The 144,179-nt window shown below is 42.7% G+C and overlaps 1 protein-coding gene across 1 annotated transcript; it reads left to right on the top strand.

Moving 5' to 3' along the window:
• The first annotated feature begins 31,580 nt into the window (after nucleotides 1-31,580).
• ZCCHC24 (zinc finger CCHC-type containing 24) lies at nucleotides 31,581-143,516 on the top strand. The gene is made up of 4 exons (XM_075422958.1): nucleotides 31,581-32,182; nucleotides 49,264-49,464; nucleotides 132,085-132,249; nucleotides 143,128-143,516. Exons 1-4 carry the CDS (start codon nucleotides 31,943-31,945, stop codon nucleotides 143,239-143,241), a joined length of 720 nt encoding a protein of 239 aa, XP_075279073.1. The 5' UTR covers nucleotides 31,581-31,942; the 3' UTR covers nucleotides 143,242-143,516.
• Nucleotides 143,517-144,179: the final 663 nt, after the last annotated feature.

Raw genomic sequence — 144,179 nt, 5'->3', positions numbered from 1 at the left:
AGAGTCTTCTGTTAATATGTTGTATTTTAAAAGGATCTTTTTAGAGAGCGCAACACCAAAAGCATGGAAATTACAGAGAGAAGTGTAAAGGAAACAACTGGCAAGAAACAAAGTTTTGGGTTTTTTTTTAACTCAGTTCAAATGGAGATGCAGTTTAGACATCCATCTGAAAAGCCTGATGGTGATCTATGAAACTGGTGCAGAGAAGAGGGCTGTAATTTTAAGATGGTTTGTATCAGCCAAGGACCACTGAAATTACACCTGAAGAGTTGGCATAGGTCTCACTTTCTCCAAGACTGCTGGAATCACAGTTCAAACCAGGATTCTCTGTTCCTTGTGCACATTTCTATTGCTGTCTGGCCTGAAAGCGTGTTTGGAGCATCTTAAAGATAATGAAGAAATTGTCTGAAATTGTCAGGTTTGTCCCGGTGTGGGGCATGATCTTGAAATATAGCTGTTGTCTGGGTGTGAAACTGAATTACAAAGCAGGACTTTGACTAATTTATAGAATCTGATAGTCCCCTAAATTGGGATCATTATGCATAATTTACAAAACTCTCTCCTATGAGAAATTTCGGCGAAGCTACTGAAGGTGAAGGGTTCTGGAGCAGAGGCTCGCGCTGAGGGACCCTTTCTCCGGTGGCAAAACCGCAGCGGCGAGGTGGCAAAAAGTGCCGAGAGAGAGAGGAGACCCCAGCCCCCCCCCCCTCAGCGGGAAAGCGGGAAGTGCCAACGAGCAGCAGCTCTGACTCAGTGGGGGCGGAGTCGAGTGTGACAGCGGCCAAACCCCCTCAGGGATAAGAGCAGCCCCCAGGGAGCGCGAGCGACCAGGAGCGCGGGCGAACAGAGCCGGCAAACAGAGCCGGCAAACAGAGCCGGCAAACAGAGCCGGCGCAGCAGTTTGCGCGGGCAGGGCGAGCGGGGAAGGCGACTGGCAGGGTACAGCCGCCCCTCCTGGCAACTCAAGTAGTGGGCATCGCTCTTCCAGGAGATATTCTAGCCATGGTTACCACCCGTGGTAAAGGTGTTGCTCGAAGGAGTGTGGGGACCCAGACGGAGGCCCCACGCAAGAATGCGGGTGTCCAGGTCTCTGGCTGCAGGGAGTGCCTGAGCCTGGCACTCGTACCGGAGGACAGCAGAGACAACGGCTGTGTTCGGTGCGAGCAGGTGAATGACCTGCTCAGCCTGGTGGCAGAGCTGAAGGAGGAAGTGGAGAGGCTGAGGAGCATCCGGGAGTGTGAGAGGGAGATCGACTGGTGGAGCCGCACCCTGCCCTCCCTGAGGCAGCGGCAGCAGGAGGCGGCTCCACAGAAAGCAGAGAACCCCCAACCCTCTTGCCACCGAGCAGAAAGAGGGGGCCTAAGAGATGGGGGGGAATGGAAACGGGTCCCTGCTCGGGGGGGCAAGCGAATTTCCCCCCAGCCTCCCTCACCTGCTCAGTTGCCCTTAAGCAACAGGTATGGGGCTCTGGAATGTGAGGGACTGGCCACAGAGGATGTGGGTGAAGGTGAGGCTCCATCCAGGGGGTTGCCTAGAACGAGTCAGACAGCCCCACGTATTACAACTGCCTCAACTAAGAAAAAAAGGAGGGTCATTGTCACAGGTGATTCCCTTCTGAGGGGAACAGAGGGCCCGATCTGCCGACCGGACCCATCCCACAGGGAAGTCTGCTGCCTCCCTGGGGCCCGGGTTAGGGATGTTGCGAAGAAACTCCCTGGTCTGCTGCGGCCTTCTGATTACTACCCCCTCTTGGTAATGCAGGTTGGCGGGGACGAGGTAGCAGAAAGAAGTCCCAAGGCCATCAAAAGGGACTTCAGGGCACTAGGGCGACTGGTTGAGGGATCAGGGGCGCAGGTGGTGTTTTCCTCCATCCCATCAGTGGCAGGGGACAGCACTGAAAGGGGCAGGAAAACTCACCTGGTTAACAGGTGGCTCAGGGACTGGTGCCATCGGTCAAATTTTGGCTTTTTTGATCATGGGGAGGTGTACACAGCACCGGGCCTGCTGGCAACAAGTGGAGCTCAGCTATCACAAAGGGGGAAAAGAATTCTTGGCCACGAGCTGGCGGGGCTCATTGAGAGGGCTTTAAACTAGGTTCGAAGGGGGAAGGGGATATTGCCCAGCTCACTAGGGATGAGCCTAGGCTTAGAGTGCCAAGGCCAGGGGTGAGATTGACAGCCCAGCTCAAGTGTGTTTACACCAATGCACGTAGCATGGGCAATAAACAGGAGGAGCTGGAAGCCATTATACAGCAGGACGGCTACGACTTGGTCGCCATCACAGAAACGTGGTGGGACAACTCGCATGACTGGCATGCTGTCATAGATGGCTACAGACTCTTTAGGAAACACAGGTCAACAAGGAGAGGTGGTGGAGTTGCTCTATATGTGAGGGAGCAACTGGAATGCATTGAGCTTGGCCTGGGGGCAAGTGAGGAACAAGTTGAAAGCTTGTGGGTTAGAATTAAGGGACAGGCTCACACGGGTGACATTACGGTGGGTGTATACTACAGGCCACCTGACCAGGAGGAGGAGGTTGATGAAGCCTTCTACAGGCAGCTGCAAGCAGCCTCACAGTCACAGGCTCTGGTTCTCATGGGGGACTTCAACCACCCTGACATCAGCTGGGAAGACCATACAGCTAGGCAGGCGCAATCCAGGAGGTTCCTACAGAGCATCGATGATAACTTTCTGATGCAAGTGGTGGAGGAACCAACAAGGAAAGGCGCGCTGCTGGACCTCGTGTTAACAAACAAGGAGGGACTGGTGGAGGACGTGAAGGTTGGAGGTAGACTCGGCTGCAGTGACCATGAAATGGTCGAGTTCAGGATCCTGCGTGGAGGAAGCAGGGCGATAAGCAGGATCAAAACCCTGGACCTCAGGAGGGCTGACTTTGCCCTCTTCAAGGAGCTACTGGGAGGAATCCCCTGGGCCAGGGCTCTCGAAGGCAGAGGGGTCCATGAGTGCTGGTCGCTTTTTAAACAACACTTCTTCCATGCACAGGAGCAATGCATCCCCCTGAGAAAGAAATTTAGCAAAGGAGGCAGGAGACCTGCATGGTTAAACAAGGAGCTTCTAGCGGAGATCAGGCAGAAGAGAAAGGTGCATGGCATGTGGAAAGAGGGACAGGCCACTTGGGAAGAGTACAGAAACGTAGTGAGAGCATGCAGGGATGCGACAAGGAAGGCCAAGGCTCACCTGGAATTGAAGCTGGCAAGGGATGTCAAAAACAACAAGAAGGGCTTCTTCAACTACATCAGCAGCAAAAGGAAGGCTAGGGACAACGTGGGGCCGCTGCTGAATGAGGCGGGTGTCCTGGTGACGGAGGATGCGGAGAAGGCAGAGCTAATGAATGCCTTCTTTGCTTCAGTCTTCAGTGCTAAGACTGGCCCTCAGGAATCCCAGGCCCCGGAGGTAAGAGAAGAAGCCTACAAAGAGCACGACTTTCCCTTGGTCGAGGAGGACTGTGTGAGGGATCGCTTAAGCGATCTGGATGTCCACAAATCCATGGGCCCCGATGGAATGCACCCACGAGTGCTGAGGGAGCTGGCGGATGTCATTGCTGAGCCACTCTCCATCATCTTTGAGAGGTCCTGGAGGACAGGAGAGGTGCCCGAGGACTGGAGAAAGGCCAATGTCACTCCAATCTTCAAAAAGGGCAAGAAGGAGGACCCAGGGAACTACAGGCCGGTCAGCCTCACCTCCATCCCGGGACAGGTGATGGAGCAGCTTATCCTGGAGGCCATCACCAAGCAAGTGGAAGAAAAGAAGGTTATCAGGAGTAGTCAGCATGGATTCACCAAGGGGAAATCATGCCTGACCAATCTGATAGCTTTCTACGATGACATGACTGGCTGGGTAGACGAAGGGAGAGCTGTGGATGTTATCTACCTTGACTTCAGCAAGGCTTTCGACACAGTCTCCCATGATATCCTCCTGGGGAAGCTGAGGAAGTGTGGGCTGGATGAGTGGTCGGTGAAGTGGATAGAGAACTGGCTGAATGGCAGAACTCAGAGGGTTGTCATCAGCGGCGCTGAGTCTAGTTGGAGGCTGCTGACAAGTGGTGTCCCTCAGGGGTCAGTACTGGGCCCAGCCTTGTTTAACTTCTTCATCAACGACCTGGATGAAGAGTTAGAATGTACCCTCAGCAAGTTTGCTGACGACACCAAACTGGGAGGTGTGGTAGATACACCAGAAGGCTGTGCTGCCATTCAGCGTGACCTGGATAGGCTGGAGAGCTGGGCAGAGAGGAACCTGATGAGGTTCAACAAAGGCAAGTGCAGGGTCCTGCACCTGGGGAGGAACAACCTCATGCACCAGTACAGGCTTGGGGTGGACCTGCTGGAGAGCAGCTCTGCGGAGAGGGACCTGGGTGTCCTGGTGGACGACAGGTTAACTATGAGCCAGCAGTGTGCCCTGGCTGCCAAGAAGGCCAATGGGATCCTGGGGTGCATCAAGAAGAGTGTGGCCAGCAGGACAAGGGAGGTTCTCCTTCCCCTCTACACTGCCCTGGTGAGGCCTCATCTGGAGTACTGTGTCCAGTTCTGGGCTCCCCAGTTCAAGAAGGATGAAGAGCTACTGGAGAGAGTCCAGCGGAGGGCTACAAGGATGGTGAGGGGACTGGAGCATCTCCACTACGAGGAGAGGTTGAGGGAACTGGGCTTGTTCAGCCTGAAGAAGAGAAGGCTGCGAGGGGACCTTATAAATGCCTACAAATATCTGAAGGGTGGGTGTCAGGAGGATGGGGCCAAGCTCTTTTCAGTGGTGCCCAGTGACAGGACAAGGGGTAATGGGCACAAACTGAGGCACAGGAAGTTCCGTCTGAACATGAGGAGGAACTTCTTCTCTCTGAGGGTGACGGAGCACTGGAACAGGCTGCCCAGGGAGGTTGTGGAGTCTCCTTCTCTGGAGATATTCAAGACCCGCCTGGACAAGGTCCTGTGCAGCCTGCTGTAGGTGACCCTGCTTCGGCAGGGGGGTTGGACTAGATGACCCACAGAGGTCCCTTCCAACCCCTACTATTCTGTGATTCTGTGATTCTGTGATTCTGTGAAATTAATTCAAAGCAAGAATTTAAGAAAATAGATAGAAACATCGTAATTTCTTTCTGGCATTTCCAAGGATCCTGGCAAGAGTATTTCCTCAGTAAGCCACCACCTGTATCCAGCCTCAAAGATGGACCATCTCACTTCACGCACAATGAAAAACAGCTACAGGGAATGACCTGATGCTTGCTTGAATCCCTCAGCGAGCTCTGTGCAGGCGGGTCCATAAACAGGGTGCAGAGGCTGCTTGCATGAAATTCAGTACAGGACTGGAGTTGAATTCTCTGTTCTGACAGCTGTTTGATAGCGTGCAAGACCTAGCTGGTGAGCTCAGATCAATCCTCAACAGGCTTATGCTCACCTCTTAAAATAGTACATTCTGGCAATAGGTTGTAAAAAGACCACAGATACACATGCTATAAAACCTAATTACCATTGCAGCCCGCCGTTCCCTATGATGCATAGTAAAGGAAGGTTTTACTCTCCAGGACTCTGACCACTCAGCATCGTGACTTTCCAGCCTTGTGGTACACTGAAGAAATATATCAGAGGAGAGATTTTTATCTATGTTTCTAGAATGAAATATTTGTACAGGAGTGACATCGTTGATGGTAGAAATGAGGAAGAAAGGTCATTGATTCAACTAGTTGTATTCCATGCCAGAACAAGACTGATCCCAACTGTACATTTACTCGCTCCAGCCAAATTACTGTTGTATCTGAAAAAGTGGTTCCACTGCCCCCTTCTCTGCAGTCTAATACAGTTCACCATCAGCAGAGCAGAAAGGTTTCCCTTTCCTGACTATTATATCACCATTCAATTACTCCACACATCAAGTATTTGCCAGCATTTACCTTGAATTCTCTGCAGGGAGACTATGTGAAGGTTTGAAAAAAACTAAACACCCTATTCATGATTCCACTATATGAAGTGCTAACTGGGTGCTTGATCTGTTCTCTGCATACATTTTCTAGTCTGTCCGTAGTATCCAAATATAATAAGTGGATACTGAATATCGAGTCAATGACCAGTTTTGATCACTACCTTCTACACCTACAACCCCAAGCTTGCATCATATGCATTTCATTGCCAGAACAATCAATAAACTTATCTAAACTATGACATTATTGCCACCCTCCTGTATTTTTTGGTTTCTAACTACCCTTCTGTAAGAGAGTGACAGCATATAAGCTGCAGTGATCCATGGCAAATCAAATTTGTCCATTTCTTACTCAAGCATCTTATTTCATAGTTATTTCTCAGCCCATTCTAAAACTTACAGTTTCCTCTCAATCTGGTATTATCTGAATATTTTAGTAATATTCTGCTCCTGTTTTCTTTTACAGTAGGCTCATGATGTACTTTCAATTCATTTTAAAAATCAGTAGTTCATCTATGTACACAAGATTAAAAAAACAGAATAAACATTTGTTCCGTGTTATCTCCCACTATACCTTGCATTTGCAAAATATTGCTTCTAACCCTGAGTTCAACTCTAAATTTATTATACTCTGGGCTTTTAAAATTTGTTTGAAGCTTATCAATTGAAACTCTGCAGTCCTAGTAGTGGTAGCTTAAGAAACCATTTACTTACCATCTGTGTCAAATTAGACTCTCACTTCTACCTATATGATCAGAAATAGAAGAGTTGAACATTTTTAAAATCTGTTTTCCAGGATCTGGGGCGGGGGGAAAGGCCTTAGTAGTGCAGCCAGGTTACTAGATACAAGTTATTAACAGGAATTACTTGCTGTATTGATATCTAAGGAGTTAGACACTATTTTTAAAGCAATTTAGTATTCATGTTAGATACTGGTGTCTAATAGGTTATAACCGATTAACATGACCAAATCATACACAACCCAAGCTGAGTTATGTGAGTAAGAGGACTTGCTTCAGAATATTCCGCAAACAGTTCCTGATGTTTTCCAAGAAAGTTTACATTCAAAATCCAGTTGGATTTCTAGTCAGGAAAGACCTAGTGAAGTAGGGGAGATCTCCCCTCAAGATAATCCTTTAACAGCTCTCCCTTGGAAACTGGTTATGCAGAGGGATAGGAATAGAGCGGCAGAGAATGCATGCTTAGAACAAGAAAAAATAGCAGCTGCTGCTGCAACTGTGATGCATTTCTGCTTGTAAGACAGCTTGAAACTTGCAAAAGAGTAGTAAGCACTATGAATTTGAAAAAAAAAAACCAAAACAAAGCACAAACCTCTAATTCAGTGCCTAATTCAGTGCATGTAATTTTAACCTTTGCTGAATGACCAGCTGAACACAATAAAACAAAGACAAGCTAAAGAGAAGTCAAGGGAGATTTAGGTGGGATTTTGAGCAAGGTTCTAGCTCCACTCCCAAAGTCAAGTGAGCTCATACTAATCCTATCCTTTATAAATTACCATTTAAATTGACACGGCTAATGATCCCGTTACTGGTTAGGTACAAAAGCCACTTTATATGTGTAATAATTCCACAAGCATTGAGGTTTCCATTCAACAGGCCATCTAATGTCTGCAGTTCAAGACTGGGGCACAGCACTTTTGGCACTGGGGGAAAAAACCTCTCAGTCCTCAGTGTAATTGCAATAAATTGATAATTAACTGCTTAATATGGTGTGTAACAGAAGGTCGAGGGTAAGGTGAAAGAGATGACTTTCACCTCTGCTACAGTTTGATAGCAGGAAGACCCTCTGGATCCTACAGATTTGCATAGGCTGTTGGTTGAAAAGAAAACATTGTGTGGATTTCTATGAGGCTTCTGTGAGAGACAACAAAAGTTGCCCTTTCTGAGAAATGTACCCAGAATGAGAATATCTCCTGCTGGATAGCCTGGACAAAGAACTGGAACTGCCAAGAGCTGAGGAAAGCTGCCAAAGGAGGGGGAAGAAAATTAAGCAATAGAAAAGCGCTAACATTTTACCAACAAAATCTTTAGGGTAGGGAACGGCAAACTTACAAATCCCGACAGTCACTGTACACAGAACACTGAAACAGGAAAGAGCCAGAAATTCCAGCTGGGGAGCACAGGAAAAGACTTTGAGCAGGAAACGGGGAGATCACATTACTCTCATTCAAAATGCTGATTTTCAGAGAGGGCCCAGACAGACAATAAACCAAGCAGTTACAATCCTATAACCCCATTTAATACTATGAGTAGCAAAAAATGCAACGTATGAACTGGAGTTCAGATGCTCCACACTCTATCCTGCGAGCACCCTGACGGGTTACCATCTGTAAATGGTGGGAAATGGGGTCTCAGACTGCACTTGGTAAAGTGTGAGGCATGAGTATCAGACTACAGACACTTTCAGGTAACGTTTTGCTGCCAGTCACCAGTATCTGGGCTTTGTTCAATCATTTCCTGGATTAAAATGCATTTTGTATCGATCGTTGCATGAAAACAACAAGAGTAAGCTATTAAAACTCCTATGCAGAACTACAATTATGCAGTCACTCAGTCATTACAACTATGACTTCAAAAGTAAAATCAAATTTTTTTCCCCCACATCCGAGATGGGTAGAAGAAAACTCAGAAAAATGACACCAGCATTTTCCAGAAAGTTTCCAGAAAATACAGCCAATGAGATGGGTGAAGCAAGAGAATATTTAAGTTCTGTCCTCAAACTATCGTGGTTTGTTTTTTTTTCATTCCAGGCAAGCATTCTCACATACGCTTTCATATGAGTTTGGGAAGGAATTTCAAAGAAATATCTTTAGTGTTTTTCTACTCTCGTGTAATCAGGCCTGACTTTAACAAGAAGTTACACCTGACTGTGGAAACCGAGCTGCTGCATTACTGCCACAGAGAGATTAGATACTACTAAAATTAAGAACGTGGAGCCACATGCCATGCTTTGCAGCATAGTTACTTCTCTTATTACAATCTGCAGCATATGGTGCTTCAGTAGTATGCAATTCGGCGTAGTTATGCGGAGCGGGTGTCTATGCATTTCTGTGTGTGCACGCATTCTGTATTTCAAATAAATGTGGTAGTTATCATATATACCTGCTATTGGAGTTTTTATTTTAGCTTTAGCTGCACATGACTAATAGTATCCTGTTTTATTGGCTGGAATGTGCATATAAGAGAATATGAAAAAATGACATTCATTTATTTGCATGATTAGTGAAAGCACTCCTGTGTAAGGATCTCTTGATTACCATTGACTGTATAAATTATCATAAAAAACATAGAGTAGCTGGCGCTGAACTCTATGTGGCAGTAATGTACTAGCTCAGTCTGTACAGCCAAGGCTTAAAATAGGTACTGGATTACACGATGCAGGTGTAAATAGGAAGGTACTAAGACCGGGCCCCGTGAACTTTGAGCAAAAGAAATGAACCCTGAAAAAAAATCTAAAGAGTTTATGATTTACCACAATTTAGGGAAAGCATCCCCCCCTCTCTCTCCTCCACATCTAGCAAAAATTGCCCTTCATCTTTCTGAGAACATATTCATGCTCGGTACAGTCTTAAAAATCTACTTATATTTTGAAGTCATCCTGTCTGGCTGTGTAGGATCTTTTGGAACAGAGCTCTGCAATTTTCCACCCTAAGACATCCGATAGCTACGCTAAAAATAGCCCCGTGGCAGTTCCTCTGTTGAAGATACACCTACTGCTATGTGTCGTGCTGATCATAGTTTAGAATCCTCTTGGACCCTCAAACTAGTGCTGATGCCCTAGGGGCTATAACAGAAGGATTCTCAGTGTGCTCTTTAAATGATCATTAATAAATCATGCCCATAATGATCCACATTAGAAGGGTATCTATTTCTGCACATCAAGTATATACAACTTACTGTGTTCTCTGACCTCATAAGGGGAGCGGGGGGGATGAAAATCAATGAGGAGAGGGTATGAAGAACATCTTCACATTGTTTACACCACTATGGTGTCATTTTTCCCCCTTGCATTACGTTTTCTACTATTTCTGCCTCAACACATTAGATACTCAATAAAAAAATCAACAAACTAGCTCTGATAATTTATTACGAGCCAACAGTTACAAGAGCCAGACAAAGCCCTGCTTCTATGAATATCCACTCAGACAGCTTATAGAAATTTAAACTAGCCTCTCACCAGGGTTTTCCCCAAAACCACCTTACCAGTAGGATACACAGCAGTAACTCACACCCTAGTACCTCAGGAGAGACTTCCACAGTTGGCCTATGGCAGTTCGCAGCAGTGAATGCTGTTGCAGCAGGAATGTTTCCAGGCAGGCTTTGCTTTATATATTTCTTTATATAACATCAAATAGTTGCATTCTGTGTGTAAGCAGTATCAAAGATTACATCAAAATGAATAAAAATTCTTGAAAAAAGATTAAGTGCAGCTTGATAAGTTATCTTAATCTCTCCCTAAAGTGAGCTTCATAGTATCTAGCTTGCTATTCTGACTAAAACATCTTTTTTACCAAAATCAACAGACTGCAGTGCTAAAAGGCCTACATTTCTGCACTGAAGTAAGAGCCAGCACTTTCTAGTTTGTTTACTGTTCAAAAAGATGCTCCTGCTTTTTCAGCTGTCAAAATGGAATTTCTAGAGCAAGTAAATTGATTTAATTTTTTTTTAAATCAGTCTTCATTATTCTATCACCTTCCTGTAGCCTGAAGATATTAAGACACTATATCCAAATTAGTCACTTGATATCTCCAGTCTTGCTTTTTTTTCCATTCACGATTTTTAGCAGTGTAATTCTTGCATAGATAAACTTTTCAAATGGGAACCTGTAGAACAACACAGCGAGGCTTGGAAAAGCCTAGCCCATTTCCTTCTTTCAGACAGAAGTTAGAACTGTCTCATTGAAGAAGCATGGCATGGAAGCCACCTCAGAATACGAGCAAGAACCAAGCTAATTGTATTGACCATAAGCTAAATTGTCATGAAATGTAATATGCACCAAATGTGAAGAGAGGAATGGAGTAGGTATGGGGAGTCATCTTGAAAAGTGAGAGTATGTGTGATAGCACCTTCCTGTAAAGTGTAGAATATCACTCCTCTACCCTGTGAGCCTTTCATTATCACTTTCCAACTGCTGGCTTCAGCCAGGAGCAGAGGGAGGTTACCCATGTATGTGCTCATTTGGTCAATTTATTCTCCAAGAGTTGCCTTAATTCAACATAACAAAGTCAGAAGCTAACAGCTGCACGTACTGAAGTACATCATTCCTTTTCCTATCTTTCCATGCACTTCTTACAGGTGTGGTATGCAACATGTAATATTGTTACCTGGCTTTAGACTGGTAACACGGAGAAGGTCTGTCCTCAGCTTTGAGACTAAGGGAACAGAGAGACAGGGAAGCGAAGTATATAGAAATTGTTAAAGGATTCAGATTCTAGAGACTAACTTCATTTTACTTTAAGAGGTTTCTTTGAGAAGGCAGATGATAAAAATCCTTGTTTCCCCCAACCCACTTAATTACCTGTAGGAAAAAAAAAATATCATTCCTGCGAGTCCAAAAAGGTATACAAAGCTTTGATATCCAAAAACAAGGAACGCAGTTGAACTGACCTTCCTTTTAACAGGAATTTGAAACAGCATGATCCTTCCATGTGCTCCAGGCAATCCTATTTCTTGCATATACAAACAAGACTAGATTTTTAGTGGGAAAGCAGTTTATCTCTTTATATGGTATTGGTGAGGTGAATGAGAATGCCATGTACAGCCGACGTCCACATTTTAATGAGACCAGCTGAAGTTTGGAGAGCAGGGTAGCAGGAAGGAAACACTTCAGACATTAAAACTGAAAAGCTTCTGAATTAAGTTTTTGCTTAGTAATAAAAGGCCTCAAACTATTTAATCTAACAAAATGAAAAGGCAATGTGATTACAGGACAGAAGAACCTCCATAGAAAGCAAGCACTGTATAATTAAAAAAAACTATTTACCAGGGTGGGGGAAGGAAAAGAAAAAAAAAAATCAAACTGAAAACTAATGTCCGAGGCCACTTTTAATGCAGAGGGTGATTAATTGCTGGAGTTGATGCCCTACCTCTTGCAGGGGTGTTTTTCAGATCAAGAAGACATTTTTAGCCAAAGAAATTAGGAAGATTACACAATTCTTGGCAAAACTTAATAGCCTACACACTAGAGTTGGTGAGAACAAAAATATCCATAGTCTCTGCCAGCTTTAAATTCTGTCAAGAGTCAGACCTTCCTCACAGCATTTTGAGGTGAAGTTTTTGATTCACTTTTCTACACAAAATCCTGTTATCCACTAAAGTATCTAGTAACATCAAGTAGATTTTTAATAAGGTTGCTTCTTCACAGCAGTAGAATGGAAAAAACACGAGCACACACAACAAAACAGTTAAACCCAGTGCTAAAATGCAAGCCTGAGGGAACTGCACCATATTCCAGCCATGTCTGCAGGGCTGAGCGGTCAACTAATTAGGTAAGTCATTTTGTAGACAACTGACAGAATCATGTAACAGGGATTATTTTTTTTTCTATTCCTTCCCAAGAAAAATACTGACTACATTGAAAGGGAATAAACCCACACATCAATAAAATAGACCAGAAAACACTCATGAGAAAACACACTATCAAATCCTTGATCAACAAGTCTTCTGTGCCTGCACAAAGCAGACATGGGGCGCGTGGGGAGAAGCATATTTGGACTTGAAAATACCCAGGATCCCATCATGAAACTTCTTTACATGTTTAAAAGTTCTTCTCTAAGCAATTTAAGAGCCAAACCAATGGCAAGAAAGAGGTATATGGGTGAAGGCAACCTCCTGAACACCTACATTTGACTACCAAAAGTAAAGAGTCTGTATTTTCTGGGAACAATACATAGCATTCCCTTTTTCTTTTGATCATCATGTTTTTCCAGTTGTTTATTTCTGACCTTGATTCTTCTGTGTGTTTCAGAAAGATCAGCCAGAGGAAATGCTGGTAACATTCCAGCTCAGATGCAAATTTGTACTCTGTGCTCTTGATAGTCTGAAATGGGGTGAAGAACTGATCAGTTTAGCACTTTTTGTTTCATTTTCGTTTGTTTTTACAAGGAGCACTTTTTACTTTTTTTGTGCTCTTCATCATAGACTGTGTTTTTCAAACACCATGACAATACTGCAGCAACATTCATCAAGCCAAAGAATTAATCTGAAAACATTTAAAAATCTAATTCATTTTTCCTTCCTATTCCTCTTCATTACAACCAACATAGCAGTGAAGGAAACCCTGCTTTCCATGTCACATCTTTTCTTAATCATGATCCCGCTAGGAAATATCTGCTGCATGTACCAACACTGCCTCCCGCCAAGTTGGATATTTAAAAAACTAAAAAAAAAAAAAAAAGAGGTATTTGCAATCCTCATGGCATAGCTAGAGCTCATTGACAACAACTCTGGCCCGGAGGGGAGTACCTCAGAGCCACCCTGTTTCACCCCGAACCTGTCCAGTCAAACTGTTGTCAGAGTACCCGGTAACACACAACAGCATTTGGTGTATGACTTTTAGGCACAGTAGATGTGAAGTTGATGTAAAACTGGAATGTTCTCAGTGGCAGGTTTTATGCTTAGTCTTCCCAACCATCTAACCTTATTTGAAGCCCCTGTGTGTAGCCTCAAGGCAGGGAAGAAAATTTAAATGACAAAGGCAGTTAATAACTTTACTCTTTATCGTAAAGCAAAGTGCAGGAGAGTGAAATAGCTACAGTTCAACTTAAGAAAGAGAATGCTGAACCTTAGGTATCCTATCAACACCAAATTATGTGATATGATCATTTCTGATCTTCGAGATTGACCTACAGGACTACAGTAACGGACACAGCAGATGGATCTACACAGATGTGACTGGACTTTCCAGCCAGGCTTTGGGCTGAGCTTGGCAAAACAGAGAATGAGGAATAGCCCCTTGGTAAAAAGGCCAGGCAATATAACTTAAAAAATGGACGAAGGAACTGAAAAGAAAGAAGGGCATAGAGCAGTTCAGTGGCTGAACAAGTAATAGGAATACAGCTCTTCCCAAGTCCCGTCTATTGCCCTACCCACAAGATGTGCTGCTGCATACCAGCAATTATTCTTCAAGAGCAAGACTTTACTGTGTATTGATTCACTATTTAGAAGCTGAAAACAGACAAACAGTTCAGAAGTGTAGCAAGAAATAATGGATCACTGTTAATTTACTTCCCAGTATCCGTTGTGAGATGCTTCAACACAGCATTTATGGGCACTCTCTAAGCAACAATGCAGCCCTTCTTAATCCAGGCAGTAACATACTTTTCAAAGTTTCATTTCCAAAAAGATACTTGATCAGACAAAAAGGTTTAACATTTCTTTGTTTAGCAAGCTCTTGGGGGGGGGGGGGGAGGGGAAGAAGAGATTGGCAGGTGCAGCAGTGAGAACAAATTCCCCAAAGAAGGGGAGAAGTTTGGGCACTGAATAGAAAGTGGAAAAATGGCTAAAACAGGAATTGTGAAAACTCAGACTTCGAGAGAGTGTTCCTACAAGATCTCACATTTCTTTACAGACAGTAACACATCTAGAGTTATAACAATCTTCTGAGATAGGTAAAGATAGCACTTTCCCTGCAGATTAGTTATTCAAGGTGCAAAGTAGGTAACATTCCCAAAGCCCGACTTTTGCTGCAAAACTAACAAAGTCAGGTCAAATGTGTTCTGGTGTTGATACGAAACTCATTCAAAATAGCAGGCTTTACTAACACACAATGCTTTAAACTTCCTGCAGAGCAACAAAGGGCTTTTTTTGTTTTTTTTAATACGGCAGTATAGGAATAGTGTCAATCATTTATGAGCGGCCCATTGTACATAGTACGCACACCAAAATTCAGTTCTTCACATCATATACCCACTGATCTATATTCAGCCTGGTTTTGCTTACGAACAGAAGTAATTTGTATTTCTACAGCAAAGTAAAAAGTGAGAAAAAAAATGTAATAGGTAGTTACAAAAGGATTGCATTATTAAATATTTTACAGAGTGCGTTTAATAGGTGTGTAGAAATAGATACCGTATTTTTGGCTGAACCATTTAAATGTAGATATTCATTGCCTATTTGCTACCATAGCTAAGGTTAAGAATTGATATTTTAAGAAAAGCAAGTGGTCAGAACTCCAAAACACAAGTGCCCATACATTCATTTGGTACACTCACACGGCTGTACAGATGCTGTGCACCAAACGCTGTTAGAATTACTTGTTTTTCTCTTCACACTGGAGAAGTGTGGTCCTGTAAGTGTAAGGCTAAGGTTTGTGGTTTACTGATTGGACAGAACTGCTGCATTGCTGTCTGTATAAGCTGCATTGTGGCAAATTCCTGGCCAAAGGATAAATACATATGGTTTACTATTCTACCAATACATAGTCTCCACTGACATGTACACTCGAAGCTAAATTAAAGTAACCTCCTTCATCTCAACAGCTATGTAATTTAGCAAAGTTTCAAATCTATAGCTAAAATGTCAGGCTTTTGTAGCACTGAGGAGATTTAACCTGTAACTATTTTCAAGACTGTAAAGCAAGACATGCCAAAAAAAAAAATTAGGTCATGCACAGAGTCATCTGAATAATGAATTCCCTTATGTATCCCTGGAGATCCCCAAGTTAACAGTAAATGCAAGGGGTTTGGACAAATTCTGCAAGACAATCTAGCGTGAGCCAAATCTCAAAAAACTAATACGGCATGTCAGATATTGAACAAGACAGTCAAAGACGAATAATATGAAAAATTTGTCCATGGTAAAATTTGTCCATGGTAAAATATATTTTCTGTTAAAAATTAGAGACCAATATTTTTTTTTTCTGTTCATATTTGTACACATTTTTTCCACAGGATCCGACCTACTCATAAGTTACTGAAAAGACAAAAAAAAGCACACAGCCCAATACACTTATAGCATATTTTGTGTTGGGTGAAAACTGGGAAGGAATAGCTGCATTAACTGCTGACAGATCATCAAAAGCCTTCCAGGAAAACTAACTTACTGTCCACATAGAGCAAGCAACAGAATCAGAGGTCTTCAGTAACCAGTGGTCAAAAAACAACTGGGAGGCACCATTTTAACAGACACTTTTTGAGCCTGAAAACAAAGAAATTGGCCATTGCTAATTATAATTGCTGCTGGATAAAGTCTGAGTGATTATCACTTCATCCTTAAGCCAGGTATAGCCTGAAGTAAGAGGCAGCAAATTCAGGTATGTCAAAATATACTGCTTCAAAGCAGAGAAAAATACTCCTTTTAGAGAAAAGAAATAACATTTTTTAGAAAATAAATCCATCCTAACAAATAAATTTAGCAGCTGTTTTAAATTTTCATTTGAAAATTGTTTCATGAAGCATAATGAAATAAATGCTGGCATCCTATACTTGTGGTTTTGTTATTTTCAGAATAACCAAAACCAGTTTTTATCTAATAGTGATTAGAACTTTTTTTTTCCCCCCCTCAAGTCTTCTTTCTCAATGTTCCTGCTAAGGCTTTCCTGAATTATGTTGTTAAAAAAAAGGTCAGATAGATGTAGGAAGATGTCTACTTGGGGAAAGTTTGTTAGAGTATATAGATTCAGTCAATTCAAAGATTTATAGTGTACAATACTTGAAAAATTCTAGTTAACTGTAGTCGATAATAAATCATTCCTTTATAATAGTCATAAACATTTTAGTGGGAAACTAGTAAAAAGTTATGAAGGACAACATAGTCCAACACCGAGATAAAAATCATCTACTGCTCAGTCAAAGCAGTGTGAAAATCTGTTCCCTCCCTCAACAACTTGACTACACTAACAAGTTAACAGAAGGCAACAATAGAGTTGATGTGCTTTTTCACAAGGCACTGTGAAGAGCTGTCTCACAAATACTAATGAGAAAAATAAATAGCTGTGAGCACACATGCATGTAACCAGAGACATACGTGTGTATTCCTGCTAGGGGAGAAATAATGTAAAACCAAACTCTATTCTTCCACAGATGAAGAAAAACGAACACAGGAATAACAAAATCTCTATTTATGAATTATATTATTGGCACATTTGTTAAAGATTGAAAAGCAGTACAACAGTGTCATGATGTGAAGGTGTTCCGAAGGAAAGGATTTCCAAAGTAAAACTCGGTAATTTACTCCAATCTTAATTTTTTGTTTTGTCATAGGTTTTTTGCAGATGATTTAATTTCTCAAAAATTATTTGCCAAGTCCTTCCTACAAATAATTTTTACCCTGTAGATCATATGGGAGCAATATTTTATAAGGATTGGCTACTCGTTCTGTACAGCTGGCTTTGCTGGCAGCGTAAATGGCGGGGCGTTTTCCTGAGTACACAGATGTATGGGAGTGCATACAAACATGCAGAGCACTGACAAAAAGCGCATTTCAGTCCCGTTCTCTCCCTCCCAATACTTCTCAGCAGCAGCTACGTGCAAACGATAGCTTACACCCAGCTGACAGAAGAATAGCAGGCACCCTGCAGAGCCGGTGTGGGCACTGCACCAGGGCCCCGCGCGATGGGGCGTCCATCAGCTACAGCGCGGACACCACCAGGCCAGGAGTCTCCTATCGCGATGATGATGCTGATGACAGCCCAGCAGGCAGCAGTTACATGAAAAAGTGCAAATACGAAAATTAAAGAAATTCAATGCTTTAGTGAAACAGCATATAAGCAATGACTTATTAAATTTTCTGTTTCATTTTGGTCTGTACCATTTAAAAAAACGAGAGCAAAACACAACAACGTTGAACAGAACTAATGTCTCTCAACTTGTGAGACAGGTTATTGGGTCACATCCAGCCTGCAGCTGGTGGTAATGATATATTAAGTTCTCAGAGTTACCCCTGATCTTTCAGAGGAGGAAATTTTGAGACAAAGTGCCTAAAACTGTTTCCCTTGCTTGGGTGTACAGCGTTGTCAGGAGTCCAGCGAGTTTACCCGAAGTAAGGAGGATAAGCAGAGGTGCGACAGAGAAGAGAGCAGCCTGGTCAGCAGGGACCCCTCGGGTCTGCAGCCAGACACTGCTGCACCTTCTTCAGCCCCACAGAATTATGCTGGTTGTGGAAGCGATAAATCTAATACCTTTTGTAACTTATACATTCACATTCTTCAACTCCTGGTTTGAGACCAAAGCTGGCAGGTTTTCTTTGCTATAATATTATAACAAGCTTTTCCACTATGCAGCACTTTTTGCCTAGAATTTCAAAGTGGCTATCGTTCTTAAAAAAAAAAAAAAATTGCAAATACAAATCTGGAAATACTTGTACCAAATCTGTCAGGGTAAATAAATAAACACAGCAACTCTCATGTAAAGAGAAGTAGAAGAACAAGGGGGATCAGGAAGAAAAGGACATTCTGTGTTGTCTTGTATTGAAATACACTACAAATACTTAAAATACTATTATGCAAAAAGACTTGAAGCTTAGGGTTGTTAAAGAAATGATTGTGAAATATAATTTCTTAATCAAAATGTTAATGGGCATGAAGTGTAAAGTCAAAACCAAAAAACTCTGCTTTGTATGGCAGTAAGGACTGTTAAGTCTTGAACTCTTATACAGGTATATTTGAGAAGGTAAATCTTTAGTATTTTTAACAACCAAAGCTATGCATTGCGATTTGCAAAGCAGACACTGGACTCCTTCCAGGAGATGGAAGCACTCCAGGTAGAGCCAGGATGCAAGGAGCAATTACGGCAGACCCGGAGCCTTCCTCTTGTTAGAAGAAAGGGTGGCTTATTAATTCTGGGAATCTGTCATGACCAGCCAGTGGAAAAAAGGGAGCTGGAGATATTCCAGATAAGATGTAGCAAAAATGCTTTGCAAACAAAGCCCTCGCCACAAGCTAGGGCTTTTTGTTGGTTTTTGTTTTGTTTTAATTCTAAAAAAAATCCTCCAGAAATACCAGTATCCCAGTTTAGCATGTACCTACGTTGCTGCAAGAGCAGAAGTTGGACAGTAACAGCAGAACTTTAAGTGAAAAAAAATGTTAAATGTGCAAAGCTTGTAATAAATTACTAGCTTACACTTGAAACTGCAGGGCCTGGGCAGACACTTAAAAGTCACAAACACACACATGGCCGAACCAACCCAGACTACTGCAGAGATCCAAAGCCACCCCTGAAAGTTTGGGTCTTCATTGCCTTCACTTGGTGACCAGTTGAGCTTGAGGGGATATCAGCACTGGATGACCCTGCGCACTGAGATGACCGTAACAGACACAGCTGGTCCTGGGAAGGACAGGAAAAGCAATGTTTTTGTTTCCCACAAGTATTCCACAGGCAGTGAGTGGGGTTAAGGTTTTAAGCCTACCCCAGCCCGAATGCCTTGGTGCCAAAAGGCAGGCGAGTTCTTTCAAGTTGCTGCTTTGCAGTGGGGTTGTTTCTCACTCTTAACAGTGGTGCAAGTTTACAACGCCATGGGAGCAGTGTGAAAAGAAAGGAATAAGCAAAATGAAGGCTTTTACAGTTCCCCAGTAGTGTCTGTCACTCAAAATACAGCCACTCTTAATCCCAGTTCCAATAAACAGTGGAAAACATTCTGCTGAAATTCATGTTGCAAAGCAGGGTAAAGGGAAGGATTCAGACGCCCGCCTTGCTCCTGGGCCCCAGGGGATGCCAGCAGCTTTAGCAGCCAAGTCAGCTCATTAGAAAAAGGCAGAAGCTAGCTCAAACAAGACGATGAAATAAAGGAGATACACGCTTCACGCGTCGAGATTTTAGTCAGCCCTTTAAAGAGGATGAAATTCAGGTTGACAAATAAATTTCAGAAGTGGGCTAGCTGAGTAGGATTTTTTTTTTAACTGAAAATTTTTCTCCTTTCAGAGGAAGAGGCAGGACAGGACTTTGCATCCCAAACACAGAACACTTTTTCAAGGGAGCAGGTGTACTTCCAAGAGTACCCACTCTTAAAGCACATGCATCGAATCCCTGCTATGTGGGTTAGTGGCTGGAGTAAGAAATTCGAGGTCACAGCTTTGGCTGGCTCTGCTTGCAGGGATTCATGTTTATCCACAGTCATTTAGTTCGTCCAAGTTTATACACCTACAGAGTTGGTTTTAATAACACTTATCAAATGGATGCACTCACCCTTATTTAACATTGATAAAATACTAACTCGAGAGTAACATTCAACTGAGGGTCATTAAAGAAAAACATTCTTTTTAGAGCCTGAAGAGAATGTTAAAGGGACATTTTCTTCTTCCCTTGCTGGCTGAAACTTGGCCCACACTACTGATAAAATCCTGACTTGATGACTGTTTAGTGTCCTGTGTCAAATAATACATAGTCTTGATACCATTCCAAGCAAATAATTGTTCATCAGCACTACGCTGGGCCCCTGTTCCTGGCATTGATTCTTCTGGAAGCCTCACAGAAAGGATAAATAGGCTACAAAATGGAAGAAACACAAAAGGTATGAGTGAAGACAAACAATCCAGGTTATCACAGCATGAAAATATGTTGCCAATATGGCAAGCATTCATATAGTATTCTGAGCCCTCCAAAAACACAGGAGCGACATCTTACCATTTTGAAACTCTTGCTAACAGCAATGCTCAGTTGAGAGCCTTCTTTCACACCTCCACAGAGAAGAAAGCATAAAAAGCTATGTAACCACAAACAAAACCAAAAAAAAGCCCACACACCACACAGGAGGGAGAACTGCTACTGTCCATCCTAAACGGATGGGAGGGGGAAAGGCAGGAATTTGCCTTCAGTCCCAGGACCAGCACAGAACGAATAAAAGTATACTTCATCTTCTCTCAAGAGCAAGGAAGACAACCAGAGGAACAGTCTCGTTCATGCTCTGCTCTGAGATAGGCTCAGCTAGAGAACATCTATGTTGACGTTTTAGTCCAGACCAGGAACATATCACAGAATCACAGAATGGTCGGGGTTGGAAGGGACCTCTGTGGGTCATCTAGTCCAACCCCCCTGACAAAGCAGGGTCACCCAGAGCAGGCTGCACAGGACCTTGTCCAGGCGAGCCTTGAATATCTCCAGAGAAGGAGACTCCACAACCTCCCTGGGCAGCCTGTTCCAGGGCTCTGTCACCCTCAGAGGGAAGAAGTTCTTCCTCATGTTCAGATGGAACTTCCTGTGCTTCAGTTTGTGCCCGTTGCCCCTTGTCCTGTCGCTGGGCACTACTGAAAAGAGTCTGGCCCCATCCTCCTGACACCCACCCTTGAGATATTTATAAGCATTTATAAGGTCCCCTCGCAGCCTTCTCTTCTTCAGGCTGAACAAGCCCAGCTCCCTGAGCCTTTCTTCATAGAAGAGATGCACCAGTCCCCTCACCATCCTCGTAGCCCTCCGCTGGACTCTCTCCAGTAGCTCCTCATCTTTGTTGAAGTGGGGAGTCCAGAACTGGACACAGTACTCCAGATGAGGCCTCACCAGGGCAGTGTAGAGGGGAAGGAGAACCTCCCTCGACCTGCTGGCCACACTCTTCTTGATGCACCCCAGGATCCCATTGGTCTTCTTGGCAGCCAGGGAACACTGCTGGCTCATGGTCAACTTGTCGTCCACCAGGACACCCAGGTCCCTCTCCACAGAGCTGCTCTCCAGCAGGTCCGCTCCAAGTCTGTCCTGGTGCATGGGGTTATTCCTCCCCAGGTGCAGGACACTGCATTTGCCCTTGTTGAACCTCATCAGGTTCCTCTCTGCCCAACTTTCCAGCCTGTCTAGGTCACGCTGAATGGCAGCACAGCCTTCTGGTCTATCTACCACACCTCCCAGTTTGGTGTCCTCAGCAAATTTGCTAAGGGTACATTCTAACTCTTCATCTAGGTCGTTGATGAAGATGTTAAACAAGACTGGGCCCAGTAGTGACCACTGGGGGACACCACTAGTTACCAACCTCCAACTAGACTCAGCGCCGCTGACGACAACCCTCTGAGTTCTGCCGTTCAGCCAGTTCTCAATCCACCTCACCAATCACTCATCCAGCCCACACTTCCTGAGCTTCCCTAGGAGGATGTTATGGGAGACTGTGTCGAAAGCCTTGCTGAAGTCTAGGTAGACAACAGCCACGGCTCTCCCCTCATCTACCCAGCCAGTCATGCCATTGTAGAAAGCTATCAGATTGGTCAGGCATGATTTCCCTTTGGTGAATCCATGCTGACTACTCCTGAGAACCTCCTTTTCCTCCACTTGCTTGTTGATGACCTCTAGGATAAGCTGCTCCAGTTGTAAATCTCCTGTAATGCTCCTGTTGTAAATCTTGCGGCTGTTCTCCTTCACCCTGTTTTTATTCACATCTCAGAGCACACACAGCATGCTCTAAACACAAATCTGTGCTAAAACGTGCTCTGACTGCTGAAGTGCATTCGGTCTAGACAGCAAGACTAGATCTTACCCTAAGGAGAAAAAACCTGAAATGAGTAAAGTGCGGATGCCAGGTCCATTGATCCTCCTTTAAAAAGATCACCGCTATCAGGCCGCAGTACTCTCTAGTGCAACTATAACCCTACATGATATCCACCACTTGCGTTGGGCTGTTACTTCCCCAAATTGACTTTCAAAACAATAAGCACCCAAACTGTTATAGGCCAAGGAAAGGAACAAAGAGTTTACTGATAAGGAAGAATTCAGTAAGAGAAAGTAGATTATTAGAGAAGCAGGTTGAAAAGAATGAGGCCTTTTCCCCAGTCTCTGGGAATTACTACAAGCCAAAAATATAAGTTTAAGAAACCCAAGCAGGATATATGACTCTTTCAGTTCCTACTGAGTTATAAGTGAACGGTTTTCAAGCTTTCAATGGAATAGGCAGGTACCATGGAGCCATAACAGTCCGATTAAAAATGCATTATAGATTCCAAGGAGACTACGCTCTATCTCTGGGTAACTCAGTGGAATTTATTAGTCCTTGCAGACTGGCTGCTATTATGATCGAAAGCAATTATTCATGTTAAAAGTGTGACTGTCAGTTTAAAAATGTCCCAATGTAACCCAAGCCCCCTGCTAACATACAGTCTTCAAGCTATCCAGAAAACAGATCTTCAGGGGTTATGCCATGAATTATTTATTTATTGTCCTTCTAGAGTCATTCTTTCTGAAAGAATTATAATCACTTAACTACGATGGTGGAGAGAACAACAGAATCTTTGAAGTGCAGAAATGGTACAAGATAAAGGTATTTTAAAACAGAATTGAACCAAATCTGAGCCCAGTTCCAACTATCCAACTACAACTCAAAATGAATTATTATTGTGGAAGTACTTCTGCAAATTGCACCTCCAGCTGACACCCCAGCCACAGTTAACTACAAATCACAGCCAAACCACAACGTTTTACTGGAGATATTAGTTGTCACTGACAGTTCTTCTCAAAAGATTTTAAAGAGAATCATAATTTTGGCAATATTTGCAGCACAGTCATGTTTTCAGTTTATCAAGGGGAAAAGTTTAAGAGACGTTAAACAAAGGATATTATTTCTAATATACTGTTATATTCTTTACTAAAGATAGGTAAGTTTAAGCCAAGTGAAACTTTCTAGTAGCACTCAGTTTTGCCAAGGGATGCCTTATATTTTTCTGCTGACACATAAAAACCATAATGCAGATAAGTGGGTTTTTTTCTAGCTGCGTGAATCCTCTTATCTCACCTCAAGACATCTGGCAAGATAGGAAAACAGATGCAGGATACTGACATCTTCATTCAAGTCACTCATGACCTAGAAAGAATCTGGCTGAAAAGCACGAGCCCTTTCTTTGCTGTGCTTCAGTGTGGATGTTATGTCATCCCCACTTTCGCTATATTTTGATGTAAATATAGTCAAAATAGACATGCTTACACCAGAGGAGAAATGACATTACACCAGCAATGAAGCAGAACCCAAACTTCTTTCTGCAGAACCTCCGATTGCTCTGGACCCCTCTGGTTCTCACTAACGAGCGACAACACCCTGCACCTCTACTTTCAGACCAGAAAAAGCAGAATTTGCATCTGTTTCTTTGGAAGTAATCTGTGCTTCACGGTGTCCTAAGTCTTAAAACAGTAGATAATAACCCATTTTTCACATTTTAAGCTTTTTTTTTTTTAATTAATTTTTCTTGCCTCTGAACCCAGGCAAGGGGAGATGAACGTAGACCGTTTAACAGCAGCTGAACTCCCACTCACCACCATGTCCTTCATTCAAAATACATTAGTGACTAAGAAAACCAAGCTACTGATACAGAGAGAAGGTTCAATAATTTTGTATGTACTAGAAGTAGTAGTAAACAAATCGCATGTTCCACATGTGTAAAATAAATAAATAAATACTAACTAAAACTGCAACTTCTTTTGCGTTTTGGAAAATCTAGCTGGTTTTTGGGAGCCGGAGACTCAATATGTTCGATTTCAATTTAGGTTTTTCTGTGCAAGTATTGTCTATGAAGAGTATTTTTACCAACTCAAAAAGAATTTAACAAAAATGGTTCAGTTTGCTCAAGTACTGTTATACTTCTCCCCAGAATTCCATACATTTTTACTGAATAAAGTTTACTGAATAAAGTTTAGCTGTAACATTCATTTATTAAAATCTTTGCTTACAGATGGGAAAAATATTTTTGGTGAATGCAATACATAACTGTGCCATTAGCGAAGCTGGAATTTGGCAATGTCAAGAACACCCAGTAAACTTTGACATCACCGCTATGGCATTTGTACTGGTGAGCTGAAGCCACTGTCCTGAAAGATGTTCCACCTGGAGGTATGAAAGGCAACCAGCGTGGAGGGAAACCATCACGAAAAGCTTTAAACTGCGATTTTTCTATACTTATCCTTTATATTTTCCCAGTGTAAAAACGTGCAAGGCTTTTTGCTATGATTCGTAAGGTGTTAGGCTTATACTAGGACATCCACCCATTTCTTGATGTCCTTATTTACCTAGCAATTCAGTGCTGATGTACCTCTAAGGAATGTCTCTGATAGTGTGGATAGGGATGAGTGCCTTTCACTCACAGGTTTACATTTTTATTGTGGCAGAAGCAGCGAGGTGGACGCATGTCAGCCAGAGAGCGTGTTCCTGTAGCTATACAGTCAGTCACGTACGTGCTTTGTAGCTGGCCCTGGCCTACATCTTGGGCTGAGACAAATGAAAGAAAACAAGGCGCAATCAATATTAAAAGTGGGGAAATAAACTCCACACTTTTCACTAGTTCATCAAAAAAATACATCATCTGTTCATCGGCTCTTCACATTTCCTAGCAAATATGACATTCCATAAGGTAGAAACACTGGAAAGTTAATTTTGGAGCAATTACACACTTGCAGACTTCCCCAGCTCTCATTTTTACTTTTCATTCAACAAGTTATTAGTGTTAATGATACCCTTGGCTAATCCTATCCTCATGGGACCAGGTGGTACATGTTAACACCTTTAAATTAACACCTATATTTGAGATAGAGACACTAGTCAGCTTGTTCAGCCCTTTAGATGAGAAGAAGATACTTGCCTCACTAAATGGGAAAGGTTTAGGTCAGTACTTGTGGGCTGGTACCAGTTAGCAGGCAAGAAAAATTTCCAGAATGATAGCATGGCTCAAAATCTTCCAGTTTTACACCAAAGAGTGGGGTATACTTTTCCCTAAAGCATGAGTACCTGTACTATTCTGGTTGATTTGTTTGCTGTAATGTCCACTATAACTTCATCTTTCTTATTTAGGATTGTATTGAAGAAACAAAGAAAACATGTCTTGCTAGAAGTTCACGTTTTGCTTTTGGTTGAATTAAACAGGGCTAACGTGAATTTGATCAGTGACAAGAAACTCTATACTGAGAACTCCGTCTTTACACAGGCTTTGGAATAGCACTTTTCTTCCTTGTGAACCTTTTTTTTCTTAGTTAGTGATTAGCCTATAGTACACAGATATTAGACTATCATGCTTTTACTAACAAGACATACATGTGAGGCAGAATGTTTGTCAATTGTATTAATTGAGATGAAAAAAACAGCCTGGCTTAAAAGGGAGGAAGAGGACAGATTTTAGTGTTTGTAAGTAGAGGTTCTATTGCTCCAACAGCAGTGCTAACTGATGTAATATCACCGCAATTTTTATCTATAATTGATATACATACGTGGAAAGATTTATTTTTACTGGAGTAGCTTAGTCCGTATTTATGCCTGTACCACTATTGTTGTTCTCATAAAACCATACACCAGAACTGATGTATTAAGTCTGATCCAAAACCTGCACACCACCCACCTGTTACAAAAGCAGATGACTTTGAGGCCCCTGATGGGATGATACGAGGTGACAGCTTCTCCCTGTCCAGAGCTGTAAACGGATCGGTACTTACTGTCACCCCATTGCCCGTATCAGACAACCCAAAACCAGATGACAGGCAAGACAAGTTCTAGGTGATCCTGGAGGAGCTTGTAGGTATGTGAGCTGTGCTGACCAAGGCAAAAACTGAGCCCTCATGAGAGACAAAGGTCCGAGTTTTGGGACATGAAAATAAAAATCTCTTGTCTTCAGGCATCTGCAGTTCATTTCTTTCACGTAAAGAACTGCCTAAAACCTTCTTGGAGAGTTTCCAATTCTGATGTAATTGATTTGTCAACTCAAAGTAAACAAACAAAGAAAACAAACTTTCCTGCAACAAGGTTAGTGCTAATAAAGAGAAACGCCCACTCTAGAATCAACATGGCAACTCGGAATGGATAAGATACTCGCGAACAAATGAAATACTCATTCTGTTATCCAGCCTAATGGAAAGTGAGGATAACACGGAAAAAGCAAACCCACAGATAATCCTGGATATGTAAGGGTGGCGTTAAGCAGAAATCAGCGAGAATGCAATGTTGAAGCAGGCAGTAGCAATATACTCTTGACAATTGTGGTACAGGCAGATTCCCACATCATGGATAAAACACTGCTTCCAGACTCAGGTTGACTTAAGAACAATCAGCACTTCCACAAAAAGTGGTCAAATAACCCATTATCAAAAGTTAATTGTGGCTACAATCCCAGCTTCCAATCCCACCGCAGCCGCTCTGTTCATAGGTCCCACTAGTCCCCTCTCATCCCTTTCATCTCACATCGACCACTATGACCTGTGCCATCCACTAATCATCATCATTTCATTTCTTTGTCTCCATCATTCTCTTCTCCCTCCCACACTTGCTTTAACTCTTATTTTCTTGAAGCCTTGTTCTACCTCAGCAAGCGAACTCAGAAAGGTTATAGTTATTGGAAGAAAGAATCTGGTGGAGCTCTCAGGGGAGGACAGAGAAGAAACGGTAAGCAGTTAGGCACCATATCTGGCTCCCGGAGCTTGCTGTACAATGGATTTAATGAGAGAAGCAGATGGGCTAACCCTCCACGTAATAAGGAGTCATCCTTTCCCTCCTTGGGCAGTTGCTTGAGTGTTTTTATTGCATGCTTTAGCACTGATGTCTCTAAAGGGCTCCATAGGCAGCACCTCTCTTCTTCACATGGTAGCCAGTTACAAAGTACTGAAATTTAGGAAATGCCCTCAGTGAAGGGTGTCCTATAGCATAAGGCAGGTTAGAGGGATTCCCCGGTGGCAGCAACTCCCCGGCCTCCCCGTTCGCCTGCCATCTCACTGGCTGGTGAAGCCAGCATCAGCAGCGGTTCCAAAGCAGATGCTTCCAGGTAAGACAGATGGGCTGCCCCTGCGCCGCTTCTCCTCTCCCTAACCACTGCCGCCTCGCTCCTCTGCTCTGCCCTCTCCCTTGGACCCCCTTCTCTTGGATTCCTGGGTCGAGCAAGAGAAAGGGGCTAGGATGGGCTAAGTAAGAAGGGTAAGATGCTTCAGGTACTGTTTTGGACAGGGATGCTGAATGTCTAGATCAGTACTAGAGACAAGGAGCTACTACCTTTTAAAAACGAAATAACAGAACACTTCAGAAGCCAGCGCTGCAGCTGAAGACTCTGCAGGAAGCTTTACAAAACAATGCAGAAATCCTACTAGTATTTCTCACACAGCTGCTCGCAGCCAGGGCATCACCCATTACACCAGTTACCCACGTGGTGGTTTGAGACAGTCTTGCAGGAACCACACTTCGCATGCTACCCATAGCAAAACATTACTGCATATGGTATATATTTACCAAAATTCTACATATGAATTTATAGCTCATTCAGATTCATCCATTTCCAGAACTTTCTATGTCAAAGTTATAGGAGGAAGAGTAGCTTAGAGGAAGAAGACAGGAATTTTGACTTTTGTACCTGAGCACTACGTTGCAGCTGAACCTTTATGACGGCGCAGAAATACATGGTGTAACGTACCCAAGGACACGCATTTCCTAGATGCGCTTTCATGAACTTTGGTTTATGCTGTGTTTCATTGCTGGCAGCAGAACTGCTCTACCTACATAGCAAGCACAAGGGGCCGTAACATCCATAACTCAGAAATGCCACATGCAGACATACTTTTACCGTTTACAACTCTGCTGAAATGCCTTCTCACAATGTGAAGAGCGCTTACACACTCTTTCCACCGCATAGCTAAATTGTTTCATAATAAGATAAGAATCTCTGCTGCAGCATATGAAAAACAGTCGCTTGGAATATTCCGGCTACACTGCAGCTGAATGGCCTGTTGCACTGCGTATATCCCAACTACAGAAACCGGAGAATACCATGGTGGGTTCAGGTTACCTGGTTTCTCTAGTCTTACTGGCAGTTTGGGATATTCATTCTGCTTTCCTCTTAGAGCCCCTTCTAATCTAGAAGCAGATGGAGATGACCGCAGTTCAGACCAAGATCTCTAAAAGCATGAGAATCCAGGATATGTGCTATTAGGGCACATTCATTTTTAAAAATATGGAGTACCATAAAAAAAAAAACCCTACGAAAAATAACACAAACATATGGAGGACACTGCAGTTTAAAGGCTGACATCATCTAAAGGTACGAACGCTGAAAGCAGGAACACGACTACATTAGATTAACAAAGGAACAAGTCCTGGCCAGAAGTGGAAAATGGTGTTCCTCGCTCTTGCAAAGATGCCTTCTTGAGAAGAGAGCAGCCGCAGGAGGTCCAGCTCACTGAGGCGACAGGCTGAGCGAACAGTTACAAAGTCATTTTGAATAAATTACGTGGTCACCCACTACTTGGGGAATAGGAGTGAATGAGCTGGGTCCCACCTCTGTGTTTGCTTTTGACTGTTTCAAGACAACTATTTTTCCTCTATTGTGATGTATCTGCTGAACAGATCATTTGCACCAATCTCCTCCTTGCTAATCTATGTCTTCTAGAGGTGAAGAAAAAGGGGACTTAAGAGTGAAAACAATCTCTGTCTTGAACATAACTGGACTGTAGCAAATGTGGCAGCAGCAGACCAGGATGACAACTGAATCTTGAAGTGTGAGTACTCTTTGGTTAAGCTTTTAACAGTGGAGGCATTTGCAGCCTTTCCCTTTCTTGATACACTAAATAAAGCATCTATTCAATGCACTTCTTCCTCTACATGGTTACTAGAAGCCACCAGGGCTACTATCAAGGGGAAATTATGGCCAAAAAACTTCCAACATTCCAATGCATCTGGTGGAATGCATGGTGGCCCTAACATCGGCGGGGCTTGCTGCACCTCTGAACGCAGCTGCTGCAATCAATGCGCTCTTACCTTGCCTTCCCTTGCCCCGTTGCAATCTGTGCTGTGTCACCTAACTAAAAGCGATCAAACCAACCAACCAACTACAATGAGGGCTATATTAATTGTATTTAAAAAGTATTAAAATATACCAAAACCTATTAATCAAAAATATTGTATCACCTCAGCCATTCTATATTTTGACCTTTATTACTGCAACAATCCTGTTACATTGCTGGTTCGAACTCCCATTTGCTTCACAGCATCTTACTAAACAGAGTGAACAGTGGAGCCGTCAAATAAAAATACATGTATTTTGTTTTAATTTGTCAAGTAAAAGAGGGAAGTGATAAGAATAGAAGTTGTCTTTAAGGAAGGAATTAGCATGCCTGCAAAAAACTTCACGACCAAACAAACAGCTTCAGCCTAGTTCCCCCTCCTAGACTTTCTACCATATCCTGGCTTTACTATCACCATCTGCCAGAAAGGCAAGTTCCTCAGGTGTGATCTGTATTCCTCAGATGTGATCTGTATTTCTTGTTCCATTTACCAGCAAATCCCGGATAACCCTCCTCCACCATTTATTAAGTCATTAAGCCTCATCCACCGCTTTGCTTCTTTAAAACACTATGTAACTGTCTGAGTTTGGGATGCAATTTGATTTAATTCTTCTGTTATCATGATCTCTGCTGTGGACAGTTACAAAGTTACAGAGTCCCTTGACACTGGCGTAGCCTTCTCATACCGATACCATATGCACAGGTTTAGACAAGCTCCAAAGGGCTTCTAAACCAAGACAGCTTAAAAGTGAGCAAACTGCATGCGTGCTACAAGGACCTTGTCATTTAAAAAAAAAAATAAATATTAGCACCACTAAAGGCACTCTGTTTGATTCAGCTGTTCCAAACTTTACCTTGCCTTGCAGTTCTGCAAAGTTACAATCTTCACCTTCGCTTCAATTCCTGCAAGCAGATAGCTGTGCTGCCTGAACAGCGTGCTCGCAGAAGTAAGACGCATCCATCTTCGTTGTTTGCAGCTGACAATTTAATAGTGTTTTCTACTACACGCATGCTGACCTGCATATTCTATTGCTTGTAACCATGACTTTTCGGAACAGTGATTTTTAGTAGAGACGTATGGCTCATTATGGCAAACCTAGGTGCCAGCTTTGATGTTTCAAAGGTCAGATTTTTTCTGTTATCTAAGTAAGGAAAGGCATATTTTTCTCCAAGACCATACTGGGAAGACACATTAATTTTTAGCTTCCTGTCACTCAGAAAAAAGCACCAGGAGCTTTGCTCGAGTTTTGAAGTCACCTCCTGGGAGTTCCTTTGGTTTTAAAAAGAAAACTCCTAGGTTGATTGCTACAGTGTTTTTACCGAAGAGAGGAATAACTGCTCTGCTCCACTCCACTCGTCACAAGGAAGGCAGCGGGGAAGAATTTATGAACTGTAATCACCAGCTTACCCGCTCAGGCTCCTTCCCGAAAGGAGCATCATCCATCATCTCCTTTTCTGCTACCGACTCCTTAAAAGGCCTCCTCAGCCCTAACCCCGGGGTGTCCCCCTGCAGCCAGGCTCCCCGAGGAGCCCGCGCCAGGGCTACCTGGATGGGTTTCAAAGGCGACATCGCGCCGCTCGCCTGCCTTATTTGGGAAACCCCCAACTCCGCGAGGCTTGGCACCGACCTCGGCGACCCGGCGAGCCTTCGTCGGCCTCGCGCCCTGACTGGGATTTGAGGAGAAGGAACCCCAGACGACGACGAGCACCGGGCCAGATACGGAAACGGGGCTGAGGAGCGGAGGGAGGGCCGGCAAAATCCCGAGAAGTGACTCGCAGGGTTTAAAACAACCCCGCAGCGGCCTTCGCCAGGGTTTTGCCTACGTTTGGCGTAAAGAAATTTCCAGGAAGGAGGAAAAGGAAGGCCGGGGAGCGGGAGGGCCGGCGGCAAAGCCGCCAGCGGCCTCAGGACCTCGTCCGGTACACGGACAGGCACCGAGAGGGACGGGCGCGGGGCGGAGCGGCGCCGGGACGCCCCCGCAGCGCCGCCGCCCCCCGCGGCGGGCGGGAGGTCTAACGGGGGGGGCGCGGCCCCGCCGCCGGAGCGCCGGTGTCGCCCCTCCCCGCCGCTGCCTGAGGGAGCGGGAATAAAGACAGATAGCGGGGCGGGCAGCGGGGAGGGAGAGCGCGGAAAGTTTCCTTGCGGGGCGCTCCGGGAGGAGGAGGAGGAGACGGCAGCAGTAGCGATGCCCGTGCTGGGGCTGGGCGGGCGCCGGCGGCCTTAGCGGGGGCGAGAGCAGCGAGCCCCCGGCCCCGGCCCGTCCGCTGCTCTCCTCCGGGCGGTGAGGAGAAAGCCCACCGGGCAAGGACGGGGAAGCGGCACCGCGGGGACGTCCGCCCCGGGGGAGGGGGGGGAAAGATGAGCTTGTTGTCAGCCATCGACACCAGCGCCGCGTCCGTCTACCAGCCCGCCCAGCTCCTCAACTGGGTCTATCTCTCGCTGCAAGACACGCACCAGGCCAGCGCCTTCGATGCCTTCAGACCCGAGCCCTCCCCGTCCCAGCACCCGGACCTCGGCTACACCAAGAGCAACCCGGAGCTGGGCTCTTCGCTCAGCTCCAGCTATCTCAACAGCTTCTTCCAGCTCCAGCGGAGCGAGGTGAGTCCGCACCCCCCCCACCCCCCCCACCCCCGGGTACAACCGCCATGATGCCTCGGCAGCTCCCCCCCGCCCCCCCAGCCTCCGGGACCGGGGCGCGAACCCCCACCCCCCCCCCGCAGAGCCCGTGTTGACAGTGTGGTAAATGGTTACACCGGGTTCCCCTGCGTGGCCGGGACGGAGCGAGACACGTACACAAAAGTGGTAATAACACGCAACCCCCCCCCCCCCCCCCCCCCCCCCCCCCTTGCTGTTTTCTAAGTGCTAAAGCTCGATATAAAGAATATCGATAGCTTAGGAGAGATCAGAGCCTGGTGTTGTTTAAAAGGAAGAGCTATGAACAGGAACATGACAAGAACAGGCTGGAAAAAGTTTTGTGTGCATTTCATAACTCAAGAGCAAGGCTGAGCGGACCCAAAGGGAAGGAAGCGAAAAAGCCGGGGGATGCGAAGACCGTTCGCTGCGGAACTCCCTGTTGAAGGAAGTCGTTGGGGTCAAGCACTTCTGTCTTGGAGGGACTTCACATGGCGGGGAGATGCTGCTAGGTGGCACCTCGCACCCTCACCGGAAAAGATCCGGCAGCATTGGTGCTCAGGGCTCTGGCTACAGACCTTCGGCCATGGCTCTGTTTGACGAGGCTCAGATGGAACGCACATCTGACCTGCTCCAGGACTTCCCACAGAATAGCATTTCAGAGTCCTCCCTGCACCATTTACCTTAAAGCATAGGTTTGAAAAGTATTCCCAGTCAAAGTACAGGATTCTGTTCTGTCAGGGAAGCTATGAGGTTGTTAATTAAAAACAAATCAAATTCCCCAACTGCTCTGGTGTTATAGCTGTTAACAGTTAAGAGCCAGAGTTATATATACACATTCTTTTTTCCTTAATTAGAAATTCTTTCTTCCCTAAGAATTTCACAGACCACATCCAGTCTTAAAACAGATGCTATTTTTGAAAGTGTGTAGTCCAAGATCTATTCAGTCTGATGTACCCAGCCTTGTTAAGCACAGCATAGCATGCACAGACTTAACAAGCACATTGATTTGGCTGAAAGACTGACAGGCAGTGGAATTCAAACTTCCAGCTACCTACCTGTTGATCACAAGTCATAGAATTTTGCCCCTCTCTGCTTGGCTTCCAAGCTTCATAATGCCCAGATGGTGATAAGATTCCTGGGGTTTGGCCTACATGGACTGTCTCCAGACTGGGACTCCATTCAGGTCTGCGTTTGGTTTTGAGTTGGAATACATTCTGCTCACAGCAGGCCCTTTTTCTTCCTGGGAGTAAAAGTAAAAGGCAAATAAATGGAGGCTGCATCCAGGAAGCCTTTGAAACAGTCTCCAAAAAACAGTTTTCTCTTCCTTCAAAATCCTCCCAAGTTGATTTTCTGCTTCTGCTCTACTGTTTGCAAGAAGGGGCTAATCCTTCTGTCACACTCTCTCCATTTGGCTCAGGTTTCTTTCCAGTTTGTTTCCACAAACTGTTTTCTCCTTTCTTCTGGAAAATCCTTTCCGCAGTATGCCAGGCCTTCCCCAGGCCCCTGCTTCAGGCCCAGCTCCGAGCGCTCAGCCCCTTTGCAGTCTCCCCCGGCTGTGCTGCGTTTGGATCCCAGCAGTCGCCTTAGCCGCGATTCTGCGTGGATTTCTGTCATCCATGAGCTGTACGGATGCAACTTTATTCTGCCCTTTTTAACCTCACTGCAGTTTCCTGAGGCACATGAATGACAGCAACTGAGAACACCAGCTGTGTAGAAAGCCTAGAGCATTCACTGTTTAGGAAATAAGGAGCCATTTCATCTATACAGATATTCTAATATTTTTAAAAGATCAAGCATATTAGTTTATTCCAGCTCATTTTCCAGCCTGTGGCTGCAATAGTATTGACTGTGTGGCTGGTAGAGACACTTCTATCTTCCCAATCTTTACCTGAAGTATGTGTTAACACAGGGGAGGGAAGAGATACAGAGAGGGAAGGTGGGCACAGTCATCTCGTACGGCATGGGAATGCCTCTGCCCTGCTGGATATACCCCAAAGAAGGTGGGGAGCCCTTTAGTTCCCCGGGCTAATGCTGACTGCTTATACAGCAGCTTTCATTCAAAGTTGTAGAAGGTGTTAGAGCTACTGTTACTCAGAAAAAGTTCTGTCAATACGTTAGATGCTCTGTTCTTTCCAGAAGCTGGAAACTAGACTGCTTTTTTGGCAGGAGTCACCCAAGAGTTTCCTACAATCTCATGCTCTTAATTCTTGAGATTCTAACATCTATTTATTTGCAGATGCCATTGAGTATACACTACGTATTTCAACTGCGTAAAATTATTTTGGGGAGCATTAGTACTGTATGCTGCTTTTGCATCAAGCTAGCTGATGCTATCTTTGGAACAACACATAGCTTTCCACAGTTAAACTGTTGTCTGTTTTCTACACAGTGCTTGCTTTGGTTGGCTCCCCCCCCCCCCCCCCAGTTTTGTCCTGGGTTGGCTTAGCCTGGAGCCGAGCTGTGACAATGATTGACACATAGCTGTACACAATATTTGGAAAGTGACCTAATGAGGGGCCAAAATAGCAACAGACTGAGATGCGGTAGGATCATAGGGTGTAAAATAGTCACGCGTCCTGTATGTTGCCTTGCAATTGAAAATTTCTGGAGGAGAACGCTCGGAATAAGAGACAGCACTTGTGAAAAGTTGCTATTATGCAGGGTTTGCAAGTCTGCATGGCAGTGCCTGTGTATGTGACTTGCATGCTGACCAAAGGAGCTGGACAGAAAAAAAAATAAAAGTGTCAGCACCCACAGAGTAGTCTTGCACTTCACCAAGATTTTTGTCCTCCAGACTTTTTCCACTACAATGGATGCCTTCTAAATAAACATGATGAACACAGCTGTTTGGTGCATAAAAGCCCATTGTACCAGGGGAAAAAAAAAAGTAATAATAAAGGTTTAAACAGTAAAGCAACAATGAGTGTTTTGTTCCATATGCAAGACTCATTTTGCAAAACAGACCTGCTTTAAATAAAATTTTACTGCAGCGTTTATTGTCCTAGATATGAAACGAAAGCATGTTAGAACATTAAGATACATTAAATTGGCTATTGAACTGAGCTCCACCCTCATTATAACACCATCCATCAGAGCCAAGTATTTGAGGTTTTGTTGTGGGATTTAATGCTTTTGAGACACAGCCAGGTAACTGTGGCTTTGTGTCATTGAGTGGCACAACTGAGAAACCTAGAACAAGGGTCTGAGAGTCAGATGGTATTTTTCTGTACTGACAGTAGGCGTCCTGCCAGATCAATGCTGACTTCGGTCAAGAAGAGTCAGCAACCAGTAGCTAGAAATTACCATATTATAATCATCAAACTTGTTTCTTTGAACATGGAGTGCTAATTCTGGCGCAAGCCAATATTTACACACGTGAAGGAGCCTGTGTCCTAATGAATTCTTTGCCCATTTGCAATACTCTGAGTGTCTTTCCAAGAGGGGAATTCCTTCCAGAAACCTCTATGGCAGCCACTTTCCAGACCCAAAACAGATCTTAGTTAAGCAAAAATAACTGCATATTCTAGATTAGAAAATACTCGCTCTTTTTGAAAAGTAGTTCATGTTTCTGACTCAGGCACTGCCAGACCAAATCCTTATAGGCAAGAGAGGAACTAATTGGGAATGAGAGAACATCATCTTGTTCAGCTTGCTATAGTGGGGTGCAGATCACTCAGAAAGGAGATTTCGTGGAACTAAAAAAAAAAAAGTTTAGAGATGGTACTGTGGAAAATAATGTTCAAACCCCTGTGAAACAGAAGCAGGTCTGCAGCGCTGGGATAGATACTGCTTATTAGGCAGCTGCCCAAATAAGAAAAGTTAGCATGACTGTGATATTCATATATTAACAACAACAAAATCCCAGGAAACTCAGTCAAGAACAAAAAATGTATGGAAGGGAGTTGGCATTTCTGCAGAAAATACATTTTATATCAAACTGATTTCCATCTGTTTTTCATAGTTAGAGGAATGCACACTAGCCTGACACTTGATGAAGAAAGATGTGTTGTTGGATTAATTTGGAGGATGATGATGATAAGATTAAAAAAAAAAAGATGTTTCACCATTCTTAAGAGTATCAGAAGAATACGGGGGTTGCCATACAAGATCAGGCCTTTGACCCACTAAATGAAGTGTCATATCGCTGAGCACAGCCACAACTAGAAGATTTAAAAGAGAATGAAACACCTCATAAGAGGCTGCTCACAACCAATATGGTCCTAGGGTAAATACAACAGGGATGCAGGTTAGCAGAAACTGCCATGTGCTCCAAAAACATTTCTGATTCCCTTCATCTCATGAAATATTATTATTTATTCTAACACAGAGCATATTTATGATCTGCAGAGTGCTTAATGTGCTCAGCAATGCAGTCAGAACTGCTTGCTTCTCACTTGCAGACTAAACAACCACGGTATTATCTCCTCTTATTTGAGCGTAGTTGTTGACAATCAGAGCAGTGCAGTGTACAAGTTGTCTGCAGTGCATGAAGGTATCCTTTAATAATAATGATTATTATTTGATCGATTTCTTCATCTTCATTTTTCTCACTCTGCTTCCTGTAAGTACTAACATTTCAGTGCCCTGATCCTTCTGCAAATTGTGTTGAAGAGGCAATAGCTCAACAATTCCTGTGCTGGAGAAACTTGTACAATCATCCTGAGGCAGAGAGCACATTACAGACATTTGGTGGCTCCTTAAAGTGCTAGTCAACTCCTTTCAGACTGTTTTTCAAGAAGTTAAATGTCAATTCTCCCATTGGTCCTTGTAAGAGATTCCAGGGAGCTGACTCTCTGTTAGTCAGGAGACAGTATGCGTGTGGGGGATCTTGGTGGCATCAGCCTCCCACGCAGCCAGCTCCAGAACCCTTTCGATGCTATTGCCTCAGCCCACCAAGTGCAGCTTTCACAGCCCCATCTCTGTTCTGGGCTCAAAGCCTCAGGTCCTATTACAGGTATTTGAGCTATACAACTACTCTATTTCCAATTCCAGTTGGATGTGTACTTTAAAATACAAAAATTCAGGGGTTAAAGTCTAGAAGCATTATTTTTTGCTCCCTGTTCTTATTTCTGCAGCTGTTGCCTCCTGCTTGGTTACTTCTGTTGGAAACATGCTCTTTTTGCTAGGGAAGAAAAAAACCCATATGTGAAGGTACCATACAAGTGGAGTCTGAAAATAAGATCTATATTTTGTATAAGAAGTGGGAAACTGAAGTTATCATGCAAATTACACTCTTCCATTTTTATCCCCTAGGTATGGCTTTACAATTCTCTACTCTCCAGGATTTTTTTTTTTTTAAGTGCACTGTACTGTGTATGGTAGGTACTCTTATTCTTCACACTGAGACTGAATTACCTAATAGCAATTTCATTGCAGAAGGGAATACACAAGAGCCAGATTTGCTTCTCTTAAGCAAGTACTCTAAATACAGTTATGTTTCTTTTACTCAGGCTTCCTTACCTGAATAAGAGCAGCAGAAAGCTCCCAGAAGTAAGAAGTAGTAGTGAAGATATGTTGAAGTTGCTCCAACAGCCAGAGCCTCTTTTGTTGCTTCCTCACCCTCCCCACACCCGAAGCAAGTGCTGCTGCAGCTCTGCAGCACACCTGTGCTACCTCTAGCTTCAGCTACTGCAAACATGATTTACAGCTGGGCTATAGCTCATGGCAACAAAAGTATTACCCACCATAGTCTTCTGCAGCTACTTAGTATCCCATCAAAGGCTGAACCACGTTTGGAAAGATGGAAAGAGTAAAATACTAATTGTTGAACCTAAATCAAGTCTTCTGGAAGAGGGATATGGGCTTTCTGCTTTACTATTGATTTCAATAGGCCAAAAAAAAAAAAAGCTAGCAATAGAAGGTAGATCAGTTATATGTATTCTTCCTGATTAGTTGAAAATTATTGCCAGATCTTTTCAATCACTTAGGACTTTGTATTTATGCAAACTCCTCATTGAGAGGAGCACTGGCATTCACTTTCTGTCTCACAAATACATCCATGTCTTGAAAAACTTGTCAGACAATACACAGGAAAAAAACCAACCCCAACCCGTAATTGGAGGCAAAACCATGTGGAATTCTTCTTACAATTCTGTTTTATATGCACAGCTTTCAGTTACAGTTATTTTATGCGTTTACAGTGTCTTCTATCCCAAGGCACCCAAACAAAGGGGTGATGTAACCTTATGTTGGGTAATGATTTTTCATCCCTTCCTCTTCTACTCTGCAGACACAGACTCAGTTATTCAGAATAGAAAAGGAAGATCTTTCTCCAATGAACTGCAAAAATGATTAGACAATCAAGTCTGACTTGAACCAATATATTCATTTATGAAGCTTAGGGAATGAATGGATAATCAAAAGGTGTACAAAACTGCCTTTATCCAAAAGCCAATCCCCCTCTCCTTTTCTTCCCCTCCACCCCTCTTTTTCCCCTTTTTGTTGTTGTTTGGGGGATTTTGTGGTGTTGTACAAGATAGATAGAAAACAACTGTTATCAATGGTCCTGTTATTTTGGTAATAAAGAGTTAGAAGAAAAAAAAAAAAGGTCTCACATTATTGACACTCACTAGGTGAGGTTTAATGCAGAGAGTTTCTAGTTCAGAGTTTCAGTGGGCCATAAAAGGACTCTCATACTTGATTTAAGCGATATTTAAATCTAAGACCAGGGGATCTTTTCCATGCTACCTCAAGAAGCATGAAAAACAATGACACAGTGCAGTTGCAGAAAGGTGCAGGCACAGTATTACAAAGCTAAATCATACAACAGTCTTAATACGTGTTTGCATACAAACAAAAGCAAATGTGTTCCGTTATCCAACCTGGATGCATACATACGGGGAAAATCTTTTCAGCAGGGCCTGTTGTGACTGGACAAGGAGTGGTGGCTTTAAACTAGGAGAGGGTAGATTTAGACTGGATATATGGAATACATATTTTATAATCAGGGTGGTGAAACACTGGCACAGGTTGCCCAGAGCGGTAGCGGAGGCCCCATGCCTGGAAGCCTTCAAGGCCAGGTTGGATGGGGCTCTGAGCAATCTGGTCTGGTTGAAGATGTCCCTGCTCACTGCAGGGGGGTAGGACTAGATGACCTCTAAAGGTCCCTTCCAACCCAAAGCATTCTATGATTCTGTATAAATGCTGCCTAAAAAGTGATATTGGGTGTCACCTTAAAGCTTCGGAATGGTTTATTGAAGTGAAATGTAACATTTAATATTTGCACCTCTCCTCAGTTTCTCCTCCCCAGCAATACTGCCAGCAGCCTGATGCCCATTTTGCCACTCCTGAATTGCCCTTCTTCCTCTTTTAGAAAGCCACAATGAAATGATTAAATTAAATGGGAAGAATATAAGTCTGTGCTTCGTGGCAGTTTACTTAGGTTCTGTCTAGGTTCCAGAGAAGTTACAATGGATCAGAGGAACCATTTAAGTTTTACAAAGCTATTCAAATCTTACAGTAGTACTGACATAATTCAGACAGTATTTCAGAAGCGTCACAACTTAGATCACTTCTTTTTTCCTGCAGGTCAGTTTTTATTCTCAGAAACGTTACAAAGAATCTGTGATCTACTAAAAGTAGAACCAAAAATTACAGGCAGATTCACTTGAGGAAAGCAGAATAAATGCAGGGTTACGAGGCCTGGGCTTTGCCCGTGTCCCTCACTGTCTAGCCAGGCCAGTGCAGCTGTTGGGAGTTTGGGTGGCTTTTAAGTTTTAACATATCACAAGCCTAGCCCATTACTTTGTCATGTGTTTTAGTGTAAGCAAATAACAAGTCCAATACTTTGACCAAGAGGAATTTTAAGGAGCTTCTTGTAGGCCCTTTTTCTTAGCTCTTGCAACTGCTGCTGACAGGAGAGCTGCTGCATGGTCTTCCAAACCCATATCTTAGGAAATACATTCTGTGTATCTACAGATTTAGTTTGAAGATAAGCAAATGCCCTCATGGTCCAGGACCCTTGCTCTCATATCCACAGCAGCAGTATGTTCCTGCTGTATTAAACCACTCACACCTACTCCCTGCACATGGCAGGATTTGGTGTCTCTTTTGAGTGAACACAAGTGCAATACCCTAGAAGGATTGCAGGTATCTGGAAAGCTATATTTACATCTCATCCAGCTAACTGCCATCCAAGCAAACATTTTAAAGGGACGGTCTTGCTCCCACGGGTTGCCCTTGGCAACCTCGGGGTTCCAGGTTTCTAAACTTGGCTGCGATTGTAGCAGGAGAGATGGAGCCCGTATTTCTTCACACTAAGCCGGCCTGCTAGGCAACTCTGTGTGTGTAATCATTAGGGCAGTGGATACTCATGGTTGAACAGAAAGCAAAGGAACTATCGTACAGTCATTGCATCCTGAAAATAGGGGATTAGTAAGAGCTCTTAAGAGGGTTTGAGCATCAGCGGTCCTTGAAATACAGAGGTGTTATTATAACCATATTTCTCCAACATACATTGCAACTGGAATTAATAGAGTAAGAGATTCATTCCTCTAACAGACCCAACCTGGAAAAAAAAATCCTTAAGTCTACTTGGAAACCAGATTACTCAATTGTTATTTTATAATTTATCTGAAGCAGATTGTGAAGTTTTAGGTTTGCTTGCTCAGATCACGCTTCAAGCTGTGCTGTATCACAATTGATTAAGAGGGTGGCTTTAAATGTAGATAAAACTATCTAAAAGCTGGAGTCACAAAATGAAATTCCAGCCTGTCATTTGGTACATGGAAATAATTTATTTTCCTCACTATATTCAGTTTAATAAAAGTTTTTGTCTTCCCATGAGTGCAGGAACAGAGGCCCTAAGCGCATTGCGAGGGGCCCGTTCTGGGCAGATGATGTATTGTTTCTACCTCTGACAGTGACCTTAGCTTTGCCTCTTTTAAACTTTGGCAGCCATTGCAGAGGTTTCTGTGCCAAGAAGGCATTACTGAATGTAAATGATATAAACAAAACTGTCTCGGACTTAAAGTTCTGTTTAACCCAAAATGGACATTTCTTAGCAAAACCTTTCATCGCGCAAGAGCTGCACAGGAGGTAAATGCTTTCCTAAGTGCGTCTTGAGCAGACACATATCTCTTTATGGGTGTTATTTTTCTTATGTTTGGAGTGTCAAAAGACCCACCAAATGAGAGGAAACCCGACTCTTGTTTTTCAGACTGCAGGTCAGATTGAGACAAGGTTTCCTGCAGGAAACAGAGATGTTAACAGAAAGCACAGGGGTCAAAACATGTCCATCCGTTTCTCCCCTCACTTTATGCCATGCAACCTTCATAACCTCCTCCTTGTCCGAGAACCCTGTCTCAACAAAATAGGCTTGTTTTTCGACAGCGTGAGGAGGCAGTGGGACCGAGGTGTCTGGCGAGCCCTCTCGGAAGGGTCAGGGAGGCTGGTGGTCTGCAGCCTGGGGGTGACTCGGCTGCAGGCAGTCGAGGGACCGGCCAAGGAATGAAAGCTCCTGTGGGGATGTGTTAAAGTAATTTGTAATGTGAATGGTCTCCCTTGTCCCTAATATAGTGCTCGTGTGTTAGAGCTTCTCTTTAACATAAGTGGGCAGTTGTTTAGCGTTCAGTGGATGAAAAGGATCCCTGCAGAGTTTGGTGCAAGATTTAGAAAGTTCCTCCAAGATTGTGCACCTCTGACCAGAGGAAATCTCTATCCTCTCCTTTCCCACCTTTCCACATCTGCAGTTAAAGGCATTTTGTGAGGTCCCCGTGCGTTGTGTAAACCCAGCATCCTCACTAACATCCACGCAAACCTTTCCCTGAGGCAGAAATAAGGAGGATCACGCTACTAGCAGTGAGCTAAGAGCCTTATCTGAGCTTCAGCAAGCCTGAAGATGGTGACGAGCAATTTCTAAACTGTTAGTGTTTTGTTACTTCTATACCACTATATAGTAGATAGGTAGCAGCATTTTATTATTTTTTTGTAAGATCTAAAGATCTATGAAACTCATTGAAAGCTTTGGATCAAAGTGTTAAAGATCGGTGGATTTAAAGCAAGGTGAGGTGGTGGCATGCATTGCTCTTCAACCTTGCCGTGAGTCGAAGGTACACCATTCATACACAGAGGAGTGTGTCGCACCCACCTGCTGTTCTGCTGAGTCTCAGCAGTGGTGAGCAATTACCACCTAGGAAGCCACAACCAGCTGAGCTGTCAGATCTGGAGTAACTAGATTAGATAGATCTATCCACTGGATTAAAGATTTATCGCCCTACCACTAACTTGCTTCACAACTACTGGCAAGTCATGCCGTGTTTGCAGTATCCTGAAGATACTGTTTCTGCAAAAGGAAAGTCCTAGTGCCACGTATCTGAAAATATTTAGAAGTAGGCGTTTATGTTAGCGCTTTAAGATAAGCATGTATTTATCTAAAACCCCTTACAGAAGGAGGATGAATTAAGGTAAACTTGGCTAATCTAACTAGCTAGGAATGTATTAATTAAGGTTTACTTGGCTAATCTACAGTTACCTGTATTTTTAGATGAGGAACGTGAGTAGTTCACATTTTACTAAAGTCAGCCCAAAGACCAGATTTTTTAACAGCTAACTTAAACATTGACTTCAGAAGAAGCCCAAGTCTTCTTTTCTTCCTCCAGGCAAACACTTTCTTCACTGAGTGATGAGCTTTGCTTGCAGTTGTCTAATGATAGAATGTTACCAAGTAAACTCTTAAAGTGTTTTCTGTAAAAGTATCTGTAAAGTATCAGAAGAGCTAGAGCAGACATAAGCCATACAGGAACAGTTTTTGAGGTTTTCCAGTTCAGCCTTGGTAGTTAAACTTCTCCATTTCTTCTGGCTCAAAGTAATACAACTAAATTGATGATGGTATTTTCATTTAATCCCTCTGTTTTTGGAAGGCTTTGGGGTTGGCCATAAGCGTTGATTCTGCATTGGATGTTTTCTTTGGGGACAAAATCAGGGAACTGTTTTGACCACATACAAAGAGCTGAGGCACAGAAAGGTCACAGATTTGAAGTGCTATTCTCCACCCATGATCGTCTTCAGGTGCAACCATTGTGCTTTCACACAAGTTGCATGGCCCCACAGATAAATCCCATGTCAGAAGCAAGCCTTGGTGCACTAGCAGAGAAGTCAGATACAGGCTCTCAGGTTAAGTTTTGTGTATTAACATGTACAAGCCACTGAATTACTGTTTGGATAACTTCAGATTTCCTTCTTCTCTGACAGGAAAATAGCAACTGAGTGAGGGCAATGAGTTGTCTATCCTACTGTTTTACTTGTGACACAGCATGGAGATGTACTCAGTTCTTATCTTCATGAAAATCCAAGCTGATAAACAACTTCAGCACCTTTTGACATTTCAGTGCAGGGCTAAAAATTAGCATGGCTAGTCTGGTTACCATCATAGCCGCTTCACAGACTGGAGAATGTTTACAATTTACAGTGTATGAAAACCTTACTTTTTCCATGCTGATGATAGGGCAACCCAGCTCCTTTTTCCAGAAAACTTCAAACAGCCATGGCGCCTGCTGGCTTACACTTTATTCTGGAAGCAAAGACTGCTTTATTAGGTTGGCAACGTACTAAAGCAAAAATAAGTCATCAAAAGTTCTTTGCTCATCACATTTCAAGTACAGACTATCGAATGGAGTGGAAGAATCAACAACTGGACTATGTTATAGGAATACTGAAACACCACAGAACCTCACTTCAGTATGTGCAATTAAAACAAATGGGTAGACAATCACTAGCACAAATCGTACCAACTTAAAGTTCAAGCAGGTTCTTTCACAAGTCCTTGAGAGGTGCTTGTAAACAGCTGTAAATAGGGAAGAGCTTTTTCATATTGAACTGATTTTTTTTTTTGGTGTTAACCCACTACATTTCAGGTGGAATAGTCACAACAAAGATGCCACATCCAAAAGAAATTACCCTGCTAAGGTGGAGTAGTCACTTCTGCCAACTTCAACATTAAGTCCTTTAACTAGCAGGAACAAAGAAGGCCATCTGTGGCGAGGGATACTATGCACAGAATCCAGCAGTTTGGGAGCGTTATGTAGCTCTTCCTAGCCAGTTTTAGCTATTGCATTTAAACAGCACGTGACTTCAAAGAGGGCAAGAAGTTGCATTTTCTTTATGCTCATTCAGCCAGTTTAAATATTTCTTTCTCTCTGTTTTAACTGATGATATGTTGTCTGTTGGTACCAGTGTGGTTTCTTTTTTTGGACAGGTGTGGGGGAAGGTCATCTTCAAAGGGGCAGGTGAAGTTGTTTTCCAAGTATAATTCTAAAATAAAAATAAAACCAAACAACGCAAAGACAAACATACTGGCCAGGCATAGCCCATCAACAACTTCAACCAGCACAAGCCATTCTAGCTCCAGGTTACCGGTAGATTTGTTCTGCTTTATCACTGCCTGAAGGGTCCAGCAGCCACAGACAGAACTTAGGGCAGAAACTGATTTTTCCAGATATGCCTCTACATTTCCAGTACCATGCCTAAAAGCTTTGTTCCTTAACTCTTTGAAGTCCTAATAACAAGGTGCCATTCCCACATAAGCAGGTTGCTATCACTTATTAATATCAGCTGTTCTGGAAAATAGATAATCCCATCACCTCTGGGCAGAATTAAGTGTTGTCACAGTTGAGATGCTATCATGCTATCTGTGCTTTCTGCTCCCTGTTAAAAAAATACTTTTACAGCTAAAACAATCATCATACCAGTAGGAAAGGAGGACTTCACACTTATTTGTTCAAATATTTAATTGCATATTCCTAGTAGTACCATTGCCTTTACTTTCAACATGACACCATCACTAAAAAAGAAGCTGAAGAGATAAATTCTGTTTCAGTGTTTCTTTACCCACCTCTTGGCACATCAATCCCAAAAGCTGTCTCTGAAAGGCAAGGACCAGCCAATGGAATCAAGAGCATTTGCCAGATCATTCATATAACTGGGAATTTCTTAGAGGTGAGTTGAATGCTGGAACTCTTGAGTCACTCACATGTGTTACCCAACTGGAAATCAGAGTAGTAGCTATAGAAGACAATAGCTGCCTCTTGCACAAAGGACCTCACTGCAGCCTTACAGATTACGTGCACTTTAACTGGAAACACTTAGCAAGCAAATAACAAAGGAAGCTTTACTTCCCAGCACCGCCAACAGATACAGTTTAAAGATCGACTGAGCAGAGAGGTTACATTTGGAAAGTACAACACCAGATTTTCAGTTTGATTCGTATTCAATTAAGTCAACAAGTTTCATAGGAATAAAAAACAAACAAACTTACATTATCAGCTCAGACTTCCCACCAAGCCAGTTTCTAAGTTTTACCACCAGCCCCCTCATGCTCCCAGTACAGCAAGATAAGGAAATCCTGAATTCGTTGCAGCTGGCCTGATGAGCCTTGTAATTAGGACATGCAGTGTGGCTTTTTGGCTTCTTGAGAGCGCTAACCCTTTCACTGCCAAATCCTTTCTATCCTGTTGTAGCTCAAAATGAGACCTCAGCTGGGAGGTATTGTTTGTTGTCTGCTTTTTGAAGAAATAGGTTGGCTTTGCTAACGGCACACTGTGAACACAAAGCAGTCGTTGCTTTTGGTGGAATTCATCAGAGGAGCAGTCTCCCTACCACCTCCCAGATGAGTCCAAATGCATTTCCCTCTTCCTCTCTATTTTCCTTCCTACTGTCATCTGTACAAGACCATCGACATTCTCCCTGTCACTCTGGTCATCCCCTGGACATCCCCTGTGAGTGTGAAGCCAATGCAAAGTTTTTGTCCAAAAGCCTTCTTAAAATTCCCCTTTGCAGCAATGCAAACACTTACTAAGGGGTGAATTGCTGATTTGCTCATTTAAGTGCCCCAGATAAAAAAACTCCAACTTGGTTGATGTATCTCAGCAATATTCATTTACTCCTTGTCTTCTACAAAGACGAAATGGACTAAATCACCACTGGGTTTCATCGCATTCATTACGTCTTCCTATGTGCTTCCAGGGGCTGGGATGAACTTTCGCACCACCACCCTTATTATATAACTTGGCTTTTGGAATGTTTTTTTCTCTCATCTCCCTCTGAGGAACCGGAGATTTCCACAGCTAGTGACAGGATGTAGCACCGTTTGTGCTGGTGCTCTTTATAGTGTCTTTCAAGTGCTAGATTGATGTGTTTTTCACATTGACTTTGAGTTAAACTGATTTAAGACCATTTCCCAGGTCATATTGGCAGGAACTGTTGAAGCGCTTTGCCTGACTTTATACCAGGAGGGATGGGCTGCATCTTGGAATCATCTAGGAATTTGCCTTAATGAATTCATTGTTCTTTGAAGCACCAGTGACATCGGCAATGTCCGTCTTCCCCCCTGCTGTCATCTTCTGGGATGTTATATTTGTGTCTTTTCCTTTTTTAACACCGGGCCTCAAGATGATTATAGGGAAGTGTTTCATGGTGGCGTGTGTAGACTGGATGTTTTGGCGTGTCCAGATTTGGCGCGTATCGCACAAATGCCCTGCCAGCTGAACCAGGTGGCCGCTGTCGGAGCCATGTGTCACACCTTGGCCACAGAGCCGATGGCAGTTGCTAAGATCATGATTTAGTGCCGGTACAGCCTGTAGCCTGATGGGATCCTGGCCTTTGACAAGGCTTCTGGCTGCCATGGTTCAAGCAAACAAAAGTTTGTAAAGGTTTGCTGACAGAGTGGGCAAACCTGCGGTCGTTGCAACCCTTACGTTTCCGTACTGACCTGAAACCTGCCAAGAAAGTCTGGTGGAGGAGTGAATTAGGTAATATCCAGACATGATGCCAGATTGCTCCCTCTGAACGGGCCTAATAGCTCAGCGTAAAGGATATTTGGAAAAGAAAATAGTCACCACTACGAACCATACGTCCGAGTCAAAGCCCACTGAGGGCAGCAGACAGGTATGTTTTGTTTTGTCACCGGCTCAGCCCTGGGGGCAGAAATAGCAGCCTCCTGATGGCAGGAGTTATATATTCTGCATCCCCGGGGAATGTTCCAGATTTTGGCAATGGGTAAAGAATTTAGGATTTCACACATTCCATGTGTCCATACACCCACCCTTCTATGAAAAGCAGGGAACCGGAAAAGTTACGGATGGGTGTAATGCATGTGAGGTACTTTAAGAATCTCTTGGCAAGAGGGGCTCTTAAAAAGAAAGATTTTGTATTATTCTATGTAAGAGAAAGTGGCTCCTAGGGACACAAGAACTTCTTGAAGACCCTTAATTAATACTATTTTGGCATCCATAGCACTTCCCCTTCCTTTTAACAATTTGATGCCAAGAATTTCTCATTCCAGTGGTGTCCAATAAATCCTAGGAAATAAATTCCAGTGACTGTTGGAGGTATCTTTGGTTGCTTGATGGCTAAAACAGCTAAAACCTTTTCGTTAGGTTTCGAAATAGCTTTTCCTTTTGAAACGTATGGGTTTAACCCCTGAAACAAAGTGGCTGATTCCCCTCTCAGCAGCCAGAACATCTTGCACCAGCACAGAACTATGATGTTCCCTAGGGGTAAAATGATGGACGTTCCAGTGCTAGGACACGTGTGAAGTCCTGGTGAGATCAGACTCTACTCTGTGGCCCTTTGAATTGATCCTGCTGCCGTGCACCAGCGTCGGCTTTGTAAGAGGGGCCAGTGGAGCTCAGCACGTTGTGTTTGACTATAGCGAGAGTGGGTGAAGCACATTAGCTGTGTGGCGATGGCCTGCTTAGGCTGGATTTTTATCTACAGTATACACCATCTGCAGTGGGGTGGGGTTCAGTGATAGTCAGGACCCATCCAGGTAACTGTGCCTAGAGCTTCAACATGATTCTTTCGGTATGTGACGGTCACCAGAAAATGCACTCACTGTGCAGACGTCCTGAACATTTGAGCTCTCTGAGATAAATGCAATTCCATTTCAGATTTATTTCACAAACTCTCTAAATCAATTTCAATGCAGGTTTTCAATATGTATATGACATATATAAATATATATAACATATATGACATATAAAGACTATTGAAATATTTGGATTTAATAGCACTGGAAAACAAGGTCTCCACAGAAGCACAGATTGCGCCTCTTCTTACCTCCCTTTCCCATAAGCCAGCAGCAATTCTCTGATGCCAGAATTACATGAGCATAGCATTACTGTGAGGTGCATCAGACCTAACATAGAAACACCCTGTGGAATGTGTTCCATCACTTCAGGGTGGAGAGGACTGTCAATAGTTGGTCCTGTTTCTACAGTGATTCATTAACACATAATTTTTTTTTTAATTTAGTTACTTTTTAAACCCCTATGTACAGTTTCTTTTGAGCCTTAACACATTAAAGTGAATGAATCCTTGTTATCTCCATTAGGGAGATTAGCTATTTAGGTGATTATGGGTTTCCTACTGTTCTAAAACTACTGAATGGCAAATTAGGAGCTCCTGATTTTGATTTGCAGATTGAGAGAGTGAAGATCCCATTGAAGTGAAGTACAAAAACTAGGTATTTACTGTTTATCAGGAAATGTTTAAATCACAGCAGGTTTCCCCTTAGAAAATCCAAGACGTGTAGATATGAATGCTTCTTGTCGTTGTTTGAACATGGGGATCTATGTTCACTGTCTCATTAACCAGACTGGAAATTAAAAATTAATTTAATTTTTTCTTGGTGTTCTTTCCCTGACTTCAGTATTGTTCGTGCAAGTAATTTTGGACACAAAAACTGTTCCCCTTTGTGGGTCATTCTTTCAGCTTTTTGCCTGTGTATTCTAACTGTACCGTGAATGTGCTGTGATCAAACACAAGAAAGCAATCATTGCTTAGTGGAAGGGTTGGACTAAGTGAACCATGACAAGCTCGACAGTTTCCTCAGCAGTGGAGTGTCCAGCTCCATTGCATTGCCTTCATGAAACCTCTTTATTAATGGCCTGTATATTGCTCTCCTCAAACATGCAGCCATATTCTTAATGGAAAAAAAAAAAAAGTAATCTTTTTTCTGCTATTTTTATCCTTCCCTTACTCGGATCAGCCTCAGAACAATCCTTAATACAGTACTGTGTTTCAGGTGACTTTTTTCTTTTCTTCTGCAGGCTCTGAGCAGCAGTCTGTACAAGAGCGCATCGCCTTATGGCTCTCTTAATAACATTGTGGATGGGTTAAGCTCCCTCACTGAGCATTTCTCTGACCTATCCCTTTCTTCAGAAGCCAGAAAACCCAGCAAGAGGCCACCTCCCAACTACCTGTGCCACCTCTGCTTTAACAAGGGGCACTACATCAAAGACTGCCCACAGGTAAGGAATATACAATGTTCTGGAAAAATCTTCCTAAAAATTTTCACCATTCCTTGATTTAATAACATAGAATTTGACTGAAATAGTTCTTTATAGTGAGTAGGACTGAAGAAATATCTTGTCAAAGTGCCAAACTAGCCATGTGTTATTTTAATCTATTCTTTATCACAATGCTGATGGAAAAAAAATATGCTATTTCATTTGCCTAGTAAGAATTACAAAAGTTATTAATCTAGGCACATGATAAGTAGATTTTTGAAACTTCAAAAATGGCTACTATGTGATTTTCTATCACAGAGATTGTGTAAAATACATTTGCAAGCAGCACACTGTGTAGTCCATTTGGTAATGTCACTTAATAAAAATATAATAAGTTACATATGCTAAAGGAGAAGAAATTTTTACACTGAATTAGAACTTTGAATCGGTGTTGCAGTAACACAAGCTCCAAGTATATCTGGTGCAAAATGCCTTCTGTTGCATAGAAGAGGTTTGCTGTACTTGGCAAATGTGGGAGTCTTGGACTCCCAAAACTTTTTTGTAGTGGCAAAACTGGCAATATTTGTTTCTTTAGAAAAGAGGTATAAACCAGTGTGCACTAAAACCACTCACCAGTCTGCATTTTTTTTTTCTGAGGCTCCAAGCCGCAGTGTGCAAAGTTTCTCCATCCTCTCAGGTTTCAGCTGGATGCAGGCGTGCTGATGGCTTAAACTTTCATGACTCCAACAATATTCTATGTAGAGTCCCAAGGAAATTAAAGTGCTGCCAATACTCTAGAAATACAGATGTGATCATTACTGGCATCCATTTCGCTATGGATTTAACCTCCTACCCTCTTAGTGTGTGACTTTCAGCAGAGTTAATCTGCGTAGAATTAACTACAGTTAATTCACCGTTGAGGATGTCAGGCATATATAAGCCAAAACACAGGCAGAAAAGCATCTGCCAGCTGAGCAGGGTCAGCATGAAATCGAGTCTAATGTCAGATGAGCTTTAGCTGAGTGTATTTCTCCTGCTGTTATGCATAGACTAAACTGTTTTCTTCGTGAACGTTCTCTGTATATCTTTCATTAATTCTAACAAAAACTGTGGAATTAAAGTACATTTGCAGTCTTGGGTGCAGCACTTGAAAATATTTTTTACTTCATAGTATTCCAATATATGTTGAGTAAGGGCAGTTTTCTTTAGGAAAAAAAATATGAAATTTTCCTTGCTAGGAGATCAGAAATACTCTGGTTTGTATACTACTGTGTTTAATGTATGTAGTATAGCATGTTACAGCAAAATGTAGCGCTAGAACCCTGTAACAGCACACATTGCTTAACAAGGGGATTAGAACTACAACTACTAAATACATGGCAGAGAGAAACAGAGTGCAGAACTGTGGGAGATGGCTGTGCTGTGCTGCCTAAGAATCCAACCGAATGCAGCAGGTCCCTTGACGACCGATACATGCAAGCTGCAGCTCGCGCAGATGGGCCCAGGTGAACGTGTCAGAGTTGGAGCAGAAACGCGTTGTTTATTTCATAGGTATTTTTAAAGTTTGAGGCATTAGAGATTAAAGAACAGTTAATGGAAACAGAAGATGAGGCATTAAAGAAGAGTTAATGTAAATTGAAGATATACCCACAGAACTCCAGGAGGTGCAAACAAATGAAGGTTCATGTAGGAAGATTAATTTACTTAAATTGCACATACTGTGCAATTTTTTGAAGATTTCACTAGTAACATCTTGAATTTCTCTGTGAACCACAAAAAAGACTTCCTACAGAGTGTACTGTGGCTGGCTTGTGAGCTAGTAAGTAACGAGTGAAGGAATATGGGACCGGGAGGCATCTGCTTGCTCACTGCACGCGGTCTTCTACAATTACAGGCAGCCCTATCATGCAGTGCCTTTCGTAAACCGGTCAAGTTTTAGTTGGGAAGTATTTCAGTATTTTTCCCCTGCTACTGCTGGTGTGAGAAGCTGTTCCAGAATCTCAGTCCTCTCCTAATTAGAAATCTTCCAGTTTCCAGGATAAGTGCAACTCACGGCCACTTCATAGCCATTTTTTCTCCTGCCAACATTGTCCTCCACTGAAATAGCTCTTCTCCCTCCCTGGTGTTTATTTCAGGATGTATTAATAGACTGCAATCATATCCTCTCTCAGCATTCATTCTGTAGGACTTACCGAGCCAGGTTTTCTCAGTCTCCTCACAAAAAGCAGACAGACTCTCTGTTCCCCAGTCTTTCTCATGGTTGTCCTCTTGGACTTTTCATCTCCTTGCGCATGCATGACTACATGGACGTACGGCATCCCAGAAGAGGTCTCATCAGTGCCTTTCGCTCTGTGCGCGCGTATCTGTTTCTGTAGATCAAAGTTTATGTTACTTAAGGAACAGGTGATATGAAATTAGTTCTGCTTTATTGGAGATTTCTAACATAAGCAAGTGTTTTATGGTCTAGTCATCATGTAAGTGCTTTCCTGAAAAACAGCATTCCCAGAAACTTAAGCACTTCCCTTATGTCATCTGAATTTGAGGACAGATCTACAGGGCATGACCCTGTGTGCACAAGTTATGTTTAAAACGCTGAAACGCAGGATTGGATCTTTGTTAGAAAGACCCCCTTGATTACCACTGCTTTTGACAATAACCGATTTCTTAATTTGAACATTATGTGCACTACATAATAGCTTAGATTTTGATGCCTAGTTTTTCTAGTGCTGTCAAAAACGGGATTTGTTTTGCAAATCCTACAAAAAAAGGGCTGTAGCTATGCATTTTTGAAGTACTTAAATTTGGCTAGAGAAAAGAGATAAACTAATCTGATTTGGACAAAATGCATATCAGTAAATCATACAGTATTTTCTTTCTTATATAACTGCCTAATAAGAAGCAGATTTTGAAGTGGGGTGTTTTATGGAGTTTTTCCTGCATAACAAAGAAATTGTGTAACAACTCTGAGACTTTAGATTCTTCTTAATTCTGCTTGTTATAAACACTGCGTAGATGTGTGTTCTTCTGTTGCTGTAAAAGTTGATGGTATACTGTCCTGATTAAAATGCATGTATCAGTTCAGATTTGTATCTTAAGCAATGATCATATTCCAGGAGGTTAAATAATTACAAAGAAAAAAGGCCAGTTTAATATTTGAGTACCTCAGGTATCTGCAGTTTGTCCAATATCCTGTCCAAAATTATCTGTTTGGAAATTGAAATGGGATTTCGCAAACTTCTGTTATTTTAGCACATAGTTTTTGTGATCTGTAGTGATATAAAGTGTATTTTCTGTTTTAGAAACTACCAGAAATGAAAGCAATGTTATGACTACAATTGATCATTTCCAATTTGCCTATATTTGCAAAAACTGTTTGTTGCAATTATGATGTCTATAAAAAATACAGTACTTTTTATCTTTAATATCATTTTTATAGCATACTACATTTCCTCTGCACTAATTTTTGAGTTTCAGTGGCTTAGGCGATAACATCTTACTCATACCTCTCTGATGTTCTTTCACATACAGAACTTTCATTGACATGAATGAGCTGAAAAATTTGTAAGAGAATAAAGGCTAAAAGCGGTGTTCTTAAACTTAACATAGTGGCGCTCTTAAATTGTGATTGACAGTGCCACCAAGTGTACAAAATATTTCTCTTTTAATAGCAAGGAAGGTGAGGAATGAGAATACTCTTCCTATCTTGTTTACTAGTGGGTAGTTGCATGATATATAAATATATACATATGTAGATTTGTCAAAACTTTGTTTATTAATAAAGGTACTGTGCCAGTGTACATCTTGAATACACGCGATAACCATAGGTTTTCTTTTGGCAGGACAAATAATGATGAGCTCTCGGCCAGTAATAGTTAAGATATATGATTATGACATTTATTTATCTAGCAGATGTAGAAACTCATAAAAGACCTTTTTTAAAAAGTTACATTGTCTGTTTTCACCCGTTATCACTGTAGTCTATATTTTTAAATCCTACAAAATATAAACAGTGGGATCGTTTTTACTATGCATGGCCTATACAAAATGAATCTTGCTCGTTTACAGTATAGGGACGTTATTGTCGTTACAGCCTTTCCATGATGTCATCGCCCTAAACTCAGACCTGTCATATAGCTTTAATATGCAGAAAGTACAGGATAATGGGGTATGGTGTTAGGTGCATTTGTGAATATAACAGCTAGTTTCAAGTTCTGAGAAGTTGCTGAGTGATTGAACCTTTGCCGTAGCTCATAATCTTCTTTGGGAAGGAAATAGCTGGACACAGATCCTAGACCTAATTTATTGCATGTGTCATTCCTCTTGTTAATTTGGGCAGTAATGGATTAACAGCACAGGTAGCAATGAAACCTCTACTTGTTGAGGTCCAAGCTCAGAGCTCCAGCAAAGCATGTCTGTATTCAGAGTTTCAAAACTGCTCTACCTTGCGTTTCTGCCAAGCACCAGTTGCATCTACTGGTCTCTCTGTCCTAACTTTATTCAATTGTTGTCAAATCCTTTTGTGAAAATATGCGCAGGCCTAGTCACTCAAAAAACACGTGGCTCCAGCTGTGTTTTTCTGAATGCTGAACAAGGAGGCTGCTCTGATCCTTGTGCCAGTGCCAAGCGCCCTAAAAAAAACTTCCTGACAATTCCTGTAAATTTCTACACAGGCAAGGAACTCTCACATGATGGAGACTTGGTGGGGGAAAAAAAAAGGGCAAATAGCACTGTTCTGCAGTCAAATCCCTGGGGCACCACAACTATTTAGTCCAGTCCCTGTGAGATACAGAACTGTTACACAGTGTGTTTCCCAAATTTACAGTATACTCGTAGAGGAAAATGCACGTGCATGCTTATAGAAGTACAAGCATACTACCACAGGCGTATATGTAATGGGAAATAACATTAGCCTCCTTTTGCACTGCATTTTTACATCTGTGAATGAACTGTATGGCATGATCTATATCAATGAGGCCAACGGTGGGATTCTTTCCATTGCCAGCAGTGATCTTTGAAGTAGATCCTGTAAAGCTGAAGTATCTTGAGAACACATATTCATGTGAATGGGAGTAGTAGGTAATTACTGTGGCTGCCTGAGTTTACGTAGATTTGCTTTTGTGGTTTCATGTAGGATGTGGAAGAAATCAGTGTCAAGCTGAGTTTAGTCCTTTCTTCTTAGTCCATAGCTTGGTCCGCCAGATCATGCTGCCTTGAAGCTGTCCCTCCCTGTGGTCAGATATAGTGGATCTTTGGCAGCAGAGTTGGCTCAGCCGGCAGCTATTTGGCGGCAAGTTTGCAATGACTCTCATGCCTGAAGCATTAATCTGATTTGTCTTGTGCCTTATGGTTGTGTGAGGATCTCCAATGTCCGCAAAATGCACAGAGTCCACAGCTGTGCTTCCTCCAGGTACCAAAGGCTGGCTAAGATGGCAATGATGAACAGGCTGCCGTCTTTATAAAGCTAGAATGATTTTACCTTTCTGGGTTTTGGCTTAGAGATCTTGATTTTTAAAACAGTAACACAAAAACAAACCTCTTGAATTTTTCTTTGTAAGTGGAAGATGATGTTTCAGAGAGCTCTGGAATGAAAGGAGATCATAGACTTTGAAAAATCTTAAAATTCACTCTGAAAATAATAATTTGTGGCAGTTGCTACATTTTACAGTAGTCTTTTGGGTATCGGGTAATGGCTTCCAAATAAACACCTCTTTTCTCCATTGAACTGAGTGGATCATTAGTATTCTTATTCAGTTATAGGATGAGAGGTCAAGCTCTCCAGTCTCTCAGGAATCTGAAACCCTCTATGGCTCAATTTTACAGGCTCCACCATAGTTTTTGATCGGAGTGTACTTGCTGGCGTTTGATCTGGTGCTGTATGGGCGTCTCTTGTTTATGCTTCAGTTCTGTTGGCTTGGAGAGTTATTAGAGGCCTGACTGTGCGGTCCCTGGTATGAATGAAGCAGTGTTTGAATCACTGAAATTAGTATTCCTCTCACAGTGATAAAGATGAAAATATGGAACTTATAATAAAAGAAAACAACAGTTGGATTCATCTCTGGTCCATTAGCACTGAGTTTAATAAAGCCAGGACCAACAGAGAGCCTGTACGCCTGTATTATAAGGAGGATAAAGCTGTTACTCTCTGCTGTATGTTACGGTTTTCAAACTGCACGTGGCACTCCAGAAAAAAAATCTATATATAAATCCAGCTCCTCAGCTCTATATCTTTGAAATAAATTTTGATACATTAACCCAGGTTAATGTCTTCACCAAAATGTATCTCTATGGAAAATTGTAATTAGAACCTCGTTCTGTAAATACCTACACATGTACTAAACTTCCACCTTACAAAATACTGGAACAATTTGAGGCTCTTTAAAGTCTTGTTTATACACAACATACTACTTTCATTTATTCATATTGTTCTAATCAGAACCTGCATAGAATTATTTTACATGTTTTGGACGTGGCTAAGATTTTTTTAATTTCTTTTTTACCATGTGCAGACTCTTTGACAACTCCATGATATCAAATATACTACAAAATTTATTGCAGGGTTGGGGTTTTTTTCCTCATATACTTGAACTTAGCCCTGCCAAGTTTTCTCAAGAGTTTCTGAGTTTAGCTGTATGTATTTTCTCAGATCATTTCTACTTTTATTATGAAGACTTGCAGAAATCTTGTAACAAAAGTATAGTGGGCTGTAATTTTGTCACATCCATTTTACCTCTGGAAACGTAAGCTGTTGAAGAGTCTGAAACACCAGAAAATACTCATTTCTGTCCATTTTGGAAATTCTGAATAAGCCGTGCATGTCATGGCTTTAAATTGTTTATCAGAGAGGTGAGTAACTTGGGCAGCTGTATGTGAGTGGACGGGATCCAAACAGCCCTGTGGTGAGAGCACGCTCCCAAAGTACTGGTTCTAGAACTGTGGCTATAATATGTGGCATTTATGTCCAGTGGTTTGATAAACTGGGTGCTTGGAAAGAAGATACTGAGCCCTAACAAACCAGAAGAGCAGTTAGATAGTGAAAAAGAAAACGGAAATATCTAGTGACCTGTGTCTGCGCCCCTTTGCTGTCTCGCACACCCCAAAGTCTGGAAGACCAGCCAAAACCAAACTCCTCCTTCAGCACCGTCACTACGCTGTTCTGTCTTTGTTATCGATACGAGTTCAGACGTTCTTTGCTGTGGGAAATGCAGTGTAAACAGATGTGATAAAGGCAAATACTGTAAGAGAACATGCTTGCTTGGTCTTTGCAGCGATTTTGGGGTGGAATCTCAGATTCTGTGCGATGGTTACAGACGGACTGTGTGACAGGTGCTGGAGGATCACCCGCCACAGCGTTTGAGGTTTCAGTGAGGTTTTCCAGCTTCTTTTTGTTTACCTTTGAATCATATTTGCATATTCACTATCTAGATAAATTTGAGTCAGTTGCCCGCTGACAACAAGGGGGATATCAGGAAAAGAATGCTGTTTAAACGTAAACCCGTACGGATAGCTGGCTTTTCAACTGAACAAGGTTGCGGCATTGGTAAAGTCTCAGCTGGGTCCAGGTTGAGCACAGTAATTCAGGGAAGACTGGAGAGGAGAGGAATTAGTTTGGGATCTCTGAAACATGATTTCTGTTGAAAGACTGAAAAACTAGTATTGTTTGCTCCCACAAAAAGATGTCTTAATAAATTGCAAATATATAGAAAACCTTGCATGAAGAGCACAGTTTGTTTTCCAGATCCACAGCTAAGGAGTCGAGAGTACTAGACTTCAGCTAGGCTGCTCTTTCTAACTGTGAGGCACTGAAATAGAGTGCCTGGGAAGGCTCTTCAGAGAATAGTTTGGGTTGGAAGGGACCTTTACAAGTCATCTGGTCCAACCCCCTGCCATGAGCAGGGCCATCTTGAACTCCATCAGGTTGCTCAGAGCCCCGTCCACCTGACCTTGAATGTTTCCAGGGAGGAAGCATCTACCATCTCTCTGGGCAACCTGTGCCCGTGTTTCACGACCCTGATTGTACAAAATTTCTTCCTTATATCTAGTCTAATTCTACCCTATTTTAGTTTAAAACCATTACCCCATGTCCTATCACAACAGGCCCCGCTCAAAAGCCTGTCCCCGTCTTTCTTATAAGCCCCCTTTAAGTACTGAAAGGCTCTTGATCATTGGAAGACTTTCAGAAAAGTATAGATAAACATACGAGGATTTTCGCAGGTGATCCTGGCCAGGGACAAGTGAGAGAACATCCCAAAGCATCTCCCAGCCTTGTGTTTCTACTGTTGTATATCTGCATATCTGCTCTAATAATACGACTCATTATCTTAAATGTGCATAACTGATATTTAAAAACCATGCCCAACAGACCAGATCCAAATCCTGTGCAAGTCACTGGGAGACTTTTGTAAGCTCCTTTGAAGTAGGCTGAATATTGCATTGCTCTAGATCTAAACTCTGTTTACTAACAATTTGGTATTTGCTTAGTTTGCAGTAAAACTCCTGATAAACCGTAATTAAGCGCTTAGTCTGGAAATGAATACTGCGAGCATTCCTCCTGAGAGGGAACGTAACGTCTGGTTTCCAGCTCTCTACAAGCAGATTTATAGATAAGGTAGAGAGAGAGAACTACCAGGTCAAAACCACACTAGTTTATCAATTCCTCATTTGCGCTGATAAGAAAGGAGTAATGGAAGATCAAGTGAATAATGTTTTCTCACTTTGCAAGAGTATTTTGCTTTAGTGTGAAATATAGGTTGTGGAATTTTTGTCCATGCTTGGAAGCGTTCAAGACCTGACTGGATAAAACCCTAGGAAACCTGACCTGAACTCAATGTTGGTCCTGCTTTGAGCAGGAGGTTGGTCTTGGTGATCTCCTGAGGAGCCTTCCAAATGTGATTCTATTCCATGATACTTAACTAAATTTTCATGCTCTGCAATAAGAGATCACTGACTGTTCTTCTGTATCTCCCAGCAATAAAGTCTGCCACGATCCTTCCTCACTGTGCTTTTAAATAAAATACTCTTGCAAAATACAATACTGCTAAAACATAAAAGTTGAAGCAAACAGGCATTTACTACAACAACAAATACAGAAAACAAAAGACCTTAAACCTTGGAAATAACACCTGTCAAAATGTCCATGCACAAATGCTTCCTGTAAAAATGTAGCTTCATTTAATCTATATTTAGAAAGTCAATCAAGTAACTTTTTTTTTCACAAGCAATTTTCTCTAGGATAATGTTGATTTCAACAAGCAAAAGGTTGAAGCAGACATCTGAAGTGGAAGAAACATTCTTTGCTTTGCAATGCTGCATAAGTTTCCTTTACTCAAATGAGCATTTGTACCTCTTACATGACGTTTCCCAGTTTCTCAAAAGCGAAAATGCATTTTCTGCTAATCCCCACGCGCAGTTAAAGAAGGCCTACAAGGTCTGAGTAGAGGCTGGGATGGTGTCAGATAAATGGGGCACGCTCACGGTTGAGGAGAAGGCGACTGCCAGGGGAGTGAACTGCCTTGTCTCTCCCTCCCTTTTTCCTTTTAACTTACTGTCCAGAGGAGGAAGTTGACAAACAGATAGCAGGAGCAGCAAAGAAGAAGACCAAATCGCTAAAGGCAGAGCAGCAGTTTCTGCTGGCAACACCTAGCAGCTGCAGCTCAGCTTCGCCTTGCTGTTCTGTTTGTCCCAGGACAGTCTGTAGATTGTGAGGACATAATTCCAACCCAAGGGGCCCTTCTCTTATTTTTCTGCTGTCAAGATGTACCAGTGAGTCCCAATTCTCCCTCCTGTTATGTCACTTCTGTCAAGAGATTAAGATATTAATATTAATAATTAAGATATTAATAATTAATATTAAAGCAGTATTACCTACAGAGTATACTAAGTGAGTTGAGTTCACTTACAATCAGAAATCCTGTGGCTACAAGGGATTAAAATTGGTTTAGAAGCCGTTGCACCGGTGGGAGAATAGACCATTTGATCCTGGTAGTGATGCTAAGATTCAAGGGCTGGTTTAGCATTTGGTTTGTAATCCTGAAGAGGCACGCTCTGTATGTTTAGAGCAGCTCTCTGGACACTGCGCCCTCCCAGAAGGAGCACATTTTGATACAACCACCATTTGCTGCCCACACAGCAAAAGCCACGTCTTTTAGCCTTACATCAGTGGTATTTTAGAGCAGACAGCATAAAATTGGACTGCAGGTTCCTTGTTGCAGCAGCACCAGTCAGTGCATACCTGGGAAAGGATAGTGTCTGTGAGTTTGCTGAAACACCAGACCTGGAGGCTGTGAAGACCTGTGAGCCTAGTCATGCTAATTTTCTTGCAAATTCAAGTGAGAGCGTAAGCTATATTTATTTTGAATTTGTTTTTTTTGACATAGGGCCATTCCTAATGCTTTCAGTGTTATAAAACCTGTTGATTCCCTAAAATTAGTCCCATTAAGAAGTCACTTCGATAATTTTGTTTTCCCTATTTATATTCTGGACATGTTAGCCTGAGCCCACTCTACATCCAGAAACTGAGTATATTTATGTTGTACAAATAATGTGACTCTCAGAAACCTAATAACTTCCCCCACTGTTTGACTGAAAGAGCTGAGAACAGAGCTTCAGTTCACAAACACAAGTCCTGTTTTAACTCCTAGGCTATCTCTCTGCATCAGCTTGATACCTGTGAGTGCATCCAGTGCTGCAGTAAAGAATGCCTGCTTTCTAAAACTCCAAACTAAAGTTTTAGAGAGTGAATTATTTTGCTGCTTTCCGGTAACAAGCTCACCAAAATCAAAACTAAATATCTCAAATTTTCTAATTTATTTTTGATGGCAAAATACATCTTACAAAAAAGTAATAGTCAGGTTTGGTGATAAGCTTACTGTAACTGTTCCTTAACGCTATATATTTTACACTAGAAATTATCTGTCATATTACTGATAGAAGACTGTTATCTAAGGAGATATTTCCCAGGTTTGTAGAAGCTTGTTTTTTTCTTAAAAACCAAGCCTTTTCTTCCAAATTTGCTTCATGGGGCAGAAAAGCTAAAAAGTTTGTATAGTAATCAAAGAAAACAAAGAATAAGCCTTTCATTTCAGTGCCCGGTCAGTGCCAAATTATTAGCTAAGGCAATAAAGCCCATAGACAGGCACTTAAGGTGAAACATTTGGGGATTTTAACAGCAACAGCAGACATTTTGGAAATGACATAATCTTGGTTACTAGTTCATCCTCAGATTTGCGTCTGATTTTCCACAAAATATTTGCTACTCTTTGTTTCTGACTCGTTCTCTGGCTGTGCAGAAATGTCCATAGAAGTACAGCAGCACCTTTTGAGAACTTCTGTGTTACCAAGCCCTGTAAATGACTTCTTTTTCATTCTGCAAAGAAAAAACACATTTCAACTACACTTAGATGTGGTCTCAAGCTGCAATCTGGGACATGAGCTCAGAGCAATGCTGAACATTTCCCAGGTTCAAGGGTTTCACGTACAAAATACTGGTTTCAAGTCCATTTCTAATTTTAACCCACGTTGCAGGTGTGCAACTATAGATAAAACTCTGCAACAGCACAGACAAATCATTACTTCCACCCGCACCAGCGAACCCACAGCACGTGGCAGCCAAAACACCCAGCCCTCCCAAGCACTGCCCCGTGGGTCCAGTGTGGGTGAGGGAAGGAGACCAGAGATAACCTCTCAGATGGTTTTGTGTAGCAGTCGTGTTACTCTTACTCCTAGAGGCCTGATTACACATTTGAGGAAATTAAAAAAGCAAAAAGTTGGGGAGAGAAGGGCTCATTTCAGAGAAATGACAAACAAAACAAAAAAGCTTTCCCAGAAGATCGAAGGAGATTCATCGTTGAAGCAGAAAGGCAGCTTTGGTTTAAATAGTTTTGAAAACCAAAACTTAATGGCAGTTATTCCAGACCTGCATTTTTTATTTCTCAATGCAAATTAGAGCTCTTCTATTTGAAACAGATTTCTGTAAATCCTGGTTAAGGACTTTTAGTAGGTTAGAGCTGAATGACACAACTGTACTATTGTCTTCATCATTGTCACCTAGAATCATGAAAAATTCCTCCTGTGATGTCAGGTGTCCCCGGGCCTGATTCTATGTACCCTTTACGTGAGGATGAACCACCACCAAAATGGTCACGTTGGCTTTTGTGCTGCACTTGCCACTTGTCAAAGTGTTTACACAAAACATGGGAAAGTAGAGGATCAAGCCCAGGAATTTTCAGGTTTCCTTGAAAATGGTGACTTATGTAAATTTAGGGGTTCATTCCTATCCTGAGATTGTTGTAAGGCTACATATCCACCTGCATTTCACCTGGCATGGGCGCGTAACTTTCTCAGGATAGGTGATATCTGTGTCTCCTGAGAAAGCAGAGTGCTGTTACACATATAAAACCAGCCACACTCTGATTTTAGAGCGTGCTAGTCATTTTTGCATTAGTGAACAGAAGTTTCTATCAGTTTTCTGTTAATCTAAGTATATCAAACAGTTGTAACCTACGTGACACAATGCGGACAGCGAATGTGCAGGCTGAAGCTCTGAAAAGGGGACAGAGCCCTGTTTCAGTGATGTATGAAGTCTTCTTGAGGTGACTTGCAGGGGGGTGTGAAGGCCTGACTTCCATATTCAGCTTTTCTCCAGCGTCTGTAATCACTCTGCCCTCTCAGCTCTTCACCATTTTGGAGGAAGAGGAGGGATGAGGTGGGCTGTGAGGATGGATGTTGTATGCCTGCAACCATCAGCCTTAGCAAATAAGATGAGATCCAACAGTCAACCAGAGCTTGTTAGCACAGCACCGCGTACGGGACTGACAGACAGATACTGCTTCTGTTGCTGTATCTGTTGTTCAGTAACGAAAGCTATGGTAGTGAATAACAGTCTGACTTTTAGGCCACTGTTAAACTTCAAAAAAATTGTCTGTCTTGCTGGTGTTGTTTACAGCAGTCTCCTGAGCAGTGAGTCTTAACTGTAATTTTATGGTTGGTTTGTGATAAATTATTTCCTTGCATACTATACTGAATCTATTTAAATAGAAGACAGGAGACACTATAAACTGGAAAAGTGGTGGTATTAATGTGAAACTATGAGAAAGGTGCTTTTTTTTTAACTAATGTTGACGTATAGAAGTAAATAATACAATTTTCTCCCCTATAGCTGCGTGAGGCACAACATATCCAGCATTAGCGTAAGTGGGTACAGCTAATAAGGGCTGTACTGTTTATGTTGAGCTCACAACATGACTCACATTTTGTGTTTATTTGCAAAGTTGGAGAGGAGAACAGGGCATTTTTTTTAGCATTAACATAATTTTAACTCTCATCTGCTTTCTTCTGAGCTCCCATTCCTGATTCAGCACGCATGAGTCTGCTAATGAAATCCAGATGTCAGACAAAAAAACAATAAGCTCTCCCACCCATCTGGTGGATCAGGTTTCTGAGAGATTGGAAAAAAAAAGAATCAGGAGAGATTCCTAGAATGTCTGAAACTTTAGATTTCAGTGTGTTTTCAGAGAGCAGAGGGCAGCAGGGGGATGGTTCGGAGGTAAAACTGATAGCAAGTCAAGATTCTTGGTGGAAAAGTGAAAAGAAATTGAGTGGTTATGTTATCAGTTAGTCAGACCTAAACAGACCTGGTATATCTCAAATTCAGTGCTGCTACTGAAAAATTACACTGAGCATCACAAATATTAGTTCTGAATCAGAAATAAAAAGAGGTACTGTGATGTAAAATTTTTAACTGTTTTATTCCTTGGCTTTGCTGTTTCAGGGTCACAATCCCTCCAGAGGCTCAATAAACATGGGAGGAGAAATTGTAACATCAGCCCCCAGCTTACTTTGGAGGATTATTTGCAGGATCTCACAAGCTGTGACTCGGGGCTTGCTCTTTTTCAACCCTCACCGTAAGCTTAATCCTAGGCCTAGGTTGAGCTGTACACAAGGCGCCCAAGCCCTTTCCAAGACCAAGACTTGTCCTCAGCGGACAAGTTCTTGACAGCCCTCAGCTTCTTTGGCAGCCTCTTTCCAGCCCAAATCCAACTGTGGCTTTAGGCTTTCTCCTTCTCTCAACCCCAACTCTGACCATAAACCTAAGCTTGAGACAGGGCGGTACAGTCCTTCCTACAACTGAAGCTTTGCATTTTTTCTTTCTCTCTACTATTTTCTGTTTATGGAACGTATCATAATCCTTGAAATTTATTATGTCTTATGCCTGAGGAGAAGGGGTCAGAAATTTCTGTACCAAAAGACTTGGGCCAAGTAGCCAGTTCGAAAAAGAAATTTGCTTCATTTTTAGAGGAAATGTTTAACAGAAATCACTTTCACTCAAGCTTTTTATGTGACTAATTCCAAGGAATGTTCCCAGTAATTTTCAGACAAGTGAATAATTGAGGTAAAAGTGCTGTCTTCTGTACTTCCAATAACACTGGGATGCATCAGGGTTTGCTTTGACTCCCAGAGGTATGTTTCCATAGGCACAGATTGTGAGGCCTTGCGAGGTTCCCTCACTTCAACTGTATTTGGCTTAAAACAAGCCACAAAATTGCTTTCATTCTGCTTTTGCATCTACATTTCCACAGCCGCATTCCTCTAGATTGGCAAGATAGATAAGTTTCATAGGTTGCTTTGCCAACTCTATTGCAACAGCAGACTTCTCTTCTACACAGGCACTTCCCCGATCTGTCGAGGGTGGGTTGATGGCCTTGCCGTGAAGGAAAGCTCCCTCTCAGTCACTGTCGTCTGCTCTGCTCCCTTCTGTTTCCCTTTCATATAGTTTAGCATCTGGCCGCTCTCAGGACGTATGTTTGTGGTTTGGTCTCCCAGTCTCTTTCCAGCATCGGTCTTGTACATGCAATGTGGTGTTTCTGTTTAGTAACTGTTTTCCTGAAACATCAGAAAAATGAGGCGAGATACCTGCACCTTGCACTTGGAATGGGAGAAGGTTCCTGGTGAGTTTTAGCTCCTGTGAGAGGATGGAACATTGTCTCAGCTCAGCTTGTAACCCAGGGAAGCTCCCCTTTGCCTGCTAATGAGTACTGGTCTGCTGGAAGAAGTTTCTGTTGAGCCAGAAAGTGGAGTGGTCCACAAAAGTGGCCTTCTCTCGGCAGCTGCACCTCTCCCAGACACGTCTGACCACAGTGCTTGAAGATCTGGGCAAGTTCTGCCTCTGCTCCGGGCCAGCTGGCCCAGACTACTTCTGATCCAAAAGTCCTGTAACCATACTTGTTGAGACATGATACAGTGCTCTGTAGATTTGGGGTTTTCAAATGCCGGAGCCTGACATCTGTGAATGTTGTACTGTTTTCCATGGAGGACTGTGATTGTACCTATTATGATAGAGAGAAATCTTCTGACCATCAGGAAACTGCAGAATTACTTGTGGGTGCTGGTTAGTGGTAGTTTAGCATCTGCACAGACTCCAGGAGCTCTTTGCTGTCAGACTGAACAGAGCTGTTGAACGTTCGTGCCTCCAGCGAAGGGAACCGCTCTGTATGGCTACAAGCACTTCAAAGTACTTGTTCACTACTATCTGTTTGGCCCAGGTTATCGAGCTGTTCATTATTCATAAGCTGGTCTTATCTGAACCCTGGTTCACATTGGTGATTGCTTGTGATGATGGATGGTTAGAGCTGGTCGCAGTCTGCAGACTTTCCTTTAGAGCCTGTGTTGCTTTAACCGGTTCATCTGGTGGTGGTACACAGATTCAGCAGGATCAGTGTGCACAGAAACCACAGCGGGGACCAGTGGCAGAGCTGTAATCGGTCACCGCTCTTGGGGAGGGCAGACTGAGTGATGCTTTCCGTGAAGGATGCAAACCACCTCAGTACAATCCCTTGGACCCTGCCCATCTTTCTCAGGAGGAAGAGCAGTATCTTATGAAAGCATAGCTTTTCATAAACGTTTCTTATCATGTGTTTTCTCTACCTCATAGTCTTCTCTCTTACAAGCCCCTAATACATTTGATGGCTGATAAGGGCCAAAAGCAGAAGCTAGTAGAGATAAGAGCCAGGGAAGTGTGAGAAGTGAGAAGACAGCTGTTGCCTGAAGACTGCCAGCTGTTGAAAAATAATCAGAGGGCAGTGTGCAGCATCACCCTAAGGTTAGTTAAATAAGGACTTAGTCTAACTCCCATCTATATCTATATCCGTGGAAAAGACCTACTTGATTCGGTAGGAGTTGGAGACAGGCATAAGCAACTTTGGATGGTCAGCCTTCAGAGACAGGCTGCTGTCTTGCTCCAGCAGAATTATTGGAGCACGTACAGAGGGTCTGACCCTGCTGACCCCATGTTCTGCATCCTGTTATACCTTCTTTATCTCACCTCCATTCCTGAGATTCTTTCCCAATCAATTCCCCTCCTTATCCAGCTGCTACAGTTAAATCCCTCATTGCTTTTCCAGAGTATCTAGAGATCAATATTTTGACCCATTCAGTCTCCTTTCCAAGGTGCCTTCCATTGGCATAGGAGAATTAAGGCTGAAGAATGGATATTTGGCACACCAAACAGATGAATGGGGAACGGAAATCACAGCTTTTGTATTCCTTGTATACAGTTCCCAGACACACAAGTTTTATCTAGCTTTTCCAGACTCAACCTTTTTTTTTTCCTATATTTTTCTCTTTTAATCTTCAGGGGCTGTAATCTCATTCATCACTGTCATTTAATTAATCACTCTAGAAAACATGTTGTTTATCTGCTTAGCACATCTTGCAAGCTAAGACACAGTGGTTTCATCTCTCAGTATTTTTTAGCATACCTTTGGTGGTTATATTACAACAAGGAACATAGTCAAAGTGCAGTGAGACCCAAGAGTTAAATATATAGATTTAGATCTATGGAAAAGCAACTTGAAGTTCTTCAGAGAGCCTATGGTAGGTTCTAGTAGGACTCTACAAGTCAGACTGTCAGCCAGCAGGTTAAAATCCAGCAGTAAATATTCACTGTCTCGTCGTAAAATTGCTGTATTCCATACTGCTTCTTAAAAAACCTGGTTCCTGGTTCCTTCTAACTTATGGCAGTTCTAGCTGGGATGAATAACTGAATTTGGACACTGTAAGACGTACCATACTGTACATGTCCAGAAAAAAAAAGCTTCTTGGAGCTGATTTTTCTTTTAAGCCCTCCCTGACTTTTCTGTGTGAGTAAAGTACATGGACTGATCAGACGAACATCCCACAGAATACAGAGCTGGTGTTCCACCACACGTAGCTGAGCCTTTTCTGCTAGCGTAGCCTCGTTTCACACAGGTAGAACTAGACGACTGTCCTACAGAACACAATACAGGACATCAGTCTCTCTTAATTTCCTTTATTATCAATTTGGGGAAAAGGGGTTTGGTTTTAGTTGAATTTGAACTATCTGACGTAGTTTTAACATGCAGCTAGATTACCAGTATTCTAACATTCAGGTTTGTTGTTTAACTATGACTGGTTACTAAACTCACGTGATACTGTTCGTTACAACAAAACCAGCAACATTGGTTTTCTGGGAATATTGTACCAGGAAATGTGGTTGCTCATATTTTTGTGAAAAGTGAAGATGGTTGAGTACAATTCACTAAAGATCAATAGATACTTAAAAAATCACAGTAAAATGGCTTTTCTTATATTTAAAGGGAATTTCTGGCATTTCAGTTTGTGCCTGTTGCCTTTTGGCTCGCGTCTCCTCTGCCACTAGATACCAGTGAGAAGAGTTTAGCTCTAATCTCTCCCATGCTACATATCAGCTACACAAAGCAGAATCTGGGGAGCCTTTTGGATTAAGCGCTAGTCATGCTGAACAGGTTTTCAGTGCGTGGGAATCCAGCATGTTCATGTGGCACCTTTTTGCCACCTGTGATCCAAAGGTGTTAACAGGGTTGATGCTAAAATACCTGATTCGTAGGATGTTAGAAGTCGCTTGGACCTAAACTCTGGCTGGGCTCCAAACAGTTACACCTTACAGGACACAGTGCACTGCCACGTAGAGAATTAGGGTTGCATTCATCGTAGCATGCAGTTTCCAGGTCTGGACGTAGCTCCTTTAGGGCTACCATGACACAAATATACCCTACAAGTCCCGTAAGACAGAAAATAAGAAGTTTAGTTATGTCAGATTACCAGGTGGAAGACAGCTTTTTCTCTCAAATACTGAGCACAGTCTCTGGGAAAAGAGCCAAGTCAACTAATTGATGGAATTTTGCCTAAATATCTAAATAGTTCATATGGAAAATTCTCAAGGCAGGCAGTACATTTCAGATGCTGGGGGTGATGAAGCTCTGAATACATTGGATTAAAACGTGCAGAAATAATGATCTAGACTGAAATAATGACCCAAGTAACATTTTGACGACCTCAAATTCCACTTTCTCTGTCCCAATTGTATGGGCGAGAGGGCAAAGAGAGATAAACTAAAACAAGAACTCCATTTGAAGTCAGAATATCTGCACTGGCTTTAGTATTTTCATCAACTTCTTGACAGAGAATGTTCTTTGCACTGCGGTTTTTGTGTTGCAGGTAGACAGTTTGCAATTAGTTCTCCATTTTAAGAGAGTTACAGGACTAAGATTTTCAAAATCTTTCCTCCCTCTCCTCTGTCCTTGTTGGATTTCAGCTCGCAACCTCTCCTAAGTTTTCAGCGATGTTTTGTGCGTTAGGCCCCAAGGCTGCAGGCAGGCAAGCCTAACAGGGTCAGTGCTCAAGGACAAATGGGTGTCATTCTGTTCAAATCGGTGGGGATGCATCTGTTTGTAACGTTGGATGATCTGGCCCGCAATAACAAGCAGGAAAAGCCAGGTAATACTGTTAGCTGAGAGTTTCAGCTGGCGTGGTGTTCTGACTTTATTTAGCTGTTGTGTTTATGTGGTGGAAAGAGTTCAAATTGTGCAATGGATATGTGAATCTTGAGTCAGAAGTAGCAAGGCAACTCCCTCGACCGTTTATTGTACCTCGTACTTTTCTACACATTTCCACAAGAACCAAACATTGCTTCTTCTGTATGATGCCTCTCATTAGCAAGCTGCCTGCTTCTTTCTGAGCCAAGGCTGGAGGTACAAGATTTGACTAGCTGCTTCTCAGCTGACACCGAGAGCCTTGGTCAGACGTCCTGGCAGTGCAGCAGAGCTGGCCTGTGGCGGACGCGTGCTCTGTTCCCAGCACTTTGCTGTCTGCTGAGGTCCTGGGAAGCAGTAAATGTTCTGCTTGTTTCTGCACAGCTGACCTAATTGCTCATATAATTGAATTAGAGTACTTTTTTTTTTCCTTTTAATGATTAGTCTTGATTAAAAACCAAACTACGCTGTAGTAGTGCACGATCATCAGCGATGAAGAAAAAGTTTAAATTTTTTCATAGCATCATACTGGAAACTCAAGTTTTGCTGATTAACAGCAGTGGTCTAAGGTCATTTTCAGAATCACTCTCATGAGAAGAAACCTGTGCTTATGCTAACAAGTTGTACCCTGTAATTTTATATTTGGCCTTGCTAAAACATGGTCATATTCAATTTATCCAGTGATGGCGATCACTGTATCTTTTATCTGACCTCTTCATTATTTACCACACCCCAAACACTGTCCTCTATTAGTCCTTATTTTACCTCTGTTCCTCTTTTTGGCTACAACTCAATGTAATATTGTCAAACGGAAACAAAAGAGAGGTCTCGCTTCAGCATCCGTGTGTTACAAATGTTGAATTTTTATTTGCAGGTTCAGCTCACCCCTAAACTGCTTTTGACAGTGTGAAAAGCACCTCATTACAACCAGTTCAGCTATGGGGATGATTCAGAGAATGGTGAATTTGTGAGACTGAATTACTAGTCATCACTATGAGTAAGAGTCAAAGCTGTTCTAGTATTTTTCCAAAATATAAAAGCCTTTTTAATTTCAAATGTTTGGCTTCCACCCATATTTATAGAATTGTTTGCATTAGTGTAGTTAAATATCTGCTTATGGTCCCTTGTCCTGCAGGAATATTGTATAATCACAAGCAGGTAACTTAATGTCTTAAAGGTTTGACTATGAAGACTAATAAATGAAAATCCTAGGAAACCTCTACAAAAAAGCTTTTAGATGAAAAGCACTTGAAAGTTGCATTTGATGAGAAAGCATGGGATTTCTATGCTTTGATGAAAACAGCAAAACTAAAAAACTAACTTAGAATTGAAACAACATAATACCTGTTTTATCAAACTAATAGACCATTTAGAAATAGACTCAAATATTATTTTCTGAATGCTTTTTTTGTTCAAATAAGTTTGGAGAAAAGTTATTTCACTGGCTTTTATGATCACGCAGTAATGCTTGAATTTGTGATGCTAGTTGTTTCGCTGTTCTGGTACAGAAGTTTCTCCAAAATCTTTTTTCTCCTTCCACATTTGCTTCTTACACTTTCAGTCAAACTTTGTGGGCTTACGCTAAGGCCAAGATCTCATTTTATGTTCTACAAATCAATCTTGAACACCTTTTACACCCATAAGAATATGTCATCGCTCAAACTAATGGTTTCTAAATGCCAAGAAAAGTTGTTGACACTGTTCTAATTTCTCTCACTATTAAATCAACTCAACTATGATTTCCCTTTCTACTTTGTATTTTCAAGAGCTCTGGCTTAATCTAATCAAGACATACAGGAACTCGGGACCAGGAAGGAATAAGAAGCAGTTACACTAAACTTCTGTATTTTTGGCACTTATTCATTTTGGTGAGAGAGTTGTATCATGGTGGTGATTCCTTCTAGAGCCATTTATGAGAATATTTTTGTCTTTATCTTCACCTTTACCTAACACTGTTCAGAAGACTACCTCAGAAAGAGAATTTAAACATGTAGCAAATACACCAATGTTCTGCCGAAGTTCAAGGGAAAGCAAATAACTTGATGGACTGCAGGACTGGAACAAACCTATTACAGACTACAGATGCATTTAAACACAAGTTTGAATAAATGGTGCTTTCTTCTGCCCTTTTGGTCCTGGAACTTTTACTTACTTCTCATTCAAGTCAACCTCACAACCTTGCTTTAGTCCATTTGCAAAAATGTTGTCTTGGAGTTTTTATATATTTTACCATGAGTCCAATTCTCACAAACTTTCCTCTTTGTAAGATACTCTTCACCACTATAATCATCAATAGTGAGGGAAGACCTTCAACAGAAAAGTTCAACATGCACTTGTCGATTATTATTCTCTAGAGTGTCACCAAAGATGCCAGTCTGAAGATGAAAGTCCGCTTATGAAAAATTCCAGCCTAGAGATGCTAGTCAGTATCAAAGTACATTTCACCCATCCACCTCTTGCAGATAGTCATTCACCTTTTGGGTATCATATTATAAGATCATATCTTTTCTATGTGTCTACAAAAGAACAGGCATCAATGTGCTTCTGCCCAGGAGTCTGGGCGAGTTCCTTCCATCTTTATGGAAAGCGAGTAGGGTGTGTTGACATTTGATGAAGCCTGTGATAATGCATTTTTCTGTACTGCAGCTTAGTTATACAAGACAATCTTAGCAATGCCACGCAGAGGATGCTGGCTGAAGAATGAACAAAGAGGATGTCTGTTGCAAAGCAACAGTATCCTCATTTGCTTTAAAATTCTGTTTCTCGTCAAAACCTCGACCTCCTGCATTCTATCACACTGCAGTAGCATTTGCCAGATGCATTGTGCAAAGTTGGGTACAATAGACATCTTCCTCTTTTATGGTTGTTGGTTCCTACTCAATTCTTCCTGTCCACAAGGACGTGTCATGAAAGTGGTATTTCTTCCTTAGATCTTCTCCTGAGACCAGATTGATCACGGCATGCATGCTCAGTTTGTGTGGAGCACTGATTGCAGTGTGACCTCATGCAAACATGAGCAATTGACAGATCTTACGCGTCCTTGAAGGGGAAGCCAAGATAGTGCTTCTCAGTGAACAAGAAGATGGAGGAGGGAAGAAAACAGCAAGAAAAATCAAAAGTACCTTGCCTGCACGGAGTAAATAAGTATATATCTCTAGTGAAACATGGTCTGAAGTACCTCAGTAGCTTTCTGTAGAGGAGGAGGTGGAAGCAGGTTCTGTTGTACTCCCCTGCTAGGCATGCTTTGAAAAGCTGCACTGACAACTTTCACTTTTGGTGCTAAATGGCTTTGTCAGCCATCTTTCTAAAGCACTGTCTCTCTGCATTCCTTCTGGCAAACAATCCTCTGTGTACAGTATGCCTCACTTCTTATTCTGATTTGCTGCGAGTAGAAGTAGAGTGCTAAGTTTTTTAGAGTTATCTATAAATTGGTGGAGTTTAAAAATAGCCACTGGTCCTCTCACATTGTTGCAGAGATCCCTGCATGCCCTGTTCTCAGACTTTGTCCTCATGAATGGCTCTGGAGGCAAGAATCTCGGTATTGGTTTCACCAACTGCATTAGTGATGTTTTTCTCCTTTTAATCTTAGTTACCCTGCATAATGTAACAGTTCACAGCATTTAACAAATCTGGAGCTTAAATCCAACTATAATTTCTGTTTAATCGGTACAATAGAATCATAGAATCATTAAGGTTGGAAAAGACTTCTAAGATCATCGAGTCCAGCTGTCACCCCAACACCACCATTCCTGCTAAACCATATCCTGAAGTGCTGTATCCAAATGTTTTTTGAACACCTCCAGGGATGGGGACTCCACCACCTCCCTCGACAGCCTGTTTCAAAGCCTGACCACTCTTTCAGTAAAGAAATTTTTCCTAATAGCCAATCTGAACCTCCCCTGATGCAACTTGATGCTTAATTTGTCACAAGAAAACAGAGTGGCAGATCATACCCTGGTTACCTGCCTCAAATTACATGTTAATTGGAAACAGCAAAAAGTGTGCTCTTCCCTTAAGGTACGTAACCCCCAGGAATAGATATTTGTCCCTTTAACAGAGATTGCCGTAAATCTTGTATGAATCTGACCGGTAGGATCAGGATCTATCATAGTTCGAGTAAACGCAAACTTCAGTGGCTGCATGACATCCGACTTTATCCTCCAAATGCACTGCCTTACAGCCCCAGCTCTGTTCATACCTCTGTTGACAGGCCAGAGTGGTTAAAATATAAATTAAGAAAACAGCCGACACCCAAAGAAAGACTGTGTGCGTACGTGTACGCGCGCATATGTATGTGGATGGCTGCGAGGGGACAGGGAGTGCTGAGGGAAGGCGGACTTGGAGAGAGAGCACACTCGCTCAAATTCCCCGAGAGGGAAATCAGACGTAAGAGCAGGAGAGAGGCTTCCTGCCAGCTGCACGGAGCTGTGCAGAGGGACGCAGTCTTCCTTCTCGTTTGCTGACCTAACAGACAACTTCCCTTGGCTGTCACTTGCCAGCCAAAAATGAACTCCTGTGAATACCTGTCTTACCAGAAAATACTAACATATCATAGTTAAAATCTTTGTGTACCTGAAAGAGCTATAATGTTATTGTTTGTGTTTGAAAGAGGGTCACCAGCATTCAAGGATATTCTCTGATGGCCTTTGAGGTGTGTGTGTGTGTATATATATATATATATATATGGATGCCATCAGTCCATTTATTTGTGGACAGGCATCCATAACATAAAGGCTGTTATAATGGCTGTGGCACCATTATTCACACCTGCAGTAGAAGGGCCAAGAATGGAAGAACCACTGTCCCCCAGCAGCTCCTTTAAAGGTGTGCCCGTGCACGAAATGGGATATGACATGCCTGCTAGTATAGCCTCTCAAAATAACTCTAGCTCAACCAAGATGTGGCTTTCAGACTTGTTGCCTTTCCTTGTGCTGTGGGAAGAGCGATGCAGAAAGCCTTGCCTGTAACAAACTGTACCACTCATCTCCTTAAAGCCAGGGAGCTTTTCGTTTTTGCGATTTAATCAATCTCAGCCAACTCATTCCAGCCTAGTACTTGTGCATCATTCCCATGCGTGCCTGTCACATTGACAGCATGATTGGCATTTACATGGCATAGTCACAGGCTGAAGTACGAGATGAATGCACTCCCATCCTTCTAAGAGGTCGGTCTGAAGCTCCCGGTCTCATGCTGAAATGCGGTAACATTCAAACTAGCGGCAGTCCTGCCCATTGAGGAATTGATTACATTCTTTTGGGATGGTGGTAAGTGTTCAAATAGTGATTTGTTTTGGTACTGGTCATGTAATTTTATTTGATGTTGTATTTCTGGAAAGAAAACCTGCACAGCTGGCAGATAACTATGATGGGGATATGGAAAATATTCTTCAATCAAAAGCCTACTAATTTAGAGAATATGTGCTTAAAGCACTTGGGGCTGGTTAAACAACAGAGAAGAGAGATTCTGGAAGGCAATAGTTTGGTATTTTTTGGAAGAAAAGTTGTAATTCTTGGGAACTAGATGAAATGAAGAACATAGTGGTACCCTGAGGAATGCATTGGTCAGCTAACAAAAGCTTAGATCACACAGATTTTTTAACAAGTTGCAGCCACTGTCTTCTTATCTAGAAGCGGAGCAAGAGCTAGACTATTAGTACTTTATGGTATGGTCCCTTGCCTTGGATTCACTCTGCTAGGTGTTGCTCTTCTACATAGTCACAAAGGACCCTAGTCCCATAGGAAGGGGAAATGTCAACAGTGAAGGAAGCAATTACTTTATGCAAAAGAAATAAGGAAAATAGAAGTTAGAAACCTTCCTAAAATGTATCAGGTTTTCTATGACCGACTCTGGTTTTTCTCATGGCATCCTACATACAAGATCCACTAGTAATGCTCTGATTTTGTCCTGCATCAGTGCGGAGCACTACGTCACTGGCATCTTTAGGCCACGCTGTCAACTACTTTCAAAGACTTTTCGTCCAGAAGCTGCGCTTTGAAACCATCTCAGGTATTAGAGCCTAGACAGCTCAATTCTGCTCAGCAAGTTACGAAAATATTACAAGCCTAAAGGAAGATAATCCTAGTCACTGTTCAGTGAGGACTGTCCCATCTGCTATTGTCTTTTGCAGTACCCCGTATTCGCCACAGAAATACAGCAGCGAGATTGTGTGTGGGCCTCCCCAGTTTAGCTGCAGTGTGCAGTATGCGAAGGAATTGTGGTCACAAAGAAGATCCTTTTTTACAAGAAGGCGGTAATGTGCCCTTAGAATCCATTCGCATCACGTAAAACAGAGCTGTGTTTGTTCTGCCTAATGGATGTTGCATGGGACGTCTTTCTAGCACAGTCAGAAATATATTCCTTGGCTCTACCAGTTTGCCCTGAGGCACTGCAGTACCCCACACATTGTCCCCAGAGAATTCATGCTTTTCAAAATCATAGCCAGGTCCTCCTCGGTAAATGCCTCTGTCACTGGAACTTCAGTCTAGCATGTTGCTACTGGCTACGTGTCCTAACCGTGGAATATAGGTTTTAAAACATGGGGGTTTTGTGTTCTTTCTTTAATATGAAGAGTGACCGGACTATGTGTCTGTAGTTCATCGAAGCCGATCATTATTGCTTATTGCATTGAGGAAGGGGGTTGCTCAATGGGAATCGTGTTACTACTTCAGTTACATTATTATACCGACTAAAACAGCTAGCTCTGAAGTGAGGAAAACAATATGGCTTTCAGCAACCGACACTGAAGCCACGGAGAAATTCCTGGAGAACCTGACTTCCACAGAGGCTTCCTGAGTCAGCAGGCTCTTCCAACTTTCTTCCCTTTCTTTGGTAGTTCCAGCATTCAACTTTGTAGTCAAGCATTCTCAAAAATGTATTTTTTTCTTCTGCAGGTCATCATTAGTTTTACTGGTTGCAGAACCTGGGAGTTAGACTATTTTGCCTTTTAATAAGCACAGACATCGTGCGTATTGACTTTAAAATCAGTTCTGCTTACTGTCTACCACAGGCACAACAACAGAACATACAAACTTATGTGGTCAGAGGGAGTTGGGCTGACTGTGAACTCACTGAGGCGACAGACTGAATCCCAGCCAGTTTCCTGCACAACAGACTCTTCAGATATTTTTGCTTGCATTTAGACTTCTTGTAATGTGTAGCACATTCATTTGGATGTGAGAGAATGGTCTTGTGGTTTAAGCTCTGGACTGGGATTAAAAAAATCTAGGTTGAATGCTGACCAGTTGTATACGCTTGGGTTATTGATACTGTCTATCTGTGTTTTATAGATGAGGAACTGTGGCAGAATCCCGTCTTACCTATTAGAGTCTAAGCTTTTGTGGCCAAAGTATTTTTCTATTGCTTTGTACAGCTCCTATACTGCAATAGACTCGGGATCTCTGCTTAGCTGTAAATGATAAATAATGTTCAGACAAGGGCTGAAAAACTTCATCACTACTGGGCTGCACAGGTCTGGGGATAAGTGTATCAAGTTAGCACAGTTGACATACCACAGATTTACAGACTACTATTTACAAAAGGCATGGGAAACCAAAGAAGAATTCAAACACGGTTCAAAACTTCTATGTGGAACCTGGTTTAGCCTCCCGGATGTGCCAAGCGGGGCTGGAAAGCAGACGAGAACAGTCTTTCATGAGATTTTCCTACTTCTGGTCAGGCCAGAAATTTTGCAAGAGTAGCCTTTCTCATGATATTTTGGCACTTTTGCTTCTGGTCTTGCCTGAAGCCTGGAGGCAGAGCCATGTGAAAACACTAATGGCAAAAGCAACTTCTCTCAAGGCGTTTGATCTTCAGCTACAGCCTGAAAGATTCATGTTCATTCTCAAACTTTATCTATGCCCACCTATTATTTACAGGTCTAAATGTTTTTTAACTTATGCCTCCTTACTTTGCTGCTGTAAACGTGCAGCCTCACATACAACGTAATCCTCCTTCATCAAAATGTCAGGAAGAAACAGAAAGCATAGAATGAAATCTCAATCTTAAGAGAGACAAATTTGAATTAAACAGACAAATGTGCTGTCCATAAAGCCAACCCTGACATTATCTTCGCACCATCATCTACTTTACCCTATAACTTCCTCACTTGGTGCCAAGTGTGGCTGACTTGAGTGTGGACTTGGTGTACCCACTGTAGTCAGCAACAAGACTAAAACAGCTGATACCTTGTACTCCATGGACCCTCAAAACAAAAGTAATCCTACATCGTTTTCCAATCCCCAGTCTATGCCATTGTCTAGAGGATAAGCTCACTGGGGCAGGGGCTGCCTTTATCCATGAGTTTCTACCAGGTCTGGTGTGACAGGCAGCTGCTCACAAATAGTCAACAACAATGCGAATACCAGACCTTTGATTTTGGAGCTTTTACCTTCCATGTAATGCAGAGAATAATGGAAAGGATCTCTGTCCCTCTTACCAGGAAGGTTTGCTTCTACCCAGGTGAACAGAGAGTCTCCACGTTTTCCCATTGACAAAGGAGATGATCTTGACTATGGCTAGCAATCAGGGAAAAAGGTTAAGATCACACTTCCCCTCCCTCCAATTTTTCTGATGACACTGTTCACATGAACGTCTTATCTAACCTGCTAACGTCTATTTGCAGCATTACTCTAAATACAGTGACGTTTGTGCCAGCACCCCTGCCTGCTTTCTCTCTCACTCTGTTTATCTGCAAACACTTGTTCAGTGCGATCATCTGCCAAACCCAAAAGTCGACATTTGGGGGATTTACAGCAAGAAACCTTGTGTTTTTTTCTGAAGTGGGGAGTAGGAAGGAATAGGAGATGAATGGGCTGAGCCTTTCAGTCCTTCTTCAGAGTAGCAAAGAGCTTTGTCCTCACCTTATCATTCTCACCCCAGAACGCGTGTATGTGTATTAGGACCTATTGCATATCTTCTCAGACTGCGTTCTGGAGACAAGTGGTAACCGTACTCTGGACCACTGAAGTTTCATTTAGTCTGCAATTTATTTCTTGCTTTAATTACTGCTGTTTCTCAGATGATAAAAATAGGCTCCTGTGCTGGTGCTATTTCTGCCTATTTAGATTAAAACAAGATGCGCGACTAGATCCTGTGCTGATCCATACGATCCAGAAGAAGGGAAGGGTGAGACAAAGTTTGCTAGCAAAATTATGAGGAAACGGAGGGGAAAATGAAGAAGTAAGAAACAGACAGTCACTTCCCAAACCTTCAAGCGTTTTTAGAGACTTTCCTAGAGTCTGCCAGTTGCAGTGGGTAGAACACTACACTGCAGATGTCTCAGTGCCTCAATCTGTGAAGTACGTATTAATAGAAGAAAGGTGCATGCCATGACAAAACAATTAGCCCAAGGGGAAGTCAACAGTTGATCCTTGCTTATCCCTGTGACAAGCACAAAATAGCACTGCATAGTTATGCGTCACTGTCAACAGGCCAAAGGAGGAGCTAAAGACTGGGATCAGATCTGGCATCAGTCTGGGCAGCAGTTACCACAAAACAGTGCTCACAGTGGTGGGCTTCAGGTGGACTCACCAAAGCAGTCACTTTCACTGCACTGTTCTGTTCCGAGGGGTGGTATTCTCCAGGCCCTGTGCTTCTCGCAAACTATTGTGCCAAGCTAGGGCAAAAGAACTTCCACGTGTTCAGAGCCAGGTTCATAACGGGCAGAACTGGAAGGGAGTCGGATGGAGAGAAGTTCCATAGTCTGGGATCGGCAAACTTTTTGCTGTAACAAGAGTGGTAAGCCTGGGCAGAAGGTGATGAACCCAGTCTGAAGAATGTGCACATCATCTACCCTCGGAGCAGAGGGAAATGCTCTGCACGGTACCCTGTTACTTCCAGTACTGCTGAATTTCCCTTCTGTAGAAGGAAGACTTTTTATACTGTTTTAGGAACCCTGCAGTAAAGCCTTCACAAGAAGATGTCGAAACTAAGATTTCAGGTGACTCTTAGTTTCAGTAGCAATACTGTACTTTGTCTCAAATATCCGTAACTAGTATAGGTGTTACTCTCGGAGTGGTGCAGGACAACAACGGCAACCAGAATTTAGGAGAGAACAAGAGGCCAGCTAGGGAGGCTCAAATCACCTTGCAGTTGCATGCTGCAAACTTGACTAGTAACCTAATCAACAGCTTGTGCTCTTTTCAGGCATCTTTTGGTGCTGAACGTGGAAGCAGCGCAAGAGGTTACAGTTTTCAGTCACAGAAGTGAGAATTAGAGTTAGACATAGTCGATTTAATTGGATCAGATAAAAAATTACTATTTGCAAAAGTCTGTATTGAACCAGATCTCAGCTAACCTTTTACAGAGCTCTGAAAGAGTGTGGATATTTGGCTTTGCCTCATCCTGTAGCATGTTTAGAGACCTTTGCTAAGCTGAATTACAGAGGGACAGTAAACAGGCATGCTGAGTAGTACAGGAAAAATTATTATCAATTTATTCCTTAAAACCAGGGTACAGGTGATACTAGAAGTTTTTCATCTAGATATATCCAATTCACTTTAGCAGGCCTAGAAAGTTTGTGGTAGGAATCTAAACCTGGGAACATTTATCTGAACCTCTGTGAATTCTCCCATTATCAAATAGGATTAGAAAAGAGAAATAACATTGCCCAGATCAAAAAGAAGAATATGAGGTTACCTCCTAGCTCTGGATGGGCTTAAACAAAAATTTATTGAATCCTTAGTCTAGAAAAGCAAACTTGGATTGTGTGGGAAGGAGTTATACGAAACACCCAGAGCCTTTTCACGGGATACACAAGAAACACAAGGAGAAAAATTCCACAACCCTTACTCCCCCAGAGCGTTGCTTCCTACACATCCTTGTAACTGGAGATCTTTGATCATCAGGCACCTGTTGTCCTTTAGTATTGAATGTGCAATATTGAAAAGAATAGAACACTTTATTAAATTATTTACTTATGGTGTCTGTAAAAGCATTTCATAGTTCAGCTGCCTGGATTGCTTTCTGCGTTAATCTGGCACAGCTTTATCTCACAGCAAAAGGTGCTAAATCATCAAGTGGGTTCAGGCACATCTGTGATGTCATACCACATGCACTAACGATATATTTATGATATGATGTGGTGTGCATCTGTCCTAGCAAGTCATTCTTATCGTTGTCTTGATCAGCGACAGGCTTTTTTTTTTTTTTTTCCTCTCTCTACATGTGCAATGTTTTGTTTGACTTTGAGAGCACAGACAGCTTTGGCAAGAACTCAGCTTTCAAACCTACCAGTTGCGTAGACCTAACTGGAGGAGTGAGCTGATCAAAACCAGGAGATAACAGTCCGTATTTATAGGGAGATACATTTATGGAAACTTATGGCAAAGGCCAGGTTCTTTTTTAGAGAAGACTGAGGTTGTGCATGCTCATTACAGCTTTGGAAAGTTTTCCTGTTGCCATTTTTCTTTATATTCTGAGTGAAAGTTAATTACAAATAAATTCCTGTTATTTGTGTCAGCTCTAATGCTCTATTAGGCTTCATTTGAATACTTCATTGTCGTTCTAATGTCTTCGGGACAAATTCTGTCCTGGCTTTACTCCACTGACTGCAATGAAGCTGCATTAGAATGGATTTGGCCCTACAGTTTATCTCTTTTTTTTTTTTTTTCCAGTGCTGCTGTTGTGCTTGGCTCTGTACGTGAGCAGAATATAAAGACAGCAAGCTTACATTAGAAACAAGTCACTAGATAAACCGAGAAATCTTTCTAAGCTGTCAAATGTCTTTTCATGGGCTGTAAGTGGCAGCACAGTTTGTTTCCTTTCTTTTCAATATCTTCTGGCAGGAGGACAGTGCTAACTGTCCTGTAGACATGAAGTTTTAGAAAAGATTTCTCAAAAGTAAGTAAAATACTAATTCGTGTTGCTTAGTTCAATTTTCTCATTGTTTATACACAAACCTGAAATTCCCAGAATTACAAACATAAACAATTACAGCCCCAAGAAAGGCTCTTTTCAGAGAACATAATCTGTTTCAAAATATTCTTGGTCCGCATTAATGTTTCAGCTGGTACAACAGCCTCCCGGGTTTATTGCTGATCTGCTGTGCAGCAGACCCTTAGGCGTCCTGCCAGAGAGCTCCTGCTTGGTCCATCCAGGTTAGCACAGTCTTCCCCTGATGCAGGATTTTCCCCTCTTGCTATCCCATTTTAAATGACTCTGTGATGAAGCTTCCATGCTTCACACTGAAGTTAGTTCCACATGCTAATTAATAGTTTGCTTTTTTTATTATTATTTCTTTTCAGGGTTAAAAGAGAGCTGTGTTTGTAGCCTTAAGGCACATGGCAGGAAGAGATGGAAACATTTCTTTCATAATCTCTTTCTGATTATAGAGCCCTTTGATCCTAGAAGATTTACATTCAAGCGAAAACCAAAATGAAACAAAACAACCATGTGTAATCACTGGTTGCCAATACAATTTTAAATGCCTTATCAGGCAAGCTAGTAACAAAATGGCACAGTCTCACAGACGCACGTATAGGAATATCTGTCTACCAAATAATTTAAGAAAAACACAGTGGAGGAGAAGAAACGTATCCAAGGTTTTGGTTTTGGCTGCATTGTGAATTTGAAAGAGAGTGTTATCTTGTTGACGCAGAAGAATCCAAAGATGATGGAGATCGGAGCACCAGGAGAGCAGCGCTCTTCTCGCGTGGTGCACCATGCCAGCAAGCTCTTTGCTTACAATGATAGAGTGACAAAGTGGCGGCTTGAAGTTAGACATCTGCTAAATTGAGAGCTGTTGGAGAACTGCATAGGCACCTAAAACTACATGAGCATAGGTATCTGAAATGCTACCAGCAGCATTAAAGGGATGGTTCCTTTTACGTTGTCACACAGACCTACATCTCGCCTAACCTGCACGTATATATCTGTGCCGAGGTGGTTTGTTGCTTTCGGATGCTGAGTTTGAAACTGAAACATAACTGTATGTCTTACCCAACTAAGGGCATGAGAAGGATTGTCGTCTCAACTCTGGCAAATCTTTGTCTCTCTTCTGACTAGAATATGAGGAAATCCAAAAGGGGGAAACCATAGAGACACACGTGAAATTCCACAGTATTTCACCCTAGTAGATATTTGCACAGTTCTATCTGCAGATGAAAGTCTGAGCACGATGGAGAGGAAGGATACTGTTGGAGGCGCGGAGGGAGCGACAATCACAACCCAAAATGGAAGGGCCTGTTGAGTTAGCCTTGGCGTTACCTCAGCTGATGCTGCTGCGTGTCAGGCAGTGTATTCTGAAGTGCTCTACATGGCCTGGCTTCCAATAGCTGAAAGAGTAGAATTTCTGCAGTTTCCTACCCTGACAGCTATACTTTACTGTTATGAATTTCCTTCTTAGACATTTGAACTTAAGTCTCACATATTACAATAATAATAAACCCCACCACCACCACTTACTTTATAGTAGCCTAACACTCTTCACTTACAACTGCCCACAATAATTCTTTACTCCCTTGGAACCTGTGTTTGATATATCTACAGAAGTATCATTCTACTTCTGAAATCCACAGAATATTTACTTATTTATTAGCAAAACGTCATCTAGACTGGGATTTTGTCACCTAATCCTACTGCAGTTCCATGAAGTTGAGTACTTGATACATTAAGGCCCCCTTAGAAGACCTTGTGACTGGTGGGGTTTTTTAATCTTACGGATCATTTTCCCAAGTTTTGTTACTTTTTAAAAGTCTTTTTTTGCTTATATCTTAATCTGTGCTAACACAAGAAGAAAAGAAATTCTGAGCAACAACAGATCTTGCCCTAAGTTGCCTCCTCAAACTGGGATTCCCATGGTCTGAAATCCTGATCACCGGCATTTTGGAAACTCGGTGCAGCACTCTAAAGCCACCTTGTCCAGCAAGGCATTCTGCTTTGATGACCTTGGGGAGCTACTGCTAGTTTTAAATGTCAGCTACCAAATTCCCAAATCAGTCACCACTGATTTACATTCCTGGTTGCAAAAACACCTTTTTTTCCCCACAACACTTGATTGCCAAAGCGCTTTTTACCCTTTGCTAGATTCTTAGCTTGAAAGAAGAAAACAAAACCTAATATTTTACTGACACTTGTGGAGCTTTGCCACCCTGCTGAGGAAGCCTAAATACAAGCAGATTGGAGCAGAACAGGAACAAAGAAGCTGTGCTGGAGGAACTTGCTCTAAAAACACAGCTGAGCATGCCGAGTTCCCTATGCACCGGAAATGCAGACAGTAATATAAAGTGAGGATGGAAGCTCTTGCTGTGAAAAGTCTTGTCCCTGTGCATCTCTAAGAATATCTTCAGCCCAGCAGTATTTACGCGAAGGCCAGCGCGAGGCTGCACAGCTCAGAGATACAGGCAGAGCCTGCAACTCCACATAAAGCCTTTTGTGTTTACAAGGGGCCGGTCTTTTGCTCAGGCAGCCATGTCTTATTGTTTACCCACTGGGGTGGCTGCCTGCTGCTCCTTATTAGGGCCCCTGCCTCTACAGGCATTTCTTGGTACAGTCAGTGCAAGCATTTTTTAACTATTACTTACAAAATGGCAGTGGCTTCCCCAAGGCCATATCTTTGTTTCTCTGTACAATGCCGTGATTGTGTAAATTGTCTTGCGTAAGCACATCAGCCCACTCTGGAATTCATTTTTTTCACCCCTTACGGCCTTTCATTGTTGTTCTTTTATGGTGGGATTTGTTCTTTTGCCATCTTGTCACAAATCCATTCCTGTGGCTATGTCACTTTTAAGGAACAGCATGGCTAGGTCTGGCATTTCGACTTGCCAGAGGTCTGGGGAGCGGCTGCTTCTGCCGAGGGAGCTGTTGCCAGCGAACTGGACAGGCTGTCTTGCACTGTCACACAAGCCTGCAGAGCTCCCAAGACCGTGAAGCCCAAGGCAACCACCTGTAGTTCTCATGTCATGGTCCTTTCCTGCATATGGCTCAACAAATTATCTTCTGAATCTAGTGATGTGGCTTGTGACAGTAGAAAGCTGGGGAGCAAGAGAAACCTTCCTCTCCTAGCACAACCAGGCAAAGCGAGTCCTTAAATCGTGAATGCAGATGCTGCAAGCCTCAACATCACACATCGATATTTCTGCTTTCCTTTGTATACAGAAGAAACCACAAGTGAAAACCAGAGTCTGTGAGGAACCTGATATTTCAATTTTTGATGATTAGACAATGGCACAGTTCTCTGGAGCATCTTTGTTCCCACCCCTGTCTCTACCTTAGCTGTAATTCCACTTCAGGGATGGCATTGGTAGTGTACGAGATCTGTCTCTGGATCATAGATTCGAGCCCTATTTCCTCAGTTGCTGATACTGATCTGGCAAGTTATAAAAGGGTGACCTGTAAGCACATGTAGAGGCTTACCCATTTGCTTTTGCCACAAACAGAAGAGGTTGGCTGGCCACTGGGCCATCTCCATCAGGAGATGTCTACATGGGGGGAGGCAGCTACAAGACAGAGCCTCAGGTGTTGTCACAGGCCGTGTCTGCAGAAACTCAGAAACCATCCCAGTCGGCCCTAACAGCATTGCACAGGCTGCCACATATGCTGCAGTAGCCCCAAATGAGCTTCAGGAATACAATAGTACGGAACCAAAGTCGGGCATGAAAGAGTTAGCTATCAGGCTTTTTTGGAAGAAAGGAAAACTGCACTTGATTACCACATGCCACTTAGATGCATTGAAACTGTTTATGTTTTTAACCAAAGACCCACTACAAGGGAACGTATAAATCAGGATAGGTATTGTTGATTTGCCAGCAAGGTTGTAATCCAGATCCCTGTATCCTAAAAGTGTTGGTTCATCATTGAAAAACAAGACCCATGGAGGTTGGTTCTTACCGCTTGTACAAAGGTAGCCACACACTCCACTGAATGACCAGTAAGGAATAATTTAAAGCCTGACTGAAGGCAATGGGAAGTTCATTGGCTTTCAGCAAGCTTGGAAATGAGCTTTGATGGAGGAAACCTACTCAACAGATAGAATTTTTAGATAGTTGCTCTGCATAATATAATCAGACTTTAATGGACAATGTTTCAAGAATAAAAATATTACGTGTAAGTACTCTAAACTATGTACATAAAATAAATTTCTTCTATTAATCACATTTATTCTTGCATATTAAAAAAGAATCAATATCCTTAAGTCTTGAGTGCTATAAATGTTCAGATCAGATATCACACACAAACCATGAAGCTTACTAAAAGATGGGAGAAATGCCCTTCCTATAAATATAGTGCAGCATCTTCAACACTTAATGTTAAGTTATAGAAAATTATTTAACAACTATGCTAGCTGGATGTTGCTAGATGAATATAGGGTTATGCTGCCATTGTCAAGAGGAATTAAGGAGCTCGATGTGGGTTAGAAGTATTTTCCTTTTCTTTGAATGGCATGACCTGGATATCATCCCCGAGTCTTAACACTAGTTTTTATTCAAATAAAATCAATTAGCATAAAGCATAAATGCTACAGATAAAGTGGAAGCTGCCTTTGTGACAGTGACTCCCCAGGTCTGCCTTGCTCCCTGTTTCTCCCCCTAAATGTACACAAAACTGCTTGCGTGCATTTCCGACGAGCTGAAAAAGCCACAATCCACATTTCCTAAAAACACTTATGGAAGACTGTGAGTCTCAATGATCCAGAATTAAATGTTCTTTTGCCAGCGTAGTGGAGAATAACTGTACCAGCTCTTTCTATTGACATGTATCAGCCTCGTTGCTTGTGTATAAATATCAGAGCTAAATGTTTTCAGTTCAGAACTGGATCCGCAGCCTTGGCGGGGTGAGTACGTGTTTTATGGGCTAAGGCGTTATTACTGAACCTTGGCTTATGCTTCTGAGGCTATGTTTGGCACTGCCGTGAGTGAGACTTGAGTTGGGTCCTCAGTTAAAATGCTATATGTTGTTTACTGCTATTAGTATTATTCATGTTCATATTGTTTGTGGGTCCCAACACACCTGCTTAGTAAATTTCCAAGGAAACTTCAAGGAGCACTATGGTGTTAGTTGGTAGCTAAAGCTGAGGAGTGCCTGCCTCTATACTCTGCTGTTGTGGTTCCCCTGCTTACATTGGCGCATTCTCTTCATCACAGCTGGACTTTTCTGCTGACAATAACAAGAGGGGAGTGTTGGGTTAAAAATATTTACGTTAATTTTTATTTCTCTGCATTTGTCTGAAGCTGAGCCTGGCAAACAAGAGCAAGATTACTGTTGTGTTAGGAAAGGATGGTACTGAAAAACAATACAAATGGGAAACAGCCAATTTGGAAATGACCTGATGGGTCATATTGCCTATACCATAACCTTACAAAGCTTGGAAATACTGATTATGCCTGTACTTTGGCTTCAGCAGTAGCAAAAAGTATTGGCTGTGCTCTTCATCTTGGTCTAAGCAAGTGATGCTGGGAACAAGTTGAACTGCACAACTAAAATACATAGAGAAAGCAGGAGACAGTCCCTGCTTTTTGCTTTTTCCTTTGAGAAAATCCTGAAATACACAGTTAGCATGACGAGGTGTCAAGAGAAGATGTGCAGGTGGTTTGACTGCAGAGACCGAGTGTATGTGAAGAGACAGAAAGAAAAGATCACCGGAAAGGTGCACGTTCACTGTTATATGCAGATCATGGCAAAAGGGAGGATTAGACCCTTATTAATCCAAACTATCAATGTACTGAAAAACAATGAAAAAAAAGACGTACGGCTTTATCCTCCAGTAATAGTTTCCTCTCTGCTTGCCCAGGTTGGTGCCTCACCAAACTGACAACAGCCAGTAACCGATGGTGCTCTGCAGCATTTCATATACTTTATATTACTGCTTAGAAGGGTTCAGAAGTCTCTGTTACATGGAAGGAGACAAGTAGTAAGGAATTTTCTAGAAAGGTGAGGAGCTAGACATTTGTTTTCTTCCCAATAAACAAGCAAAACAGATTTTCATGTTCCTTTCCAGGGACAGGAAAAGGGAACAAAGCTATAAAGCAAATCCTCATTTTCCAGGGTGCACAGTGAGGATATTATGCATATTTAGAAATGGGAACTGAACACGGCATGAGAAAGGCCCAAGTACGTAAAGCCTTCAAATATTTGTAACTCTCTTCTATTTCCTTTCTGGTTTTGATGAGGCTGTCCTATAAACAGACATTTCTGTCCTCTTCAGATGGAATGCTAACGACTCTAAAGTTAGGAGGAAAAGATACTCACTATACAGACCGGTATTACAAAAACTGCTGTTGGGGCTTGTTGAACTAGACCAAGAACAATTTCAGTGGCCACGCTTATGTGCTGCTGAGCCTGTTTAGAAATGCGATCTCAAAACTGTTTACTTAGACACCGTATAGCTTAAATTTTCAATAGTTAGGTGCTTAGCTCATAGAAATAACTATTAAGTGGCTGTTGATATATATCCCCTTCCCAAAATACACAGCCTGGAAATCAGTATTCTACTAGGACATCCAGATGCATCCAAAGAACTGATTCAAAAGCATCAACCCAATTGCCGAGCACACAGAAAACGCCTGCAAAGAATTTCTGCTTTCTGTTTGCTGTGGAATCGCCTGACTTTGGAAGGATGGTGAAGGGCAAGAAGTTGTGATGTGGATGCGTGTAAACACAGACCTAAATTTCTAGAAGGAGTTTCTTGTTTTGGAAAACAAAGCCCAGACACCTCTCTCTGAGTCTGCTTAGGCTCTAAGTTCTTTGAGGTATCACTCAGAAGAGGCGAGAGCTCAGTACACTTGCACAAAAAGGAACCGAAGAACCCATCCTTTAGGTTGCAATCCCGAAAATAAGTAGTGCAGGGTAGGGTTTTAGTTTTCACAAACTGATATGATGCACCAGTAAGCTAATTGGAAGTAGAGGGATGGTTTTTCTGCTCTCCTTGTCCCAGTTACTTCCCCATCTGAATGAGCAAATGTGTAGACGGGGTTATGGAGATGCCTGCAGACAACTTGGGACTGTGCACAGCTTTGCAGGCTCTGCTAGAAACACCCCATCCCTTTTGCTACAGAGCAGCTAAGAGGGCAGGGTGCCAGCAGGGAGGGATAAAACAGAGTAACACATACACATAGTAAATTCTTCTCAAAACTCTGTTACAGTTTTTAAACATCCATAGGGACCGGCCACCAGGTATGCATCACCCCCGAGAAAAAAGGAATTTCAGTTCTTTAAAGTGCTTGAGAGTAAAATCAACCTGTACCGATGCATATAGGTAAGAAGAATTAATAGATAAAGCTGACAGTTTTCTCTGTGTCCTCAGCATAAGTGCAGGCAAGACCTACAACTTCTGTTCATACATGGATGAAGATTGCTCAGTGTCCCCCGCTCCTCTCACAAGTTTCATTCAGTAACCTTCACGCCAGCTTTTCTCCAGCATCTGCGTCAGCAAAACTAACAGACCAAAGAGGAGCTCAGAGCTGGACTAAAGCAGACTCCGATTGTCCTGAGAACTTTTCCCAGCCGCAAATCTTGGCCTGGCCAGAGTGCAAAGGCGGCTATGGGAAAATATATACAGCACGCAGGAGGCCAGGAAGGCCTGACACGTAGTAGTGTCCTACGGTCTATCACTGCCGTGACTTGGAGAGCTGCTCCCTTAGAGGGGCTAATGAGGTCACTTCGAAATTGTGGTCTAAAAGCCTTTTCTTCCTCTTTCTCCTTCTGAGCCCAGACTTCCTTCCAATAACATTTAATCTTCCAAAAGAAACAGTCAAAACCTCCGGGTTTAAAGGAATATATCATACATGAAGGTCTATAGCTCAATTGGAAAATGGATACGATTTTTTTTTTTTTAAAGCGATTAACTTGATACCAACAAAGATTCAATTCTAAGCCTAGGTTCACAAAGCCTGACATGCATGCGAGGGTCCCACTGACTCCAACCAAACTTAGGCACAGGGCTTTCCACCTGCATGAACCTTCATCGCAGCCCCTGCCTGAGGTGGGCAGCCCATCATCCCCCTGACACACTATGAAGTGGCACGCAGAGGAGTAAGGCATGAACTGAGAAGCCAGGTTCAGCCCCCGGCATCCCCCAGGAAGGCAGCGCTTCCCAGCCCAGTCCTCAGCCAGAAGGATTTTGCCCCACTATGATCTCCCCTATGTGCACACTTCAGTGTGAAAAGAGCATTTGAAATGAATATCACAGAAGCTTCTATTCTTTGAAAATTACATCTGATATCAGCCTGCTGGCAAAACCCATCAGGCGCAGGCAGGGGAGAGGGGGAATACAAAGCGGAGGACGTGAACTTCCACAGAGCTCAACAGGAGGACTGTTGTTGTCCTTGGCCTGCGTATTGTGGCTTTAAATTACAAATTACTTCAAATTGTAAAAACATTGATAGCAAGCCCAGGAGAAGTATCCCCAGAAAGACAGTAAATAAAGAGCATCCTGTCCCTCTTTCTGCCACAGTTAGGGGTGGAGATGATACAAAATCCGAGCTTGGCAAGTGCTGTGTGTCAGAGTTGATGAGTTGAAAGGATGTGCATGTGCACAGACCCAAACAAAGAACTTCTAGCACACACAAAAATTACTGCAGTAACTACCTTAGACATTGAGCAGCGCAACAGCATACGCTCTTATACTTTGGACTAGCTCTCTTGCATTTTTACACAGGCTTCTATTACCCTGGAAGTGGCAGGTGGCTTTGCAGGGATCTTGGGGTCTGGCGTCGCTGGGGAAAGCTCAGCCCCTTGTCAGACCCCTCACCACCCTGGGAAGAGGACAGATTTCTCCTGCTGTTTTGTCCTGGGGTCTGGAGTCCTTGCTTGGGAGTCCCACCTGCTCCTGCAGCTCACATCCCCCGAAACCAGACCCCGTCCAGCAGCTGCAGAAATCATTACGAGCGGGGCTGCGGCGGGGTGTCGAGCAGTTGGCAGCACATGGCAGAGTGACTCCCTCCTCCTCCTCCCTTGCATGCCTCCATCTTCCCCTAAAGTAAACAACGGCAGTCCTCGCTGTGAACCCAGTTGCGAAACCACAGGGTGCTGAACTTTATCTCTGCGCCGAACGGGCCTCGCAGGGGCTGCGAGTGGCTCTGGTCTGTGTTTTCCTGCCGCCTTCCCGGCTGCTGCCAGCCAGGGAATTCTTTCCATAGCTCGTGCGGCCGCCCTGGGAAAGGAAGCCTGCTTGCAAACACGCAGATGAACGTGGCGGCGTAGGCAGCTTAACGCCGCCTTTTTCTGGGGCCAAGTCAGGTCTGAAAATGCATTTAAATAAATTGCTAATACCCATTTACATGCAGTTAGCTCCATCAACATTTATCCCGTGTCAAGTGGCTTTTATTTTCCCCTAGAAGCGCTCAGCATAAAAAAGCTGGCCAGTCAAGTTGCAAAGTTCAGCTGCAGATCAGAGTAGGAACCTCCCTCTGTCTAGATATGCAAAGGGCTTTTGGTTCAGACGTAATTATAACAACATGTTGTAGACGCTGGTGCTTTGGGGTTTTTTTTCTCAAGCTGGAATTGCCAAAACTGGCAAAAGCTACCACATCACAAATGAGGAAACCACTCCCTCAGTGAAGAGAGGATGGTACGGCATTAAGTCAGGGGAAAAGAAAACCCGCAAAAAGCCAGTATATTCATTGAAGCTATCCCGACCCAGAAGTGGTGGTCCAGGAATCTGGACAGTAATGCTCTGCAGATGCCTCACGATCCAAATCGTGTTTAAAGGAATTCCTACAGTCTCACCCACACAAGAGATTCTGGTTTAAAGCCAGCTCTAGGAAACAGCACTCCGCAAAGTTTCTTTCATATAATGAGGACTTTTTGGGGTTCTCTTTTTCATGATAATGATTCTAGCAGTCAGATCAAGAGTCGGGAGCCGACTCTGCATGCTGAGAGCAAGTTTATCCCTCTCGCTCTAAAGATTGCTCTCCTCCCAACATTTTGGTTACACTCATTTGTCTTTTGTGCCAAGACCTGAAGGAAGGAGATGGTCTGGAAGTTGTGACAAACCATCTGCAAGCATGGAACCTCCACTCAGGTTGTTTACGTGAGTTCTTATAGGAACAACGGCTCTCATCTTGATTTAAATTTTCTAACTTAGGGGTCTCATTATAAAAGGCTAAACCCCTGTTTTGGTTGAAATTGAGCTTTCAAGCTGGATTTGGACTTGATTACTTGGGCCTTTTCTTTTGCATCTGTCTAGAGATATAGATAAGCCTGTGTATTCCCAGGCTTTAAGAATTAAAACTGATCTCTGTGTGTCAAGAGGAAGAACCTGGCGGGAAGAAAAAGAGGGCTCTAATTGTGATTAGAACTGGAAATGTATTAAAACCAGGAGAAAAAGAATTGGCTTCAGGAGAGCAGGTCGTTCGACTGGAGCTAAGCGCGGGCTCTAAATCTGCTGTAGCTGACTTACCAAGTCTCGGGTTTCAGAGCCCTGGAAGATTAGTAGGCTAAGCAGTGGTGAGATGTATTGTTCACAGCGTGTTCGCTGGGCCCTCGGGAGAGAAATCTCGCTTTAGTTCTGTTTTTACAGTAGACTTTTAGCCTTTTTCCATCGCTTTGGATATGAAAATATGTGTATTTATTACTAAGGTAAATTGATCTGGGCTCTGGTTTTGTAGCAGAGGGGGAAATGGAAGACGGCAAACAACCTGCCGTGGGTGCACAGATGTGTAAAATGCCCGAGTGAAATCTGAGGTGACTCACCATTTTAGTGTATTTTGTAGGCCATGTTCCAAAATGCCAGCTGTTATAATGTGTGTAACCCTCCTGTAACTGCAGTCAAGCCAGTCGCTGCTCACTAACTGTTTGAAATTACTATCACTGCCACCATGCCAGCGTTGTTCTACCAGTACACGGCTTTGCTCAATCCCTTATTTCCTCTTCTGTTGGCCACTTCACAATTAGGGATGGGGAGGCATTAGATGCCCCAGGCCTTTCCACTTCCCTAAAATCCAGGAACTTCCCAGAACATCTGCTCCAGCCTGTGCTTTCCTACCGATTCCAGAGAGAACCATTTCATCCCACACACATTATCTAGAGAGAGAAGAAATATGGAAAAGAGATTTCATTTCTTTCTTCCTTTTCTTCCACAGCATGAAAAAAACGCTAACCGGGATGGGTAAATTTTCAGGTCTCCCTTGTGCAAAGGCACCTAAGCAAACCATCCTTAGCAGCTGCATAGCCTTGACTTATGTCAGCAGGGTGGCTGGCATCTTTGGCTAAAATGCATCTTCACAGGAGTTTGGTTGTGGGGTTTTTTTGTGCCTCCTTTATGTATCTTCTTTCAGTTAGATATACTCCAGCTGAGTACAGATACGTTGGATACATTCCAACAGAAGAACACTCTCCTCCTGCAGTCGAGCTGAAAACCTGGTTAGCACAGGACTGTATTTTCAATGCATGGCTTTCCCTAGCTTCCAACGTGTCATAAAAAAAAAAAAGAGAGACATCAGCTCTTTTTGGAACACAGTCTGGTGCTAGAGATTATAGCAAATTCTAACAAGTGGATAGAAATTTTCCTCCCTAATTTTGTTTCCCTCAGGGAGTTGTGGTTTCCACGTAAACACTTCTAAGAGCAGGCCCTTCGAGACATGCCTGGAAGAATATATATTCTGCCTAAACACTTATCCACCATATCTTAGCAGCTAAGAAAAATAATTCTGCGGTCTCACTAGACTTCACCACTATCACCTCAGCCTGGCTGAGCTAAAAATTAAAATAAAGAGCAAAGTGGTGTAGGTATGTTGAGAGAAAGCTGTGGCTGATAACTTAGCTGTTGTTTCTGGATTTTGTCCTGTCCTTTATACTAGATTTCTAGCTTTAGAAAATAGTGTTTGCAACCCATGAAATACAATAGGTAAGGATGGGGATGACATAACCCAGTATTCATTCACTTCTCATTGCAGCGTGGAGCAGCAAGCACCACCAGCCTGGGACATCCAGAGAGTTCACTCTAAATTTTAGATCATCATTTCAAAACACACAAAGGACATTTTTCTTCTCTATTTTTGTGTAGGGTCTGATACATACTGTCTTACTATAGAAGATCCCCTTTGATGTCCATACATGTTCCATCAGCCAAGAGTGATATAGTTAGTCCCCTGGAGAACAAGAGGAAAAAATGTAAATGTAAGGTATTCTTGGAAATAATTTGGATCCCCAGCTCCAGACCAGAGACTCTTTGAACCTGCCTGACCACACTGCTCAGTGTCTGAGCCCAGCCCAGCTCTGGATTTGCCATTATAAAAAGAACAGAATCTAAACCATGAACCCAGATGCTCAGAAGCTCCTGGGCAATCAATATTTCTGGATTCTTTTTTTTTTTTTTAATCCTGAGAACAGGATTAAAATTATTTATACAAGACATCTCTGAATCTTTTGGTTTGGGTTTTTCCTCATGTGTGCTCACTTATAATGTCGGGATGCCATTAAAGATTTGTAATGCTTATTAAGTTAAGCCTTGAGTCTGGATCAGAGTACCCAGAGATTTCTTCCACAAATTCCAAGTGCAAGCTCTAGACAAAAAGGCAGTTCTGGGATTTACAATTACAGGATGTTTATCTTTAAAGTGTGCACCTCCAGTAAGCAAGTTCTGAATTCATCTCGCACATAATCATTGACATTCCTCCCTCTCAGCGAAATTATAATTCGTTATCCCAGTGGAACAAAGCGGGAGGCAAACAGAGCAGAAGAGCATGTGAGTATGTGTGGAAGAACTTGCAGCCTGTTCACCTGGTGACTCAAGTGCAGCAAAACAGAAACTGAGGCTTAGCATGATAGGATGGGAACAGAAGAGCTTCACATCCAAGGGGTGAGACGCTAAATGAGTTGAGGGGTTGTTTGTTGGGTGCTTTTTTTTTCTTTTCCCTTCAAACAAAACATTTCTCTGGGAAAGTCTGCTTCCCTAGTGGAAATCCAAGCCCTAAAGTAGCTGAAATGGTCTTTTCTCTCTCCTGTTGGTCTGTGCTTCGTGGCTTCTTGGACAGAAGGATTTTTGAGCAGGAAGTCATGTCCGTTAATGGCACAGGGCAGAGCTTCCAGAGGAAAATTCACCTACAGCCAGTTTTCAAGGTTGGTAATGAGGCGGTTTGTGGCCCTTTCTTTTTTCCCTAGAGAACAAGACTGATAATCAGATCCTGATGCAAATCCTGTAGTTTTAAGGCAGCTGGGCACTCCTTATTCCCCACAAAGCATCCAAGAGATGTTGGGTCTCAGAATGATGCTACATGCAAAAAACTTCCCATATTTCGCTAAAATTTCCGAAGGAACCTTAGGGAACTGGGCACTGGAGTCCCAATTTCCTCATGTAGTCTTGCTTTCAGCTTGCAGTTCATTTGGTTTCTAGGCACACCGCATCTGTGTCTTATGCTTTGTGTTCAAGCAGTACATCTCCATTTTCTTGTGCTGCCCTAATACTTATTAGTAAGCAAAACAGTACGTGTGTTTTTGCAGTTGCTGCTGATTTATATCCAAACCTTGTAGTTCCAGAGAGTATGACAACAATCTGCAGAGCTTTAAAGAAATAGGGTGGATTGGGATGTTAACGCACCAACTGGCCCCTTATCTATAATCTAGGTCTTTTCTCTAGGTGCCTATCAATAAAGACCCAGCTAAACAGGCATAAACTTCTGCTTTCAAGCAGTGCATGTATCCTTCTGTGTAACAACCCTTTTGATACTAAAGATATTGCCTGTCAGGTTTTCTCCACTGCCAAGCATTGATTGTTGACATAAGTGTTTCATTTAATAAATATTATTACCAGTGTGTAGAGTGTGAGGGGATGATTCAGCAGTGTCAGGGGCCACGTGGCGGCAATCCTAACGGGAAGACAAAAGTGATTGCTTCATAGCAAATAAATCAGGCCCCAAATCTAGGCCACCTAGAGAAACATCGTTTTTGCACTAAATTGTCCTGCCTCAGGGTTGCATTAATGAGGACATCATATGCATAATGAAGCAATTTGTCAGGACAGGCATTTGCATGTCTGTCTGTTAAAAGGGAACATACAATGCCTGAAATCAGGAGCTGAGCCCAGAGCCAGGACACCTGAGTTCTCCTCCAGCCCCATGCCTGCCCTGCACGGTTTTTTCCACCCATCCATACCTCAGTTTCTCCTCTGTGCAATGGGAATCATGACATTCACCTCTGTAAAGCGGCCACTGCGTATGTGTAAGCTCATTATAAAAAGACTAATCAAAAAACCCTTCTCCATGCACTATCCTATCAGCCATACCTTTTTAAAGCCTTTCTTGAGAATCAAAATTATTGAAACCTACCAACTGTGTCACCTACAGCTGACTTTCCTTGACAACCAGTTAAACACATTAAACACGTGACGAAAAACTCATAGCCAGCGTTGGGGAACTCACTGTGATCCTATGCCTTCCTTTTTTTTGGTTTGTTTTTTTTTTTGTAGAAGATTGGTAAAGACTTCCACAGTTAATGTTGATAAAACCTGCTCATCTTCGAATGGCTATGCCAAAAAAGATCAGCCTTTTATAGCAAAAATGCTGCCTGTGTAAAATACCAAATTAGACAAATAGAAGTGTGCACGAATGTTCCTTACTTTGGTACCTGAGGACTTTAATTCAGCTGTTAGGCTGTCATAGCATTTTATCTAACACAGAGTTTCTGTGAGGTATAAAAAAATAATGGAGAGACCACAGTTTTATAGGTGCCCACAGATGAAGATAAACGATGAGACGTTTATTCATTCAGGAGGACCACATGCTCAAAAAATAATTGCATTTACGTCCTTGTGTTATTCATGAATGAAAAAGCATTTAGTGAGAGGAATGAAAGTTCACAAACTTGCCTAAAGAAATCCAAACGTTTAAAAATTTGTTTGTCAGCAGCAAATTAATTTGTCGTAAGAGGCTCTTTCGAATTCACAAAAGGTAAGTTTGCCACATTACTGCTGGATGAATTCCAGGGAATCTTAATTTGAGGGTGGTTGGAGACTTAAATGGTATTTTAACTATTAAACATCTGTTTTATTCTAATGTAAATCATAAATCCTGTCTGTTCCATGTCAGTTTTCTAATAGACTTGGGTTATAGTTACTATTAGTTTCCATAATGTGTGTTAAATAGGCGTTGTACTGTTACGTACTGTGAAAAGTGCCCTTTCTGCTACCTGTCTTTGAACACTAAAATCTGTCCGGGCTGGGAATGCGGCGTGAGCAAACAGCAGAGCCGAGTTAGACCTGCAGGATTACTGTGTGCTCTTGCCGGATGAAAATTCTGGTTTTAAATTGACTCTGAAATAAATATTTAGCTGTAGGCCTTTGAGAGTCCTGGTTTGTTTGGGTTTATGTTCTACACCAAAGCGTCACAGTCTTTGGTAATTCACATCCCTTGGGGTAGCTTCCTACTTAGAGCATTACACAAAGAATGCATTTTCAAGCTAGATTTCCAGTAAATAACCCTGCAGTTCCAGGGGACAGACTAAAATAGCAGCGTGGCTGCAGCTCAGTGCCACTTTAGTTTAGTTCAGAGCTCTCTCTATTATTCTGATTACATCCTCTTCTGCCCCTGCTCCAATACTGGCATCTTTGTCAGTGTCCTCTTCCCACGAGCGTCTTGGTTTTCACTAAGTTCTCCGCAACCCTGTCTTTGCTTGCAACTGTACTCTCATGGCATCCTCCCCTCTCTGTTGCTTAACTCCTGCTTCCAACCCCTTCCGTAGAGTCATCATCTTCCACCATCAGATTCACAACTGCCGTGGAAGTTCTGCCAACGCTGCCAAAAGCCTGGAGATACCCAGCACCTTTTCTGGGACTATTAGACAGAACAGTCCCAAAAGAGAGATCACTCTTAGTAAAGAACAATGACTGTACAGATACTTCAAGAAGTTTTAAAAAATCCTCTAGCAAATGTAAAATTTGAAAACAATGTGACAGAGATACACTTTACAAATTGTAGTTGCCACATATCCTGCAGAATAATGGTTTTTATGAATTGCAGAAGAGTTTTTACCATGCCTAACTCATTGTTCTCACTCTTTACAAATGCCTGATGCTGGTTTTGAATCCAGTTTGGTTCTCGGTAAGTGCCAAAGGTTGGAACTGTGCATTGTATAACGCATATTTCCTTTAAACCTTTTCAGTGTGTTATTTTCTATCTCAGTTTGACATCTTCCTCTGCAGAAGAGCTAGAACTTCCAGTTTACCTGCTCTGCACTTCTGTCACGCACTTGTTGACTTACTGTGTCTAAACAGTCCCAGTGTTTATTTGGCCTTCAGAACAGCCTTCTGAATCCCTACGCTTTTATTGCTACTTGTCTACAGGTTGCTTCAAGCCAAGTTATTGACACCCACTGCTCTCCCTTCATCCACAAATCAAAACAGAAATTATTTTATCATAGAAGGCATCAGGTATGATTTACCCTCAGTAAATCTACGCTGCCTGTTCCCAGTGACCTCCTTCATGTACCCAGAAGTGGCTTCCAAGAGGATGTGCTCCACGGTTTTGCCAGAGAGCGAACGGAGGCTGACCAGCCTTGATTTTCTCAGATCAGCCTTTTGGCCTCATCACAGCCCAAATCAAAAGAAACAGCAGGGTCTCCACAGACCTAATCTACAACAAACAGAATAACCAGTGCAGATTTTAGCCCTCTTAGGAGGAATTGGCCAAAAATATATTGCCAAAGTAGACGGAAATCTGTGCTGGACAACTCTGTCATAAATCTGAAGAAATATTAGTTACATTTGTTTAACTTGTAGACTAAATGAGCTCTTTGGAGGTGGCCTTATAGGTTCCCATACAGATACCATGCTCAGTTCAGCCATTCCTAAAATGCATCATTCTCCTCCTCTTTGTCAGCTAGCTTACTCCAGGACACGGTGCTAACTGGCCGGCTGACACATCAGGGTGAGTTAGCAGTGTGTTGTGAGAAATGCAAGGAAAAAAAAACAAATGCTGAAGAAACACTATTTTTTGTTTTGTTTTTGTACTGTTCTCTGCAGTCCCTCACTTGCCACTTGATTTTCTTCACTGTCCTCCTTATTTTCCTTTCCTCTTTGAGCATTTCTTCTCCTCTCCTCTCTTCCACCAGCCTGCACTGGCAGGGGGTATCACTGAGCAGAAGAGAAGCCTCTCTGTCATATCTCTATAGCTTTACTACTACTTGTTTTTCCAGGGCAGTACTTTCACTTACCCCATATTTCACTCCGCAGAGACAGCTTGGCCTGAATGTAGCAAGTTTTCCAGTCACAGATGTCTCTATCGGATTTGCGCCTGGTTCTTGGAGACATGGTAGAAAGGATTTTTGTTGTTGTACTTCAACCAGTATAAATGCTCCCAAGCCAATATAAAGCAAATTTCTTTATCCTCTTTGCCTCATACTGGAAGACCAAGTCTTTCTGACCACACGTGTTTGCCTCAGTACTTACGTGAGGAAAGGCTGATGTTTAATTCCAAACAAGCAATTATTAGATATTCCATTAAAGGAAAATGACTGATTTTTTAATACATTCCCTCAAGACGTGGCTGCAGCTCTGGTCTTACAGCAAGTGACAAAACGGACGTTTTCAAGGTCATGAATTTACAGTCAGATCCTTGTGTCTGTGAAGATTTTCCCTAAACTTCATAGGAATTTCCAACTCTGCTACAGGTCATCCTGCATGAATCCAATTGCAAGACTGGAACCTAAGATTATTACTTTTTTTTCCCCACAAAAACTGTAGCTGACTAGTTTTAACTTCTGAAAGAGAGTGCAGTTCCATTGTGGAATCTGAGTACTCTGTAACAAAGATATATACGTTTTCAGAGTTGGAACACTGCAGGTCTATTGCCAAGAAAAGAAAAAAGAGATCTATGAAGACAAGCACAAGATATTAATGAGGTGATATTTAAGATGCTTTTTTTTGTGACGAGAACTGGTGGCTAAACTGCTCCCTGCGAGTGATGGAGTATTCTCATGCAGAAATACCAGCAGCAGGTCACGACAGAGTAGCTCAGATTACATCAATGCAGCCAGCAGGCAAGTTCGCAGACCTACACTTTCAAAATTTTTTAATGGATGGATTTTAAACACAATGGGAAAAAGCAGTCACTTAGTCTGATCATGTCAACTCTCTGGATCTTTTATTTTTATCCCTTTCACTTTCCTTCTTTCCACCATTGCCATACAAAGGAAAAAGATGCGGGAGGACGAGGGAGAGAAAGAGAGAGAAAGGAGCAACGGATGTCCTTGGCTAGTCCAATTTGGGCACATTCAAAGAGTTCTTCTGGTCAATCTGGCGTATAAGGTTTTATCTCTGTAAAATCTCTTATCTTTAGAAGTTGGGATCCAAAGAGCAATGTCCTAGTGCTCCACAGGAAAAGGGAAAATGTAACTTTGAAACAGGATTTCTGTACCTGCTGTTAACTTTTCACAGCTGAAGAGCTAAGATAAAGTGGAAAGGCGAATTGGTCAATTTGTGCACAGGCACTGTTTCTGGAGAACAACGCTCCCAAGGAGAAGCAGCGGCTGCAGCAGAGGACAACCTGCCGTTGGCATCAGGGTGCTGGGCAGGTGAAAAACGGATGCCTGCCAGGAAAGCCTGTGTTACATCAGTAACATTATAGGTCTCTCCTATGACTGGTTACCCCAGTCAGTATCATAGGTCTGATTTTAATTGCATCTGAAGTGAACTCAGCAGAAAAACACCTTTGTCCTAAGTGATGTTTACCTCCAGTTTAATGTAAGCCTATATGCACCTCACAAGAAGAAGATGATGACAGCCACCCTCACCAATCAGTCATTTCTCGAGGTGTTTCTAGTGTGTGTGTGCAAGTGTTATAAAGCACTACAGCAAAAACTGTCACAAAATCTCAGTCCCAATGAAACGGTCGTAGACACTAGGAATTAGCCATCTTCATGTTGGTTTAGCCTAGCATCCATTTGACTTTAATGAAAAACCTAGTAGGAAATTATTTTAAAACATATTTTTATGTATAAATAAAAGGCAGGATTATCCATTCTTAGCACAGTTCGTCTCAGAAACAATTACAGACTCTGTGACATCTTGCAATCTTGGCAGCTGTACCGTCGTCTTAGATGGGAATATAGATGTGTGTCTGTCTTGAGAGCTCCCAAATCCCCGCATTCTCCATAGGAAAGAATAGGACAGGAAATTTCCGGGCTACTGCGCTCTTTGGCGCAGCTGTCTCTTTTGCTTTCACACGTATTTCTGCAGCAAGATGAGAGCCATCTTAAGCAATGGAAACAGAGTCTCATTCAGCAATGGTTCTTTTCTCTTTTGTCTGCTCTAAAATAGTCCGAGTGTTAGGAAGGGTAACAAGCACTGAACTTTTCCCCACATACACAACTCACACAGAGGAATGAAACTGGGTTAAGAATAAGAATATATTATTTTCTCTTCAAGAATAAAACAGTTAAAGTTCAGGTTCCTTCAAATTGAGTTTACTATTGGAGTCATAAGACCGCGATCCAGCAAAGTTTCCTGATTTCAGTATGATTTTTCATGTGCTTTCAAAGTTAAATATGTATTTAAGAACTTACTTGCTTGGGTGATCAGGCTTGTGACAGAAGATACACGCAAACACCTAGATCTCAGCTCTCATGGCTACTGCTTTAGGTATCAAATGCCAAAGACACAGCCTTAACATTCTCAAATATTTTGCCATATTCTGCAGTCCTTAATCCTTAAGTTCAGCGAGCTTTCCTTGTTCAGTAACAGAACTTAATCTGTTTTTCCTCTTATTTGTGTTCTTATACTCTCTTTTTATGCTGTTTGACCCACATTGCTATAATAAAAAGAGTCTAAAATTATTAACTTTGCCTTACCACATTCCTATTAAGCCAAAAGTAACTAGTAATCTGTGGGGAAGTGTGAGGAACCAGAAAGGCAACGACACATCTTAAGTGCCATAGTGGAATTAAACCCTCTTCCCTTCAGGTCCTGGTCTAGCTCTGGAAAGGTTTTTTCCCTTAATGCTGGTTCTCCTTCAGACATATTTTATGAGTTATATCCAAAAAATATAGGTAGGCAGAGGCCTACTGTGAGAAGCAGAAAATCATGGCTACTAAGTATTTTGCACAAATAGTTTTTGAGTAGAAGTTTTGGCTTTTGGTTTGTGATATAACCTGAGAGAAACAATAGTGGCTTGGCTAGAAAAGATGAAGAATATATACAAAAGAAAGAAAGAGGCAACCAAATCACTGAAGATGTAACAAGACCACAGGCGTGACTTTTCTTGAGGAGCTACAAGGCTTACACCCGCTCTCCGCACTGGTACCTCCAAGCAGCTGCGGTGCAGCTCCACGTGATGAAAAAGCTGCGTCCTCTCCCTCTGTCTTAAAAATGTACAGGGACAAAGATTTCCCAGTGATTATCGCTCCTCTGTGAAGTGACGTGTCTTACACATATTTAAGATGGCCTGGGAGAGGATGTTCAGTGACTTCCACAAAAAATCTATCTTTTTGGAGGGGCTGACAACACAGTGCCTAGGAGGCAAGGCGCTGCCGTGCAGGCTTATTCCAGTGTGCCAGGGCCCAGGAGAACTGGGAATGCAAAGTGGTATTTGCACACAACTTCAAGGAAAGCACAATAACAACAAAGGCAACATATTACTGGTAGTCCGAAGTTACAAGGCTCTCACTAGAAGAAATTTTAAAACGCCTAATCTCTTAGCAGTTTATATTCACTTCTGCTCAAACCAGATACCAATTGCAAGTGAGAAAATGTTACTGTCCCTCTATTTACATTCATCTCTCCGGGAGCTGTATCTTACTCCCACTGACTTCTGCAGCACAATTTCTGCTGCCTTCGGTGAAGCCTGGTTTGACACCACACAGGTAATTCAGGGCTCTGCTATCTGATTTCCCCGTGGACTGTGAGCAGCATGATTTGCCTGTACCGTAATCTGTTCACGCATGCTGACAAGAAAATGCACAGCTCAAAAGGCATATAACATAAACTACTATTTTAGGCCCAAACCTCAAAAACAAAGCATTAAACAGTTGCAGCAGAAATAGCCAACATCTGTATTTTTATGGGAACAAGATAGTATCTTAATGTAGAATTTTTTAGAGCAATGTAACCAGCTTAAAACTGCTCACATTTTAACTGATGACATTTTGACCACAGCATACAATCCCCAGACATGCAATTTACTGAGTATAAACAAGCCAAAAGCAGAGGAGAGAAAACTCCTTGGAGTCTGCTACACGTGATAGACACAAGCGCTACAGAAATCTGCTGATAATCCCCTTTTTGGTCTGTGTTCGCAGCTAAATCTACTTCACTTCCTATGATACTGAACATGATGCAGTCCTTTGAGGTCCACCACTGGCCATAAATCCCAGGCAGGAAACAGTTTTCAAGCCTAGGAGGAAAGACAGAGTTTCATTTTCTAAAGCCAGCCCAGAGTAACCGGGTCAAACAAAGTTTGGAATTGAAACTCTTGAAATCCAGGATATAATTGTGTATATTTTTCGGTTTGTTTTGTTACCGGTTAACCGGATGCAACAAACAAAACCATTTTCCTTTCTTATTTTCTCTCTCTGACTGTCTCTTTGGGAGCTCCTCTTTGGGAGCCAGCCTCACCATGAGCCAGTGCTTGAGGTCATGGCTCCCTAACTTTAAGACATCTGCTAGGTCAGATGTGCTTGAAGAGAATCAGCTGCTTGCAAGCAAGCACATTATGAGCACACTGGAGTCACACACAAACGTTGAAGGCATCTTTTTCTGTCGAACAGATACATGTTGTCCATGTATCCTATTCAAAATTGCTTTTCTTGATCAGATCTCTATCTCCAACGCCGATGCAGAGCATTAGATTAGGAGTTTGAACTCTTAAACATTTGAATTGTAAGCTAATTATAAAAATAAATTACAAACCAAAATACCACCTTCACTTTTGGCACTAGGTGCTGAATTTGCTCTGCACTATATTCCTTCTGATTTTCTGAAAAGTCATAGAAGTAAAGATACAAAAAGATAAAATACTCATTTAGGGTGTTGAACACCTTAAAAACAGATTGATGAGCCGTACTTTGTGAAAACAAAACCCATTCTTCACGTCTGAAACTGAACATCCAAATCCAGAGATTCTCCAAAGCACTAGCTGCTTATGAAGCACTTAACCCCTGCTTATATTCATTATTTAAACCATTTCAGTTGTTTCAGTAGCACACATAAGAAAAAGGTGAGTAAATGCCCAGGATTCATGCTCATCTGTCCAATAAGAAAAACGCGTATACGGATGAAGGGGAAAAACATATTCAGTGAAAAATTATTTCACGCTTTTAAGCCACCAAAGGCTTCTCCTAGAAGCTCCTTTAAGCCACCTTTTACAAACCATAAATGAAATGTTAGTTCTAAAATAGAGCAGTCAGTTTTTACAGTGAGGAAAAAAATCTGCCTGGAAAAAAATACACCAGGCTTGATTCAAAATTTGCACGATGGAGTGCCAGGTTGGCAGAGGTTGAAAGTGCAATGGAATTGAAAGGTTTCCATCTTGCCACTAAGCTTTAACACAGTGTGTTAGGTATTCATACTGCTTTGGCAAAGACCTGCAGCCCCAAATGTACTAATTTCTGTCAAGCTGTTGAAACTCATTCAGGTGCCTGAAAAAGCAGAAGGTACAGGGGAACTGGTAACATAGCCCTCAGGGAGTACCTAAAAGCCAGTCAAAATTGCAATGCCTGTATTTAGGGATCACAGTAAATATCCTTCAATACAGTTCGTATCTTCTATAATAGAGTTTAAGAGGGAAACGCCAGAAGCTGGATTCTCAACACTCTAAAGCCATCGAGCCACATTTACCCATTTATATCTGTTTAGACTAGCTAGGGATCAGTCCTCAACCGTCTTCACCAAATCTAGTGTTATGACAATAAGGAGGAAAAATCACCATATATTAAACATCCTTTTAAGCTCTGTCCACTTTATCCTCTGTCATCCAATACACTTTATTTTTTCCGTGTATACTAAGAACTAATTTCAGTTATGCACCTATTCATTTCAAGTCTGCTAAGACAAAAGACATTGAGGAGGCAAGGTACACTCAGAAACTGATGTGGTCTCTCTACAAGACCATAAGTCTGTCTCTATGCTTTTGCAGTAAACAAAGTCTTAAAAGTAACAATAATAAAAGTAACAAACAAATTTAGTGCCTTAATTTAAGCAAGAGTTACGTTTTCTATTTCAAAGCAAAGGCCAGCACACAGGAGGAGAGTGAGTTCTGGTAGTGGCTTTTGCCTGCAGGAGTTTGCCTTTCAGGAGCTGGATTGGAAAGCCTGTCTCCATAAGTCACCCACACCAGCAGCATGTTTAAATCAAGACACTTCCATAGAGAAAACAGAGCCTTTTATGAAAACATTCTTGCTAATCTACTTGATACCTTTTGAGCCTCCAAAAAGTGAAATTCTGAAAACAAAAATACCTTTTCTATGCTGATGATAAGTAATTTGGTTTCTATCTGCAGCTTTGAAGTTCGAAGGCAAAGCGTGGGGAGCATCAGGATTTTCACGTAGCATTTGACAGTCGCGTTGCTCATTATCTCCACCCGAAATAAGAAATACGGTGTGTTTAGTCACTTGTGATTATTTTCAGTGGAAGTGGATTATGACCTAACACTGCCACTCGGTTAGCACACTCGTATCACAGTTCCTGGTTAGTTCTTTTGTCAGCTGTGCTCTGTCAGACTGTATTTCTGACAAGCAAAGTCAGAGTGGAGTTTGGAAAAAGCTGTCACCTCTGGGTCGGGGCATCCTGGAATTACAAATCGGTGGAGGTTGGAAGAGCATACTGGGGTTATGTGCTCCCCTCTGACACCCACAGCTGGCCCCGAGAGGGACTGGACTAGCATCTCCGTCTGGTCCAGTACAGCAATTGGGATATGGACCTGCCTGTACAAAATGAAGCTATTTAATGAAGGAAATAACTTCCTTTAATTACAACAAAAATAAAAAAGGCCCAACTCCAGAAAAAGCGATACAATTGCCATAGCCACCAGTAGATCTACGTTACCGAAAAATTAAGGTGTTAGGCATGCTATGCTGTAAAACAAAATCTTGGCACAGAACCACCTGACTGGTTGCTGATAACAGGCACCATTCAAGATGCGATTCAAATACTGGGTAATAACAACCTTAGGAATTCTTTACAGTGTGTGGAGAGGGAAACAGGCTTGCAGCTCATTTATTACATATTATTTGGGAACAAGGAAAGAGGTTAATTAGAAAATCACAGGGAACCTTTTATTTTCAAATACAGTTTACATTTAATTGTTTTTTAAAAAAGGGGAAAAATGGAAGCTGAGACTGTACTTCGTCACATTGGGGGCAATAAAAAGGCTGCGCTGCTGTACTGTTTTTGCATTCAGCATAGTCTGATCTGGTTTTAGAGTTGGAAAGCAGCACAACTCTTTGACAAAGTAAGACAGTTAATGTTTTTAGTGTGTCATCAAACAGACATGTAAACTTTTTCACCATGCGCCCCTCGGTTCCTTTGTGAATGGATTTACCAGGTGTGTGCATGGAGATGTGTGTCAGAACGGTCCCTCACTTGTCGGACTGGGCATGTACAGGTCAATGAACAAACAAACCCCGTGCTCAGTTTCTGGAATGTTGGCACACACTGAAAGTCCTGTTTACAGCATCTGCTGAGAAGTTGCTTTCTTAAACCCTTTTCGATTTCACAGTTGTCAGGATTCGGCTCCTCTATGTTAACATTAACACACACCATAAGAAAAAGAAAGGAGTACATTTAACATTCAAAATCCGTGAAACACACACTAGAAACAAACCAAGACTCCTCTCACAATGATGCATTTTTATCCACCCTACAGCCAACAGCTACCAAATCACAAAGGGAAGAGATGCAAGGACCCTTTCAGCCTATCCAGGAGACAGGAAGGAGAAAAAGCAAAGGCACTTGTGCCCTTATTCTCCTGCCTTAGGCCCAGAACATCAGGTTTCAGCAGCTTTGGGTTTTGTAAGAGGTTCTTTGGAAGAGGCTGAATAAGCAGAGGATGGTAGTATCAGGCGGGTCTGAAATCTGGCCTTCAGTTTGCCTAATGTTTTGAGTATAGATGTGGTTTGAATAATAGTATGAGTGGATTTTCACACTTACTAGTAAATCTAGAATCAAACTTGTAGATTGTTTTAGAACTTTTTTCTTTTTGGTTGGTGGTTTCTGCTAAAGTTTTGTTTTAGCAAATTAAACTCTCTATAAAGACTGCTTTAGAGGAGTTGTTTTTTTTCTGCAAAACACGCATTCCCATGCATTTACAACCCCTCTCAGGAGATGTGAGCAGATGACCATAGCAGATACCCTTCATTAAAACAAAAGGAAAGGCACAACCTGGTATTTCTAGTGTGTGAACAGGACAGCTCTCTCATCCACCACATTTTAAAGGCAACAACGGAAACTCTTTCCTGGATTTCCATGGTCTCTGCCCGATCCTAAGTAAATGCATACGCATAAGTGCAATGTAAAAACTTGCTCTGACTCAGAGCATTGGCAGCCAGACTTGACTAGAATACAGGTCTCCAAACACTGAAGTCCTGCTCTTAGACCTCATCCTTCTGGAAGCTGAGAATTAATTACCTGGAGGGGTTCTGGGATTGGGTGTTTTTTCATTATTTTACATTCCCTTGCTCTTCTCTGCTCTCTGGCTTTGCTGGTGAAAGTGCCTACTGCTCTCCTGTTCTTGCTCCCCTTCCCTGATTTCCATGGTTCAGATGTTTGGAAATGCTTTGTAGAATTCTGCAAACTTCTTCCAGCCGTGCCAAAGCAAACTTGAACTCACAGATTTCCGAGGCTTTCCCATCACTGCTGACGCCCTCTTGGTGATCTGCCTGCTCTGAAGTTTTTGCTGGGGTTTTCTGACCGTTTTTGCACATCTACCGTGTAACAGCTAAATGAGCTACGGATGCCAAGGGGAAAAAAAAACCCTATATTACTTTCCCTTGCTTGGTTGCATTACAGAGCTGTTAAAATACAAAAAGACAGAGAAACAGAGGAGGGGAAAGGGCAGAAAGAGAGAGAAGCAGCATGCGCATGTGTATTTGAGAGAGGAGGGGAACTAGAAATAAGGTGAAAAGAAGCACTGTCTCTTTAAAAATAAAATGAAAAAAATACCCTCAGTGTTTGCTTTAGTCTTTTTCATTCTTTGGCAGCATCCCAAAGATTTCGCTGTCCTTGTCTCCAGCATCTGGAAACCATCAGGGTAAACAATAGAGTGCTAGGAATTGGAACCCCTGCCTCAGCTCCCGTGGGACCCCGCTCTGGAGAACATGAGAACACAACCCATTGGACACCATGTGGTCAATTACTTCAAACTAAGAAATCTGTGTGCCTTCCTATTTTCTGTTTTCCTTGGCACCACATGACCCTTTCACAATGGAACCCAGCTGTTGAAAAAGCCAGACGTTTTCTTTTTTAACCTCTTGCTTACTTTTTGTGCTTGCTTTCCACAGCAAGCTTCGGGTTGGCATATGCCCTGGGTAAAAGTGTCCCGCTTATTAAAATCCTGGCTGGCTGTAATGTTTGCCTGTATTAGTCAGCAGAGAGGCTTGAGAGTATTAACTTAACAGGATCATACCACAATGAGGACTCCACAGGTGGTCCTGTGTTTTCTGGGTTTCCTGACGTTGCGTGCCAGCACTTACAGCAGATACACCAGGACACTTTTATAGCCTGCCTGTTTTGTGCAATCGATAATTGCCTGTGCAGTTGTGACCTACTTTTTAAGATTTGTTCCTAGCCTGTTGAGGGGGGGCTGCCTCTTTCAGTGCCGTGGAGTAGACTTTGCTCTGGATTAACCATGCTAGCTCCAGGACTGGAGCTGGTGGTCACGGTGGGGAGCAGGGACTGACAGGTCCTTGTTCTTTCCAGGCTTCTGTTTCAAAAGACAATCTCTGAACCATGTGAAACAGTCCAGTGTTACTGACCACACACAAGCCAAGACTTCTGTACTATGTTCAGATGCATCATCTTGTTCTGTGTGTTTTACTTTCATTAACTTGCCCCAAAGAGTAGGGATGCTGAACAGAATAGAGTTGTGCAAGACATTGAGGGCTTCGTCTTTAAGTTGCCTTTAAAGTTGCTGAAGAGAAGCGAGTGACATTTCATGTACGAATAATCATACGTGCTCCCAGATTCACCATTTTACTTCTGGGAGAAAGACAGCTACGGATGTAATGCTACAGCTGGAAGCCAGGGATAAAACAAGGACATGGCACGCAGTGGGATCCATGCGGCTAGCACTGCACCCAGAGATGTGACGTTACATGCGTTCTGGCACTCAGCTTCATCAGCTTCGTGCTCAGACTGGTGGTTGCTTATCTGCTGAGCAAAGACAGTTACATCAGTTTGTAAAGGTTAGGGAGCTGACACTGGTATGGGCAGGAGACTTGTTGAAGGCAACGAGATTCACAGCGCCAGCTATTTTGATCAAATCTGTATCCCAGTGCGAAAGGGCCGTGGCACTGCATTGGCCCAACCTATCTCCGCAGGCGACTGGCGAGGCTGGCCTTGCCCCTGACTGCAGGAGGGCCTTTCCAGGGGGTTAGCTGTTCAGGCCCTGACATCTTCACTAAGCACAGTTGATTCATTTCCAGGATGCTATATTGAACTATACTGCCTTCTTTCTATTGCGATTACAGAAACCTGTAGGAACTTAGGACCCTGCCAATTCATTTCCATTTCCAACGAGTAGTGGAATCTGTTTCCTCCCCTTGCAGTGAAGTGCAATGCATATTTTGCGTAAAATTTTATAGCTGTATTTCTTTTAAGGGAGGTGAAGATGAATCATTAAATGGGTTTGCTGGCGGAACTCCTACTGCAGGATCTAGGCATTAAACCATTTTGTGGCCAACAGTAAAAAAAACCAAACAAATCCCAGATCCAGCCTATAGTTCAGCAGTAATACCAGGAAAGCTTTTTCCCCTTTTCTGCCCGTGGTTTTTGATCACAAATGTCTGCAGAATTGATTCGCATGATACTGAGAGGGCGGAAGCAGGTAGGGGGAAGTGGAGGGTTAAGACAGTGCAGTAGCAATTTAAACAGCACAGTGTCTACTTAATCTTTTAATATTTATCAAAGGGTTGGTTAATTGCGTGGCAGAAGTTCAAATCAATCTACTGCTTCCCTGTGTGAACATCTTGGACAGCTTCTTGTCTGGCTGACAGATATTCACAAAAGTACAGATAAAAATACAGTTCTTTGAAGGAATGCTCTGCCTGTGGCGAGAAATATATGTCTTAAAAGAGTTAAGGGAGTCTGCCTTAGCTAACTGAAGCAGTCCCAGCACAGCTTGGACGCAAGCCAGGACGCAGATGAAACCACTGTAGTGGCACTGATGGATGACCTGGTTCTGGCAATGAAGAGAGAACACATCCATTCTCTTCATCCTGCACCTCTTTAGTGTTTGACACCACTGGCCATGAGATACAGCTGTTGGACCAAGAAGAGGTGACAGACAACCAGAGTGACGTTAAGATGGATTCAGCCTTTTTCAACAGGAACAGCGCTTCCAATAGTTGCCCCCCTTCTTTGGCTTCGTTTTGTGGCGTACCACAAGAATCAGTTTTCCCTCTAGTCTCTTACAGTATCTGTGTGGTTGCGCTTACGAGGTAGGGTGCTTGTGTTTAAATGCCAGCAATATTTATGTATGTGACACACACGGCACTAGCTAGTTTTCACTGCGTGCAACCATATCACGTCTACGCAGTGAGCCCATGTTCAGTGGGGTGGGTTGAATTCATGGATGAAAAACAGTTGCTTGAAGCTGAGCAAGAGCTGATGCTGGCAGCTAGAGGAGAGAGCTTTTGGAAGTGTTTTAGGACTAGTGCAATCTCAAGATCAGTCAAATTTAGTCGACTCTTTTAGGACTATTGTGGTATTACTCTGAGACCAATTTGTCGCAATTATCAAGCAACATTTTTCTTCTCCTCTCCAAATACTGCAGTTTAGCCTCTCTTTGCAGCAAATGATCTAGCCTGCTTTTCTCCTCATCTTCCTCACCTCTCTACTCGAGTGCAGTACTGTGTACCTGAGTACGATGCCTACACCTCTTAGGAAGCTAAGGGTATTCAACAACTGCGCAGCCCTTTTTAATGGGAGAGTCTTGACTTCAGGAATAAGCGCGCTCAGGAATTAAGGATTACCACAAGCCTCCCTGAGTACAAGGTGTGCACATTTTCAGCTTGTCTGCAAGTAAATATGTATTGAAGTAAGTATGTTTACAACATACTTAAAAAGGAGAAGTCCTATCTAGAACGAGATATCCACCTTTGTACGCATCTAAAGGATGCGTATCTTCTTGCAGGTTTTGAATCGGCACGGCATGCAGGATGCTTCAGCTCCTGTGGTCTCTTTACATGGATTAGTAACATGTTTAATATCAGTTAATGTTTGTCTGTGATTGCTCCCTGTTTGAGAAAACATCTTTTTCCATCAGTTGGGAGCTTTTTTTTTTTCCAGTCAAGCCTGGGAAAGTGATTGCAATTCTGATGTTGTAAAAGAGGTAAAAAGGCAAATTTTCAAGTTCCCAGCAAGTTGTTAGTGTTATAAACAAAACCATGATCTACACTCATTTTTGGTTTGATATTCAGAAGAACCCAAAGCCAACGTGCAATATTTTCCCATCTACTGCAGTTTCTACACTCAGCTGCGATCTCCTGCTCGATTTTAAACAGAATAGGTAAATCATTAATTGAAAACAGTTTACAGGTGCAATTTTGTGTTTAAAAATAATTTGCAAATTGTATACAGTCAGATTTCTGTGACTTTTTTCATTAACTGCTACAGGTTGTGTGTCTGTTTCTACAATAGATTTTAATAAATAGGTCTGTAAGCTGCATTTCCTGCAACTACTTACAGTACAGTCCTACATATCACTACTTCTGACAGATCACACAGACTATAATGTTATATTTCTGCCTCATGGGGCTGAGTTATTACTAACCACTGAGCCCCGCAGAGAGAAGTCTGTTTATCATAATGTGACTAAAAGGAGCAAGCAGGCAGGGTGGAGGACAGTGCCGAGGGGGAGAGGTGTAACTGGAAAGAAAGCTTCATTTGGAGATGACACAGAGCACTGCTTTTCTGCAGAGAAGAATGGTTTAGAGGAGATTTTACACACAGGAGCGGGGGGTGGGGTTCTGCACCATCGAAGTTTTTAAATGTTAAGAACACTGATCCTGAAAAGAGAAGGATTAAGAAAAGAGTGAGGAAGAGCATGAAAGTCATAGCAGGGAAGAAAGAAATGTAAGAGATTACAGAACGCTGTTAATTAACTACTAACAAGCGCAGACTATCTGATGGTCGTTTCACCTCATTTACTCTTCTGTTTTCTGGAGGAGAACTGATTTCAGGCAGCTGATCGTCAAGAAGGATGCGCATGTAGGCGAGACTGAAAGAGCTGATTGTGTTGCTCACACCGTTTCTGCTGCGGGGGAGACAGGGCCACCAAAGCCATACCTGCCTTCAACGCTTGGCAGCATTTTGGTCAACTCTGTTTCTCCCTCAGATATAATACTCAGTCTTTTTTGTTTCCATTTAACTGACCAACCGTCCCACCATCTACAAGAAGTGTCCATTTTGTGTCTCTTTTGTGACATTTGGTCTGCAACACAAGGTTTCAGAATCTTCCCTTCAAAGTCCAATACTGCACACTGTAACTGCTTCTAAGAAAGGAGCAGAGAAACGAAGCAGGGGGTAACACATTGCATGTAGTATGGGAGAAAACAGCCTGCAGTTTGCTGCTTCTGCAGAATGCCCTGGGATTTAGGGCCTGGGTTTAGACAGTGCCACCTGAACGACCTTTGTTTAGCTCCAGTTCAGCTAGCATCTGGGCTGGTTTGTTTTCGGAAACATGTTTACATGGCTGAGTGCTTGGCTCATGGAAAGCAAATGTGCAAACAGTGCAGATGCTGCAAGGGAAGTTCATCTTCACTCTGGCCAAAACGGTCACGGGCCCTTCCCTCCCATAAGATATCTTGCTGTGGTACCACATAGTTAGTCCAGGAATTTCAAGACAGCCATAGGAAGTCGGTGTGCCTCGGGTGTTCAGTTCCTTCTGCAAACTCTTACCTCGTCTTCGGTGTAAGACACTCTTTGGCTCTCTCCACTTAAGCGAATGAACGTGTCCTTTGCTTGTGGGGATATTAATCTCTATCTGAATGGCCAAAAGATAACTGCCATATTCAAATGAGTGCAAAACTCCATGTTCTAGGGCTTCTGTATATTTATTGTAGTAAACAGGTTTATGAATAGTTAGTCTCCATTTCCTGGACAGAAGAAAAATTCTCCATCCTTTATTTATATGCCCTTTTACTGGCAAGGTCCAACTCTTTCCTTTTGTCCTTCCTATTCACCAGTGCAAACAGTAAGATGAGCTACTCCCAGCTGCTGGAAGCCCCGCGCTGTCCCCATCCCCCTGCCAGGAGCCAGCAGCTGTTACTGTGCACAACCCAGGCACTACGGGCTCCGAGCCAGGCAATCTCGATCGCTGCTTTCCTACAGAGAAGTTTCGAACTGCAGTTTGAAAAGCTCTCGCTGCCAGGCAGGAGCTTCATGTGCAGTTTTACTTCTGTTCTTCGTTAATCCGTAACACTGATTAGCAGAAGAGACATTACTTGTTAAAGACTTGTAGTATAACCCACTTTTAGCCGAGCTAATTTTTGGAGAGAGAGGGGAATGCAAATCCTAAACTGGCCCCACACGCTTCAGCGGACTATTGCTAAGTTGTGGTGGAAAGCAGTTTCTTCTGCAAGTTTACAAAACTGACTTCACTGTAACAGGGCTGCCTGAAATTTTCAGTAAGGTTCTCCTTCATAGTGCTGAACGTATCCTTCAAACAAAGTCCCCAAACAGTTTCCAGTGAATACGGACAGAGAAAATGTTTTCCAAAGAAGCACCCTATGCAAAAAGCTGCAAAGTTGTGCATGTGTTAGCTGGGACAGACCACCCAGCTTTAACGAGGGCACCTGGGGGCTGCCGTGGCCCACCCCAGCCGCCCGAGCAGGAGCTGAGGATGCCCACAGCGCAGGCAGCGTGTCCCCAGCTGCGGGCATGCCTGGCCTGGCTGCAGGGCACCAGCACTAGAGCAGGGGGGCTGTCTGCTCCCCCACACGTGATGGGCGACATGACAGACCTGCAGCTTAGGGCAGATATCTGCAAGTTATGACAGATGTGTACAGACACCACACAGCAGCAATTCTAGCCTGGAGTCCTCCACGCTGCCTAACAGACCGAGCAGAACGAGCCCTTCTGCACCCTCCCTGCTCCAGTTGTTCGCAGGTACTGTGAAACAAAGCAATGCCATTTAAAATCAGAGATCAAACAAAGTCAGGAAAGATTTTTGCAGCTGTTCAGTCCTGCCCTGGAATTTGTTGTGCATATCTCCTTTTTTGGAAGGCTTCTTTGTTTCACGGTGCCTTCAAAAACATACTGTCATTACAAGCTGCTTGCCAAGTACCACTCCAAGCTGGTTATTCACTGCTACCCCTTTCCCAAGTCGAAATGTGCATTTCTAAAACGCTTTTCGCAGTCATCGATAACGAGAAAGACGCTCGCTCTTTCAGGCCAACCTGTGAGGTAACCAGGTGATCTCTGTTTCCTCTATATGAAGCAATGAAACATCTGTTTCATAAGAGAGCTGAAAGATAGTCCTTGTGTGGTTACAGTCTTCTGGCATCAAAAGCCCTTTTTTTAAAAAAAACAAAAAACAAAACAAAAAAAAAAACGCCTCTAGTTTGATAAATATAGTCATAATAGAGCACTCAACTGGCACTAACCGCAGCGTGTTGTAGATATAAACTAACCGGGGACAATCCCAGCTTAATTAGAGACTCAATTTTTTATGGAAAGGTTTGGGTAAGTTCTTTTTTGTTTCCCTACCTACCCCTATTTACAGAAAATACTTACATGTTTGAAGCTTTACAAGTTTTGTAGAGAAGAACAAAGTGTTAAAGAACCTGGATAAAGCCTCAGAGAAACAGCACAAAGACAGGCATAGTAAGAAATGAGCTCCGACCCATCCCAGTTCACACGCATATGCTGCATAAGCTTCAGATCGTAAACCTAAGTAAAGCAACAAGGATTCCCTGTGTTTAATGGCCCTGGGATGTTTTCAGGCAGCTACAGGAATGAAAACCAATGGCTATATTGTCAATGATGGCAAATAAAGTAAATTCTGGAGGCTGTTCTTAAAGTTTTTCTGAAGTTTTAATGTATTTAAGATTGCTAATGTCACGTGATATAGAACAGTGAATTTTCTGCCATTTCACAAATTAAACTGAAGCAAAGAAAAAGCACAAAATTAAAACAATGTACATAAACATCACAACACTTCATTTTAAAACACTGGCTAGTGGTCATCCCACCTCCACTTCTAGAAGAGCAGCACTATTATAATATGGGGTATTTTAAGAATAGAGCCCACTGAAAAATCCAGTGAAAGAGCAGGAAACATTGCTGGCTGTTGGAAGAGCTGCTGAGAGAGCACAGATGTTCATTTCTATCCGATGTGCACATCTATCTCTGTGCAAGCTGCTTTGGTATCAACACTCCAATTCCTTGCTATGCTGCAAATTACAAAGAATATGTGTTTTCACAATTTTTTCTTACATCTCTCCTTCATAACACATTGTTATGTTTCTATTTTAATCCACTCTTTCTATTGACTTCACTACAGATCATGTTTATAGTCTTTAAATTCCCTGTTCATACACTCTGAAGAGTTCTGCTTACTTGTTCATATATTTCTAAGCAGAAAAAGAAAGTATCTACTCCACTGTTTTATAGCCAGTAGGGAGTACAGGACAGGCAAGGGAAGGGATTTTCAAGTACTGCTTTGTCTGATGTTGAGCTCGTCACTTCAGTTCGTGCTGTTTAAAACCAAGTCCTAAGGGATGGTTTAGGAATAAGGCACTTAACTGTGGATGCTGATGAGAAGTGGATTCCCCTTCTACTGCATATGGAGATAACAAGAGGAAGGAGGCAGCCTTTCCTGTTTATATCCCAATTTCATGTGCAAAACCATGTCCTTAAAAAGAAGCGGGTGATGGGCAGTCTCTACAATGATTTCTTGCACGTTTCCCCAAACGCATGCTGGCAATGCGGAGTGTGCTGCCCACAGGCCAGACTGACAGCAGTAGCGTCTTGTACAACCAAAACACTCCCCATCACCATCAGAAAAGATTAACAGTGACTCGCTTGGCACATATTTCTTCCTTTTATCTTCAAGAAGGAACTGGAATGGAATTCCTCTTCCTGAGCTGGCTTGGCCATGCCAGCCTTCGGGAAGGGTTCACCTGAGGCACCATCCCGCTGTCCTAGAGTCTGCTCTGTCAGTTTTCCTCAGCTCACATCATCTAGTGTGGAGCTCCTGAAAACTATAGCCTCACTGATGATCCATCCAGCAATAACGTTATATCAAATTGAACTGTAAAATTCACCATTTTAAGGAAAATTCCCTACACTTGCCAAGTGAATTTTATACCTCACGCTAAATGTACATAACGTATACTCTTCTTCTGTTTCCATCCATGCATGGAAGTTAAATGCCTAGTGAATACATTCTTAGCTTTCTATATCCTTTTCCTATTGTTGCTGTTACTAATCTTACATTCAGAGTAATTATGTATTACGATAAAATTATTTCGGCTTCAAATCCCACTGTCATTAACACAGCCTTGTATTTGATAGCTATTAGAAAATCTTGTCTTCCTAATGAGCATACATACTAAGCACACCCCAGTACTTTTAGGCAAAAGATTTATTACTATGAAGAGTTAGCGAAATGCAAAGCACAGACTGGTACTGCTCTCCACCCCAAAGGCAGCTGCCTTTCTATACCAGCAGACATACTCTGTTTCATTTGGTGAGCGCTGTGGAATGGGAGCAAGTGGGAAATAGCCCAGGGTATGCTATTAATAGCCCACAAAATTCATTCAACTTTTTCCTACAACACAGCGACCTCTGCAGTGAGGCATGATTGTGCTTGAACGCAACCTCATTAGAGGACAATTTAAAACAGAAAGAGAAGATTGTCTGAAATTATTAAGCCTTCCCAGATCTCCATTGTAGCAGTCCTCATAACACCAGTACCCCAGGGTTAACCACCTCTGCGTGTCACTCCGAGCAGAGAGATTTCTAAGTGAGCTGAATGCTTGTGCTCAGCTAGTAGGTTATGCGATATTTAGAAAAGCACTGGATCTGCTTTCAGTCAAGTGGAACATTCTCAGTTGTATGGTGCTGCCATCCTGAGCCATCTACTTTAATTCAACAGCAAGGGCAAGAGGAGCCGGTGCTGTTTGTGAGGAGGAGTCTGCTGACTCATTGAGCAACCTGTCAGAAGGGCTCCAGCTCTTCCATAGGTGGTGGTTGTTGATGTGTTTGTCTCCAGTGGAAATGCCTGCTGTCCCTCAGCATGCTGCAGGGCTTACAAGGATGTCCAAGGAAGAGCAGGCTTCCCCTGCTTCATCTTGCTGCCTCTCGCTGGTACCTTTGATAGGGCTCAAACTGTCCCTCGCTGCTGGCAAGGGCCTTGTATTGCAAAGTGCTGGACAGGAGATACAAGTCTCTCATATGAGAATAACTGCATCTGCTTATAAAGTAAGAGTGAAGATAAATCCACTTCTTATAGGTGTAACTTCGCCAAGCAAGAGCGAACCCAGCTGAGCAGTAGCGCTCTGCAGTTCTCGAAGACGGGGCTGCCCTGGAAGAAGGGCCATTTTTTGCAAGTCAGATGTCCTCAACACTAAACCTGAACCTGCCCTGCGACCCCAGCTGAAGATGCGGTCAACGCGAGGCAGCCCTCCGTCTCCAGTCCGGTCAGACCCAAAGACAAACAGCAGCTCCGGTGGAGTTCAGAGTTTGACAAGAGAATGTTTTCTGTCCCCTCAGAGGGCTTTTCCTGAGGCCCTCCGCCTGTCTCCTGCTCAATGAATGCTCTCTTTGTTCCCGCCAAGTTGACAAATGCCAGTGTTACAGAATAAGGATGACATTTCTGCAGCGGTATTAGGGCTGAGAAAGGGGATTATTCTGGGCAGCGCATAAGGGAGGCTGCGCGACGCCGTTGTTCGCGCCACGACAAGGAGGTCCTTGAAGGCCGTGGCCAAGGCCGAACATAAGAGCTGTGTGTGGGGAGACGTGCACGCGCGATGGCGGCCGCATCCCCGGCCAAGTCCCCAGCCCCGTGGGCCTCCTGTGCTGGCTTCCTCCCCAGCCCTCCTCATCGTGCCTGGGCACACAAAGGGGCAGCTGCGCCGGGGATGAGGACAAGGAGCCCGCCGCGCTGGCTCGGCCAGGGACACCGGAAAACAGGACCGGCCACCTCTTTTGTCGCCTTCTAAAAATCAAGGGTTTGTGTTGAGCCTGCAGAGGATAATGGGCCTCTCACCAGGCACACACTGAGCTGCACATCTTCCTGAAACACAGAGCGGATAAAGTTCACCGGTCCTTGGAAAGGCTGAAAAAAAATAAATCAAGGGGCTAGAAGACATTTGCTGCTGTGCCAACCTCCGCGCTGGAGTCTGAATCCGTGTCTTACCAGGACAGCACAGCCTTGACCGTACTCCTTGATTTGGAAATCAAGAGACCTTGCTGTAAGTCAGGGGGAATACACTTTCTGTTCATCTTCTATTTTATCATTCCATATTGATTTTTTTTTTTTTCTTAAATCAGTAACACTGCTGACATACTCCCATGCAGAGAGGAGTACCTTTAATACGAAAAAAAAAATCAAGGACTCCTGATAAAGTTTTCTCAATGGTTTGGAATTTTCTTCGCCTCCATATCAAGGCAAATTCACTCCTGACGCATCTCTGCAAGCAAAGCGAGCATGAACCCATCCTTAGACTGGCATCTCTCAATGGAAAGAGTATCAGGATGAAACAGGGGAGGAGAAATGGTAGCAAATAGGGTAAAGAACTGCCCGCCTCCCGTCCACAAATCTACATCCCACCTCTCCAATCATCTTCTGCAGCAAACACTATGGCAAACATTTTATACCAGACGCTTCTGCACAATGCGCTTTCAGAAATGAATAGTTTCATAGCCTTGAGCAAACAACAGAAAGACAGCCTCTAGTAAAGACATTTTGCAGTGCCCTGTTCACTGTTTGTGTCAGGAAAACTGCCTTAGACTTCAGAAAAGTTAAAGATGGCTTTGGTCACGAACATGTTCCCAGGAAAAGTATTGAACAAAGCACAAAGCCTTGTGATGCCTTCTGTGTCCTGCAGCCCCTTGGTGGATCCTCTGCTCTCATGAGGTTTCTATTAGAACATGTATTCATCCTTTCTATTGTTTAATAATGAGTTTTTCACTTTAATTGCCTGTCATTATTAAAACTGTCTACTAGGACAAAAGTGGAATCAGATATTCTGAAAAGGACAACATGGATAATCTTGAAAATAGAACTAGCACCTCAGGAAAAAATTGCTCCTGAACATGTGCAGTAACTGAACACTACAGCTGTGCATCACATGTGCTTTCCGGTGCAGCATGTTCTTCACTAGTAAGAGATTCTTAACCTGCAAGAGTTCTTCACAGTAGAAGTGCCTGAGGACTGGAGGAAAGCCAGTGTCACTCCAATCTTCAAAAAGGGCAAGAAGGAGGACCCCAGGGAACTACAGGCCCATCAGCCTCACCTCCATCCCTGGAAAGGTGATAGACCAGTTCATTCTGAATGTCATCTCTAAGCAAGTGGAGGAAAAGAAGGAGTAGTCAGCATGGATTCTCCAAGGGGAAATCTCACTTGACCAATCTGATAGCTTTCTATGATGGCATGACCAGCTGGGTAGATGAGGGGAGAACTGTGGGTGTTGTCTACCTTGACTTCAGCAAGGCTTTTGACACTTTGACACTACCTCCCATAACACCCTCATAGTGAAGCTCAGGAAGCGTGGGCTAGATGAGCAGACAGTGAGGTGGACTGAGAACTGGCTAAGCTCAGACAGTTGTGATCAGCGGCGCAGAGTCTAGTTGGAGTCCTGCAGCTAGTGATGTTCCGCAGGGGTCAGTACTTGGCCCAGTCTTGTTTAACTTCTTCATCAATGACCTGGATGAAAGGATGGAGTGTACCCTCAGCAAGTTTACTGATGACACAAAACTGGGAAGAGTGGTGGATACACCAGAAGGCTGTGCTGCCATCCAGTGAGACCTGGACAGGCTGGAGAGTTGGGCAGAGAAGAACCTGATGAAATTCAGCAAGGGCAAGTGCAGGATCCTGCACCTGAGGAGGAACAACCCCATGCACCAGCACAGGCTGGAGCTGACCTGCTGGAGAGCAGCTCTGCAGAGAGGGACCTGGGAGTGCTGGTGGGCAATGAGTTAACCATGAGCCAGCAGCATGCCCCTGCTGCCAAGAAGGCCAATGGGATCCTGGGGTGCATCAAGAGGAGTGTAGCCAGCAGGTTGAGGGAGGTTCTCCTTCCCCTCTACTCTGCCCTAGTAAGGCCCCATCTGGGGTACTGCGTCCAGTTCAACAAAGATGAGGAGCTACTGGAGAGAGTCCAGCGGAGGGCTACAAGGATGATGAGGGGACTGGAGCATCTCTCCTATGAGGAAAGGCTGAGGGAGCTTGACTTGTTCAGCCTGAAGAAGAGAAGGCTGCGAGGTGACTTTATAAATGCCTATAAATATCTTAAGGGTGGATGTCAGGAGGATGAGGCCAGACTCTTTCCAGTGGTGCCCACTGACAGGACAAGGGGCAACAGGCATAAACTAAAGTAGAGGAATTTCCATCTGAACAAGAGGAAAAACTTCTTTACTTAGAGGGTGGTGGAGTCCTGGAACAATTTGCCCAGAGAAGCTGTGAATTCTGCTTCTCTGGAGATATTCAAAACCTGCTTGAACATGGTCCTGTGGAGCCTGCTCTAGGTGATCCTGCTTTAGTGGGGGGGCGGTTGGACTAGATCATCCCCAGACCTCCCTTCTAATCCCCACCATTCTGTGATTCTGTGAGATCCCTAACTTGGTTGGGGGCTTTGGTGCTGGTTTGGGTTTTTTCTTGAAAAATTTCTCCCTTTGGGGAGAAAGGTTATTTACCCTGTAAGGCCCTTTCATCTCCAGGTCCATCTCCTGCTGTTGCTTAGAGTTAGTATATGTCAAAGAACATGGAACTACCAGTTGGCCTCAGGCTACTCCCCCATTTTGGGTCAGCAGCTAGCAATGGATCTGGGGTGCTGCCAACATCACGTGCTCAGAGCAGTCCAGTGTGAGACTCCTATGGCGACAGCTACTTCTCTGTACCGGGCAGGAAAGTGGTGACTTTCAGGAAGTGAGATTTTAGGTGTCTGTGATAAGGGAGTGCTGTGTGTGAGTGTCTTTGAGAATAAAATGCTTAAATATAGGAAATGCTGTCTGGGGCCACTGTACAAACACACTGTGAAGGCTGCAAACAGTTGAATAGTTTTGCTTTTTAAAGAAGCAATAGGCAAAGAGGTAATGAAAAAAACCTGGAATAGAAATTTCATCTATTTGCATTAAAGGAAATGTTGATTACAACTTGCTTGTTTAGACAGTTACCATTTTGTTTCAGTTTTTTGACTATGTTCTGGTCAAAACAGAGTTTCCATTCAAAATTTTTGACAGCAACAACGATCTTAATCTCAGAGTTCCTGCTACACAGCTGTGCATAACAAGCCTAAAACATAGGTGTCCAAAAGACTTAATTTCAGCCAGGCAGCCTGAAGAGTCAGACATGAGTTTCTTATTTCAACACATAACAGATTTTATTTCTCTCAAAAGCCAGTTATGGACCAAGACATACAACATCCATGGCCTGATTCAACCTATGACCTTTCCATTTCCTAAAAAGTGTCAGAGAACAGTCCTTCTCCTGGCTTGTTTTGTGGCAGACCAGAAGAACAAAATAATTAGTAGTGAAGAGATAAAGAGTCAGTTAACTAACTTTTTGGCAGAATCTGAATCACCGAAAAGGCTACAGATTTTATTTTTTATCAGCCATCTCCTAGATGCCGCTTCTCTCCCTTCAGTCTACCCAGAACTCTGATGTGAGCAGCCTCCTTCACCCAACGCTTTGACTGTGTTGTGCTCTCACCCTTCCTATGTATATTAGCATTCTCACTCTGTGTGTGCTGATTGCAGTCCACCCTTCCTCACCTTCAAGGCACTGCATATATCTGCGTGTGATCAAGAAAGGTGCCATGGAGGGAACCAGTTTGCCTCAGTTTCTTTTTGTAAGAGTTTCAGTAAAAAGGCTCAAGGTTCTTGTAACCCTACAAACGTCAACCTCACGAACCTCACAGAATGGTTAAAGTTTGGCAGCTGCTGGTGCTGTTTTGGCAGCATAACACAAGTGATTCTTTAGATGATAGTAAATAGTGGAAAAAAACAGTGACAGAACACAGTGGAAAATGCAAATGCAACTGCAGGAACGGGATGGACTGGGAAGGGAGGGAAGGATAGAAGAGACTAGAGGTGCAGATCCATAGTGTATTATCACAAACCTCACACCAAAGGATGGTCATCTGAGTCGTCTAAAATATAGGTGTGTATGCCTATAAGCTTTCACTGTGAACCAGTGGTTATTTAAAACAGTGAGACTTTTCTAGTGCACTTCAATTAAGATGTGAAAAACCTGGTCTTTCATAATAGAGAGACCAAGCCTACAGTAGAAGAAAATTCTAGCAAGGGGTTCCTCCCAGCCACCTGCGCAGGGATCCAAAGCAAGTGAGCAAACGAGGAGCTCTCAAGTGGTGTTAGGGACAGGAACTAAACCAGGTAGCCGGGATTTCAGGGCATTTAAAGAGGACAGACTTATGCATAGCTGCTGTGGGCAGAAAGGGTGGGTTTCTAAGACTTGCTTCTACGCACCGCGCTCATGTGTAATCAGGCAGAATGATTTCTAGAGGAAAGAATACTGGGACCAGAAAAAAGTCTCTTTCATGTTATTGAGCGTAATAAACATCTATGCAGTTTAGATAGCCCAAAAATGAAACATGACTTCAGCTGCTATGTGCAGCATGTCTTTTTCCAGGCTCAGAAAGAATGCTGTAATTTAAAGCAAGCTGACTCAGTTGCTGTTTTTTGCCTGTCATCTTGGAGACAACATGGGGGGGGGGGGGGGGGTGGAGGGAAGGAGGCTGAGGTGGAGAGACAGAGGGCAATTGCTCATCTGGTCTTTATTACTTTTCCCTGTTTCTTAATAGTTCTAAGGCCCATTCCAGCTAGAAGCAATGACCCGCTTGCTGTGGTATTTCGTCTTGGAGGAGGACAGGGTGCAGCCTGCTCTGGGTGCTGGCATCCTGGCAGCCTCCGTCATGATGCTGCTTTGGGGTGGGGAGGTCAGAGGGGGTGCAGGCAGCCCTTACCTTGCTTTTGTTACAGTGGGAAGGTTTCTAAAGAGGGCCTACCCATGCTTTATCTTTTGCATGAAGAGTTTCCTAGCTAGAAATCCGTATAACAACTGTGTATATACTTGCCTTGCCTTCTGCCATGTGGTGTTTGTTTGTTTTTTTAATGATTTATCAGTGGAGATGTCACAAGTAGTTAATGGAAAATTACATTTCTGACTACTTTAACTAACCAGGTTGTAGGGAAAACATAAAAGGTATGAAACAAATCATCTGTTAAGCAGAGCCTTTTAAAAAAGCACCTCAAGAGGCAAGGTCAGGTTCACCGGTGACAGGCCTATAGCAGTCCTCATTCAAAATCTTATCTGAGACTCGTAAAACTCAAGATTCATGCACGTTGCTCACTTTTGTAATAACAAACATTAATTACACTCTCAGAATGTGAAGAGTGCTAGTACTGCCCGTACTCCAGCTGAAAAACTGAAGCAGAGATCAAGTAACTTGTCCACAAACCCACAGAGAGAGGTTGTAGTCAAACCAGAAATGAAGCCCAGGCTTGCAGAGGCCCCTCCCGTGCCATAACCACAAGCCCACATTCTTCTCCTCATGACGTGCACTCTCTGGTTGGAACTTTCTTACTGTAGTTATACCTATTCTTACACACTGCGCAGGATATGCTGTGAACCAGGTCTTGAATCCTTAAGGATTTAGCAGGTAGCTGAAAGAGATCCTGTCCCTTTCAGCAGAAGGAAGGAAGAAGGCTGAGTTCTTCTAGAAACATCCTTTCCCCTGAAACTCGTCCTTATCGTCCTGACAATATTTCCTTTGCTTTCCAAGAGTTGTTTTGAATAGATAAAACCTTTACAAGAGCAAAAGCATTTCTGATTCAGCCTAGAAATCCATCATTATTATGGTTCACACGCATATGAAGGGAACAAGAAAAGAGTGTGTCAGTCCAGAGGGTGCAACAGGCAGCGTAGAGTCAAATCAGAGCGAAACGAGCCGTTTCCTGAGTGGTAACACTGCTAAAGTCACATTTCATACTGTGTTGTGCAATCGCATCAAATTAAAATATTCTCTGCTTTGCCTCCTCCTCCTCCCTACTCCATGTATTCTCAGTCTCCCAGTGCAACTCCTTCCTTGCATACTCGCTTGCCCAGCCTGCAGAGAGTGAAGCGCTCATCTTTTGGCCACCACCAGAGCCCAAGACAGAGACTATTCAGGAAACTGCATAGGAAACTTGATATGTATCTTAACATTTTCTTTCTTAAGGTGATTAAAATATCTGTTATATCAGGTTGACCTTGCTGTGGGCTACAAATTGTTAGATAGAAATAAAACAAGTGATGCTTTGGGATGACGAAGTTTCATTTGGAAACTGGGCAAAGAATTTAATGTTTTTTTTAGATATATAAATGGTGTTAAAGCTTCTAATTGAAATAAAATCATTTATTGTAATTGCCTCGTTAATGTCATCTGAGTCTTACAAACCGCTCTGCCTTAGAGGAAAAAGTACCTTAGCATAAAGCAGTGGTCTCTTCTGACAACCCTGGACATCAACAGATTTTATTCCTGATGAACATGCAAAAGTGGCAGATTCCCAAGATGAGGTTTCTTATTGTGATGACTATGGTATTAAAGTCCCTCCCCACAGTACTTCCAGCAAGTGCAAGCCCAGTAGATATACAGCATGGGGGAAAGCCACAACAGGTCCAGATTTACAAAAGGATAAAGGCACCAAAAGGTAGGCATAGTCATACAGCAGGATTTTACAAAGCCACTCGAGCAGCAGAGGAAGTTAACTCCCATCAGTGCCTGTGGTCCTCTTTATATTTAATACAGGCCCTTTCTCTGCTCCCCTCTGTAAATTCACACCAAAGTTATATCAAGCTGCAGCCGGTATAAGATTAAGCTACAGTGGTTCGTGAAGACTAAGTATGAAATGTTTTGCAAGTTGCCATGTCTGCAATTACAGTTCCCGTGGAGCTTTCACAAACAGTTTAAATAGTAGGGACAACACTAGTTGTCACCCAGTCTAGTCTGGACAGTCTTCTCATGCAGTTTCTTTACCAGGGCATGTAATAAGGAACGAAACACCATCACAGGATCTACTGGAGATCTGCAGCTGCATCTCAGCATCATAATTCAGTCCAAATCTTCTCTTCAAGTGGAGACTTTGCATAAGCACATCTCAGAACAGCAATAGCTGACATTTTGAATGTGTCTTCAAAAGCGTCTGCCACTGACTTTGGATTTGGAATGAAATGACCTCCAGGGACACGTGTCTGTCTTCCTATGTGTTTTGCCTCTAGAAGGGTCCTATGACCTATGAGGAGGCAAGGGGGCTACCAGAGCTACTCCACTGCTTTTTAAAGGACAGATTACCATCGCTAGGCTCATCAGCTCTTGCTAGATCAGTGCCCCAGCTGTGCCATGTTAGCCTTAGGAGAAATCCAAAACCCACATGAAGCCATCTGAGGTGGGCCAATTAAACAGGTCCAAAAATATGAGTCTTGACCTCAGCTTGGAAGAGGTAACACCTGATTATAGCAAGGGTGTGACCCTCGCTGCTCCAAAACTCTGGTTCCAACTACTGAATAAAATGCCAACATATTTAATATGGTGTGCTACCAGACCAGCAGGGGGAGGGAAAGAGGAGGGGGGCATTGCCATTGTATGTTTTCAAGCAATGGATGAAGAAGGACAAAAGAGTCCACACATCAGGAAACAATTAAAAATGAATACATTCCTAGTTTCTTCATAATTAATTCAGCATGGCCAATTTTGTATCAGGGAAGGGGAAAGAAAGATTTCAACCACTTCCTTTTATCTCAGGCTGTTTGGAAGAATATGATCTTGAACACTGAAAAGAAGTGCCTCACTGCATCCCAGCAGGCGAGTGTAATTTTAACTCTTCCACATGCCTAATTTGATATGCAAATCCCTATTTTCTGTATGACACACAATACTTAAATTATGCAGCAAAGACCCAGGTTCATTTAGACACTACCCATCCCCACTTTCTAGCCCCACCTCCCTTTTTACCTCAGGTTGCATTAAATAATACACTGGAAACAGTTTTCACTGCACAATTCCCTAAGAGAATTTTTTTTCAGTACGTTTGCTTCATTGTGAGAGTTAACATTTGGTTCACATTTTGACAATTGTCTTCACATGCAGAAGGACTAGAGACTTATTCTTTCCCTGCTCTTGAAATTTTAGGGTCTGGGTTAGGCAGAGTTACACAATACTTTCAAAAGAAGATTCACTAGGCAGCTATTTATATGCTCAAGTAATTCCGTTGTTTTCAAAGTCAAACAAAGGTTAAATCTGTGATTGGCCGCAGATATAGATAGTCAGTTTGGAAGCATTTTCAGTCATTCAGCAAGCAAAGAGTAGCATGCACAGGTAAAATAGGTCCTTGAAATACAGTTAACCAAGACAATTATTTGCCGCTTTCCTTAGAAGATTTGGGTAGGGTTAGTTGAGCTCTGTGGCTCTGAAAGTCTACCAGACACATTGAACACTTGATAGTTGCGTGTTACCCTGTATGACACTTGACATAACTGAATACACAAGCACAGTATTTGAAATTCTAAAACCTGGAAAATTCATATGAACATTCAGGAAAAAAAAGAAACTAAGGTTAGATAGAATTGTGAATGCAATGGGAGTTTCACCTTCTATTAAGACTCCACTAACAAGCTTCATCTAGAGAGATCATGTTTCTGTGCAATACACTATGCACCCAAATTTTCTTCTATGAAAAGAATGGCCTGAAAGTTTTGAGTATTGTTTGCTTGGTCTGTTATAGTAGCGCTTAGGTGGCCCAGATAAAGTTCAAGGTTCCATTGTGCTACACAAGCTACATCACCATACGTAGACCAAAGTGATTATAAAAACCACCAAAATGGCTGGAAACAGCAAAAGGACCTCTCCCCACCCCGAGATGAGGGACAGTGACTACATGACCTGACCAAGATCAGACAGGACATCTGTTAGGGCCGCATACTCGATCCAGCTGTTGGAAGTCCAACACCAGTCCTGTTACCACGTTACCATTCTTCCCAAATATTTTTCTGTTACACTGCTTGTGTCAATACCTCCAAGTCCTTTTTATTATGACAGAGGCCTATGAAAACAGCATACCATTATTTAATCAATACAGTTGTTTTCTCAGACTGTATGGTACTGAGTTTTTAGATGTTTTCTATTTCTACACAAGCTGCGGCGGGATGACTCAGATTCACAAAAAAGGAAACCCACACTAATCAGCTTCTCAGACCATTCAGTTTTAGTAATTGACACATCAGATAGTAATTAATATTTGGCAATTCTGCAAATATTGTGCTTCAAACTGACTTAGCACAGAAATGAGTATTATATCTTTAGCACAGGGGTGGTTCTAATGATCAGCTAGGCATTCTGCAGCAGAAGAAAAGCCTTTGTTCCAGAAAGCATGGCTAGGAATCTGGAAAATCTGGAAAATCTGCAAGACTAGATTCCGATTTAAATGTGAGAATGTTTGCCAAGCCAGCTTCTTGGATTGCTAGACTTTGATCAACATGTCCATGACAACCATGCCTATTGCTTTAATCATCATCAGAAGCCATGTGTCTGTTATTAGTAACAAATACTACCAAATCTTACTCTTGGTTTACCATTGTCGAAATGAGATCAAAATCACAGTTAATGTACAATATGTTGAAAATACTGATTTTTCAAAGCAACCGAGGCATACATACTCATATATTGAAATGACAAAATTGGTCTTTTTTATTGACAAACAATAATATCTATTGTTCTGTAAATCAAATAGAAATTTTTATTTAAATAGTAATGCTGTAATGAAGAGTCTGCTTTCTGACAGTTATCCCCCTTCTCCTTTGACTCATATTCAATAAGAGTTCTCACCCTATGTCAAATACACAAATTCTACTATAGATAAGGCAGCTGAAACAAAGCATTAATTTGGTTTCTGTACCCCCTAGATGGTCTTCTTATATTGCATGCACTAATTAAAGATGTACTGACAGTTTATTTAAATACCTCAGAAGTCCCAGTATCACACATCAGCAATATTATACACCAGCAACATGGACAACACATAGCAAGGAAAAATAGACCAGTTATGTTAGAATTTGTTTTCTAAACATATAACCTCTATATCTGTCTACATATTCTGTTGATAGTCAGATTTAAATGAATACAAAAGTCAGGAAGGGCAAAGAAAAAATGTTGACCAATCTAAGGATTCCCTTTTATGTGTCATTTTGGCATAAGCATGCAAGTGTATCCTCATTCTCACCACAGAGCTGAGAAAGGTCAGAGGACTTTGGTGAACTTTCCAACACTCTACAACTCGCTACAGAGTCAGGACCAGAATGCCAAGACGTCCAGTAGACCAAATCAGTCCAAATACTTAATTTTCCTTTTCTAATTGAATATTCTGGGTATGCTTTCTCATCATCATTTCATATTTCTCAAAACTATGCACGTAGAATAGCACAAAATAAGAGTGCTAGGTTGTTTGAACGCCATCTCCTAGTTGTGCTGACTTACAATTGAGGGTGCTAGAGGGCTTGCATCACAAAATAAAACTTTGGCCCTCCCATTTCTGCAAACAGCTTGGGAGCCGGTCAGTGCATCAAGCTTTGGTTTGCTATTACTGCTTTGCTGCTTTATTTAATGAAGCATCCTTATAAGCCGACCCTTAGGGAGTTGTTCCAGGAAGGGGACCTACCTACCAGTGCCATGCTGACTTCACCTTCGCCGTGCTGTACACCTTTCAGCTGCGTAACAAACTTGGGGAAAGAGGAGAGGAAGAAGAAAGTTAAATACACTGTTCCTCTGCATTTCCCTTTGAACTCTGCCCGTTGTTGTTTATAATGAATCGAGTTTTAAGCAGGGCAGGGAGGGGGTGGGGTGGTGGTTTTGGTTTTGCTGACTCTACAAACTGATACTTTGAGAGAATTGTCTGGGGAAAGCAAAGAGTCCTTTCTTGTGTCCGTCACTGCCAAGTGATTTGGCAGATTCCTCCGTGAGACGCACAATCCGATAGGTTGTGGGAGCACTTGGCTGGCCAGTTACCAGCAGAAAAGCTCAACTTAAACACTTCTAAAATCTTATTATGGCCAATTTGTGGTTTTGGCTGAAGAAAGGAAGAGGATGAAAAATAGAGGCAGCTGGGTGTTAGTGAAGGATGGAATATCAATGTCATTTTTGTTGCTGTGCCACACAAAAAACACTGGCCTCGTACGTATGTTGGATCTCGCTAAGGCAAACTGGCTAGGTAAACCTGCAAAGATGATTTCATCTTTCTTAGCATTTGCTTGGAAGACAAAGGTGATGTGCAGCCGCCTCATGATTCAGAGAGCAGGGTCCTTTCGTCTGGCTAACCGCTAGCGGACAGAGGGCCCGGCAAGGGCTTTTACAGAATCCGTGCTGCTTCCCAAATTCAAGGCCAGCGGGAGCCCCGGCACTAACGCCGTCAGTCCAAGATCAGCTTCGATCTGTGCCCGAGGGCCAGGAGGACAGCAGGGGCTCTGGGCTACCACAGCTCCCACCTCCAGGGGACTTTGGGGAAGGAAGTCTTTCCTTTCTGCAAATCCCCTGCTGATTTCCAACGTCAGAGCAGCACGAAGAATCTGTTATGTGGCCTAGATCTGGACTTTGAGATATACTTCTAGTAGCAGCCCATTTCTGGTCCTTCTCGAAAAATCTCTTTGGGTTTGATCATCCCCAAATGCCTGCCTGTCCCAACTGCATTAAGTAATCTTTGCAATGTCTGAATGAAGATACAGATAGCTGTTGGGAGAGCCATACAGATACACAGCAGGAGGAATGCTGGGCGCTTTGGTTTTACAGAGTAAGCCTGTCAAATCAGTGTCTAAAGCATAAAATTGTCAACTCCCCAGACAAAAAGAATGCCTAAAACAAAAACTTTATTCACATTACTAGGTTTGTAACCTAGTTTGAATATTATTTCATACATGGCAAGATGGAGGTTCCACCAAGCTTTTGCAGCCAAGGGTAGAAACCAGGCCAAAGACTATCCGAACCTAAAGGCAACAGGACAACATGTGTTAACATGGTAACAACAAAATATTTTGGCATTATGAATAGGGGCATAACTTTGCCAGGTTAACTCGGAACAGAAATAAATCCCTATCTGCAGAAAGAGTAAGAAAAGATAATGCTCAGTGAAGAAACTGCAGGACCTAAACAGCAACCAAGGTTTCCTATCAAACACCATTCAACTCAAGTTGGAGTGGGGAGCGAATGGGAGGTTAATGGTTTAAACAAGGTAAATCCCACATTTTGTAAAGTAAGAGTCTTTAGGTTAGTACCATAAGACAAAATGCATCTTCTCACTTGCTTTTGGCACTTAGTTAAGAAAAAATTTGGTGAAAACAGCTCTTGCCCTCCAGGTAGATGAGAGCTGAGGCACCCCTGGCAGAGCAAGCGGGTGCTCAAGCACCCTGCCACACAGGGCTGGCTGCTTCTGCACCACAGAGCAGGCTGTTTCTGGGAAATGTTTGTGCAATTCAACTGTGCAGCTGCTGAAGCCGCAGACCCCCCTCCAAAAAAAAAAGAAAAAAGATAACACGCAGCTTCAGACCTCTCAGGCCACTTGAGTGTCTTACTCAGGTTTTGCCTGCCACCAAATACTGTCAAATTTCTGTTTTGTTTGGACCTGAAGGGTGGAGGGAGTTGGAGAGTTGCCTTCACTGCTGTCAGTGCTTCCTAACGATGTTTCTCACTAGAGAAAATGAGCTTGCTTGTTTGAGAAGCTGAATTCCCTGTGGGGCACAGTTTGGGAAACTGAAAATATGGGAAGGAAAATAATATCTGTTAGGGCAAAGTATAAACATCTATAAAGCAGAAAAGTGAAACACCTACAGAGAATGTTGTAGCTTTGCCAGCAAACTAATTAAAGTCACTGACTGAGAAGGGAGCTGTAACAGCTGAAAAGATAAAATAAAAATAAATCAGAAGTTTAGTCTAGCAACTATTACAGGAAATTACCGCCGGAGTCAGGGCTCCTACGTTCTTTTCCTGGTTCTGCTTCCGATTTACTGAGCAAGTTGGAGAAGCCAGATTTCAAAAGTAGCTTCTAGTTTGAAAAGCCTCTACGTCTGATGCCCAGCTGTGCGCGCAGAGGACTTCATCGACTAGCATCTTCATTGCCCTGCCATGCATTTGCGAGGGCAGAGCGTTGTGGGGCATTGGCGTCTCTCCGAACTGGAGAAGCCTACAGCTATCAGCCAGCTCAAAGGGGCCATCTCTGCAAGCCTCCCCTGTCTGTGAACACCACGAGTTGTGGCCAGCACAACATCTTGCTGTGGGAGTCTGATGTTTGAACGCCCTTCATGGCTGGCATAACATACTGCAGTGGGAGTGTTACGGTTAAATACTGTTTGTAAACATTTGCAAGACTTCTCGGGCACGCTCTGTCTCCAAGGTCGGTGCTGCTACTTTTGGAAATAATGCACTCGGTGACCTACATGTTTTCTGAAAGGACAGCTTCTTAGTAGGGATGTTGAAGCTGCATTTCCAGGTCTGACTGCAGGAGGAGTTGAAGTAGAGTGCCACTGAAACCGAGAATCAGAAATAACTCACCTTCTGTTCAATAACATAGTAGTTGAACTACAACATGTAGTTGAAACTACAAATAAAGCAATCTGTGACACCTCGGGAGGAGGGGGAAGGTCTTTCCATTACGGAAGCTCTCTGCACACAGGGTTCCTGTTCAATTCCATGAGAATTTGTAAATGAAGAGTGCATGTGGCTCCTTCTTACACCGACTTGAGTTGTGCTGCAAATTCCTCAGAGGCAGAGCCAAAATTAAGCGTTCAGAATAAGGATGTCTCCACAAATTGACATTTTCCTGCCCTACATTTAGTCACAAGCTCCCATCCATATCAAGGGATGCCATGGACCAGAAGATTACACTCTGGGTGCCTGCCAGCACTCAGTCGTGGAAGTCCAAATGTTTCTCATTACACCAATGAACATTTTTTTTCTTCTGTGCAAGACTTCTGTAAATATGTGTGTCCTGGTGTCAGCTTTGTCTTTGCTCTGAGCCAGAATATTTACAGTGGCTTGTCAGATTGAGTGTTGTGAACCAAATTATTATAGATGTTTGCCGATTTGTAACAGAGGTTGCTACTGCATCCGATCTTTTAAAGAACAACATCACTATGCTGAGGAATAAACACGAAGAACAGAGAATGTTGTTTACTAACACCACAGAAAAAATAAAAATAAAGAGGCCAGAGCAGATTTGGGGTCCTCCGCCAGCATGCGGGATGGAGCACGCTCGATGTCCCTTCCCTGCTCGCTCCCACATGCGACCCTGGAGGTAACACAGCATGTGCCATCATCAGCCAGGGGGCTTGAGTCGCAGAGCTCCTGCCAAGCTCAGGTCTTCTGCCAACCACCTGCTTTTTCAACTCCTGTTTTCACATAGAAACCAGTTTGGATCTACACACTGAGAAATCATACAAGCTCCCGAAACAAAAACAAACCCTTTCCCAGCACAATGGGTCATTTGACTTTTGTAAACTTCATCTGGGAACCTTAAAAAAAAAAAGCTGCAGAGGCATGACATATAAATAAATGACAAAGAACCCTTTGATAGGTGATCATACCATTCTGCCACTATATAGGCAAAGTATCTCCCTCTAGGCAACAACAAACAAAGTACAGTGAATACATGGGCAGCATTTCAGCACCTGCTAGAGACTCTGGGAGCATGGCTTCATCTTTACAGGTATCTTCAGCACAGCTGTATGCAATACTCTTATCTCCACCTTAACATATTAGCATGTTATGTACCTTACTAATCTTTTGTTAAGTACAACACACAGTTTTAGTGAGTGTATTTAGGAAAAAAAGCTATTTGCATAAGGTCATTGTCTACTAGCTTCCCTAGATAGGAAGGCTTTCTTTAGGGAACATTTAACATTTAGACATCACAACAGTCCATCTGAGAATCCCTTCCTGTTTCCCTCAAAACATGGGAATCAGAGAAACTGTTTACCAAGAGCAAGAAAGCAAATGAAGTTCATGAAGTTAGTGATTTCCTCTAATCAAAACCATGTCTTTCCTTCATACTCAATCCCAATGCATATGCACATACTAATGAATTGCCAATATCTCATTGTTTAGAGGCTGTGCAAAGCTGAATTATGAAAGTTTTCTTAATGATAGGTTCTAGTGGGAAATAGACAAAGATCTAGTTAAGAAATACAGTCCTTTACTAGTGAGATACGTCTCTAGATGCTATATATAATACCAGCAATATGTGCTCAATAGAGATGATCTTACCATAGTGAAATGGGTATTAAAACTCTTCATTGCAAAAAGCGCATGAGTATTTCTAAATATTCTGTTCAGGTGTCACAAGTGTTACAAGTCTTCTTGAACTTTTAAATACTTCTTACAGAAGTAACTCAGAACTGTTAAACTCTAGCCTCAACATACAAACTCTCCATTAAGGGGATATGACCTTCATGTCTGCCTCCAGTATCTTTTGCCCAAAGTTTCCTAATTAAAAAAACACCTCACTTTTCTACTACTCCCCCACATCCCTTTTTTGACCATTCATTGCTATGTCTCTGTTTCGTAGGCTCGTCCAAAAGGAGAAGGCCTGACTCCATACCAGGGCAAGAAACGCTGCTTCGGTGAATATAAGTGCCCCAAATGCAAGAGAAAATGGATGAGTGGAAACTCCTGGGCTAACATGGGACAAGAATGTATCAAGTGCCACATTAATGTTTATCCTCACAAACAGGTAGGAGAAGTGCAGACCTGCTGGCATACAGGCTTGGAACTGGGAAGGCTCTTGACTTTGTAAGGCGTGGGCAAGACTTAAACAGGACTTGATGTGGACTACAACATGTTACAAAAAATTGTTTCCCAGATGAGCTGCTGTTCTCAGTCCTGGAAATCTGGACTGGTGTCAGAGCTGCAAAATTCGAATGTCCTATCTTTCAGTCAAAATACCTCCAAAACAAAATCCTCACCTGCCTTTATTATACAAACAGGTTGTGGGGTCTTATAATCTGAGATGGAGTAAAAATAGGTTCAGCAGTAACAATAGGCCTCCTAGTTCTCCTGATTGTCTTCATATTTATACCAATTTAGCATTTCATTCCACTGTTGTCAGTGGAGTTTCACCTTTGCACTACTTTTTTTTCCACCTGTTGAAATAAGATTGGATTTGGTCAAGGAGCTATGCCTATTTATAAAGATTAGTGATAAAAGAGAACAATACTAAGATGACTCCTGCCTACAGAATTCTTTGGTAAAGCAGGACAGCCTGGTTAAAGAGAGTTTCTTGGTTTCCATAATACCAAGTGATGCCCAAGGCAAAGAACTTCAAGAGAAGTTTATTAAGCTGAAAGGGTCAACTCTAAGAAGTGGCTCTGCTAGGAAAGCTGAATCTGCCATCCTGTCAGCCATAGCTCACATGGTGCACGCAGACTGCCTTCTGCTCCCTGCAGATTGCAGTTGCCTCTATCCCTTGAGGTAATTTCCTGCATTTCCAGCTCACGATGGAAAAACTGACGGTCAGTTCCTGCTTAATCCCACCAGAACTGGGCACAAGCAGTCAACCAGTTCAGCAAGATTCTTTAGTGGGAGACAGACAGACCAACTGTATGAGCTCATACCCCTTGTTTTCCTGACAAACGAGACTACAGGCTGGCTGTCAAAGCTGAATTTTTGTGCAGAAAGTCACTTTTGACAACCCCATGAAAAATAGATTTGGCTGTCATGGAAAAATCTGAGGGGGATTTTGCAATATTGCAGAAAATTGTTGTGGATAGGAAAGGTGAATTATTTTAAGAGTTTGGGAGGTGTGATTTGCCTCAGGTGTAATTCATCCTAGCTGAATCTTAGTAATAGAGCTCTGCATGGGTCAAGTTACCTGCTGCCCACTCAGAGACAGCTCAAATCATAGACGGATCATTTGGATGTACTTACAGTAGGTGTAAAGGAAATTCCATCAGGAGCCTTAGGTGTCTCATTAGTTGCAAAATTCCTATAAAAAGCTCTTTCCATGGGCTCATAAGGAACACTTCATACCATTTCATGAGATTTTTGTCGGGGAAGGTGTCAGGAAAAAAAATCCGAGAGGAGGATACTGTGACTTTACTATGATGAAAAGACAGGGAAATATCAGAATTCATTGCAACAAGCAGGAAGAGGAGATACAAATAAGTTTATTAAGCTTTATCCCCCCCAGGAATACCACATCAACTGTATTTCCTCCTCTTGTACACTTCGTCAAATTCTAAGGGCAAGCTATGGCAACATGGCATTCCAATGTGCAGCCAAAATATTGATTTAGAATTGCTGGTACCTTGAAGTAGTATAAATTGCAGTTTAAATTTAGTGGTTGAAGCCTGCCATGCTTGTGGCAGAAGCCTTGGCTTAAACTTGACATACTTCACTATGAGATGATCATCCCTTCTTTCCATCACAGGAGTTTTTCTACTTCACAGGGAACTTGTACAATTCCCTGGCTAAGCCAGTGAATATCTTTGTTTCTGTTGGCCCGTTGAGATGTGTTCCGTCCCCCTTTCTTTGGGCTAATGCCACTCATTCCAAACCCGGAAACCAGAGGTCAGCTTTAGAAACTGCAGTCTAACTTCCCTGACAAAACTGTGACTGGAAACTATATAGCAAGTGAGAAAAAGCAAAGACCTCTTTTTTTTGTGGAAGCATATATAGATATATGGAAGGAAAGCTAAACAATTTTCTTTCATTAACTTACATGAGACAATCTCGAAGCTTCCAAGGTCTCTGGTTCCTCGCCTCTGCTTAAACAGCTTATGTAGACAACTGCCCCAAAATCCAGGCTCAGCAATGAAGTCATTTATCACATGCATGGAAGTGCAGTCTTGAGGGTGAGAGAAATTACAAGACCACTGATTTATGACAAGAGTTTATAAATATTTACTTTGTTCTTTGAAATTCTTTGCATCATTTGTGTTAAAGGGTCACAAGAAATTGCTCAAGACGTATTCCATCCACACTACACAAGAGGCACTGTAGACTTGGGAATAGGTATATTTTGTAGTAAAGAAGGTTTGCAGGTGGTCCCTTGGGCAGAGTTGCCCTCATGGCAGGGGCTAGAGGACTCTAATCTGCATCGCAGTGCTGAAGTCAAAGACCTAGTGTGGAAGGGTTGCAGTCTACATTGCTATTGTGCTTGCCTTGCAGCCATGTACGTGGTGTTCTCCAGGGAATAATCACAGCATGTGATCACAGCCTGCAGGTTTCCATCGCTGACCCCCATCACTACATTTCCACATCATTCCTGAAGGACACTGTAACTCAGGATGTGGAAGAGCTTTGCTCTTCTTATCTATCCATGTGTTCCTGTCCCACCAGTAGGTGTTGCAGCTATTTGAGAACTTCAAGACAAGAGTGCATTTCAACCAGGCTTCCAGATATAAATAACTTGCAGCTAGTCACTACTGCTTTTTCCCAAAATTTGAACTTACAACTTTGAGTAGAAAGATTTTACATCCTGTTGTCTCTGCCTCAGCTTCTATTTCTCAGTGTTACTATCATCATTCTTTCAGTTTTTTATTCAATATTCCAGAGGTGCCCTGTGCTGCTTCCGATCAAACATACCAGCAATAGCCAGACAGTAAAGAAAACAGCATCAGTTCGTGCACAGAGCCAGCAACAAAGGAGAGCTAACTGAGGATGCATGAGGCCAGCGCTGCTTCTTGACAGAACCTAGCATTTGCTAACCCACACACAGGTTTTGTCCAGGCATCCAGCTCCACACCAGACTTTCTCTAAACATTTATCGACATTTATCTGTGTGGTGTTATTCTGCACCATTTTGGAAAATACGCTCTAGCCAGTCACCAGTACGCTTGCACTAATGACTATTTTGTAAAAGCACAGTGAAAGATATTGAATAAAAGTCCAATATTTCTCATTTGAGAGTTAAAGCACAAAAAACCTCATTGTACACATAAGATGGTTTTAGTAGTTTTTTTTAATTAGCACTGCTACATCACCTTAACATTCTCTCTATATATTTCCTATTTATTCTTTAGATTTTGATTACTTTGTTGGCATCTACCATAGGAGAGTCCTCATTCATGTTTGAGTTCCTATGCACTTCTAGAAGATCCTAGCAATCACTTTTTTCCCCTCCTGGTGAATAACTGGATGTCCTCAGCTAATTATGTGCTCCTATTGCCTTCATTATAGGGGTTCAGAGTATTTTCACTCTCATCCGAATCTTCCATTAGACAGTTTTTCCAATTTAAACAACTCATCTAAGAAAAGATGCTGCCTCTCCCAAGAAGCCACGTTTCTCTTATGCCATTTTAACTCCATTCGAGAAAAAGAAATAAGTATTGTTTTGTAGGATCTATTTGCTCCCTGCAAAGTCACCATGCTGTGTGATGTCATCATAGTACAAGTTATCCACAAGTGGATTTTTTTTTAACTTAACAAAACCCAGATGAACAGGTCAGACAGGAGTTCAACCTCCATTCAAGCTCGAACACTGTTTACGTCCAGGGAAATAAATTATTTCTGCTTTTTGTCAAAATTTCTTCTCTGCAATCTGTTGGACACTCATTATCTCCTTTTCTTACTCCTTGCCCTACCATTTGGTAAACAGATCATTGCAGCCTAACAGATTAAAAAGTTATCTTGAACATTATTTAAAAAAAAAGGTCCCTTTATCAGCTGATACAAACCACTCTTGGTTCCTCAGCATCAGCTAGCCTCATGTCAAGTTACAAGAGCCTCCAACACTACGAAAAGTACTTAACTGCAAACAACTTGGACCATGCCTAAAGCCAGTTAGGTGCCACATCACCCTGGCGACAGCACATGATGAAAGTCTCCATTCACAATAGTACATACAGAAAGAAAACTCATACCAGACCACATCAAAGTCCCCTATTCCACATCTGACCCTGTGCAGCAGAGAACACTTACAGGAAGGTATGGATATAGGACAAGACACAGCAGCCACCTCCGAGGATGCTTTTCCATCCTCTGGTATTGCCCAGTATCTCTGCATTCCCCCAGTTCCTCACCGAATGGATCAACACCTGCAGTCTATTCAATAGCTGTAACATAACCACACATGCCACCAAGCTTTGCTACATCCTGAGTATTGGAGATTAGGATGCTTTTGTCCAATTTAGGAGAAAAAAAAAATGAATTCCTTATATTCAGGATTGCTTGACATTTATTGCAGTGAATCAGGAGCTTATTCTGAATTCCCAGGCTCACCCTTTTCTCCAGTCCTCATCTGCACCTCTCTCTCACCTTCCCCAGTTACCTTCCTCAATCTCTGGATTTTTCAGCCCTCTAGGGCTTGTCCAGATTGTCTCAGCAGGAATGGTTTGTCCCTGAGTACTCCCGTGTGGCTGGCTCAGGCAAGAATATCAGAGTACTGAAGATAATGATCTCCGCTCTGGATGGTTCTGGGGTAGCCATTCAGGCACACGTGCTGGGTCTGCGAGTGGCTCCTGCAACTATGCTCAAATCTTGATTTCCTATGCATCCCTTTCGTTAGTGCGTCCCTGGAGAGGAGAGCAGCCACACTTCCCTGCCACCTGCTCTTTGTACCTGGAGGCTCCAGGAAATGATCCCGTGCCAATTCCCTGGCAAGGAAGGTCTCAGTTCAGCCCTGCGCTCTTACTCGACGTACCCTAACTGTGAGAATGAGCTTTTAATCTCTCTGGGGCAGGAAAAGTCTTCTCAGTGATTTACAGCTGTGTATATACTTCAGCGTGCGCTATAAATACAGCTCTAAATCTCCGCATTTAAGAGAGATGGCAGAGCACATATTACAAGAAGTAACACAAGAGCCTGGTAGCGGGGCTGCTGCCATTCATTCTCCAACTCATCCACGCAGCAGGGGATCAGGTGGCTCTCCCAACCTGAGCTGCACAACTGCTCCTTGTCCCAAGGAAGCTCTGTGTGCATTTTTGGTTTTGTGACGAAGTTTTGCCCACTGTTCCTCCTCTTGCGTTTCCACCACATCCCTCAAGCAGTGAACCTCCCCGTGGGAGTGCTTACAGAAACTCACAGGACACGGGGCAAAAACTGGAGGCTAGTTGAGCTCTAGCCTTACTGAGGAATAGGAGACCAAAGAACTACCCTCACAAAGCTGCTGTATGGCTATTCCAAAAGCCATTCCCTGGGTAGTTACTTCAGCTACTCTAAACAAACAGAAGTTTTAGATGATATTTAAACCTACCTCTTATTCTTCCAAGGAATTTGGATTTTGTAGTTGTTTATGCTCCTTCTTACCCTGCTCCATCAAAGGAGCCAGTCCTGATAGCCATTCACTGGCATTCTTGGCACTGGGACAGCCCAGATGCCAAGCTTTGAATTCTCATTTTCTTCCCATGCCCGCTACAGCAACAACATCTGCACCTGTGGTTGCTTCCTGGCTGACCTCTTATCAAGGCTTCTTCTCTGACTTTGTGGCTAAGTCCAGTGCTGTTTGTGATGACAGCTGTTGCGCTGGTGCAGAACCAGCCATCTGGTGACCAACTTGTCCTCTTGGACACTGTTTTCTTCCAGCTGTCAGGAATTTACTGTTGGACTGGAAATAATTTGGTATGTAAATATGTTCTTCATGATATCCAAGCTATTACTTCCTCGGGCAATGCAGCAGTCCCATCACAATTCCCATACCCAGGTGCACCCATAGCCACCTCTCTTCTCTCAGTGTGAGGAGGGAGGGGTCTGATCACTCCAGCTCAAACTTCTCAACAGTTGCAGGCCTACGAGTATGATCTCTCAACTGTTTAGATTGAATAAACCCTCCCCAGCATGACCCTACTTGTGTGCTCCAGAAGTGGAAATACAGACCATGCCAGACTGCTGCTTCTCTGAACTCTGAAAAGACATTTTTTGCCATTTAGCTCATGCTGTTATCATTCATTCCTAGCTGGCCTGTCCCAGAGGCATGCTGCTGACAGCAGCTGCTTGCTGTCTGAGCATCGTGCCTCTGGTCTGCGGCCTTCTTATCACTGCCTCTCGGATCCACAGCAACAACGAAGGGCCTCGTTAATGCCCCTGTTCCCCCCAGCAGACAGAAAAGCAGAGGGTCTGCGGCTCAGGAATGCACATTGCATTTCAACCTTTTTTCCTCAGTGGATAATTTTTAATCGGACTAAAAACTTACAAATTCATGACAGCATGCATATCTTGAGGGCGGCATAGCTAGCTATGGCTCCTTAAGATTGTTAACCTAGCAATTATCCTGCCAGCTATAGTTGTAGAATCCATTTCTACTCACATATGTAATCCGTCATTTAATCATCTCATTTGCTCCATTAAGATTTGAGGTAATGAGTCCAAAAAATTATTTTTAAGTGTTTTCTTACATCTGAATTTTGATACAATCCTTTATCCATCAGTGGTGCAATCAAATTGTTTCATTCTACAACAACAACAAAAAAATCAGTTTCCTAAATACAAACATAAGCAGCTACATATTCCATTCTGCTGCTTAGTGGAAGCAAATTTTCCTCAAGGATGTCCTAGTGACGTTTTCTGACACCTAACACTTTGTAAGGGTGAGCTTTTTGTTTGGAGGGGTTTGGGTTTTAACTGACTTGCAGGGAATGCAGAGCTCATTCAGTACATGTAGACTGGGACAGCAATATTTCATAATCAAAAGTTAATTTGCAGGACAGGAATTGCTATATAAATTAAATTTATTTCAGCTTCATTCCCCTGAGGCAACAGTTTTAGTCACTACCACCACCTGCTTTCCTGGTGGAGCTGCACAAGATTATTTCCACCCGGCAACTACCAGGAGAAAATTAAAGAAAGACGCACAAAAATGAAGAATGTAACAGTGCCCATCCCTGTAGTATTTACTGTAAATATGGACTGCCAAATCCTGGATGCTTGGATTAAAAAAAAAAATAGAGAATGAAAACTGAAGTATTATATTTAAACTCTCCATTTAGTGGAAAAAAGAATACCTTTCCCAGAAAAACGTAGCAGAATTTTCTGTTGTTTTACAAGCTCCATTTCACCGCTTTCTAAGGAAAGGAATTATTTTTCCAGCTAAATAGCCTGTCCCCTTCTCCACGCCCTCTCCAAACTCATGGCTGAGTTTTCATGCTACCAGCCTCTGAGCAGCAGCACAGGACTCTTGCAGCCTCCTCAGCTATTCAGATCTTGTGCATAATTCAGGCAATCCCCAAAACTAATACACAGCGTGCAGCAGCCCATCCCTGCCGCACCCCTCTCGCGCCAGCATCTTCTCCTTCCACCATGCCAAAGCTGGTGAGACTTGTCCAAGGTCACCCTGTGCCAAGGAACTCCAGTCTTGATGGACACACAGCTCCTTGGCTGTCTAACGTCCTACCCTTTTAGCATGGTGTAAAGAAAGGTTGCAAGGGTGTAAGGTTGTTGTTTTAAAGTTCTCCACAATTAGTAATGGACAAATAGCAGTAGGACAAGAACAGTATAGGGTATTTGAAGGGTTATAAGCCTTACAAGAAACGCAATGAAGAGAAAACAGCAAACGGAGATAAGCTGGGACTTAATTTTATGTACAATTTGGATTGTAGTGTTTTTGGGACACATACCATGCACACTACTAGTTTTGAAGCTTCAGCCCTCACCAGAAACATAGCCCATGCTCTGCTCCTTCCAGCCAGCCCTTGGCAACCTGCTTCCCTGCATCCATAACCCCTCTCTTCCCAGCCTCTGTGGCGTAACTCGTAGGTAATAAAAACATTTCTGGAATCAAAATGCTTTGCAGGCCAAAAAGCTGAGCTCAATCAACACAGAGGAAAAGCAAACCACGGAGAGCTATTGTTTCTGAAAACCATCCAAAAACTCTTGGCGCTTCAAGACATTCCCAATGTCCTTTGCAATATTTCCAGGAAAAATTATTCCCAAGGCCTTGCGTATTAAAAAAAAAAGTCTGGCTTATATCAATAAACATGATAACTGCTGTATTTTTTCTGTTTAATCAGAGCACAGCTAGCATGTAGAAGCAATCAGAGCTGAGTCAAATAGCCTGGTTTAAGTGTAGCATTTCAAAACTGTCACGTTCTCCACTGAGGAGCATAAATTAACTCCTGGGACTCCTGAAACCAAGCATCTTTTTTGACTATGTTTATGTTATGCAAATTCTTGAAGAAAGGTCATGGGCAGATGTTGGTGGAAGAAGTGGTAGAAAAAGCAGAAGGGCAGTTTTTCAGACCCAATAAACTCATTCAACTTATCTGTGTGGTGGCAGAAGCACTGCCTGCGCCAGTGGTTAGGTTGCAAGCCTAGAAACAGGATGGCTGGTTCTGATCTCAAATCCTAACATGCTGACTTCCAACAAGTCATTCAAAGCTCAATGGGGCTGCAGAGGGAGGTTAAAGGATTTAGAGGAGATGAGGGGCCCATCTACTTTCTTTATCCCCTACCTGATACAGGAAATCCAATTTACAATTAAATTGTAAATGAAGTTAAACTCAAAGACATATAATACGTGGCCCAGGACAGACGAAACTTCAGGCAATATCATGGGTAAGAACATTGAATCAGTAACAAACCATTGGCAATCACCACTGAATTACTCTCATATATTGTTTTTGCTAGCTGTGCAATATGAGTTTCACTTACAATCCAATACATCCAAGCAAGAATTTGCAGGCATCCCTTCTTCAGGACAACAGAATATATTTTGGCTCATTTCATCTACTCAGAGAGCTGAAAAACCCTGCTATTCTCTGGATTATAAGCTGTTCTTGCAGTGTTATATAGCCAAAAAAAAAAGCTTTGAATGTCTCTGTTCTTGCTATCTGCAGGGTCTCAGGTGGGTGGCTTTGGGATGAAGAACTTATAAATGAAAACTCAGATATCAGGTGTACTTTAAGATTTTACAGCTAAAAAAGTCTTTAAGATGTGCGCTTGCAGCCCAGAAAGCCAACCTTATCCTGGGCTGCATCAGGAGAAACGTAGACAACAGGGAAAGGGAGGGGATTCTGCCCCTTTACTCCACTCTCGTGAGACCCCACCTGGAGCCCTGCATCCAGCTCTGGAGCCCCCAACATAAGAAGGACAGGGATGTGTTGGAGTGGGTCCACAGGAGGCCATGGAGATGATCAGAGGGCTGGAGTACCTCTCCTATGAGGACAGGCTGAGGGAGTTGGGGCTGTTCAGCCTGGAGAAGAGAAGGCTCCGGGGTGACCTTAGAGCAGCTGCCAGTGCCTGAAGGGGCCGACAGGAAGGATGAAGAGGGGTTTTTCCACAAGGGTGTGTAGTGATAGGACAAGGGGGAATGGCTGTAAACTAAAAGAGGGCAGATTTAGATTAGACATTAGGAAGGAATTCTTCACCATGAAGGTGGTGAGGCACTAGCACAGGTTGCCCAGAGAAGCTGTGGCTGCCCCCTCCCTGGCAGTGTTCAAGGCCAGGTTGGACAGAGCTCTGAGCAACCTGGTCTGGTGGAAGGTGTCCCTGCTCATGGCAGGGGGGTTGGAGCCAGATAATCATTAAGGTCCCTTCCAACCCAAACCATTCTACGATTCTAAGATTTAGGAAAGGTGCAAAAAGGCAAATGGCCATAATTTTGTAATTTCTATTTGTATTTATCCACCCCCTGCTCCAAGAATCCTGTTTTGAACAGATAAGCAAGGGTTTCTAGTGAGACCAGTGAGAAGCCTGTGGCTTGTTTTCAGATTTCACACCACATGCTGTCTCTACCACAGCCCCACAGAACAACCGCTGTCTTCGTGGGAAGGCACCATTCAATGAAATAGTCTTTCAGGTACGCTGCACAAAACCAGAGTTTTCAAACAAATGGTGCACTTTAAGATGTTCTACCCCACATCTCTCACCTCTTTACCTGTTAGACTTTTCAAACACTTAACCTGGCTGCAATATTTACTATGGGTATTTTATTTTCAGAATGATTGTGAAACCCTTTACCTGTCATGGAAAATTAAGGAACAAAGATCTACTAAATTCAAAGCAGTTTCATATCCTTGTTTAGCCAAATATACCTCCAACCCTGTGATTGCACAAATATGATTAAAAGTATATAGTCAATTTATTATTCAGGTTCAGGGCAAAGGGTTTTGTTGTTACATTAGGGGTTTTTTTGTTTGGGTTTAATTTTTCAGGTTTTTTTTATTAATAGCTTTGCAGCTGCTCTACTTCAAAAATGTCAGCCTCAGAAATATGGGACTGAGTGTTGGGAAAACCTCATTAGCTATGTGAAAACTGCGTGTGGTCAAGACAGTTTCTGGTCGTAGGAGCTAATCCTAGCATCACTGATCCCTGCTGGCATTGCTGGGGAGTGGGATTCCCATGCTTGAGGTGTTAATGCCTTCAGGACGTCTCAGTTACTGGAGCCAAGAGAATAAACTCCTCTGTGTTACTGCTTTTAGAAATATAGTCCCCTGCTGTCTTTTAGTCATTTGTCTATGATAATGTTACTACCACCATTATGAAGGAGAATGGCATTAAGTTGTGAGGCTGCTCCAAACCAGCGCAGAGCGGAAAAAATCCTTCGTCCCTTCAGGAAGGAAATACAGGACCTTGATAATTGCTAGGAGAAAACTGAGTTAAGCGTGAAAGTAGGCTTCACGTGCACAGTGAAGAGTGACAAAACCTTGGATCTGATCCGATTTCCTTCCTTCTACTGCAGAGACCCCTGGAAAAGCCGGACGGCCTGGATGTTTCGGATCAGAGCAAAGAGCATCCCCAGCATCTGTGTGAGAAGTGCAAAGTTTTGGGCTACTACTGCCGCCGTGTGCAATAAAACTTTGGAGTGGCCTCTTCCCGTCCCCATCGTCCTTCAAGAGCCTCGGGCAGCACGCGATCAACAGCAACACAACAAATCAAGATAAAAGCTAAAATAATTGCCAATATTGCCTACCTAATAATATGCCTTACCATTAATAGAATGTAACATGTCTCCTGTGCACGTGTGCGACAGGTATTTACAGGACTATGGTTTGTACACATACATATATATGTAAATTTTATATATATATGTACACACACATATATAAAGTGTTAGTGTGCACAACAGAACCGTGGTTGCAGGTTCTGCTGATTGTTTACACAGACCCTATACCATGGCCAGGTGAAATGAAGTACTAGTCAATAGGCAAGGTGTAATATTCACAAGGAATATATGTTATATGTATGGCTTTTGCAGAGGTTAAGTAACTGCGGGGCCACTCTTTGCCAGCACTCACCCACAGCGCGAACCTTATTCCTATTATATGACCAGACAAAGGAAGATGAAACAAGCCACAGCATAGAAGAAGGAAAATCACTGTTCTCCCAGTTTCGAGGGTTTTGTGCTGCTGCTTTCTTGGACTTTCTCCATTTGTTACCGTCGCTTGGGCAGGGCTTAGGCAAAACCATTTTTGCAGGATGTGGCAAAAAAAAAGTGAATAATTGTTTGAGAGTGTGGGTTGGATAGAAAGGGGATTCCATAATGGGACCCAGAGCATTAGGAAGGATTCCAAGAGGTTTTTGGAGGAGACAAATTTGTCTTGCTTGCACAACTAACAGATCCTTCTCTTGTCATATAATCCCACTGAAATGGTCCCTGTACGTGTACGGGCTATTCGTTAGGCCACAAGCACACTAAATTTACTGCGAATAAGGGGGCATAAGAATACTTAAAACTGTCCCCAAAACCCTTAATTGAAAGATTAGCCAAACTTACGATTTATAATAGTTTTA

This window comes from Opisthocomus hoazin, chromosome 6 (genome assembly GCF_030867145.1).
Source record: "Opisthocomus hoazin isolate bOpiHoa1 chromosome 6, bOpiHoa1.hap1, whole genome shotgun sequence".
Taxonomy (NCBI): Eukaryota; Metazoa; Chordata; class Aves; order Opisthocomiformes; family Opisthocomidae; genus Opisthocomus; species Opisthocomus hoazin.
This window is presented reverse-complemented; position numbering and strand designations above follow the sequence as displayed.

What these genes read in the sequence shown, in the direction of transcription:
- ZCCHC24 (XM_075422958.1), top strand. Translation starts at nt 31,943, where the DNA reads ATGAGCTTGTTGTCAGCCATCGACACCAGCGCCGCGTCCGTCTACCAG. An exon ending in TCCAGCTCCAGCGGAGCGAG is followed by an intron (nt 32,183 to 49,263) that starts GTGAGTCCGCAC and finishes TTTCTTCTGCAG; the next exon opens with GCTCTGAGCAGCAGTCTGTA. An exon ending in ATGTTTATCCTCACAAACAG is followed by an intron (nt 132,250 to 143,127) that starts GTAGGAGAAGTG and finishes CTTCTACTGCAG; the next exon opens with AGACCCCTGGAAAAGCCGGA.